At 41.5% G+C, this 144,179-nt stretch overlaps 4 protein-coding genes across 7 annotated transcripts in view; 2 read left to right on the forward strand and 2 right to left on the reverse strand.

Annotated features, from left to right (window-relative positions):
• Positions 1 to 1,107: 1,107 nt before the first annotated feature.
• ZDHHC3 (zinc finger DHHC-type palmitoyltransferase 3) lies at positions 1,108 to 44,438 on the reverse strand. Of its 4 annotated transcripts, none has more exons than XM_054991184.1 (7): positions 44,361 to 44,438; positions 28,343 to 28,672; positions 22,732 to 22,856; positions 20,770 to 20,866; positions 18,681 to 18,762; positions 16,411 to 16,541; positions 1,108 to 3,452 (listed from the first exon to the last, which is right to left on the reverse strand). In XM_054991184.1, the coding sequence occupies exons 2-7, from the start codon at positions 28,646 to 28,648 to the stop codon at positions 3,219 to 3,221; spliced, it is 975 nt and encodes a 324-aa protein (XP_054847159.1). In that variant the 5' UTR covers positions 28,649 to 28,672; positions 44,361 to 44,438; the 3' UTR covers positions 1,108 to 3,218. The 4 variants fall into 4 exon arrangements, with proteins under 4 accessions (XP_054847159.1, XP_054847157.1, XP_054847158.1 ...); XM_054991182.1 differs by lacking the exon at positions 44,361 to 44,438 and adding an exon at positions 43,782 to 43,992; XM_054991183.1 differs by lacking the exon at positions 44,361 to 44,438 and adding an exon at positions 43,639 to 43,765.
• A 1,830-nt stretch (positions 44,439 to 46,268) lies between these two features.
• On the forward strand, positions 46,269 to 69,091 carry EXOSC7 (exosome component 7). The gene is made up of 8 exons (XM_054991796.1): positions 46,269 to 46,347; positions 47,912 to 48,013; positions 49,185 to 49,279; positions 57,653 to 57,818; positions 59,188 to 59,258; positions 62,891 to 63,011; positions 65,860 to 66,015; positions 68,866 to 69,091. Exons 1-8 carry the CDS (start codon positions 46,291 to 46,293, stop codon positions 68,968 to 68,970), a joined length of 873 nt encoding a protein of 290 aa, XP_054847771.1. The 5' UTR covers positions 46,269 to 46,290; the 3' UTR covers positions 68,971 to 69,091.
• Positions 69,092 to 76,292: 7,201 nt separating this feature from the next.
• On the forward strand, positions 76,293 to 88,334 carry CLEC3B (C-type lectin domain family 3 member B). The gene is made up of 3 exons (XM_054991423.1): positions 76,293 to 76,510; positions 82,964 to 83,062; positions 85,953 to 88,334. Exons 1-3 carry the CDS (start codon positions 76,408 to 76,410, stop codon positions 86,351 to 86,353), a joined length of 603 nt encoding a protein of 200 aa, XP_054847398.1. The 5' UTR covers positions 76,293 to 76,407; the 3' UTR covers positions 86,354 to 88,334.
• A 20,341-nt stretch (positions 88,335 to 108,675) lies between these two features.
• Positions 108,676 to 144,179, reverse strand: part of CDCP1 (CUB domain containing protein 1) — a 52,487-nt gene continuing 16,983 nt past the window's right edge. Inside the window, exons 2-9 of the mRNA XM_054992103.1 lie at positions 138,269 to 138,478; positions 129,464 to 129,817; positions 124,757 to 125,122; positions 121,330 to 121,566; positions 118,984 to 119,370; positions 117,289 to 117,654; positions 113,652 to 113,739; positions 108,676 to 111,015 (exon numbers count right to left, since the gene is read on the reverse strand). Coding sequence (XP_054848078.1) covers positions 110,568 to 111,015; positions 113,652 to 113,739; positions 117,289 to 117,654; positions 118,984 to 119,370; positions 121,330 to 121,566; positions 124,757 to 125,122; positions 129,464 to 129,817; positions 138,269 to 138,478 — 2,456 coding nt within the window. The 3' untranslated portion in view covers positions 108,676 to 110,567. The remainder of the gene's footprint in view (positions 111,016 to 113,651; positions 113,740 to 117,288; positions 117,655 to 118,983; positions 119,371 to 121,329; positions 121,567 to 124,756; positions 125,123 to 129,463; positions 129,818 to 138,268; positions 138,479 to 144,179) is intronic.

Here is a 144,179-nt window from a genome sequence, read left to right on the forward strand (position 1 = left end):
AGCAGTCTGTTTCCTACCCCCTCACCTTAAAATAGGCAACATCATAGCAGAAATCTGTTTGTTGTCAGACAATCCTCTCTTGGCTTAAAGGGCAATTTGCTCCTTGGCAATGTGTCCTAATATATAATATTAAACACTTCTAAAGCACTTTTGATGATAGCTTTGTCCTTCTTATTTAACATATAATCACTGTTCTAATAGTTTTCCCTGGAAGCATATACCACTACAGGTCAATTTCAAAAGACCATTTTGAGGTGGTAAAAAAAAACACCCATTTTCTTACACAAAGAAAAAAAGAGAGTAATTAGCATTTATGTTGCTATTTCTAAACACATTACAAGCAGCAATAAATCACATATCTCTGAACTTTTTGCCCCACCTGACACATACAACAATAATGTTCTAAGTATGATCAGCACTTATGGAGGACAGATTACTGAAATGAATGTGATTTTTCCACTTAGACACCCAGCACACAAGCTAGGATCATAATCAGTAGTATGTATATCTCACATTCATTTCATATGTGAGTCAAACATACATTAATACATTGTGATCAATCTTGACAAATAGCTTATTTTACATATATGCTAATTTTATAAAAATACGCAAGTCCCAAACATAAGCATGGGATGGGGCGGGGGTGGGGATGGTGGTAAACTGCCATACAACAGGGGTATTGCAGAGAATACTTGGGATCAATCCATCAACTCTCTTTGGCCCAAGAACTGTATGATATTTACATGTTGTCTGAGTAACATTCATTAAGCAGGGACATTCAAATTTTCAGAAGCTTCACCTGGGCCTTCACCTCCCTCCCTGAAATCTGAATTAAACACTGACTTCTATAATACTTGGACAGCTACCTTTTAATCATTATACTTTATTTCCATTTATAACTATGAAAAATGTTTCTCCCTTTTCCAGCCTTTCTTCTTTTCTAGTATTATAATCACGGTTTAGATCCAAACAAATATTTACCTCAGGGGTGCCATGTTGTTTGAGTTTTACACGGGTTGGTTCCAGGGTGTTCATCCTGTGTTAAGAGTTAGAGCCAAGCTACAAGTGACGCCTGACACAGGTTGGACACTTGTCAGCTTCCCTCAAGTTTTAATGGGAAAGGTAGGCATCCTAGTCTTGCAGCTGTAATGGAGAGCCAAGCTGTAAAACCAGGATGCCTACATTTCCCATCAAAACTTGAGGTAAGCTGACAAGTGTCCAACCTGTGTAAGGCGTCACTTGTAGTTTGGCTCTCAGATGTAGTAGTAGGTTCTCCTCCCCATGAACACAGTGCCTGATTCAGATTGCAAGTGTTGTGTTCATGGGGGAAGGACTCCAACCTCCCCTCACACCATTTTCCCAACCTGAAACAGTCTGTAGAGGTGCTGTTTGGCCTGTTGGGGAAACCCATCAAGGTCCCTGATAAAGCAGGAGCCCATTCTGCCCCCGGTCCTTTGGTCTGCCCACTTATACCGACTGCAGTAAGGACAAAATGGAATCCTCCGGATTATTGTGGGGCAGAACAGAGAAGGAAAGGACAGGAGCAGCTACAGTTCGCTCCAGCTTTATGTGGGAGTTGAAAAGGACGTACACGGGATTACTTCCTCATTTGATTTCAGGCTAGTGGTATTTCTCCCTTCTAGGAATGCACACGATGCTTATGAAGATCTCTTAAGCCCCTTGCTGAGAACTGTTGGTAGCTTTTTAGTTTCCTCTAGGAAAGAGAGAAGTAGCCTTCATCCTTTCAAAATGCTATAGTTCCATATTTTAAATAAATTACAGATGTTTATAAATTTAAGGTTTTAAAGGCAATATATAGGCTAGAAAGCCAAAGGAGCACCCCTCCCATTGAACGGAAGCAACATGTTGTATCTCCCAAACTGTTTTTGATGCTTCAGTTAGCCAATTAAGGAGAGGGAAAGAGAAGAAAATCAAATATGAGGCCTGCCAGCAGAGTTGAAGAGGTCTCTGAATCCTGGCCCTTTTTGCACATGTCGCAGTTGAAGTGCTGAATAGGCCTGCTGATGTTCCACCATGTGATAAGAAGCTTAAGGCATGACTACCTCCTCTTTGACAGAGTACAGAAAAACACCCAGCCTTTAGGAAGAAGCTGAAAAGTCCACTTGTCTAACCTTAAAACATTTGTTTCCAGACAGATAATCTCCTCTTTTTCCAAGAATTTCTTGGGAATAAGTGGTGTCCTTGACACTAAGATTAATTGGTCCCCTTTGAAGGTACACAGGAGCATTTGGTCACGGCTTTTGCCATTCAAGTGTTTATCATCCAAGCCACAGTGATAATAACTGTGTTCCCCATTAGATCGTTTTTCAAAAAGCTGCACTGCAACTTTCAAGCTTATTCTAAGGCTATAGCCGCTGATTGTAGCAGCACCATCAGAATTCTAATTTTATAGACTGCACCAAACAGGCTACATATCTGTAAGACATTGAAATTTTTGATCACTGTCATTTGTAAGACATTAAAATTATTGATCATCCTTTCAAAAATCAGCATCCCAAATCCAGCTTTTTAACTACCATTATCAGAACATCATAGAATTATATCACAATTATTACCAGCTGTAATAAACAATCACCAATATTCAAAATGCTGGTTTGGCTGAAAAGGGGCAATTGAACTTAATCTCCGTAGTTCTTCTGATTAAAATTATTTGTTATTGGTATATATTATTGGTAGCAAAACCAACTATTTCTAACACAGTTGTGCTTCCCGGGGGACCATTTAGAGGAACACAAACCCTCTCAATTAATAGAGCAGGAATAAAAAGGATTTCCCTGGCCTCCCAGAATCACATTGCTGAACTTAAAGTTTTGTACTTGTTTTGATTTTCTTGGTCAATCTCCATATGCCATGAGATCAAAACAAAACACCAAACAGACCAGTCTGAGATGCGCTAAGCTTCGTGGTTCTCCTGGGAAACAACATAGTTATTGCATACTTTCAAAAAGGAAATGTTAACTTTATAAACGGTTTACGTTTCACAGGACGGTTACAGTAGCTCAGTTAAACTGTTGTCATCATCCATAGATGGACGTTGTGAGAATCTGGCTGCATTGCTTGTGTTTAGTATGGCCCTTGGCTACAGGGAACAATGTAGCCCCAGCGGCTTCATGCATCATGGTCCCTTAAAGCTAAGTCTCAAGTGCATAGATTTCAAAAGTATGCAGAAATTGTTAAGGGCACTTAGCATTATTCCTTTAACACACTTGCACAACAAACTCATGATCAGAAAGCTGTTCAAAAGCTTCCTGAGCCACCCTCTCAGATGGCGCAACTGTTGCTGTACCGGATGGCGGAGCCTTCTCGCAACTCAGGTCCGAACAAGGACTGAGCCACCGCAGAGAAAATTCACCCCCAAAAGCCAGTTTCATCCCTTCCCAGCCGACGACTCTTTCCCAAGTGGGCTCCTGTTTTTTAAGCCGCTCAATGCCCTGTAGGAGACAAAATAAGTTTTTTGTTACATTTAATACCATAGAACTTGGGACATGATGTGCCATATCATAAAATATTTTCAGTCAGGAAAGTTAACCTTCCTACAAAAAAGAAAAGGGTCAAGAACAGTCTTTATCCATATGGTCAAATGGTCAGGAAAATAACAGTTAAGTAAAACCTCTCAAGCAAAGAGTCACAAATAGTATACAGAGGGTCGATCAATATGGTCCCAGACAAGGACTTCATCATAACCATGCCTGTGGATATAACAGTTCTACACCTAGACTCACATCAGTATCTCCTAGTGAGTGCTACATTAAATAGCAGCCATTCTGCCTCTTCGGCACTCTGCTTCCAGGTTCTCTGGAAGAATAGTTTCTTCTCAGGCTGTCAAATCTTAGGTAATTTAATCAAGCTGCTTAAATTTGCAAAATGATAAAAAAAGCATTCCCTTGGTTTTGAGATGATAAGTGCATGAGTTACAACAGGACCACCTTAGGAGCCATTTCTTCCTCTCTAAGAGGAGAAGGAATGCCTTCTTTAAGATGGTGCCTGCAACCAATGGTTTTTATAAGAATTTTTATTTTAAAATATTAACAATTTGTGGAGGAAAAAATCTGCTGTCGTTTATTGGGGCACCTTTTAAAAGCAATCTATTTAATCAATTTAACACTGCAGCCTTGGTTTCTACTTTACTGAAGAGATTTTTTAAAAAACTTTGCCATGATTGGTCATAACAATACACTCGCCTTCTCTTCCTCCGTTACTGGAGCTCTAAAAAACACCAAATTTGCACCATTTTTAATTGCTTTTACTGATGTGTTTGGCAGACTTTTTATTTCATGATCTCAGAAGCCAGAAAGTAACACAAAAGGTGTACACCCAGCCTACCCCCAACCAAGTACTTTTCATCGCATCTTGCTTATAGGCAAGTGGGTAAATGCATAGGATAAATTCCACATAGATTTTTTTTAAAAGCTTGTAGTTTGTAAGGAAAGGGCACATGGGAACAGTAAACACAAACGTACACACACAATCACAATAAGACCAGCAAGACACAGACATGACATGAAACACAGCAAGGTCTCTAGTCTAGACACACCTTTTCTCTTCTTAATGATGATGATGCCTTCTGTAAAATGCCAGTATTTGAATAGTGGTAGAAAGATTTTGTTTGAATGGGACATGCCTTCAGAGATTTATATACACTTTAACAGAAGTTTTCTTGAAAATGTTGAAATTCTAACAATTGCCCTTAAAATGATTGGAGACTAATGGCTGATAGGAAAACAGAACGCCCAAAAATTTCTGACTTTCACGGGGAGCCAAAGAGCAGAACCTGAGGAAGGCCACACGAAGAAAGTGTATGACAATAATCTTCACAACTGCCTGTCACTTTGCCACACGGTTCTACTGACCATCCTGTCTACCTTGGTTTAGCAGAGAGTGTGGAAAGCTAAGAAAGGCATGTGCAATAGCAGGGAAAACAGCCTGACCATAACCAATTTATATGCTAAGCGTACATAAGTGGAAGGCAGAGTTTAAGCACTTACAGTACATGAAAATAACAAATCTCACGCTTAACAAAAAATAAGACTTGTCAACAGGGATGCATGTCTTGCTTTTACTTATTCACAAACATAGCCCCAAGAGGCAGATCAGGATATCGATTATATTAAAAATCCTGATACATTTTCCCCCTTAAATGAATTGCTGTAGACAGTAGGAAGGAGCCTCTCTTTGCCTCTGAGGGGAAAAAGTAAAATATGAAATGGGCTTAGTATTGGTGAAGGTTATACATGACTGTTTACCAAGTGGTTAACACAGAAACTCAAGACAATGTGTCCACATGGACTGAATTGAGACAAAGGCTTTCTGTCTCATTACCAAAGCTAATTTCTCCACACCCACTACCCCTCTGCATACCCCACCATATTCAATCATGCCTGCCTTTGTCATTTACCAGCTATTATCATTTGGCTTCTGTAATCAATCTATTCTCCAAGGTATAAGGACAGATGGACTCACATTCTAGCTTCATTGGGCAGGGGGTTGGACTAGAAGGTCTGTATGGTCCCTTCCAACTCTGTGATTCTGTATCTGAAGAAGTGAGCTGTGGCTCACAAAAGCTTATACCCTACCACTAATTTTGTTAGTCTTATAGGTGCTGACTCTTGCCCTTTTCCACTGCTACAGAAACCCAGTGTTGCATGCTGTTAGAGTGCCAGACTGAGGGAAGACCCCAGTTCAGATCCCAACTCATGTCATGGAAGCTTGCTGGATGACCCTGAGTCAGTCACACACATTCAGCCTAACCTTCTACCTCACTCTGCTTGGAAACTTCCTCGGCCCAGTCACACACACTGCCTAACCTACCTCACAGTGGTACTGGGAGGATAAGACAGGAGTGGGAAACCGTGTATGCTGCCTTGAACTTCTTAGACAAAGGGAGGGATGAGTAGTTCTTCCTTCCTATGCTGCTCTTCCTTGAATGAGCTCAGAACAGCATACATGGTTCTCCCCTTCTAATTTTATGTTCACGGAAAGCCAGTGAAGTATAATAGGCTGAGAGGCCCAAAGGTCACTTTGTGGCATAGTAGCAATTTGAACCAGGGTCTCTCCCTGGCTATAGTCCAATGACAGCTACTGAAATCACACTGCCTCAAATATTAACCACTATGAAATGGAAACGATCACAAATACATTCAGGATCATGTGTTATTTAAAAGATTTTTTTGAAAGGAACATACGACTCCCTCTGTCCCTGGGGCCTTCCTGGGCTACTGATTTATTGGCACATAAAACTTAATGTCAACCACTCACACAGACTGGATTTTAATAAGTTCAACACCAAGTGGAAACAAGCGGGAAACTACCAAGATTATCTCTCTATCTCCAAAAGGGAGGTGAGATCAGAGAAACAGGAATCTATAGGTTGTGATTTTGATGACCTAGGGACAGATTAAAATTGAATAGTGTCAACCCATTACACAGACCTCATAAAAAGCAGCTTTTTTATTGCAAACCAAAACCCAGGATTGGAGGTAATCCGTAATTTTTAAGCAATATATTATGGAAAGGTACCAGGGGAAGATTTAAATGCATTTCAGTAAGCGCTTTCACTAGAGATTTTGCCTTCACACTAGATTTTGCCTAAAATTGTCACCATACGGTCATTTGATTATGGAGAATACAACCATTGCTGCTGTTCTCAGATATAGAAGATAATGTTATTCTTGGCATTAGGCTGCCCAATGTGGACTGATAAAGTGCTACTGATACGCTCACAGAGCAACAGGGCTTTTTTTCTGGGTAAAGAGGTGGCGGAACTCAGGACCGCACAATGACGTCACTTTGGGTCTCCTGGAACAAGTTTTTTTTTTTTAAGTTTAAATCACCCTTGGCGAAAATGGTCACATAGCCGGTGGCCCCTCCTCCTGATCTCGACAGAGGGGAGCTGTCGCAGAGGGCAATCTAAACTCCCCTCTGTCTGGAGATCAGGGGGCGGGGCCACTGGCCATGTGACCATTTTCAAGAGGTGCCAGAACTCCATTCCACTGCGTTCCAGCTGAAAAGCCCTGCAGAGCAGTGGTCACATCCCGTGGCATATTTGGGAATATCCTGCACGGCTATTTTAAAATGACTTGTAATGTGGTCCTTTCCCTGATTATTTCTAAACAGAGGAGGACTGCAAAGAAGAAATGGGATTAAGAAATGTTTGATTAAAGGGCCAATTACACTAACGGATAAAAGGGATGATGAGCTCAGTTGAGGGAGGGCTGCTTGTGAGCATGCACTTAAAAATTCCAGTTCTTTTGTTGTACAACAGTCTAACAGCATGACTGACAGAGCAATTAAAAATTACAGGGAACTGATGGGGTTTCAAAGATCAGGAAATGAATAAGGAGCTGGTTGCTCTAATGGGGGAAGAGATGTGAGATCTTCAATTATTGAGGGAATTTTGCTTGTAAGGTTCAGGTCCATTAGTATGTAAAACTGCAACCAGCAGATCAGTAAAAGAAAGCCTCCTTGAGCAGTGCAGGGCAAAACTGCCTCAGATTGATTAGCACGTTGAACTTCTCACAGCAGGGGGAGGCGCACAATTCAAGTATCTTCTGCAGTTGCCCATCAAGGATTTACTTATTTGCAAAATGAATGGATAGAAAGTCCTCCTATATTACTCAGCAGCAGAGAGAGGGGCACGATTCCCTTCCTGGAGACAACCCAAGAGGGTTTCATAATGTGCACCCACTTTTGGATTTTTCATGGGAATGGTTACTGTAGGGTTGCAAGGGGAATATTAAGTGTGTAGAAACCACTTGATAGTTCTGCTTCCATTTGACAACAGAAGAGCAATGCAACAGTTGTGCGGAAAGATTCTGATATGGAAAGGACCAGTGAGAAGGGCAGAATAACCTATAAAAACTGATAGCGAATGCCAACTTCATATTGATTCAGTGGGTTGCTCTAACTGAAGGAAAAACTTAACGTCATCTACTGAATCTCTTGCAATCCCAATTATTTGTTTTATATTTTTTTAAAAAAATAGTTACATAGCCTACTCCAAACAATTCCCAAAACGTAAGACAAGCCACTACAACAGCCAAGAAGCAAATTGGGAGTTTTGTTTGCTGAAGTAACGTTATGCTGAAAGACATTCACCAGCCCTGCTCCACAAAGAATTGGGCAGGTACAATTTGCACATTTTTGGTGGCATTCACAAGGTGGCATTTTCACAGGGATTTTTTAAAAATTTGCATCTGGAACTGTGTCAAACTCTTGTGAATGCTCCAACACTTTACAATAACTCCTCCTACACCTTGGGAAATTTATCATTTTTGTTTTGCTTTTTCCAACACACATTAATCTTGGGGGAGGGGGTATAATTCGTGAGTATGCTATACAAGTTACTTCCAGCAATATGTCACGTTCCAGTTTTTGTTGCAAGCAAGTTAAGTGGATGAATGTGCACCACAACAGAAGTTTCTGATGAAGTCCTGCTTCCAAACACACCATCTCAAATGTAGGGATTTTTATTCTACTATTCATAATATATTCCTTCCAGTTTATCCATCTGTAAAATCAAATGACTGACAAAAGGATACAAAATTATTTTCAAAACAGATTTTCAAACAACTCAAAGAAAAATTATAGGTTTAGTTAAATACTACTTTGAAAAACTTAAGAAAATGATTATTCATAGATAGGGAGCCCAAATGCATACTTTAATGTACAACATCCGTTATTTAGACTAAATGTACATATAAAAAAATGGCTTGATTTAAACAGTAAAATATAGATCAAATTGCAAAATAGTAAATATAGGCTGAAATTGTGTATAGACAGACACACACACACGCGCGGCGCGCATGTGTTAACAATTGATGCATCAGACAAAATGGGCTTTGGCTTATATCACAGTTCACGTTAATTATTAAAGTGCCCCAAGAATCTGTTTTAACAGCAACAATTGCAATACTTCAGATTAAAATCCACAGGCTATTATATTGAATATTTGACCATCATGTCCCACCAGTCATACCCAAGTGCTTGCTGGAACACATCTCTAAGGCTGCAATTCTGTGCACACTTACTTGGGAGCAACCCTCTGTTTAGAAATGCATTTTTAGGCACAGACTCAATTTCTCAGCAGAATATATAGGGGCAGGGAGGAACCTTTTTTCCTATCATCATCTAGCAACTTTCTCAGATGCCAGGGCATATCATCTATTACGTATCAAGGGGAAATGGGTGAAAACTAGAAACAGTATAATATGGTCACAGCTATTGTAACTCAGTATTGTATCAAAGATGATGATTGCATCATGCTGAAATTCAAGGCCATGGTGAAATCTGTGGAATATATGGCAACTTGACTTGTTCCTTGGGTGAAACTGGAGTAAGGATGTGAAAGATTTGAATCGTTTACAGAATCCTACAAACAACAACAAAAATGTATTCTTACCAAAAATAAAATCTTGGCCAAGATTAGCAAAGCTAAAATCCTATTCATGACTACTTTGGATTAATTTTCAATGAACTCAACAAAACTTACTTCTGTATCAACATTATGTAGGGTGGGGCTGAAAAAGAGCCCTTTCTTCTTTCCCAACTGCTAAAAAGCACATGATTTCTAAAAGCCATCTTTTCCCCAAAGAAATTTCTACTATTAAGCATACAGTGAGCCCCGTTAATCCACTGTGTGCATTTCTACTGCAGAATTGGTTTAAAATACAACCATAGATGTTGGGTTAGATTGATTTAGGCCCCAAAATAGCTACTTACTCACTGGATAGTCAAGAACTCATTTAAAAGTGAGTGAAATAGCCAATGGTACGTTATTGATTGTAAACATTTGCTCCATTATTTTCAACCCAAATTCTAATGATTCAGTCTGTCCTTTTATTATCTGGCTGCAAATGAAATTTAAAGAGGTTACTTCCCCCCGCCCCCAAAAAGACAAAGAAACAGTGTTCAGAAAAGGTTTATTGCATTTGGGTTTTTTTTCCATATGGAAGCATTGACAGAATTGAAAAGATGCAGCATTCACATTATTTTCAAAACGAGACAGACCTATTAGCCTCCAATGCCCGCCCCCCTACCCCATGGCTTCAATTTAGTTGAAAGAATAAATTCAGGAGCACAGCTAATTTGCAGTTCTATGTTTTGCGGGGGTTTTCAGCAAATTACTCTGATGGTTCCCATTCAATAGGTAATACTGCTACCTCCACCCTTGCGATCTAAAATATGTAGCAAAATCCCTGCCCAGATACAAAAGCATTATAGACTCAGTAAGTTTGCGTATCATCAGATTTACCTGTTTTTGTTTTAGACCGAATGCCCTCTCTATACTTCCTACTTTCTGGTTCATACTATGCACAAAGTTTGCCATCCATATAGTCATGACAGAAGGCATGCATGAACCATTAACACTTGACATTTTCCCCAATGTAAAATATATAATATATATAAATATAAAGGAGAATAAACATTTACAGAGCTATAAAAGACTGGTAATGCTAAGGGAAGGGAGACAATGCTGACATATCTATAGAAACTTTCTGTGCTTAGGTTTTTTTTAAGTCTGAGCCTGCAAGTTGCTTCTACATATGAACACTGTTCATTTGTATCCCTCTTTTTTATTTTGTTTAAACCAACAGATATTATCTTGCTATTCTACACATTTAACTCAAGATTTCTTCCTCCATTCCCAACAGTAAGGCATTAAAATCCACACACGCAAAACATTCCATCATTTAACCCAAGAAGACAGCAGTTCCTCCTAACCAGGAAAAGCTATGGTACTAAACAATGCATGGAAGATAGGATCCCGTTTTTTGTAACTGGGAGCGTCCAAAGTAAGATGGTGTTTTAAACGTTAATGAAAAGCAATGTCATTTTGAACTGACCCTTTTGCAATGTGATACGCCTTCCATCTTTGAGTTCTTAACCAGTGATGCTTAAACGTGCGAGGGGGGGGGGCCATAAAGAAAGAGACCAACTGGCCACTAAAAGTATCATCTGCCTTCAAGAAAACTATGTCTATGCAGGAAGATGGGATTGTTGGCACAGACTGTCGCTCAGATGTCAATCACAGTATAAGACTACTCAGTCAATACAGGCGAGTTCAGAGAAAAGAGATTCCCCTTTACATTAGTTATGTCATACAGAAAGCAGACAGGGGGGAAAAAACAGGCCAGTAAAGTTAAGTTAAAAAAAATAAAAAAAGCTTTAGCCACCAGAACGAAAGAGAATTACCGAATTTTTTTCAGAATACAAGGGTGTTTTTTTTCCTCTGCAGTGTTCAGCCATTGAATAGGCCTTTTTAATATATAAAAAAGATTCTGCCTTTTCATTTGAAACATTCATGAAAAATGACTGTAGTGCTGTAAATGCAGTTTTGTTTTAGTGGAAATGCTGTTCAGGAATTCTTAGACCACATACTGATATGGGTCTGCCTTCCCTTGGTCTGGAGTAGCAAATGGGCTAAGCCAAACTATAGAGAACGGATGGCCAAATACTGCTTTCATGTTCATCCATTTTGTTTTTTTAGCCCATCTTCTCTCTTCTTTTTTCAATTGTTCTATTCCCTGAAAACAGAAATATGACATTTTCAGTCAGGAACTTATTTTTGGGAGTTCTGGTTTCGGGGAAAAGGACCCCTCTTAAGCTACCCTTCAGCAACTGGTTGGAACAGGAAATAACCAGATTCATTTCCTGAACATCTCCCTCATTTTTCAAAAGTGTAAAAATAAGAAAAGTCCCCCGTACCTATACAATTTATAAATAGAGCTGACAGAAAAATCATACAAATGCTCGTGTAATTTTTGGAGAAAGTGAAAATGCCTTCATCTCAAGAAGTGCTCGATGAGGCAGTCTTACATTTGTATGAAGAGACCCCATTATTCTCCCCTACCCCCCTCCTCCAATAGCTGCCAGGGTCTGCAATAGCAGCTCAAGTAGTAGTCCAGCTTCAAATATGGCTTTTGCAGTTCCATAGAAGCTTCAGATTGGGCAAACAGAGGCTGACAGCAGGGAAAAGAACTGGAGGGTAAAGTATAAGCATGTCAGTGGGTGAGAAAAGAATAACATTGTTAGTGAAGGTTAGAGAGAGTGCAAACACAGGTCCTTTGAACAGGAGATTGTAAGTTAATTCCTTCAGTGTTATAGCATTTGCATTCAAAAGACTCATTCACAAATATACAGTTTTCATAGTGACAAATAAGAAAAAGCAAGCACTGAGAAACTTATTTTTTACACAAGCTAGCTTAGGAAAACCTCCACTCTTTGGGGCAAGTTTTTTCACAATGACACAAAAAATACAGAAACAACAGAGTACGTTGCATTGTTGTTGTTGATCTAAACATTTAATGAAACTAGAAACTGTAGGAGGAACGAATTGCTGTAGGCTGAAATACCAGACCCGCCCCCCTCAATAAAATGGTACCAAGAACATACTATACTTTCCCCTCCCCAACCAGAAGGAAGTAAAAAAACAGAGACATGGCCAAAACTGATATGAAATATAACTGGTATGAAATATATATGGTGGTGAACCATGTGAGAACAGACTACAGCCGTATTGAATTCAACATACATGCAAGAAGGAAACAACTAGAATTTCTAAGAAGGTTGGATTTAATTTTGGATGAAGGAATCTTTGAACAGGGAGGGGATAAGTTAAAAAGGAAGTCCTATGGGAAAGTCTGGAAAATCAATACCCTTCTGGAACCTTGAAATTTGAATAATGAAAATACTGTACAAATAAGAAAACTAAAACATATATATACACATGAGCACCAGTAAAACAGTAAATTGATCAAGTAACAAAGAAATTGGAGAAGCAAAGTATTCAAGGCACAAACAAAGGCAACCAACGTTTCTTTATACACACCACGAGAAGGAAACCAGAAAACAAGCAGTGCAATTCTAAAGGGACTTAAGCCCTTCTAAGTCCATGGGCTGAGAAGTGTGCAACGCTGCTTAGGATTGTATTGAAAGTTCAGACGATGACTGAAGGAAGGCAGACAGGCTGCAAAGAAGTCAAATTAATTTTACACTGGCCATCACTGTGAGATATGTGACTCATGATGGGGGGGGACTTTAGAACAGCTATATTAAATAGAGGTAACAAAGGCAAATGGCTTACAGTTTGCAAAGGTTCTAGGGCTAGATGATATTCATACGGGAGTCCTTAAAGAAATCAAAATATTAAATATGTGATCTTATTTTTTCACAAAAACCAGCTTCCTCAGCAGAATATCAGAAGAGAGCAATTGTAAACCCAATATTTACACAGGAATATGAGAGGCAACAAAAGGCAGGCAATGGCAAATCACCTCTGTTAATCTCTTGCCATGAGAATCCTGCCAGGGGTCGCCATGAGTTGGCAATGACTTGAGGGCACTCTCTACTACTATGGAGGGAGAAGAGCCAGGACAATCTCTAAATGGCTGAAAGTGTTGTAATTATTAGAATTATTAGATGCATGGAAGAGCCAACAGGGTTCCTACAAATGATTTTTTTTGTGTCTACAGCCATGTAGGTAAGCTGGTAGATGCCACACACCTGGACTCCCCAAAAGCTTCTGATAGCTCCTTTACGAAAGGAGCCTGGCATAAGCAGCAGCCATGGGATTAGACATCTGAAGCTGTTACGGATTCTTAACAGGAAGCAACATTTTCACAATGTAAGGATCTGCCAAAGATCTATATTAGGACCAGCACTCTAACTGAAGTGATCTGAAGTCAGGCAAGAGATGCAAAATCAGAAGATGTGAAATTATTCAAGATGGTAAAAACCCAAGCGGACCACGAAGAACTTCAGAAGACAACTCTCTAAATAGTTAGGTGGTCAAACAAACAATTCAAATGTTGTAGGGTTCTATGACACTTTTCAGCAAAAAAATCCCAACTTCATAACCATACTGGTGGTAGCTAAATTGGCTGTGACTGCCATAGTGGACAGTTCCCGGAAAGCACCAACTCAGTGTGTAGTGAGAAAAAAGCAAACTCATAATGAGGAATTATTAGAAAAAGAATGAAACTAAAACTGCTAGCATCATGTCTCTCGCAGAAGTGTATGTCACAGCCACATATGAAATACTGTATACAGGTCAGAGGGCCCTAGCTGTAAAAGGATATTATAACACTTGAAACAAAAGCAACGCACTGTTGAAGCACCTCTCACATGAAGTTTTAAAAATTCCATTCACTTTACGTTCAGAAAAGGGGACACATTCTGAAGGTTTATAAGATTATAAATGGCAGGGAGAGATTTTTTTCTCCTTCTGTGGTTAACCAATAAAATTGATCAGTAGCAAGCTCAGAATAGACAAAATACTATTTCACACAACCCTTAAGGCCTTTACTGCTACAGCATATGGTGATGAACACTTGCTTTTAAAGAGTGTTAGACAAATTTGTGGAGAAGGGGCAGATCAATAGCTGTTAGCTTCATTGTTTCAATGGAACCTCCATGTTTACAGGCAGTTTCTATCCCAACCCCCTTGAATACTAGTAGCTGAAAAATACAACAGAAGAGCGTTACTGCCTCCGTGTTCTCTTGTGAGCATTGCCAGAGGCATCTGGACTGGCCTTTCTTAGAAACCAAATGATAGGCTAGGGATATCCTTGGTATAGTCCAACAGGATCTTTTTTGTACCTTCATGCCTGCCTTAGCATGTAACTCCTGTCACAAAGCATTAGGAAACAGTTTTATATACCTCTCTATTACATGAGGCCACTTGCACAAATGACTCAGAGAACAGCATCCACACAAGGAACTAAACCATAGCCATCTGCAAATATTCCACCATGAACGTCAACTCAATATGAACCATTTGCAATGGGGGCTCCCTGTGGTAACTGATGTGGGTGACGTCTTCATTAGCAGAAATGAACAGTGCAATAGAATAGAAGGCTGGGTAGAATGTTGCCCTCTAATCCATTTCTTCCCAGCTTCAGGTGCTCATAGCAAGTTTGACATGTCTTGCTTTTAGCCCTCAGGCTACTTAGTCACACTAGTATCTAGGAGACTCGAATGTGAGTTCCCCATATTGCCATGAAAGCTTGCTTCCACATCTTGGGCCAGTCACATACTTTCAGCCTAACCTACTTCAAAGGGCTGTAGCGAGGATAAAATGGAGGAAAGGAGAACACTGTAAGCTGCTTTGGATCCCCAAAATAAAAATTAGCCATCTTCTCGCAATGGCGTCCTAAGCAAAGTTGCACCATTTAAAGCCCATCAGTCAATTCTGCTTAGGATTGCAGAGCTAGCAAACTCAACTTAGATGAATGACCTTCATTTTTTTGAAGTGATAGGGAAATGAGATTCAACTGCTGATACTGCATTTAGCCAAATACAAACTCACTGGTATAAAGCAATTTGCTGCAGAAAGAAAATACAGCCTCTTCTTCCCACAGAGATGGCAGCAATGGGTGATCAAATAATTGGCAAGTTGCTAAAGCACCTTTGAAGAAGGTACTAAACATACCTTCAATCTCCAGCCCATCCCCTGAGACCCACTACTGAGCTGCTACTTGGAGCTGTATCCTGAAATTATTTTAAGAATGAAAAGCCAACAAATAAAATAAGTGGGGCATTTCCTGTGATTCCATTATGTATCTTGTTTGTATGCTGGGTCATAGCTTTGACTTTTGAAGCAGTATATTTCCAGAATATCATCCAAGATAAGATGGGTAGGTTCCATTTTGGAAGACCTAAACTTAGAGGGGCAAACAATTATGTCTGAATGCTTTTCAAGCATCCCTCTTCCGGTCACATACAACAAAATTTCTTAAAAGATGCTCGGTCCTCTTACATCTTTAGCCAGTCAGACTCCTTTCAAGTGTTCTTATCAAAGCCTGCAATACGACCAAGTACTTATTACCAAGTAAGGTCCAAACACGTTTCCTTGTTCTCTGTAAAATCTTCATGGTTGTTAAGATTTCCTTTTTCTGTAGCTGGCTACTGCAGTGATAGTCACGTACACGTATAAGATGCAGTTCTTCCACTGCTAAATATAAACTGCACTTGCATAAAAATACTGTTTTTCCACATTTATCAACATGTAAAGGTGTGAAGAAAAATATTATTGCAAATCAAGACCTTGGAAAGATGCCTCCATGGAACATTTCATGGGAATTTTGAGAGAGATTCTCTATTGTATGGGGTGAAGGAACAGAAGGCAATCCTCACTCAAAAGTGTTGTATATAAATGTCACAGAGAGAGAGAATCTCTCATGCATATCTGATATATGCTTGGTCAGCATTTGATGTTTCTCATCACATGTTCAAAGATAATTTCCCTGTGTTGGCACTGTATTTTACAGTTATATAATATTCCTTTTTAAAAAGTTTACTGCTTTTCTGTGTGGCTAAGATCCTTTCTATGTGTCTAAGATATATATTTGAAATAAGGTACACATAAAAAGCAAGAGACGAGGAAAAACTTACCGTTTCATCAGTGCAGATGGAGTGTACCTGCGTTCCAAACATTACAGATGTGAAGATGAGAAAGAGGAGAGCCTCAAAACACAAGAGAATAAGAAGGATCACAGTAGTCGGTGGAGAGAAAGAACTGCACTCTGTGAAAACATAATGTGACATGAGTATTCTACAGGAAGAGAGTAAATGGAATAAAGTATGTAGAGGTAGCTGGTATGTAAAAAGTTCATACAAGGCACAGCAAAATCTCAGCAGCATGAATTGGTGGACAAAGTGGGGTTAACCAGGGACAAAGTTTTAGTGTTAACTTTTATTTTGTTTATGCAAAAGAAAGGGGGTTATAAGGCAAATATGTTTAATTTGCATAATTAAACAGAAAGCAAGCCTTTTCTGGTATAGGTTGCTTCGTACAGAATTTTGGGGGAAACAGAAGCAGATTTGACCACGTGTGCCATCCCTGAAAATTCTAGCTTTAGGATTGCATTCCTAACAGGGGCATGATTGTAAAAAGAGCCTACTTTAAAAAAAAAAAATCTGTTTGGCTGCCACATCTAGCACACACCAGTTTGTGTAGAGAGTTATTTCCAAAGATGCATGCAAGATATTAAGAGGCAATCATTAGTAGATATACACACTCAAAAAATGGTATTTTTCAGACTCAGGTATCAGGAAGGCCATAAATATTAGTATTCTGGATATTCAAATACTTTCATACTGGCTTTCTATTCAGATTCAAGTTTTTGGGTGGGATCCTGAAATTAATCGGGTCTGTTATTCTCTATGGGGGGGAACTTTGGGGGGACTGGAGTAGCTGCTTTAAGACAAATGACACCAAAACTGCAGCACAGCGACTGCTGCCTGTCCACTGAAGACCCACTAAGTTTCAAGTGGATTGAGTCAAGAGAGGTCCAATGCTATGGTCCCCAGCTACTTGCTGTTGTTTTCCACGAAGGAGGGAATCCCATACTTTTTCTAGGACAAAGAAGCCAATAGCCAAACATACAAGAGCAACCACTGGCCCAAAGCCTCCCAATGCAAACAAAATCAACAAAGCTCAACAGAATCAACTTCAAACTAGAGAATCCCAGCAGAACCAACCTGGCACTTTTTAGAAACCAACAGAAAACTCCACTAAACGACTCCTCCAAAAAACATAACATTATAAAACTCAGATGCTTCATGAGTTAGAGACCATATACTTCATCACCATGTTCTCTTACAAACTCTCTGTTACCTTAAGTATGTGCTCCTGTGTGCTACCCGTGGGTAGTTGTATGTTGTCTAATGTCAGTTCTAGAATTACTTATGTTCTGTTTCAGCATTTCTTCAACTTATATTAGATTCTTGCTAATGCTATGTCTTTGTAAACTTGTATTTATTTACTCTATGGCATTGTTTACGGAAATGTCCTTGATATTGACTGTACTAATCTTGCACTGCGTAAACCACCTTGAGTCTCAGTGAGAAAGGCAGACTATAAATGACATAAATAAATAAAAATAAAACCAGATCAATGCCAAAGGAAAATATAAACTTTTCAAAACAGCAAAGCTACAATCTGGAACCCCACCTCACCCCACCCCCACCCCAGCACACTACTAGAACTAACCCTTAAAAATTAAAAGTGTAAAAACCTTTTTTTAAAACTAAAAACAGCATAAATGTAAGTCCAGTAGCAGGTATCTGACAAAGGCAGCTTTGAGTCTCGAAAGCTCATCCTCCGAAACTCTTGTTGGTTTTAAAGTGCCACTGGACTCAAATCCTGTTTTTCTACTGCAAACCAACCTACCTATCTTAAATTACAAAGGCTCACAGCTTAGCATGAGACTGTTATAGGCTGCTATGGACTAAATCCATGAGCTCAAGTCCTGTATTGAGAAGAATTTTTCAAAGCCTTTTAAAGAGTTAAATCAGATAGGAAGGACAATTCTTCTGATGCGTTAGCTTTCAAGAGGTAGGAAAAGTTTAGTGTGTGGGTATGTTAAAATATGCAATTCTGTATGTGTATATTTAAGGTGGTACAGTCCTGTGCAGGCCCTTGCCAATGTGTGAATGGTCACAGGACAACGTTCCGGAAATCAAGATAGGGGAAGTTTGCAGGGCCAGCCAAAAATATTCCATGTCTTCTGAGACAGGACCTTGGTTCTGAGGTTTCTCAATGTGGAGATTGCAACCATACTGGGATTGTTGAAAAAGAGAAGAATGAAACTCACATCGCTGTAAGCCTATCTCAAACTGAATCCAATTAATTTGAAAGCATTCCATTAATCAGTACTCACTTGTCCAATCTTCTTCAAAACAATATAGGAAGTGAAATCCAACCATGATCAGGGCATGCAGGGAAATCAGTGCTATATACATCTGAAATAAAATACATTTTGAACTGTTGAGAAATATTGCTTTGAAAACTGTTATCTTTATGTGCAATATGAGCAAAAATGTAGTGCAATATCGGCTAATTATGCGTTTTTAGAAGTAACTGTCTTGCAAGAGGTTGGATCTGATGAACCATAAGAAGGATGCTCAAAGAAGCATATCTTCCCTTCCTTCTCTTTCCCACAGTAGCCCCTAAAGTTGATGCTGGGGTTTAAGAAAGCCCTGTTGATTAACTAGGAAACCACAGTGGGGGGTGGGGGGGGGGAGGCACAAATTGGATAAGACTGCCCCAGCTTCCTCTACCACCAGTAATTGATTAACCTGACCTAAGCGAATTAAAATTAAGTAAGCATCTCCCATTTATAGCCATATGTTTTTAATGAAACTATACAGTGGATGTTTCCATGGAAGAGTATACTGTTCCATACCAAAGTTAACAGCAATGTAATCACACTCCCAACTCCTGCTAAGTTTCCTGTGCTACCTTCTTAAGACTAAGGAAATACTTCATTATGAAAAATTGTATACTTAAGCTGGAGAAAGGCAATACTCAGAGAGTTTAATATAACATTTTGTCAAAGATGGTGTGCCAATTTTTTGCTGCAGCTGAAATCCAAGATGGCATTTAGGTCAGACAAACATTATTCTAGTCCCCATGATTAAAGATTCCCTTATCTTCAGCCTCATCTCCTAAATTACTTCAACTAGAGAATGAATAGGCCTATGCATATCCAGTGGAAAAGTACCTGCAGTAAACTGACTGAATGAACAAGAGGTCCATTTTCCCTAACAATACTGAATTATGTGATAAGAGCAGGGGGGGGGGAGAGGAAATCTACTCTTTCACAATGTATGTCATATGATTGGAGTAAATTAAGTGTTCCCCATCTTATTTCAAGTCAGATGAGAGCCTTTTTAACATGGTTAATGTTTGCATCTAGAGACCAATTACCAAATCTGCAACAATATGGAGTAATGTTAGCAAATTATTTTGCTTTGTCAGAACTAGATATGGAAAGAGACAGAGGCAATTTCATCTTACTCTCCATTCCTAAGGTAATACCACGAACAGGTAAGATCATTACTAGCCTGACACTCCAACTCTTCCAAACACAAATTTATTTTTATTTGAATTTACTTCATCTATACACTGCCTTTTCTCTACAATGGGGACGCAAAGTGCCTTACATTATTCTCTTCCCTTCCATTTTATCCTCACAACTCTGTGAAGTAGGTTAGGTTGAGGGTGTGTGACTGGCCCAAGGTCACCCAGTGAGCTGCCATGGCAGAGTGGGGGATCGAACCTGGGCCTCCAGGATTCTAGTCCAACATTCTAACCACTACACCACGCTGGCTTTTTAATCAACTTATGCAGTCTTGAACAGTAGTGTTAAGTGTTACAACAGCAGCGTTATGCATGCCACCAGGGAACAGTACCAACTGACTGGAGAAAGAGAAGCGAATCACACTCTATTGTGGAAGGGGAAAAAATCTCCAGTCAACACACGCACGCACGCGCGCACGCGCGCACGCGCGCACCCAGGGTTTCTAGCCTCTTTGTATTTTCTTGACACATTTTAAAGTTTAAAAAAACAGTATAATTGGACCCCTCCTGTTCTTTTCTTGCTATATAATGAGTAAATTGGGGTTTTTTTACTCCATTAAAACAGCCCAACTACTTTGGCAGACGTGGAGAAAGAGACACACATTCTTTGTTAAAAATCAAACTAACAAACGTGCTGGTCTCTACTATTACAAATTTAAAATAGATGACTTAAGACTATGATAACACACCCTTTAGATGGTTTAATGTTATTCTTCAGTTACATTACTCAAATATGTTGCAATGTTAACTGTCTCTCTTTCCACCAGCAGAAATTCCATTGCAATTATTTTCAAAAACTCAACTTAAGACATTGAGCAAGTCCCACTTGAAGTTTCAGTGCCCTGATCTGAATAAGGTTGAAAAGAAATGCTGAGTGAGCTACTTACCGTAAACAGTACAAAGTACTTTTGGTTATTCTCTCCTACACAGTTGTTAACCCACGGACAGTGGTGATCCATTTTTCGAATACATCTCTTACAAACACTAGGGGGAATAAAGATAATACACTTCATAACTTGATATGGAATCCCATCCACTTAGGAAATTCAAGCCTTTTAGCAATACCACACCATGGGGAAAATATTGCTCCTTGCCAAAAACTGTCATGGCTTTCGAATTACCTAAATTGAGGTTTCTTTCTTTTTTTTTTTTTTACACACAACGTTCTCCATAATTGAAGATATATCTGCTCCGTTAAGAGTAGCATTAATAAGTGATAGACTCTGAAGTAATGCCTTTGAACGGCTCAGACACCTGTGTTTTGATTGCAACAGTTTGAGTACCTCTCAGAGAAATACCCTTAGACTATACATATGGCCCGGCCTCTGTTAACGATGCTTATAAAATTCTCGCACAAAAGAGACCCTTGCGCACACATGCACACGCACGCACACCCTGGCATGTTGAGGTTCCATATTAATGGAAATAGTTATGAGAGAAGAACTTACAGTGTCAAAATCCGTGGTCCTTTTGCAGATTTATTTCAGAATATTAAAAAAATATACTCCCTTGTATACCAATGTATGCATTTAAAAATATTAATTTCCTTGATTTTAAGCTGCAAAAGAATACAACTGTAATCTTGTGCAACACAAAAACAAATCAAAAAGAGTCCAGTAGCACCTTTAAGACTAACCAATTTTATTATAGCATAAGCTTATGCTATAATAAAATTGGTTAGTCTTAAAGGTGCTACTGGACTCTTTTTGATTTTGCTACTACAGACTAACACGGCTAACTCCTCTGAACAAAAACAAATGAACCTCTTTGTTTGCAAAAAAAGTATATTAAAAAAATTCCAGCACACAAGGACTTTCATTTTGTTGTTGCTGTTCATTTATCTTGCAAAAGTGTACAATTGTAGTTCTTCCAACATTAAAACAATAAATTTAACAAAAGGGTTCACAATGAAACATTTTTTCTCCTTCTCTTGTTTGTACAGCGCGCAGGAATGCTGTCACACTTCTGGAGGAAAGGCAACAACAAATAAAAATTCTCTTTCAGGAAAGCAATTTTTTTTAAAAAAAAAATTAAAAATCTTGAAGTAATAATTTTTTTTCTTGTACAAAATCTTCTATTAACTTTCCAAGATTCTCCTTCCATCCCAGAGCATAACTGAGCAGAAACCAAGGCATAACTGAATTAGGGAACAAGAAGGGAGCCATCCTCTGAGAAGCCATTCCTCCCTAACTACCACAAGCAGCAGAAAAAGGGGACAGAAACTGAAAGCAACAGAACGGACCGTCGCATTTCAGGCTGTGCAAGTGGCTGACAGACGTCATTTGCCATGTTACCCTCTGTTTTAAAAAAAGTCTCTATGCAAGTAGAAAACACGCCCATTAAGAAGTGCAGCCTTCTCTCTGTGGTGCTCGTTTTCTAGTTCTGTTGAGGGTTTTTGATTTATTTTTCCCCAAATGGAGGCATCCACCTGCACTTTGTTGAACGCGCACACCAGACTGTTCTGCCCTTTCACTTTACTTGTGCCACATTGTGTCTCATTTATCCTTTTCATCCACGTTGCTCTCTTTGTGTTACAAAGAAATATGTGTGAAAATTAGCACAGGAATAAAGAGGGATGGGACAGACTTCCTTCATCAACAGACCCACTGATGAAGAAAGGATCCAAGCCGCCCCTTGACATAATAGGCCATGGCTTGAAGTGCCTTGGAAAATCCCAGCTGACATTCATCTGAAGGGCAAAGGAAAGCAGGGGGAAAGTCTCATAATAAAAATAAACCACCACAGACTGGGTCATCACAATACCCACAATTAGCCCTCAGTGCACAGAGAAAAGAAAGCAACTCCGATGTCATCAACATGATAGATAACAAGAGGGGATCATTCTGTACCTGCAATGATGTGCTCTGTCGGGTTTGATGCTACAGCATTTTGGACACTTGTATACCACTTGGCCTGGCTTTAGCTGTAAACTCTCTATAAACTCTTTTGTAGCATTACCTTTGGGCACTGCACCCTGGAAAATAAAACAGAAGGCATTTCAGAACACTCACTTTGAATGAGAACGTTCAGCATTAGAGAATCTCTGTATTCAGGGGATCAGCACAGCCTCAGAGCCAAGCTACAAGTGATTCCTTACACAGGTTGGACACTTGTCAGCTTCCCTCAAGTTTTGATGGGGAATGTAGGAATCCTGGTCTTGCAGCTTACAGAAGTTTACAGAGCGGCAGTCTATGGGAGGGAGAACATGCTGTCGGGAGGGGAGTGCAGGCGTTGGGCTCTTGCCAGGCGCCCCCCCCCTTCCCCTCCGCTGTGTGTGTGCATGGGAAGGGGGTTCTGTAAACTTTAATTAAATGGAGAGCCAAGCTGTAAGACCAGGATGCCTATATTTCCCATCAAAACTTGAGGTAAGCTGACAAGTGTCCAACCTGTGTCAGGCGTCACTTGTAGCTTGGCTCTAAGTCTCTTCTACACAGCATTAGACTTTTGTAAATTGAATGCACATACTGAGTCAGACCCCTGGTCTACTCAGCATGTATACTGTCTACTATGGCTCGTGGCAGCTTTCCAGGGTCTCATCATCTACTGCCTGCCATCTTTTTAAAACTGGAGATGCTGGGGACTGAAACTGGGGCCTTCTATCTGCCAAGGAGAGGCTCCACCACTGAGCCATGACCTCAATTAAGAACTGTTGTGAAAGAGCTGGGAACCTTTAAGAGATTTCTTATCACATGCAGCACAACAGCAAACCATCTCCATGAAGAAGAAAACATGACAATGCAACAAATGTACATCACCACCAGATCTAATACAAACTGCCTGGTCCCCTCACACATGATGAGAGGAAGCCAGCCACATACAATGTCAGGGTCTCTACAGGCTTGGGGAGTAGGGACTTGCCAATTAAAAGAACTTTATTAACGTGAAAGGGGGAAAACCTCAAAACAGTCTTTATGTGGTCTGAAAATGATGCAAAAGGGGCAGAATATTGAGGGCCATTGAATTAAAGGTGGGGGTGGGATCAGCCTGATCATGTCTCTGAGAGTTTAGAGAATCCTGAAGGGAGAAGTTTTGAGGGGAATGTATTTCCAAATCGCTCCTCTTCTTCCTTCCTCAAAGACCACCATCTTGTTCCTCCTCCATGAACAGGACTAAATAGTATGGGTTAAACTATACGGGCATAGACTTGAGGTAAACATTAGAAAGTTGGAGCTTCTCAGTTATAACAGCAGTACATTAATTGCTCAAATGTGTAGGGAGGCTGAACCACTTCCTTCTCTGGAGGCTTTCCCTGCCCTTTAACCTTGTGCCTCAATGAACTTAAGAAGTTCTGTAATTGCGCAACATGACCTTCCAACAGTTAATGGGGGAAGCCTTACATATAACACAATATCAAAACGTTTTACATTAAAAAATAGTTTCTTAAAAAAACCCACAATGTCTTTGCATTTTATTAACTGCCTTTTTTAACAGAATATGGTTCATAGTTAAGGGGAGCTACTTTGCAATTAAATTATCTCAGGGAAAAAAAATCTGTAACCCTATCTACGAGATTGCAAAATCGCCTTCCCAAGACAGTGCTTCACCCATGAGGCATCAATAGTATAGAAACAATCTTTACTGGTATTTGTAGATATACATCTGGTATTTAGATAAAGAAAGATGGTTGAAATCTGTGAGAACAACTTTTACTTATTGGATAATCAATGAACCCACTGTATACCTCTTTGCTTGTTTGGTGCCATTCACAGAACTTAGGCAGAGATTGTGAAAAACTGGAATTCCTGTCTGCTTGTACAACTGAAACTGAGGGAACCAAGAAAGTTAAGCACCAGTGCAAGTCCAGCCATACAGTGAAAAAGCCAGGGCATGTCTCATTTAATCAAATGACAGCAAGCTCAAAACACCAGCTCTACAGCCTCAGGGGGAAAAAACATGGCTACCTAAATAAAACAGCCGTACAAAGTTATGAAGTTGAAAAGTCAGCAAGGAGTTGTGGTTCTGCGCTCAATGCAGTGACTTCTTGAGGAAAAAGTTTGCTCCATTGAGGCCAAAGAAGTTAAAGCTCCATACTAAGCAATTTTAGGAAAGGGGCTGAAAATGAAAAGGCCAGTATGATAACACCATCTTTTTACAATCTATGGGCCAAGCTACAAGTGACAAATGACACAAGTTGGACACTTGTCAGCTTCCCTCAAGTTTTGATGGGAATTGTAGGTGTTCTCGTCTTGCAGCTTGGCTCTCTGACTGCTGTCCAATGGACTTTTCAACTGTCACTTGTCCAACATTCTGCCAAGCTGCCTACATTTCCCATCAAAACTTGAGGGAAGCTGACAAGTGTCCAACCTGTGTCATTCGTCTCTTGTAGTTTGGCCCTATGATGCAGCTGCACTTGCAATACTGTGCACAGCTCTGGTTGCCCCATCTTTTCACAGGAGGAAGAGTCACAGAACAAAAGCCACCAAAATGGTGGTGGGCTGGAGCATTTTCCCTACATGCAAATGTGTCCAGTGCTTTTTCTTTCAAGGGGAAAGACAACTGGGAGGGGAAGGAGGCATACTACACAAGGGCTTTTTTTCTGTGATAGATTTAAGTCCACTCAACAGACGACCCAGTGAAATAAGGGCCGTGAGATCTCTGTTGTTTAAGAAAAGATGCAGAGTAGACTTTTAAAGAAAACATTTGGGTAAGTTTCTGAGATTTTATTCTTTTTATAATGTTTGTATCCTCTTGTTCATGTGATTAAATTTATTTATTTACTTCATTTGAACTCCACTTTTCTCCCCAACAGGAATCCAAAGTGGCTTACAATATTCTTTCCTTCTCCATTTTATCCTCAAAACAACCTCATGAGGTACGTGTAAGGCTGAGTGTGTGCGATTGGCCCCAAGTTACCCAGCAAGCTTCCATGGCAGACTGGGGGTTCAAACTTGGGTCTCCAGATCCTCTAACTACGACACCACTCTGGGTGATAGTTTTTGTTGTATTCTGCTTTTCCTGTCACTCAGAGTTTCTCAGGTTTATAAAATTATGACTATGAATGACAGTGGAAAGAGAGCACTCTCTCCAACTTCTGTAACACTAGAACTCGAAATCAACCCAAAAAGTTGATGGGTGGCAGAGAGAGAACAGATAAAAGAAAGTAAAGTACTTCTTCACACAACATGTAATTAACTTGTGGAATTCATTGCCACAAGATGCAAGAACCATAGGCTTGGGGGCTTTAAAAGAAGGCTAAACAAATTCACGGACGAGGGGGCCTAACTGCAGCATTTAGACACAAAGGCAAACAGAAAGTTCCAGGTTCAGAATATCACTGAATCTTTGTTGCCGGGGTTAGCTGTAAGGGTCTTCACAGCCTAGAAATGGGCTTCCAAGGTGCTTTGGAGGAAACAGTATGCTGGATTAGATGGGGATTTTGTCTGATTTTTACTTTCTTAGAAAGTAAAAGTGAACCTGTCTTTGGATCCTATGACTTTCTTCCCTCAAGTCTTCTTCTATCAGAAAAAACTTCCTTCAACAAAGGGTTTTATTTTTCACTAGTGGAAGTTTTCCCCTCTTGAAGGAAGACTTAGTAGAAGAAGGTCATAGTATCTACAGTCTGAAGCCCAATTTCTATGCTCATTTAGCACTCCTTGAAAATGACATGGAAGACTTTTTTGTGCAGTTATGCAATTTTAATAGCATTGCAAAATATGAAGGGGAAAAAAGCATGGGAATGGTGTGGCTGAAACTGCCAAAAGGAAAACAAGAATCTGCTTAATATAAACTGCCGCTGCATCATGTAGTGGCATTTTTAAACGCCAACTAAGGCGAATGCAAGTACTTCCAATTCCTCCACATTAAACAACTCCATCTACCTGCAGAGAAAGAAACATCTGATCCAGAACATCCATAGCTAACGGCAATTTTTATGAGTGTAGCAGATGTACATTGCCTCCAGTAAGCAGCACCTATAACTATGGGTGCACTGAGATAATAATCCTAAGTGGGGTTTACTCCCAGAAAAGGATTCTTAGAACTGTCTTGAGAACAATTTTAACTGGGGCCTAACTGACCCCGGGATCCTTTGAATGAAACCTTCACTCACACAAAACACAAGATTGGAAAACCCTTTGGAACAACTGACCCCTTTACGGTAGTAGTGAATGCATGCAGCATGAAGTGGTCCAGGTTATGGAGGAAATTTTTACATATTTTGTCATCGCTGACCCCAAAGAACTAAGCAACGAAGGCACAGTGTGCTTAACGAAATGGAAAATTCCCATCAACTTGACCAGATAACATTTCTCCCTTTTTCTTCTCTACTACTATTTAAATATTTAAGCCCCAAAATAACACTGTTCAAGGGGGGGAAACTCAGATCCTTTAAACAAAGAATTCAAAGTCAACACTAACAGGAAGAAAATCTACTTATTTAGCAAAATTTTAAAACCATATCCACTTTGTTTTATAGTTAACACACACATGGTTAACATTTTTGCACTAATAACTAATAACTAGTCCTAACGTGAAAAGTAAGCATTTTTAAAGCAAACATTTTTATTCATAATCCAATTAAGTTGTAGTGATACTTGTCTGCAGAGAAAAGCACGCGAGACTGGTTTTTCCAGCTTTTCCGTTTTCCAGGCCATGACATGTCATTCATTGTGTATGTATTGCTGATGGCGGGGGGGGGGGAACACTCTTCACCTACACTGTCCCTCTTTTCTTATAAAAATAAAAACCCAGGATCCCCACAGAATCAGGTTTGCAGCTCCATTTGACAACACATTACTAATAATCAGAACACAACGGTTGTTCACTCTTTTCAGGGCACTGTGCAACACTGGCCAAGCAGAAATCCAAACATGCTCAAGTCTGTAATGCCATCCCAAGAACAAACAGCTAATTCTTAACCATCACAAACAGCTAACATACAAAATGTCCAGTAGCAACTGTTATATGTTGGACAGCCCTACAGAGCAATTTCCACTTAGATATTGGCTGGCATACATAAAAGAGATTAATCCCTCGTGTTCTCTTATGCCAATCATAACTCCTTAACATATTAATGTACTGCAATATGTGGTAAAAAAGAAAAGAAAAAGCAGCTGTGCTTTAAAAAAAATGTCACTCAAGGAAGGTATGTTACTGGAAACACTGCCATTTGGCCAAACTTGGCATCCCTACAATATCTTATTTGATGCTAAATTACCCTAAAAGAACAATTTATTTGCTGCCTTTCCACCTAGATTTATGCTGCAATCCATAGCAGAGTTACTCCAGACTAAGCCCATTGATTTCAATGGGCTTAGACTGGAATAACTCTGCTATGGAGTGCACTGTTAAAGAGCCCTAAAGGCAGAGATCAATCCAAAATAGTAATCTCTCTCTCTCTCTCTCTCTCACACACACACACACACACACACACACACACACACACACACACACACACACACACACACAATTAAAAACAATTAAACAAACAACAAAACAAATAAAGAGAAATGATGCACTGACCGGATCTGTTAGCATAGCTCGCATATGGGAAGCCAGAGCCAGGAATGCCAATGTGTTGAAAACTACTCCATTGATCGCACTGTAAATATAGTCTCTTGACGGAATCAGCATAACAAGGAGGACTACAAAGTCTGCGTAGAAGACCAGAAACCAAGTGACGACTGCACAGGCGATACCACAGCCATCTCGAATAAACCACATTGTTCCTGAGGAACTGCGGGTAGGAGGTGGAATGCACTTATCCGGCTGGAGGTATTCTGGTTTTCTCTCAATATCTCTGAAGCGGTGGACCGGAGAAATCATCATAGGCTATAATGTCCATTCTTGGATCTGAAAAAGAAGGAAAATAAAAAATGATCCACCGCTTTACAAACTTAATTGAGGAGCTTCCCTCTCAACATGCATCTCGTGGGGGAGAATTCCAGACTGCAGAAAAAGGGAGGTAAAAAAAAGGGGGGGAGGGGGTCAGAAAACAAGAAAAGAATGTATGTTATAAAAACCATACATCTACTATCAAATTGAATTTGTATGGATATAACCTTATGGATACTTTAATCCATGGTTTGGAGGATTGCTAACAATCTCTTGACTGTGTGCTCCCTCCTCTCACGTGCTGATATTTTCTCACTCCTTTCTCATCCCTCAGAAACCAGTTTACCACTACACATTAAAAACAATTATGGTTTGTTCAAATTACAGCCCACCAGGAAATCAGAATTACAAACTATAGTTTGATCACACATTGCATTTCTGGTTTGCAGGCAAAAAACTATAGTTTGCTCTGCTTGCATGTGAACCACTACTATTTGAAAAGAAAGAGGAAGGAAATCCAAGCATGCAAGGGGCAGGGGATAGTTAAGTGGTTGGGTAGCAAATCAGCATTCCGTTGGTTCAAATCCTACTACTGCCTTCAGCACAGTAGGTGGCCTTGGTTAAGCCACTCCTCTCAGCCCCAGCTCCCCAGCTGTATTGCGAGGATAATAGTAACACTGACTTTGTTCACTGCTCTGAGTGGGGCACTAATCTTTCTAGAAGAGTAGTATATAAGTGTAGTTATTATTATTAGCTATAAACATGTGTGAATTGAGCCAACATGATCAATTTTGAATTTGAACACCAGGAATGATTTAAAATCTCAATATTTCATAGCTATATCAGGGAATTAAAAGAATATTGTTAACTAAATGAGTTTGTCTAGGAATGCCACGAGTTCTTCTTACTCGACCAGCACACACCTGAGAATGAATTGTAATTCTCTAGCCATTTTGGAGACTGATAAGCGGAAAAATAAAAACATATAATTAAAGGCTATTAAGATGCTTATCAAATGGCTCAGCCACAGTCTAGAACACAAATGTAACCTAAAATATTTTTCACACACAATTTATTCAAGTGGTTCTTAACCTCTAATCCAGTAACATCAACACCAAAACTTTGTCATCAAATACACTGCCCCCCCACAAGCCACACACCTCAATGTTACGTTTGATTCCCTTTACTGTGTGCCATTTTAAGAGTATGGACAAAAATCTAGAATCTGGTTCTCAGGGCAGGGTGAACAGTATAAAACTACCCTCCTCCACTGGCTGTCGGAAGCCATTCTAAGACCAAACAAATGTTTTAAAACTCCCTAATGAAAAATGATACATACATGCTCACTATTTCACATAAAACTAGTATCGAAGCATATGGAAGAATTACTCAGAAATTCAGTCTTTATTCCCCACCCCCACCTCCCGATTAAGCCTACTGAATGTAAAAACCACCATTCCATATAGTCCTTTGTGAAGATTTTATCCCTGATGAGTGAATGGGTTCAACTTACATTGTGGGATGCAGAGGATAAGCCTACCCCTACTACCAGGCACCCAGTATGGAGCAGAAGCCAAGATCAAAAGATAGCTCTGCACTATTTCAGCTTTGCCTGTCCCTGCATGTGGAAAAGAAAGAGCCCTACCTGCAGCCAGCAAGACTGAAACTTCCTTCTCATTCGTCACCCAACTACTCTACCTGAGCCTCACAGGGTCCTACCAGCAGCTCCTTTTCCTCAGCTTCTACCATCGGAGCCAATATGTCTCAGGGCTCAGGAGTCTGTACTATTCTATTTGAAATGTCATTCCTCCTGGAACAGGCTCTGCATCCACACGTGTCGAGCTTTTGGCTTTGCCTCTCAGCCAGAGGAACAATCAGAGAAGCCTTTGCACAGCCAAGGTACAGTGAGGCAAAAGCAATGTGTGCAAAGCAAAGCTTCTCCCCATTATTCTAGCCATCAAAAATAATCTTGACTTCAGCCATTCAATATCAGTGTCTTCCCACAGCCTAACTCTGCATTCACCTCCCCCAAAGTATGTTTTCACATACAGGAGTAGCTTCGGGGAGCCCACCTGCAATGATCTTTAATATGGGATCACTTTGTGGCTTGGGGGGAAAAAAAGCACTACAGCCCAGTTTGTTTTCCTTCTATAAAACTGAAGTACTGGACTGGTTATTTACCAACTGCAGAGCTTGGAGGATGACAGATCTAAGATACTGGGGCTGAGCACTTCGAGCCTGCAAAACAGAGAAGTCTCTAATCAAATTATGCATTCACAAAGAGCAAAGCCTTTTCTTTCCTCTTCTTACTGGAGAGAAATATAAACCTTGGCAGGAGAGCTACTGCTAGTACTTTGATCTTTGGAACACAGTCTCTGTTGAAAACTAGCCTCTGGGTAGAAGCAGTAAACTTTTCAGGGATATTTCAACACTAAGCAGTTATGGAGGACAAATATTTACAGTAATTGAAAGTAGCCAAAAGATGACTGAAATAACAATTCACTTTTAAAACTGGAATCATTGCAGACCCTTTCAACCTGACAACTACCAAGCACTAAGCCACTGATAATATCTACATGAACTGTTAACAACTATGGAGGGGATTCAGAATGCCCTTCCTTATGCGGGCAAACAGATACCATTAGATCTAACTCACTACCAGCACTATTCACAAGAAATAGAATCACTATTCAAAAAATGAACCCCCCAAATTTTTATACACCCTGTCTGCTAAGCTTACTCAGGAGTCCTTGGTAAGGGAAGTACTTTGTCAAAAGCCTTTTAGAAGTTCAAGCCATGTGCCTGGTGGAACAGCTCTGTCTTACAGGCCCAGTGAAAAGATAGTAGGTCTTGCCAGGCGCTGGTCTCAGTAGACGTAGCATTCCACCAGGTGGGAGCCAGGACCGAAAAGGCCCTGGCTCTGGTCGAGGCTAAGCGGGCCTCCTTGTGGCCAGGGGCCACCAACAGCTGTTTATCTCCTGATTGGAGTGTCCTCCAGGGAATATATGGGGAGGGACGGTCCTGTAGATAAATAAATTGTCCAGCATGTTTGAACAATAGTCGTTATCAGAGGCAACAAGCAAACTCCTTTATCAAGAGTTGTTGATTCATGCTGGAGATACATACTGGATACAGAACTTACAAAAAGTGTGCCTGATTAAGACACTTGTTGAATTGCTCAATACATTTTAACAGCATCAGTAAATTCTTTTGCCAGAGGTTCACCTTACTTTACTGGATGATTCTGAATCCTTAACAGGCTGCACCAAATCACAAAGCACCTCCGCTTTGTTGATTGCAGAGACCTGTCAACAGTTTAAAGCTGGCCTATTTATGTATGCATAAGTGTATGTGTATAAAAGACTGTGGGGGATCACTGGAAAAGCATTTAAACAGCTTATACATCAGACCAGGGATGCCTAACTTTCCCCTCAGCCAAAACCAACGGGTAGTTTTGGATCTGAACATGAAGTCATCGCCAACTCTAGCAACTTGATCTGAGAGGGACTAGATTGTCAAGCTGAAAACTTTGTCAAGTCGCTGCTTAGCGGATGCCTCTCCCATCAGAACAGGGCTGTGGGACTATAACCTCCTTCCCAGTGGGAGAGGTGCATTTGTAGCCAGTTCTGAATCAACACCTTGCACATTCCTTTTAACTTGGCTAACACTGCTCTCATAGAGTGCACCATCTGGTGCAAAAGCAAAGTGTGAGGTGGGTGATGATATCCTGAAACCCACACTGTTGCATGCTGTTCAGATTTTTGCTGCAGATGTTTATGCTGCTCTCTTTGCTTACACGCTTTCTGAACTTGGAAATGTATGGGTTGATGGCTTAGTCCTAAAGTGTACTTAATAAAATCCTGGTTTCTAATTAGTTTGCTGTTTGATGAAGGTACATTTGCCCCTTCAGCAATGGGAGGTCCAGGTCACATGTGTGTGCACACACTCATTTGTTTCAGTGAAAGGAACACCACTCATGCAACTGGATCCATTCTGGATATTAGAAATGTCTTGCTCTTTGGTTTTAATATTCCCAAAGCCACCACTATTTTTCATTCATTGCTTTGTAATTTGAATCTTCTCCAAATGGCCTAGTTATTTATAGCCTAATTAACACACTGTCTGCTCCAAATTGCTGTTTCTTAGCTGCATTTTTTAGTAGACTCAGATAAGCATCAGCTTGCGTGTCTATGGAATATTTCATATTTTTGGTATGAAAATTCAGGTGAGGAAAACTTGTGCAAGTCAAAAAAATGGTTTTCATATTTAAGACTAATCGGTGCAATTCACTAATTCCAAGATCAATAAGGTATTAGGATTCTGATGATAATGCTACCCACTAACCCTTTAATGGATATATTTTCTTTTATTTTCTGTTAAAAAAAACCTATTTTGCTTGTACTTCACAGAATTAAGAACTATTTCATATTAAAGGTTTCCCTAGCTCTACAACAGCCAACATTTAAAGTATGCACTGAACACACCCACCCACCCATAAGAAGCAATGACCAGATGTGGCTCACAGCTACATTGCTGCATATTTTTCAATATGTGCAAAAATCACTTGGTCAAAATGTGGCTAGACAGCAGTGTAAAATCCAGGATGTACTTTTTGCCATAAGAGCAGGTTCTTTGGAGAAGCCGCATATACCTTTTCTAAATAAATAAAAATGACACGGAACAGCCAAAACCAGGATACTTTAGCATGACATGTACACTTTGGATCATATGATTCTTGGACATAACAGGTAGACTGGGATGGATCATCGTGGTCTGAATTCAGCCAAGAGAAACAAGAGTCAAGAAACAGGTCAGTGCAACAAGTTCAACAGCTCGTTAGTCATTGATGCAACTAACAATTCCATCACTTGAGAGGCAGAGCAGAAGCTCTGCATGCGCCCATAAAACACTACAAAGTAGGGTGGATGCCTTCATAAACACTGCAGAAGGAGCAAACAACAATATAGTTCAAACCTGTTATGACTTTTGTTCTTAACAGCAGCCCTGCTGGATCAGCACAGAAGGTCCACACAGCCCAGAATCCTGTTTCCGACAGACAGATCTGGGAATCACACAAGCCGGGTATGAAAAGCCTGCCCCATACAACTAAGCAGGAAGTATCCAGAGGCATAAACAGTATCAAGTTTTTCTAATGCCTAATACCTAATTTAATACCTAAACCAAAAGGTTCACATTTATTTAATCACCTCTATCGAATTTTAGATGCTCTCTCTTTTCAAGAAGAAAAAGAGATCAGGTTTGGGTATCTGTCTAGTATCTTCCACAGTGAAGACCAATGAAGACAATTTAACTTCTCTGCAACTTCCTTTAGCCTCCTTTGGCAGTGCTTTGTTACCTGCCTATCCCTGTTGCTCTCCTGGCTGGCTTGCTACTTCTTAAATATGTAAAAAGTAACATGTGTATAGTAATTTGCTCCTTTCCTCTTTGTCAACTTGCATTAGTTTTGACAAGATTTATGTGCCTTTTCATTATCTTCTTTGGGCAAAAACTCACACTTTTAAAACAGAAGCCATCTTAACTAGTGTAACTGCTTTTGACTTTGCCAATAATAGTTCTCCAAAGCACTATATAAAATAGCAACCAGGAGACCCAAATCTCAGTTGAGAAGGCAACAAGGCTATACTTCATTACCCTCATGTTGTGCACACTTAGAACACAGATATGGGGATCTGCAGTCATGAAGATTCTATGAAAACAATCAGCATCATAGAAAAGAAACAACACCATTCCAGCATTTTTTTCTCATCCTGCTCAGAACCATTTATAGGTATCCCCCTAGGACAGAGACACCAGCCGTGATCCTCCCTTCCTCCAGCTAGGAACGCAAGGACGATGCACTACACACAGCTAAGCATGGGAGTCATTTATGTTCTCTGCATAAAACTTGGACTGCTGCAAACCTCCCCCCATACCATCACTCAGGCAACATCTCTCTTGTGTATTTGGCCCAACAACCCTCTCTCCCGAGCAGCCTCACAGAACAGCCCCCAAATACAGCAGACAATCTCAGTGCAGTTCTGTCTAAGGGATGGGTGAGCACTGACTAAGTGGCTGCACTATGTGCCCCCATAGCTCGTCTCTACAGTGTGGGGACTCCTGGGGGAGGGGCAGAGATAGAGGAACTGGGGAAGCCACTCTCAAATCAACAGCAGAGTGCTTGAACCATGTGCTCTTTGTTAGTACTGCTGTGTCTCTTTTTAGCCCTTAACAGGCAGTCCTCCAACGGGGCAAAGGTAACGAGAGACTTCATTCACAGCTCAGAACCACTTACCTGCTGAAACATAAAATACATGGATATCTTGCTGTTCTGCTGGGTGGTTCCTAACTCTCTGGTTCTAGACTCACTCCCACACCACTGGAAGCTGCTTAATGGGATGTTGTTTGCCCAGCACAGCTGTACTTACTGTTGGCACACATTGATACAGACAGCTTAACTTGAGATTCTTTGATACAGACAGCTTAACTTGAGATCTGTCCCTGCAGCTTTCAAAGGCACAAAAGCCTTGCTGCTCCAAGACAGAGGGCAACCCATCTATGTAACATATTCAGAACTCCCTTCCTGATGTTTTTCAATAAATGTGTTGATCATTTCACAGCTGCATCTCTCTTAATGGGGCTGTTTTTTGTAACTTGTAAGTTTTAGAGTGAATATAATTTTTTTTTGTTTTAAGATTCATGTTTTCTCCTATACATAGCCTGTTTGATGTATAATATCCAAAATGTGTCCAGGGATTTTTGGTTCTGGATATACTTTTACCTGCTCAGTGATTACTGACTTTTTACTAAGTTCCTTAATTCTGCTTTTTAATAGAAAATTATTGTTCTTGTTTTTTAATCACATTCTTATAGACACCCCTGAAAAAGCATATGCATAACATGTAGGGCCAACTACAACTGAATAAAATGATTTTTCTTTCCAATACACCATTGCGCTCTCTCCCTCTGACAAAGGGCGCTTTGGCTCTAGAAAGCTCATATGCTGGAAATCTAGCTGGTCTTTTAAGGTGCTACTGGACCTGGATCTTGCTCTTCCATTGCAGATCAACACAGCTATCTGCATAAAACACACTCTCTTTCTCTCTCTGCCTTTAGTGGTCTCTTCTCCTGTATATAGAGATTTGTCTATCTGCTTCTTACCAACCTCAGCTGTCTTCAGAATGAGATTTGTACTGAGGGTGCGGTGGGGCCGAGAGGGTACTTCAATGTTTGCCCAATTATGCTCTAGCAAGGGAGAAAGACTTATTTATTTCTGCTTACATTCTTTATAGTCCACCTTTGTCACTAAGACTCGAGGCGGATTACCCAGTACAAATCAACACAATCAATGGCTCATACATTCAGTAACAGCGCAATAGGGTATGGATTGCAGAAATTTAAACACAAACAGAAATCCAAACACAGAACTGAAACAAAGCACAAGCAATTAGACAGTGTATTATATGACTCAGAAGCTCTCCAGTAGTATAGTATAGGTCGCACCCTCTGTCCCTTAACCAAAGCATCTCTCTAAACTTTCCCCTTACTGTACAGCTCTCTTACCTGTGTAAAAAAGCCCTCCTGAACAATTCAGTTTTGCACAGTTTGCTGAAATCCAGGAGAGTGGGACACCCCCTCCCCCAACCTCAGCAGGCAGGCTGAGCAGACTTGTCAGGGTTCACAATCTACCCATTACTGCTGGTGTATGATTACTCATGCAGCCTGCATGACAGGGAAGACAGATGGAAAGCAAGGGTTGCTGGGATGAATAGTAGCAGGCAGCAGAAATGAACCTCCTGAATGCAATAAAAGGGTGGATGCATGGAAAGATGCTAAACAAAGTAACTGGAGTCTGAGTCAGCCAATCAACGTGAAGGGTCCATCCTCAGTGACTGGGTGTGAAAAATCTCAGCTGCACTTGGGACTTATTCCAGGGCTGCCCTATGCACAACTTGTACCAGGGTTTCATGCATATTAATTCTGTACTTTTCCACAATGCACTTTCTCTCTCTATACACACACGCATGCAAGAACACACACACACACGGCTGGTTTTGACACCTGAGCTAATGGGCTTCCATATATGTGTGTGTACATATGACTGGTTTCAACATCTGGGCTCCCTGTGTACTGAACTGGGCGTACGGTTAGAACAATAACCTGCAGTGAGTTATAGCTTCAAGTCCTGCCTCCTCCTCCTCCTCTTCCAGCTTTTCTGCCAATCAGCTTGTTGCTGATCAAAATTTGAGCGTTGCCTTATTCCCAGATTCCCCCTTGGTGGGACCTGAATGCCCCCCGCCCTGTCCCTTGCCTGAGTGCTTTTCTGGCGTGTATGGTAAGAGGATGACAGGAATTCCTTCTGTGCCTATTCTATGTTCTCTTGCTGCTGGGCAAGCATCAGTGCTCCTTGGGGCATTCTTGAACTGGAACTGGAACTTGAACTGTTGCCTGGGAGAGACCGTGGTCTTCCTGCGGGATTTTCTTTAACAAACAAGCTGTAGAGGTATCTGGGTGCCAAAGCTGAAGTGACCATTTTATTTAGATATTTATATCCTACCCATCTCCCTAACTGGACCCTATGTTTACAACATAGTGCAGTTGGATCTTTTTTACTAATTTCTTTTCTCTATTGACAGAGTACAGGTTACCAGCTAGGTATATCACAGCTGCATTGCATCACCGTTGATCACATATGTATCAATATTCAGGATTTAGGACTGAGTTTCCTGCACTCTATGACTCAAGCTACCAGCAATCAGGTTCATACAGTTTTTCTCGTTGCAATTTAAACTCAGTTGTGAAATACAACCGGTTCAGAAGTTGGCAGCAGAATGGAATCTGCAAACAGAACGAAGGACGGGTTCACTGTGAAATTACGCATTTCAGTGTGACACCTTACATGGTATTATTATAGTAAACAGGATTTTGAAGACCATTGCCAGTGGCTGGGTGTTATAAGCAGTTTTAAACTATTTCAGTCAATTGGACAGAACAAAAAAAATTCTCAGAATACCATTGCAGAAAGGCTCAAATATCAGTATTCAAGTCTGGGCTTTGTTTTGTCTTATGGTACTAGACCAAAAAGGAGACAGTGAATCTAAGTGTTCAGACAAATATGAACAAGACTGGAATTCTGTACCTTCAAGATGTGTGTACTCTTAGGAGTAATTATCCCCAGACATCTTGGAAACAGCTCCTCCAAAAATATCAAGGCAGCAAATCAAACTATGTAAAAATTGGAGGAAGACACTGCTTACGCTAACAAAATTGAATTAATTGTCATTGGGGAAAATTAAAAGTACCGTGCAAATTACAGAAACATAATTATCTTTAAAGACTCTAAGTATAGAAAGATGCTAAAGGATTTTCCTTGCTCTTGACCAACATTACCTTTTCGTATTTGTGATGACAAAGTTATCTTTATTACTTTGACTGGTCCCAAGATAACATTTGTAAATAAAATCCATTCTCAGCAAATAATCTTGTGACAAATCCATTCTCAGCAAATAATCTCGTGACAATAGACAGAACATATATGTTATTGCACGGTGACTAGTTTAAACAAAAGACGTATATTTCTGAAGTGCTTGAGCTGAAATATTAATAAGTGAAATTGCCTAAGGAAAAACCTAGGTGGGAATCTTTGAAATTCAAAGTCAAGCTTCATCTCTCTCTCCACATTAGCATTTTCACCGTGCAGACTGCACAGGAAAAATGGTTATTAATTTGGCAAGCTATAAGGAATTGTTCCACTGAAAAAGAAATCACAAGTCCCACTTGTATATATCTACAGCAGAAAAAAAATTGATGGAAATCTAGAAAGAGAACTAGTTTTATTACACAGTAACACAAATATTTCATTTCTGCAATGTATAGGACACAGCTTGATCTTAATTCTGCTACATTTGCTAAGTCTCAGTTGCAATGCATTTCAAGTATATTAAACCAGGTGTGCAGCTCAAGTCATCGGGATAAATTTTCAGAACTAGAACTGAATTTTATTTGTGCCAAATTTTAACCCTAAGAGTCTGCCTGCCTGACAAGAAAGAGTTTGAAGAGAGCAACTAATATCTTCAAAACACTCTGTGAATTATTCAATTACTTTCTAAGAACGCGTAGGGCAGTAATAAGTGTGATTAATTGCAAACTAGAGCTATCTACCATCTTGTCCTCCACATAACAGAGTACTTCATTCTGAACCCAGAACAATCTCATTCAACATGTATATATTGGCCCACACGAACATATATACTAAGTATATATAACTACAAGTTGAAGTACCTTTGAGAACTGAAAACAGGGAAAATCAAAGATAATGGAAATATAAAGTATATCCTGGCAACTGGAGTGCTAATCATATATCAACATAATAAACAGCGAAATGGGAAGCAATTTACCCTTTGTGGTGAAATGATCTTTATGCAAGCCATGAGATACTAAAATCTGTTGCAATATCACATAGTAACTATCCTTTAAAACTACTATTCAGGTGCATCAGCTGTAAAATGAGAGCTGAAATACCTAAGGAGGCGAAGCACTTGTCCAGGACACAGTTTCTGCACTATTCACTCAAGCAAGAGCTCGAGGGGAGGGCATACTACACAAGGCTGAGGTTTGTGCAATTGTATGCATTTTCTACTTAGCTTTGTATACCAAACCTGCTGGTCTCCTATTTGGACCGATACAAAGATCACAGCCGCTGTTGTGGGGTTTGTGGAGATCAAGTAGGCTAAAACAGAATAGCTAATTCTGACAAGTCCAGAGGGGTTAGTCCTGTTAGTCTTGTTGCTGCAGAATTAAACAGGAATTGAGCGGCAACTGAAAAAGACTAACAAACTTGATCCCAGCTTTTGTGTGTTAGTTCACTTGATGAGACACAATCTAACACTAACAGTGAAATCCTAAGCAGAGTTACCCCAGTCCACTTAGGATTTCACCAAAAAGTACCTTCTGCCCAACAGCAAAAACACATACTAGCTTTTTCCTTGTTTTTAATGCCAGATTCCCTTATATTTCCTTACAACTGGCCATAACGGCTACATGACGCAAACCACTGAAAAGCAACATCAATGAGAGATGGCATAGGTGAGTGACGGGTTGACTTAGAAAATTTCAGTGTCACTTCTCCAAAGCAATGGTCAAGGTAGCTTACAAAGTCAATTGTACAGACTCTAGATAGATATTTTTCAGATATGACAACAGAGAGAACAGCATATTCTTACAACTTCCTTAGCCCAGGAATGCATCTTCAACTGTCACACAGTTCCCTTGATGAAGTTATTTATATCTTGAAAAATGTTGGGGTTTGATTATTAATAAATTATTATAATTTTTCACAATTTCCATAAATGCGAATAAATCATTGAACAGCAAGTCTTTGACTTCTTTGCCAGAATCAACCTATAGTTTCAAAGTGAAAGAAAGAACAGCAAGCCTCCCCCCGCCCCAAAACAACTAAAAAACAAACAATTTTGTGGTAAGTAGGCAGCAGGCCAATTCATTCTGAATGCTCATGATATGCTATCAAGGGAGGACAGGGAGGCAAAAATAGATTTGGAAAAGAGCCACAGTCTGCCCCGAGACAAAGGGGGAAGGAAAAAAGAGCAGACTCATGCCTGCCACTCACAAAGCTGGGGCCATTGTGTTGCACTCACCCTGCATAGGCTGCCACTTGCTTGGGGCTGGGGTAGTCTTGGTATGGGGTCAGCCCCACATGCCACCAGCCCACTGAGAGCTGCTGTAGCACAGTGGTTAAGTGGTTCAGCACTGAATGAGCACTCTACTGGTTCAAATCCCACTACTGGCATGAGCTTAGTAGGTGGCCTCGGGTAAGCCACTCTCAGCCCCAACTGTATTGTGAAGATAATAATAACAACACTAACTTGTTTACCATTCTGGGTGAGGTGCTAAACTGTCAAGATAAGTGTTGTTGTTGTTGTTGTTGTTATGGTTCACTGTGCTGCTTTGGTTCCGAAATCCTCTGTCATACTTTTAGTTTATCTTCCATGACCAAACATTGTTTCAAGTTCAGGATGTCTGTTGGACTGGCTAAGATATTTAATGCTGAATCTACCTGACCCAAACGCATTCAAAAACCAAAGATTTTTTTAAACTGCCAGTTCAGTAGAAAGAACAAGGATGATCCAATATCTTGTGGAGTGCAGATAGCCTAGCGCTTTGAAATACTGCTGGGGGAGGGATCCAGATACGGTCAGGTTACGCGAGGACCAATTATGCTGAGGCAATGCTCCTGTCCCGTGTTATGGATCACATCTCTCTTTGCAGCTCTGTCTACACAAGTACAAGATACAGTCAAAGCAAACAGGCACAGCTTAGAAAGACATAAAACTGAACTCACTGCAGAAGTGAGCAGTTTTCACAGAAGCAGTTTCCTAGATTAGAACCACCAATTAAAAGAGCAAATAATTGAACAAACTAATGTAAAAGACAGACAAAAACCAAGAAAGGAAGCTTGTGGCACTTTAAAGACAATAGATTTATTATGGCATACGTTTGAGTGCATCTCACAAAACGGGCTCTAGTGTGCGAAAGTTGATGCCACAACAAATCTGTTGGCCTTTAAGCCAATCTCCTCTTGGCTTCAGGTGAATAACTAACACACCTTTGGAATTCATAACCAAACTGTTATTAACTAATCCCAAAACAGAGGAAACTTTTCTTGGCTGTGTTACAAAAGAATACAACAAAGCCTTTTATAAGATAGAAAAGCACAGATGTAAAAGAACTGTTATCAAACACTTAATGCAAAAATTCTCCATTTTAAACAGAAGTGCTGCATTCAGTCCCTTTGCAAAAGTGTTACAGTAACTTTGCGCATATATAGCTTACTTTGGGCTTCAAAACATTTAATATTTCTAACCATCAGACCAGCATTCTCCACTTTTCAATGTGGAACAGCAAAGAATTTAAGATGGTTAAACATGCTATTTATTATAAAAATATGTTTAATGACAACAAACTTTTGAGGAGTTGGTGACTAGTAAATTATATGCTTACAAATCAAAATCTGAATACTGCTTCAGCATCCTAAACTCAGGATTATGGGTCCTTCTAAAAACTACTGCTTTACCACTGTAAATATACTTGGGTTATTGAATCATTTCTACTGCTATCAAAATGCTGTCAGTTCAAGTATTAGGGAAACAACTTACATATAAAACAGGTTTTAAAAACAACATGGCATTTTGATCAGGACCATTTTTATTTATTAGAGAAAAGTCTGCTGCTGAATCCATTAAATGGCATAAAACCTGTAAATGTCAAATTAAGAGAGAGACTGTTGTTTTATTACAGTTAATTCCAACAGGATAAACCGCAATACTAGCATTGCAAGTATTTGCTCATGCCCTCAGAAATCACAGTAACTTCATAGACCCTCACATTCAGCAACTGGTTTGTATATTAGCTCTCTACAATAGAGATGGGCACGAACCGAAATACGAACCAAAGTTTCGCACGAACCAGCGGTTCGTCAGAGCCCATCTCTGATGAACCGCCATGAACTTTAGGCTGGTTTGTTTGGTTTGGTTTTTGGTTTGTCACCACAGCCTGGTGCTGATCAATCAGTTTCCTAGGCAATAGAGGATGGACTTCCTGCAGACCTTCTGCTGGCCCAGAAGTGGCCTTCTGCTGGCCCGGAAGTGACGATTTGCTGACCTGGATATGACATTTTCACAAACCAAATGAACCGGTTCACGAACCGAGGCAGGTTCGTGAAAGTTCATGGTTCATGAAATGCGACGAACCATGAACCTCACAGTTCAGTTTTTTCCTGGTTCGTACCCATCTCTACTCTACAGTGGAACACAATATTACATGACAAGAGTGTGGCCAAAGTGGAAATCTTATCCCAGTTAAACTTTGTTTTTTCTTCATTTTTACGTATTTCCTATATGCAAATGCCACCTCCTCCTGAAATGACAGGTCAGATTTAACATTTCCTCCCCTAATGCTGGATTTCCACTTGCAATACAGCAGCATATTAGATAAGGATGTCACAGAATGTGCGCTTGGATCCTACAGCAGCCTTTTGTTCAATGAACTCAAAGGCAGCATATAATGTTCTGAACTCCACACATGCATACTTTTAAATCTAACCACACTCCTCTGACTAAGACACAGTGATGGAACCGTCACTCAACTAATGTCATGGCTCAAGAGGAGTTTGGAGGCAGGTCATTTGGGTCCAACATTCTGCACCACTGGGGTTGACTGCTAAAGGGGCCAGGTTCCAGAATCAGGAAGTAAATAGGTTTGGCTTCTGGCAAAGGGAAATTACCAAGGCAGCCACAGCAAAAGGGTCACAAGCTTCAACCCCGGCCATTTGTGGGGATCTTTATACCCTTTCAAAGATGCCATCTTGAAAAAAAGTGTTTTGTTTTTAAAGCATGCTGAAGAGTTCCAGATCACAGGGAAGCAGATGCCATGCCACCACCTGATCACACAAAAGCTGGCCAGTCTGGATACATTCATGCCAGATGGAAGCACTTGGTATTATTTACGGTTTGGTCACGGACCATTTGCGGGGGTTTGTTTGTTAGGCTGGACCGAGGCTCGCAACGCTGAAGGGCATGCCTACAGTGCCCAAGGCTCGCAAGTTACAAGAGACACCACGCGGCGCCGTTAGCGGACTCTGCCCTCAATCCGGTCCCTGCCTCTACCGTGTGAACGTGGCTGGGCTCCGCTGGGGCACTCGCCTTCCCCACGTCGAGGCACCTTGCAAATTCTGAGGGGGCGCAGCGGCCGTCCGTTACTAGGCGCGGACGCATCGGCTCCGGCCAGCCCCTGCGAGCGCTCCGTCGCCTCCTTCCAACAGGAACCAGCCGAGCAGAGGTGCCCGGGCCGGAGAGGGCAGCGTTCTCCGCCCACCCCCTCGGCGACCCCGGCTTCACCTTGCGAGCAGCAGCCCCGCTGCACACCGCGAGCCACCCTTCGCCCTCCTCCCGTCTCCACACACGGCCACCGACCTGTCTGCTGGGTCCGGCCCCGGAATTGCCTCCGCGAGAAGCCCGAGGGGACCGGCTGCCGCTGCCCCCGGGCGCCTGTTTGGCCCGAACGCCGGGAGGGGACGCAGCCCGCTGGCTCGGCTGCTGCCCTCCCTGCCACCTACCCGAGGCTGGTGCTGCTGCAACGCGCCGGCCGCCCCCGCTCCGCGCCTCAGCCTTCCAGCGCCCAGCGCGACGTCCCTTGCGCCCCTGGCGAGCCAGGGCGCGACGCCAGGCCGCGGGGGCGCGGGGCTCCGCGGCGGAGGCGCCTGCTAGGGCTCGGCTCTGCCCGCCATTCGCGCGCCAGGGAGAGACCGGGAAGCCAGCGACGCACGGCCTTCGCCACGCCCTCTCCCGCCGCTTCCTCCCGACCGGAACGCCTCCCTCCCGAGAGCGCAGCCCAGCCGCTCCTGCGGCAACCGGAGAGGCGCTGCCAGCCCAGGCCGCTGCGCCGCCTCCCGCCGGGCCGTTTGTTCGCCTTTCTCGGGGACGACGCCAGGCTCGCCCCTGCGCCCCCGATTCCCAACCCAGGCCAAGGTTCGAGTCCAGGGGCACCTTAAAGACCAGAGATTCCAGAGTCAAAGCTCCCTTCTTCAGATATCCCTAACCTACTTGGAAACACCACCCATTTCTCTTATTTTGATTACTACCACCAAGTCATTTGGCCGGCCGCTGTTGGAAACAGGAAGCTGGATTTGCTTTACCTTTCTCGACCAATTGAAGCCACTGGGCTTCAAAGGGTGCATCTCTGTTTAGGAGCGCCCCATGCACAGACAGAGGCCTGACCCTTCTGCATTCCAGCAATGGCCCACGTTGCGACTAGTTACGGAAGGGGCTGGCACATCGGTGCTGCAGATCCTTTGATCTGTGTAACATTAAGTAAAGTTGGCCATTTTATTATCCCAGGTAATGGTGTCACCTCTACTTGTTCCACATCAGCCAGCAAATAACCTGAAAAAGGTCTGCAATTGTCTAGTGGGTATTTCAGAAGGACTGGCCACTTCTGGATACCTTTGAGAAAAATTAACAGTGCAATCCTAAAAACAGTTTCCTAGGAGTAAACCCCAGTGAGTGGTTTGATTCCAAGCAGACCTGTTTAGGATTGCTCTCGGTATTGCCAATATTAAAACAGTTACACAAAGCTAATGTACACATATATGCAAAAGCATCAGCCCTAACTAGAAAAACCTGGCATCCCTATTTGAAATTTCAGTTCACTGAAACTATGCACAGTGTTTGGAATGCAACTTTTCTAAGTGTCGAGGTATTGTTTTCCTACACTACAACATTGTTTCAAGCACCAGAAAAATATACCAAATGAGAGTATTACAGCGTATTCAAAATTCCTTTGTGCCATTATAAAGGCCACAACACTATGCACACTAACTTGGAAAGATTTGTTTCTGAGTAAGCAGTTTAGAAGTGAAATAAGAATGCCATTAATCAGAAGTTAACGCTGTCCTAAATATTCAGTTCATTCATGTGATGCTATCCAAGAGCAAAAGCAAACCATCTATATTCATTATCAGGTGTCTACATATTTCCATACTTCCTACTAGGTGCTGGCTTATACTTGATATTCAATTGGCTTTCTTCTCAAAGGCCCAAAAAGCAAAATGTCTTGCATTAGCAGCAGACCCATTACCTTTGTTTACTACGTACTGACTTCTTCCAGTTTGAAATATTCTGAACGTACATTGGTACCACGTGCTGTATTCCTTGCTTTAAGAAAATCTTTATTATCGGGAACAAACCCACATACTTCACACACCTCACAAAGTAAGACTGCAATCCTGGGAATGAATCCCTTTTGAGCTCATGGAAATTTACTTCTGAGTAAACACAGACAGGCACAGCCCCATTCGTGGCAATTCTATGAATCCACCTGATTCAATTTAGTGAGGACTTTTGAACTAGTATTAAGGATCAGTTTCTAATCAATTCCTTTTTGATCAAAGAGAAATTTGAAGAGGAGCGGTAGAAACGGAGGTTCTGCAAAATCTCAGAATTCGTTCTGTAGATGCTGAGGCAGGGCCTTCCTATTTTCCTGTTTGAGGACCACTCTGAGGTGTATAACACAATGAGGCGTAGAACACAAAACAGGGGCTGAAGGGTACCGAAGGGCACCCTGAGTTCGCTTCAACGAGACATGAAAGCGAAATCCTGCTTTTAAAAAGGGGTGGGGCGAGATCAAAAGGTATCAGGGGTTATACCTAAAAACATGAGCTTTGGAAAAAGAAAATTCCCCACTCCATAACAACCCTATTCTGAACTAAGCAGCAGAGAGGCTGCCCCAAACTGCCAGGAGCGCCATGCCGCTCTTCTTTTCCTCTAGATCCAGCGGCCGCACTCCTCTCCGGCAGAAAGAGCCGCGCTGGTTCTGCAAAGCAGGAGATTCCCCAGCAGCCCAGAACGTCCCTCGCCTCCCGCCAATGACGTATCAGCTGAGAAGGCGCGAAGACGCATCGCCCACGCGCCCGCCAGGCGGGCGAAGAGAGGAGGCGCTGGAAGGAAGCGAGTGACGCAATTAGGACGCGCCGCAGAAAAGGGAGGGGCGGAGCTCCTCGCCATTGTTTAGGCTTCTGTCTCTGACGTCACCGGCGCTTGGGCGGGGCGGGACTTGCCTCGGTCGTCATGGCGTCTGTGGTGCTGAGCGAAGCGGAGAAAGTGTACATCATGCATGGCGTCCAGGTAGACGGTCGCGGGGGAGGCAGGACTGTTCGGAAGGCGCTTTGAAATGGCTGCTGCTTCTTGGGTTGCGCTCCTTGGAAGCAGCTTGGAATCTGAGCCAGGGATCAACTGCGGGATCCCTCCCAAGCCCAATAGGGTTGTCAGTCTCCTGGAATAACAACCAATCTCCAGGCCACAGAGATCAGATCTCCTGGAGAAAATGGCAGCTTTAAAGGGTAGACTGCATAGCATTATACCCAACCTTGGTCCCTTCCACCCCACCCTTCACTGCCAGATCTTCAGGAATTTCTCAACCTGCAGTTGGCAGCCTTAATACCCAATCATATAGAAAGCACGGTTCCTTTGCAACCAGAGCTGGCTCGCACAGGCATGCTCTTTTCCTTTCTGATTTTGGTTACGGGGTCGGGCCGTGATTCAGCACTGCTGGTTTGACCCCCACTACTGCCACGAGTTCTGCAGGTGGCCTCAGATAAAACACTCTTCTGAGCCCCAGCTGTATTGTGGGTATCATAATAACCCTGACTTTGTTCACCTCTCTGAATGGGGCACTATGTCTAGAAGAGCAGTATATCAGCACAGATGTTGTTATTGTGCTGACTTGCATGTGCGTTTTAATTACTGCAGAGCTACAGTGCTAGAAACACCTTTTGAGATTGGCTCATGTCATTTAAGATGCAGTGCTTCTCTCCCTGGTGAAAGTTATCATATTCAGCTACAAGTGACCGAGAAATGTGTGTGTGTGTGTGTAAGCAACTCTGAATAATTCAAGGGGAAATAAAACTGCCAGGACGAGTGCCATGCTGGAGCTCCAGTATTTCGAGAGAGCTAAGCAATTGATAAACCTTGCCCTGGAATGTATGGACGGGGGTGTGCTGTTCCTGGGAATACTTGCAGTTATTCTGTTATTGTCTTCCTCACTAGTAATACAGTGAACAGAAATTCAGAAGGTGATGCTTTTTACATCAATGCATAGTCTTAAAAAAAGAAGGTTGCTTGGTCTAATGTCTGCACTTGTGAATCTGTTAAAGATATTTGAGCTCTAAATTGTGCTAACCTCAGTTCACAGAATGCTGTGATATCAAGAGAGCACAATCCCCACCCCTTTATTTTTTGGTATCATGTGTCCTCATGACTGTTTTACCACCCTTTAATTTGGCTTTGCCCATGCCACATTCTCGCTGTCCCACTCCCAAGAGCTACTTTGTTATTGACCTTGCTGCTGGAACCCTGACAATAGTCTACCATGAAGGAAAGAGGGTGAAGAAGGTTAAGTTTTTCAGAGCAAAGGAAGAAAAGTCACTTGCTTCTTTTCCACTTGTCAAGCCACTGTAAAAGCACAGAAAGGCAGCGATGTCATGGGGAAACAGTGAAACTCCAGATTGCTATATTCATTGCACATCTTGCTAGTCGCTGTTACATTATCTGTGCTTCAATCAGTAAAAGTGGGGCATTGACAAACTAGGCATTTTGCGAACTGGGTAATTGGTATGCTCTGCAGGCTAAACTTAGTAAATCATGCCTAGATAATATACGAACGTAATCATTGCGATAATTTTTGTTTTAGGAGGATCTTCGAGTTGATGGACGTAGCTGTGAAGATTACAGATGTGCTGAAGTGGAAACAGATGTTGTATCTAACACAAGTGGTTCTGCTCGAGTAAAACTTGTAAGTATGCCTGTCACAGGCCATTGCTAATGGAAGCTGGTAGTTTCCCTTGGAAGAGCAAATGTTTGTCTTTAAAATGTTAAAAATTGACTGACGGCCTTTGCTGCTATTATGTCATGGATGTTCATGTTCTAACTGCTTTGGAATGAAGGAGCATTTAAGCAAAAGAACTAAGACAACGTGTGATCTTTGAAGGAAGTGAAGGTTCAGAGCATGTGGAAGAAAAAGAAGTAGGCTTTGGTAAGGAAGGGACTGAGATGTATGAAGATGAATGTGAAGAAGACTGAAGGGATAGTAGATGCAAGCATAGGACACAAAAGGTTGTGGGGTATGAGGGAAGCAAACAGTACCTGCGAAAGAAGGCCTGGGAGAGACTGAGCTGCTGCCAAGTAGCTGGAGCTAGAAGTAGGAGTGCTTTGAAAGAGCACAAAATTGCAGGAGTCAAAAAGGTGAGCTGCAGGATAGCCTCACACAGGCTTCTGGAGGACTATGGGCTGTTGGCCAGGAGGAAACTGCAGAGTTAAGGGCCTGCTGGGCAAAATAGTCAAGGGTTAAGCAATGCCAAAGAAGATACAGTACGAGTGAAAGAGGAGAGCTGACTTGCATGTATTCACTTGCTCTACCTGACCAAATTTCTGGTGACAGCTCTCTGCTGAAAACATAATAGTAAAAAGAAGTGTCAATTGTGTGTGTGTATCTGAAAAAGAAATGAGTGTGCGCATTAGCGTTTCAGATGTGGAAGTTCTCCACAGTAGACCCTGTGCAAGCAAGCCTTGTGCAAGTGTAGAGTAAACCCTCTGCAAGTGAAACTTGCTATTAACTTACAATGTATTATTTATCGAGTGCTGTGTGGACTCAAGGTGCAGCAGAAACTGCTCAAAAGCCCTACAACTGTAGTAGGTTGCTAAGCTGAACAGCAGAGAGTTACGATGTTAATATTCTAGTCCACCGAACATAAGCAGTTAATTGACAGTGCTTACCTGTATAAGTTTGTACAGCATCATGATATTGGTTGGTCTGCTGTTTCTGTGCTTTGAAAGGGCTTCAAAAGTTTCATGTTATCTTTTGAAAGCGTTGGATTTTTTTTAAAGAAGGAAGAATACAGGAGAATGTATATTGATGTGTTCAAATGACTGGAAAATATTTCTAGCTGAGTTCTGTTTTTTAACAGGGACACACGGATATCCTAGTTGGAGTAAAAGCTGAAATGGGAACTCCCAAGCTGGATAAACCAAATGAAGGCTCCTTGGAATTTTTTGTGGATTGGTTAGTAAAACTACCTATATTGGGGTGGATCCAACTGTCCTTCAAATAGCCTTCCCCCAACTTAAGCAGCTCTTCCTCCAATGGAAGAGCCACTTAATTTGGAGGTAGGCTTTTGAGATTGAAGGAAGGCTTCAAATTTGAGCCCAAGGCAAGGTGAGGGTTAAATTTTTATGTAGACTTTGCTCAGTGGAGTGGTAGGATAGGGGTAGGATCCACTAGCAGTGTTTAAGCAGTGGCAGAACTCTGTACTGCGTGTGGTTTTTAAAAAAATAAAACTAGATCTTTATTCCAGCTCTTTTAGGAAAAGTTGGATTCTGTAGTCTGTGTTAATTTTGCAAATTTCTATGCATTTGCTTATTTTATATCTGGATTTGGGGATCTGAAACAATGAGCAATCAAAGTTACTCAGTGAGCTAATTTTCCTTCCCCTATTTGTGGCCCTTTGCTCATAACTAGCATACTGTCTTTTCCTTCCTCTGTCTCCCCATCACAGATCTTGGAGAGCCTTTTTAGGCTATCTGCTCCTTCTGCTCTTTCTTAGTTACTTGTGTTCTTTGCTGAAGGGGGGCGGTTCTGATTATTTCTCTTCAGTGATGTGACAAAACCATTTGCCCCACTTCGAAAGTAATGAGAGCTATAGTCAACCTTTTACTGGAATTTGCATCCTCGCAAATTGATTCTTTCCTTCCCCTCCAAATCCTAGGCGGTGGCATTCAAAGTAGAATAACTTTTTCCCACTTTTGTCCGACCTTATCTTCGTAGCTGTGATCTTTTCACTTTTGCTCAAGATCACTTTGGGCAAGTGTTGCAGACAACTCGATGCCACCAACGACCCAGATTCTTATATAAAATCCAAGAGCTCCGGGATCATAGTCAGGCGCAAGTTGTTGCCCAGAATTGTTCCCTGAACTTCTCTCTCCCGGTGGTGTGCACTGCTTTCACGCATGCTGGATAATTCAGTCTCAATGCATTATAGCAAAAGTTTGCAACTGAGTTTTCCTGTTTCACAGGCAACAAATCCAGTTGCAAACGATTGCTATAGTGTGTTGAGAGTGAATTACCCAACTGTGAGTGAAAGCAGCCTTAAGAGAACGCTCTGCCACTTCTTGCCTTAGCTCGTGTCTGTGCTTGATGCTCATTGAGGGAAGATGTGTGTATGGGGAGTGATCACCTATGGATTCTGTCTGAGGAATGTAGGGATTCTAGCCCTATAGCACTTCTCCCAGAGCTTTCTTATTCTTGCAGAATGCAATGGGAGGAGGGAGCCTTGGGTAATGCACTCCTTCATATAGCCCTGTTGTATTTCTTCCTAGTCAAGTGAGGAAGCCTTAGCACTGCATTTGGTCTTGGAACAACGCAGTCTAAACGTTTTTACATGTCCATGATCAGGCTACCACTAGATGGTGCTAATAAGATATTTGTGAGTATTCATGAAACTTCTTTGGCTTCACTATATTTATGGGAGATCTCAGTGATGTTTTTCCAAGTTTGCCAAAGAACTAGTTTTGTAATTGTAATCTTTGTCTTTGAAAAGTTTACATAAGGGGGAAAGTAAATCCTCTAGCTTCTGTTTTCTAAACTGTTGACCTTGTCAGCAATGAAGAATAAACTAGGTAGAGGCTTGTGACACCTTAAGAACTAACAGTGTATGCTGCAATAAATCTTGCGCAGGCTCAGATCCACAACAATTCGGGCTACAATAAGTCTGTTAGTCTTTCAGGTGCCAGAAATTTCTTTAATGCTATAACAGATCTCTAGAATTGGAGATGAGGATCTTGTGAGACAGTTTCATAGTTCTGTGCCGGGAAGGCAAGGAGCTTGTTCAGCTGTGGAGGACGAAGAGATCAGGTACCAAGAGCTTGCAGGTTGACACTGATTTACTTCTTAAGTGTAATTAATGTAACTTTCTTGAATTATGTGGAGGATCAAGTAATGTTAGAATATAAAACATCGTGTTGGTTACTTAAAAATCCATTTTATGTGTAATAAAATGTCTTTCATTTGCACTATTTCATAGTCATTGGCAGAGCCGTTGCGTGGTTTTGGATGTCGGGATATACACCAAAAAAAATCCAGGAAATATGGATCCAGATTTCAGAGATCCCAAAAAATCCAGGAAAGATTCTCTGAGCTGGTTCAGATAGATTAGAGAATCCCAGATTTATCAGTCTGTTTTTCTGATGGGGAAACCAGTCCAGGGGCTATCTGTGTGTGAGGGGGGTCATTTTTAAATGAAACTCTGCCACATTTGCAGGGAACCTACTTCTAACCGTACTCTCAAGGCTCTCCAAGTTTCGGGAGTATTGGACCCCAGGGCCCAGTTCTGTGGGCCCCTGAACAGGGTGCCCCCAGCCACTCTCCATTGTTTCCTGTGGAGGAAATTTTTCCCAGCTGGCTGTCAGGAAAAAGTCACAGGGGCAAGGCTGCCACTGGCCAAAGGCACACTCCGAAATGCAAGCTGAACCCAGAGAAAGCCCAACAGAACCAAACTGACACACTCAACCCCACTACCCAAGTGCCCCCTGAGCAAGCTGCCCACAGCCACTCTGCAGTGTTTCCCATGGTGGGAAAAAGTCAAAGCTGGCTCTCAGGCTAAAACAGACAGGGGCAAGGCTGCCAGTAGCTAGAGGCACACTCCCAAATGCAAGCTCAACAGAGAAAGCTCAGTGGAACCAAACTGAAGCAAGGGAATGGATTCCCCCAGAACCAAAGTGAAGTAAAGGGACCAGTACATCTCACCAGAGAATCATCAATTCCGCCACAACTAAACGGAAGCAAGGGAATGCCCCCCCCCCCCCGGGCCAAAATGAAGCAAAAAGACCAACTTCAAACAAGAGAATCATGTCAAAACGGAATCCCACCCAAACCAAAGTAAATCAAGAGACACTGTTGCAGCTTAGCCCAACTGACCCAGTATCACTCACAGAAGCCAGGCAGACAAGAAGAGCTACTGCATGGATTGACCGCTCACTCCCCCTTCCCCTCTTGGAAACAACACAGGGAAAATAGCCAGGGAAAATAGCCAGCCAAGAGGCTGAAGTTGCGATTCCCAGAGCTACCTGAATTAACCCAGATTTATTCAGGGTCCCAGATCAGATCCGAAATTTTCTAATTTGATCCAAGAAAGCTGAATTTATTCAGATCAGCTAAAATCCAGTTTTCTTCCAAACACTGTATCCAGATCCAAACCCTTACTTGGATGTTCATAAACAGCAATTGAAAATACCTTAATTTATGGGTGGTGAGGGGATTGTAGGTGATCTTTCCCATGCCCTCCTTGCAATAAAAAAATCACAAACAAGGATGTCTTGTTCATGCCAAGGACTCACTTTGGAATTTAATGTGTGTGTTTGCTGAATGCAAACTGTAATCTGTTTACTTAATATCCCAGGGTGTGATTGTAAGCACATGATCTAGCAACCTTTCTGAAGCTGAGTATCTCAGGGTGTCATCAGTGCCACAGTGGGAGACCGCCTGAGAACTCACTAGCATATAAAAATCGTAAATTAAGTAGCTGGTGCAAGTTGAGTTAGGCAGGTGCAGTAGGATTTCAGCAGCCAAACCATTGTATTTACATTCCTAATCCTGGTCTTCAAATCCTTAAATGAACATGCCCCTGCTTACTTGAGATTATCACGGATAGAGGTCAGTGACAAAATTCTTCATGTGCCAAGAGAAAGTTGTGGAGGCCACCAGAGGGCTAAGTGTGCAGCAGTGCGATGGGCCACAGTAACCTGAGGCCCTCTGCCCCTCCCACATGTGTATGCTGCGTCCTGTCTGTCCAGTATAATTTTATACTGCCTTTGCTCTAGGGAGTTCAGGGCAGCTTATGTGGTCCTCAGTTCCCTTGTTCTATCCTCCCAACAACCCTGTGAAGTAGGTTAGGCTGAGATGGTGTGGCTGGCCTAAAGTTAACCCACAGTGCAACAGGTTTACTCCAGTCTTGAGTCCCTTGAAATGAGTAAGCTTAGACTGGAGTCACTGTGCCTGGGATACCAGTGCTCATGAGCTTTGTAGTAGAGTAGGAACTTGAACCCAGGTCTCTTAGATCTGTCTCCCTTTAAACTGGACACATTACACTGGATCCTAAGCCTTGTGGTTATGCTTTCCTTGGGATAAGCATGAAGCCTGCTGGCTGAGTGTGTGCCTCTCAGTGCCTGAAGGAGGAGCAGAGGTTGGGAAGCTGAGCTTCCTGGAAGTAGGGGTGGCAGAAAGGAGACAGTAGCCTGGGGTAGCCTAGGGCTACCTTCTGTTCAGAAATGGCAGCCTGTAGTGGGGAAGCCCTCACCTAGCTGATGGGTCTTGATGATGATAACAACAACATTCGATTTATATACTGCCCTTATAATAATAATAAGTCACTCATTTCAGGACAACTTAATGCCCACTCAGAGCGGTTTACAAAGTATGCCATTATTATCCCCACAACAAAACACCCTGTGAGGTGGGTGGGGCTGAGAGAGCTCTAGAGAACTGCGACTCGCCCAAGGTCACCCAGCTGGCTTCAAGTGGAGGAGTGGGGAATCAAACCCGGCTCTCCAGATTAGAGTCCCTTGCTCTTAACCACTACACCAAAGTAGCTCTCAAGTGAGCAGGAAGGGGAGCGAGCAGGGAGGGGTATGCTGGCCCAGTCCATTCTCTCCTCCCCTTCATATGATGCTCTAAACCTCTGCATTTTGCTCTACATTTTATTTGTTTTCACTGTTTATTTAGCTTATTTATAGCTTGTCCTTCTCACTAAAACTCAAGGCTGATTACAGAGTAAAGAAAGAAGAAAACTGTAATACAGGGCATCCAATATATGATGCAGTAGGATTAGGAGTACAAAACTGAATGGCTTTGTGGAGAGCCAACTGCCCAGGCTGGGACAGTATGAGCAGTGCAGCATGTGGGATTGCAAAGATAAAGGCAGTGGCCTTCTCTCCTATTCTTCCTGAAATTTCTGCACGTTTTGCTGAGGGAGCCTTGCTGACCTCCTCAGGCAAGCTGTTCCACAAGGTGGAAGCCACTGCAGTTTTGTCTGTGATTTCTTTTTTTCTTCAAAAGAGGTTCCGTTAACATCGCCTAAAGAATAAGGGTATATATTTTGATGTCCAGTCTGTCATATAGATATTTCTGTTGTTTTGCTTAGGATAAATGCATATAAACAAATTTTGTGAACTTATTCCACCCAGAGGCCACGCAAAGCATGTCTAGACAGCTTCTTCCATTTATGCTGTGCAGAGCAATAGCACTTCGGTTGTACTACAGAATATTCATAGCTCTTCACGTACATAAATCACGCTGTGCCATATGCTGCTTTGTTTTGTAAATGGAAGGTAATCCTGTAACAAAGCTCAAAAATGTGGAAGCCCAAAAGAGGCACGCTTAGTGCATTGCTATGAGAACCATAAATCTGAATTCCTTTAATTGAGCACAACTCAGATCTCGGCCTTTATTGATTTAGAAATGTTGGCTTAGTTTGATGTTTATACAAATGGACTATTAAACTCCACAGTGACTTGGAAATCTGGCTGGCTTATAATTACTCAGAGGCTAAAAGGGGACAGTGCAGGTAAATTAGATCCTTGTTAAGCTCTTTTCTCTGTGTGCTCTGGCCCCTGAAAACCCACTTTCTGAGTTGAACCACAAGCAAGTGGTCAAAGTGCTAACACTGTTTAACTGTGCACTTACGTTAAAAAGTTTTCTAGAGAGAAAGAGCACATATAGAAAAGAGTCTAACAAGGATCTAATTTACCTGCACTGTGTTATGGTTCCCACTCTTATTTCTATATTGCTATGATGTTCAGTTGTATATTTGGAGGAAGTTGGGCAACACAGACGCTGACAAAGGCTCGCTGTGTTGCTGTGCTGAAAGATCAGTTCTTCACATGAGATATGCTTCCTGCTGTGTAGAGAGGAGTCCCAAACTGTAGTGAGAGGCTGCTGTGGAAAGAAACTGCAAGGGAGGTATCAGGAGTTGAGCATGCAGAAGACATCGAGCCATTCATGGATATAAACTACCTTTTCATATTTTACATGTGTGTGCACACAAACGGTACCGGACAAAATGTGATGCTGGCTTGAAACGGGGATATCATGACAGTTCTGAAACAAATGGCACATTCCTGAACACTGCCTTGGTCCCGGACGAATGGAAACTGATTGTAGTGCCTTTGCAGAGAGGAAAAGGCACACTGCACATTCTCAGAGACACTCACTGCTATGACTTCATACTGTGTGGCATCAGATTAAGTTGCACACCAGTCAGCCAACTGCTGCTTTGTATTCTTGTCACTGTCAGTGAAGGCATCTTATGAAAGACAGAGCTGTGCCTTCAGTTTATGAGGATTCGTACCAGTTAACTGCTTGACTCTCCCCTCCCCTTTCCCACTCCTTCCAGTTATATGGGCTGGTTGTACACTTTGACACCTGCATTGTTGGCTTATTTTAATTGCACATCGTAGCTAATAATTATGTCTTCATATTGCAACAACTGGTTTTTTCCCCTGTTGTTCAGAACACCTGTCTTGTATGCACATATTTCGCAGCCTGAGGTAAAATCAGCCAAGTTTGCCTGCGCTTTTTCTGAAGTGGATATGTGGCTAAGCTGAACAGGTGAAACATCAGTGTGTTTCTCCCCCTTCTGGGATTTGGCAGATTCATATAGAATAAACGTTGTTTTTAACACACAAACCGGTCATGTGATGTATGTAGACATACATTTTGAACCACTGCTTACCCAGTATTTTAATTTTCCATCTCCCAGCCACACACTCAGGTCACTAACAACAGGTATAGCAAACCAGAGGGCAAAGGCATGTTGAAATGCTATCATTTAGCAGGTTAGCCTGTTGATGAAAATGCAGTTTCCTTGACCAGGGAATTATCATAGTGGGCCTTTTAAAAAAAACTGTTTTTTAAAGAACTTGATCTACCCATGCGACACTGTGAGAAGGCAATAAGGTGGCAGAGTGCTGAGGTTATAGGATGACTGCAGCATTAGATTGCTGGGACAGGAAGACATTTTTCAAAGTCCCTTCACATTAATAACTCCCAATGAGTGGGGAAATAGTGCAACATGGGATGGGCTAGGCTAGAATCTTATCTTTTGAACATGATAACTTTTGCAGGGAGTTTTTTCCTGGGGGTCATTAAGAATGTGGCCTTTGCCCCCCAGCGGCAGCCTGAAGCAGTCCTCATTCCCCCTCGGAAGTCTAGTTTAAACAGACAGAATCAGAGGCTCTTTACTTCATCTTCAACAAACCCTCTGAGGAGTGATCTCTGCTGGCTCTAGAGAGCTGAAACTACGCTTCCTGGCTAACATTGCTTCTCTCTTCACTTGAGCGTTCTCATGTAAGAGGTGTCGTGTGGAGAGACTGTAAGTCTGTTAAGTCAGTGGGCTTAGGAGGGTATAACGCGGCTTAGCATGGCACTGCATGTAATGAACTGATTAAAAGCTTAACCAAGGTTCTTCATTTGGGGGACGGCCCTACGTTTCGGTCGTCTATCCTAGGGCAGTGAAGTCTTCCATCCGAGAGTGCTGGTGTGGTTATGTGGGCAGTGACTTAGAAGACGGCATTGCATGTGTTGTCCACATGTGCCCCTTCCTTGCTGCTGGCATCAGCTTGCAGTGCTGCCTGCTTTGGACCCAGAGGCTTCCAGATCTGAGGCACACAGTGCTTGGGATCACATCCTGTGTAGAAGAGGAGCGAGGGGAGAATTAAGAGGGTGTCACAACACTTGGCTCCCCGTACCGTGCATCTGATAGCTCTCAGGCCCAAGCAATGACGGCACAGCTGATGGTCTTCAGGAGCAGGCTTATGCCTGCAAGTGATGTGTCTCCTGCACAGATGCGTTGAAACAGAAATGCTGCTCAGGGTTCCGCCCTCTCCTTTTGAAATGCTCTTTTTCTTAATTAGACTCCACGCTGAGTGGTACTTGCTGAAGATTGAGTCACTTTTGGCACAGAACTATGCAATGCAGCAGCGACCCATTAAGAACAGGCCTATTAGACTTGTTTTTCTTTTCTCACCCTCTGCATTTGTCTCCTTAATTTGACATCTGTCTCAGGCAGCATTGCTAGCCTTGTGAAATTCATTGTTAATCTTAACCTGAATCCAGACCGCACCAACTATGCTGTCTCCATCAAATTAATGTATCTGATAGTCAGAAGAGTGTAATTCAGAGCAGGAGTTAAGATTCCCACCTTTGTGTCCCACGCCCTTTTTTTGGCTTGGCTTTAGATTGCTTTGACTTCAGTTTACTTTTCTGATGTGATATATTCATGTCTCTTTAAAGCCTGTTGTAAGATTGAATTGTACCTCAAGTCCTTCAGATTTCAAAATGAAGAGTACTTTGCTTTCTTTGTTGTTTTTTTGTCATTCTTTTCAGTTCAGCAAATGCCACTCCTGAATTTGAAGGCCGGGGTGGAGAGGAGCTCGGCACAGAAATAGCAAACACCCTGTACAGAATATTTAACAATGAAAGCAGCATAGATCTGAAGTTGCTTTGTATTAATCCCAGAGAGCATTGTTGGGTGCTTTATGTAGATGTCTTGGTAAGTAAAAGAACTCTCATTTTGATTAAATTAGAACTCCAGGAACTCTTCAAGGTATTGATGGGCTCAATATTAGTAAGCTTGATCCCATAAAAATCAGAGCACAAAATTTCAAGGTCAACAGATTGCTGGACATTATTTGTGCTGGGTTAAACTCTTTCCTCATGGATCCAAGTCTCCCTTTAAAGTTTAGTTTGGGATTATGGAGTTCTGGGTTCCATCTGAGGTCTGATAAACCATTTGCACAGGGCTTCTGTTTTCTTATTCTAGAAGCATAATGGGTTGGATCCAGACTAATGTTTTGAATAATGAATGGCCTCCCCCTTCCCACTGACCTCCACAAAATTCTGCTGTGTGAGGGTGTGTGCATCAGGAAAGGGAAAACAATGGAAATTGCACTAGGCTGGATCCAGCCCAATATTATGTAGCTGAGATCTGAGAGTTGCCTTGAGGCCACAGAATTCAAGGAACCTAAGAGCAGCCGTGCTGGATAAGAGCAGGGCTTTTTTCTGGGAAAAGAGGTGGTGGAACTCAGTGGGTTGCCCTTGGAGAAAATGGTCACATGGCTGGTGGCCCCGCCCCCTGATCTCCAGACAGAGGGGAGTTTCATTGGTCACATGGCCGGTGGCCCCGCCCCCTGATCTCCAGACAGAGGGGAGTTTCGATTGCCCTCCGCACCGCTCGGCGCGGAGTGCAATCTCAACTCGCCTCTGTCTGGAGATCAGGGGGTGGGGCCACTGGCCATGTGACCATTTTCAAGAGGTTCCGGAACTCCGTTCCACCGCATTCCAGCTGAAAAAAAGCCCTGGATAAGAGCAATGATCCATCCAGGTGTCTCCAGAAGGTCTATAAACAGTGTCCAGAGGCTAAGCCTCCCCCTGTTGTTAACCCGTCTCAGTACTGATATTCATAGGGCTGCTGCTTCTGAACATGGAGGTTCCATTTAGCTAGTAGCCAAAAATAACTGCAGCATTGCTGAAAAGAAAAAGTTGGCAAGTTACGAGCTTGAGCTACAAGCCCAGAAACCCACCTGCTCATGCCAGCCATGGGCCTGCTTAACTAAATGGCTGCTTGCTTCTGTATCCATAATACCAAAGTACCTTGAAGCATTTAGATATGCCACTATACAAAAGTTGAGTATTATTAAAGTAGAAACTCATCAAAAGTGGTTTTATAGCACAGTTTTCCGGATATTTTTGTTGACAGTGCTGACTTTGTTTTTAAAACATCGTTCATGATCTGAAGGTTTGTATGCAGAAGGTTGTTTCAGGAAAAGTAGTTCCAGGGTTTGGTATTCAAAGGTTCTAAGAATGTTACAACTGAAGGACTGTTTGTATGTCATACTAACAAATTTTACTGTTTGTTTCAGTTACTGGAATGTGGTGGCAACTTGTTTGATGCTATATCTCTTGCAGTGAAAGCTGCACTGTTTAATACCAGGTAATTTGTAATTGTCAAGATTTAAAGCTTTGAATTGAGAACTAATTTTTTCCCTGGGCAGGTATTTTCTTTGACAGAGGCTTGAAAGACTGATAACATTTCTGATGAGTATGACGCCATGCTCAAATTTCTCTTTCAAATGTAAAAGTCCGCTCTGAATTCTGTGAAAGATTAAGTATGCTTCTCCCTCTCTAACTAAGCCCAAGTGAACGAGACCGCGCTCGGAATAAAGAAGCAGCACTTGTTTCCTTGGGAGCTCAATCTTAGTGTCATTTGGAACCATTCACAATCTTAGTTTACCATCTGGAGTCTGTGGTGTGGGGAGCCTTGGCCCAAAAGTGTTCACTGCTGTTGACTGTTAACCAGTATTGCTAGTACTTGATCAGTGAGGTTTTCCACACAGGGTCCCCCCCCCCCATTGGTTCTGGCCCCATACTGCATTTATCACAATTTCCTCACACTTTTTTGCCATTAGTTTTCAGTTCGGATTTTTTGATTCCCCCCCCCTCATTTTTTTCTGACTTTTTTGAGACCATTTCCCCCCCTATCTTTTTATGGAATCTGAATTTGAGTCAATTTTCCCCTCATGCACAATGTTTCTTTTGATTTTGCTTTCACCTACTTCCAACTCACTTTTTGATGATTGGACTATCATTGCCAAACCACTCCTTCCCCCGCCTTCCTTTCTCCCCTCCTGGATTTATTTTGAGCATTCTTAAAAATCAATTTCATATTGATATACTGCCATTATAACAATAGGTGCAGCAAGTTCTCTGATCTCCCAGCTTTCATTTAAAAAGAAAAAGTAAGTCTCTAGCCCCTTCCATTGTGAAGAGATGCCTTTTTCCTTATGTCTCTGCAAAGGAAGGGGCTAGAGACTTACTTTTTAAAAAAACGAAGGCTGGGAATTCAGGGAACCTGCTGCATCTATTATTACAATGGTATGCCAATATAACAATATGACACTGCCAATTTTAAAAAATTGCAAAAGGCCTGGTGGCCCAGGAAAAGGCGAGGGTAGCACAGTGCAGTTTGAAAATCACATAACCACGCTACTCCAGGCTCTGTCCCAACAGAGGTCAGTTTACCCTTGTGCTGCCAGCTTCTGGCTTGGGTCAGCCTGGGTGGGGCTCTCCTGTTTGTTCTGTGAAGGGGAGGGGCGGTTACATATAGAGCTGCTCCCCTTTTAGGCTTCGCTATGCAAAGATTGGCAGTGTGTTAATTTTTTATCTTTTTTAAAGAAGCCCTTATATCAATACAGCAATATAAGCAAGCACCCAAAACAAGTGGGGGGTGCTGTGACATCACTGATAATGCCACCAATGATTACAGCACCCTTGTTTGAAAATCCAGATATTTAAGGCATATGAGGAAGAAAATAAACCAACTCCCCAGCTGTAAAAATACAGAGGGTGGCAGACTTGCAAGAAGAACCATACCCAAACCAATGTTAATGCTTGTGGATTGACCGCTAAGAAAAGCAGGAATAAGTCAAGCGTGTGGAAAAGCCCAGTGTTCGCTCGTACTTTTCATCCTTGGCCCATGGGGTTGCTTTCAAACTCATTCCCCAAAGAAGCTGAAATAGGGTATGTGTGGATGAATCAGCCCTTATGTTTTTTAAATTAATTATTTTAGTAATTTAATAATATCTTATTTGCCTTGTATGCCCCTTCTTCAAACAAGCTACAAATAACACCTTGTCGTTACTCAGTAATATACCATACAAGAAATATTCAAGGTTACCATTTTCACCAAGTGTTGTGTTCAGATGTAATATTAAAAAGATACTGTCATCAGTTTCGAAGCACTTTTGCATACATTATTCTGTAATCCTTCCAATCGTTATAATCATGCCCATATGGCAAATGGTATGTTGAAAGTGATAGACTTGTTTAAGATCGCTTAGTTTCTGACAGAGGTGAGATTTGAACAAGGAACTTCATGACTTGCAGTTCAGTCTTTTAGGCTGTAAATCCTGAGAACACTTTTCGGAGAGTAAGGCCCATTGAATAACATGGGACTTACTTCTAAGTAGATGTTCTTAGGATTGCTTCCTTGGCTGTTCCGCTGCACCATCAGTTTGGTTCAATACAGTATTTTGTTAGCTGTTTTTCTGCATACCCAGACTGTGCTTGGTCAGTTTCAGCATTGTTACTGTATTCCCGATGAGTCTGTACCAGTCATCTGTGGAGGATGATTCTGAATCCAGTAATTGTCTCAGTTTGAGAAAGATACGTATAAAGGGATTAACAATGCAGACCAAACCAATGCACACCCTTCTAAATCTGTGGAAGCCAGTGGGCGTAAAAGGGTGTGACTGAGATTTTCACTGTAACACGGGGGAGCTGTGACTCTTGGTTTCTGCCTCCAGCCCTGCATTAGAGATGCTGTAACTTTATTGGGCTTCCCAGCTTTGCCAAGTAGCCGAGTTGAAAACGTCTTGTGTCTGTTTTCCACTATATTATATAAAACTTACATAGTACTTTGCCAGACAGTTTTTATGAATGCCATACAAAACAGTTCTAGGCTGTTTACTTGAAAAGGCTTTGGCTTTGGAATGAACCTGATCTATGCTTGGAATGTGCCTCATTTTTTCCTCCTACAGATGGGGATGCTGTTGTAAGTTGCTTGCTGATGCAGCTTCATTTGAGAAGTTTAGATAAGGGAAGCTAAATTTTTCCCAAAGGTTTTGTAAAACAACTTCCTGTTTGGAAATGAACTATGTGTCTTTCTGGGTTTTTTAAAAAAAATCAGACTGCTGACCAACAGGGACAAAGAAATCTTCAGTTCTGACAAGCTAGAAATACACTACTACATTTAAATTATAAACTGCATGACTGTCAATTACTAAAAAGATCATAGGGAATTTTCATGGATAGAATGTAAAAAAAAGTATGAGCAATTGGATTCAGAGATTGGTTTACTATTTTCACAAGATGTCTGTATAATTAACATGCCAGAGATTGATACCATTGCTCTTAGAGCTGCAAGCAGCACATGTTATGTGGATAGACTGGAGACAGGGCTGTATGTTTCTGTTGTTTCCTTGATGTAAACTGGCTGGCCCCTGCCTGACTAACAAATGTACTGTAGTGGGGCCACTTGCAGAAGTTTATGGATCTCAGCATGGGGGGCGGAGATTTCTCAGGCATGCCAAAATGGATGAGTTTGTAAATTAACCACCTAAAGGGGAAAAGCCCTAAGAAACTGGCCAGAGGAGGGCTGAAAATGCTCCAGGAGTGTCTGAATGTTGAGAGCAGCTAAAAGTCAATGAAAAGAAGGAGAAAGTGAGTGGAGCAGGAGCTTGCTGAAGTTCGTTTGAGCTTATAGAAGCCAGAAGGAAATATTGGGGGGGGGGGAGTGGGATTTCCAAAACACCCCTCCCGTTTTTCATGCTGTTTCAGCTGTTGTGACAACGTAGTATGTTCTTGAATTGGGGATTTTAAAATCCACCCAGAAGTTCCAAACTAGAAAGTTTGTTTTTAAAGATGGCGAAATACAAAATTCTCATTTTAATTTCTTTTACTGTTTGTACTCTTTAAATCTTGATTTTCAGTATGATTTGGGGCAATTTCACATGATGAAATAGTCAGGAATGGCATCTTATTATACATTTACATCTTTTCTATTAGGATACCCAAAGTGCGTGTTTTGGAGGATGAAGGAGGACGGGAAATCGAACTTTCCGATGATCCCTTTGACTGTATTCGACTTAATGTGGATAATGTACCCTGCATCGTCACACTGAGCAAAGTAAGCTTTCAGCAGTTTCAGCCTGTTTTATCCCACCCTTCCTCCAAGGACCTCAAGGAAGAAGATATGATTCCCCCCCCCCACACACACACACTGGTCCTTACAACAACCCTGTGAAGTAGCTTATGGAGTACAACTAGCCCATTCGAGGGTGAGTGCTATTTGAATCCGCACCTTCCCAATTCTAATCTTGGCCTACTAACCACAGCTCTTCAAAGTGCTCATAGTGGTCTGAACATTTTAATACAAAAAGACTAAGCTGCCGTTATTTTGACTATCACAATCTTGAAGAATTCTCATGCGCTTATAAAAGACGTTGCTTTCCATGCTGTCAGTTTCAAGTATCTGCTTTTTAAAAATACTCTTCCTCTGTTGTAGAAATAGGACTTTACCCATTAACATATCAAAATATTACTGACCTGCAGTTCAGTAAGAATTTCCCAGCCTGAAGACATGAGGTACTGTAGAACCTCTTGCTTGTGAATACTTCCATTCATCTCAATAAGTCTTTTGTGAATGAACGGCTTGAAGATTCTGGAACAGAACTCCTTTCCCCATATTCTTCTTTTTTCCTTCCTTTGTGCCAAATCATATCTATGTTGCTTTTTTATATATTAAAAAATTGGCCTTTCTTTTTTCCCGGTCTCCTAAAAATGCTTTTGCGGAGCTTTGCTTTGAAGATGTTACTCTCTAAATGTTCTCACAAAGCTACCTTTGATGCAGGTTGCTGGGCCCTTTCAGATAAGTGGATGTTTTAAGTGGCTATTGCTTCCAGTTGTACATTAATCCCCTCAATGGTTCTTCTGCCTGAAAACATGAACAAGTGAAAGCTTGCAAAATGGCAAACACCATGATAAAACTGTCTCTGAACTGCAGGGAGAAGACTTCTTCATTGAATGCTGAACCATATAAAAATTTCTGGCAAATAGAAAACTAGTCAGGTTTGGTGTACTGGTTAAGAGCGCAGAACTCTAATCTGGAGAACCGGGTTTGATTCCCCACTCCTCCACTTGAAGCCAGCTGGGTGACCTTGGGTCAGTAACAGTTTCTAGGAGCTCCTTCAGCCCCACCCACCTCACAGGATGTTTTGTTGTGGGGATAATAATGACATACTTTGTAAACCGCTCTGAGTGGGCATTAAGTTGTCCTGAAGGGTGGTATATAAATCAACTGTTATTAGCACAACCTTTTCTATGGAAGGCTACCTCTCTATTTGAAGGGGTGTGAGTGGTCATCTATGCTTTTCCCCCACCCCTGTAGTCTGATATGATACATTCCAAGAACAGTTTATGAATGGATCAGATAGCATGTGGTCCTGGAAATAATTGATTTCATATGTTGAACTCTGTTTGCTCAGCAATGGCTGACACAACAGACAAAATAGTAACTGTAACATACTATGTTTAGGGTTGATTCAGATCCAGAATATCTTAGCCAGTTCTATGTAGTGGATAGAGTGTCACCCTAGGATCTGGGAGACCCAGGTTCGAATATCCACTCTGTCATGGCAGCTCACTGGGTGACCTTGGGCCAGTCACACACTCTCAGCCTAACCTACGTCAAGGGTTGTTGTGAGGATAAAATGGAGGAGAGGAGAACAATATAAGCTACTTTGATTCCTCATTGGGGAGGAAGGTGGGGTATAAATGAAGTAAATAAATAAGAATAAAAAATAAGTAAGTAATGGCCTTGGCGCAAAGGCCCACATATTGGGACAGTAGGTGTCTCCCTCCTCATGTAGAAGTATCCTTCTCTTGGTCTAGCATCTTTCTCCTGCTGCTCTTCCTAGAAGCCCAAGATAGAATATGTGGCTTCCCCCTCCTCCCTTTTAACCCCACAATAACCCATTGAGAGATATTAGACTATAGAGAGTGACTAGCCCCAGGTCACCCATGTAAGCTTCATGACTGAGTAGAGACTTGAATCCATCTCTCACTGGTTAGAGTGATCTGATACACTGGTTCTGATATATGCAGTTAAATTATGTACAATTCATCCGGTGGCTACTTTCCTTATGGGATGATTTATGCATACAGTGCACCTAGATCATACAGCTAAGGTTGGAATCTCATACCCAGTTGTGTGTGCTGAAGGTTGTTAACGGAGGGAAGCTTCATAAGGTAGAGGTTTCCGGGGGATGCGTTTACTAAGTGACTTCAGATTATCAAATGCCCTTTAAATTTAACAGGAAAGATAGCGTTCCAGACAAGTCACTGGTGATCTTGTTGCAGTGCATGGGTGGAGTGGTGAGATCATTCCTTGTTGTGCCTACCGTTTTGATAGCCACGTATGGGTGTAAGACTGGAACGGGGCATAAGTGCAGTAGATCCAGCACATTTGGGCATAAACAGTGCAATCAATATCCCACTTATAAAATTGCCCTCATTACTTGTTGGCTTCTGCATGCATATTCAAATGTTGATATCCACACATGGACATCCAGGGTAATGGAAGCTGGACAGGTGAGGCCAGTAGCCTGGAAAACATGATCTAATTGTCCCTCCATGTAGAGCGATAGCCTTTGGGAGAACGTTTGGTCTGAGCCATAGCCAGCCTGCATCGGAAATCCTGATACTGTGGAAGTGGTCTAATGCATATAAATCTAGGCATGGAGTTGCGGCCTTTGAGATGAGAAGACTGAGTTTCAGTGTTCACAACTGCCCTGTGCATTGTAATGGGTGATGTGGTTCTGCCTTGCCAGTGAGATCTACTAACAGAGCTACTTCTGATTAATAGGAAAATGTTTGCTCCGTCATATGTTTGCTCTGTATATATACCATAGCTCCCCTATGCAAACAGAGCAGCTTGATATAGTTCATTAAGATTTTGTTTTGCACTGGATTTACAGATTGGTCATAGGCACATAGTGGATGCCACCCTTCAGGAGGAGGCGTGCTCTTTGGCTAGTCTTCTCATTTCTGTGACCAGTAGAGGTGCCCTAACTTGTATGAAGAAAATGGGAAGAGGGAGTCTTGATCCAGAAAGTATATTCGAGATGATGGAGGTAAGCAAGAATCGTTTTAAGCCCAACTGTATTGTGAATTTTTAGCATCTTAGTAAGTGCACCAGAACAACTGAGCTGTCAGCCCACTTGATTTTAAAAAGTAACTTCCAAAAGAAGGTAGTAACTTTCTAGAATTGTGTGCATGCATACAGATTTTCGTCTTGTTTATACAATGAAAGGTAATTGCTATGACTTCAACCATTAACAAGTTTTGATTCCCATAGGGAAAACTTAGGATTATGGTTTTCTCTGGAAGGCTCCTGTTGGACATTCTTCTTCTTCTACAGTTGTGATGCAGTTAACTATTGTTGCTGGACTTTTTCTTGAGGAAAAGGACAATGTTTTTCTGAGTGGAGGTTCAAAGAGGATATTGAAAACACAGGGGAAATGACTGATAATAGTTTCATAATCCTTCTGTTACATTTTTCTGTTCTCTAATGTGTTGCCTCCAGTTCAGGAACTGTACTTTTGTTAGCCTTGGGGCAGACAATAAGTCCATCTAGGCCGTATCTGTTAAGAAACAGAAAAGACAGAATGTTACTTTGGGGGAGCAAATTGTGCTTTGGGCCAGACATTACAGAAAGAAATGTGTTCTCTAAAGCTTTCAAATGTTGTGCTTTTCTTATTCTACTCATGTTTTGTGTTCCACTACTTTTTATCTGCAGCATATACTCCCTGTTTCTCAAAACTTTGGACATATACAGAAGGTTTACTGGTAATTCCACGAAACCTAGCAACCAATTTTCATGCGATGTTAGAGTTCTCAGTGATAACCCATCCTACTTCTGCTGCTATTATGGAGGAGAGGAGACCATTTTCTTATCAAGGTGTCTTCCAATCAGAAAAATAGTAAAGAGTCCAGTAGCACCTTTAAGACGAAGAGAGCTGTTGTTTTTGAAAGATTATGCTACAATAAAGTTGGTTAGTCTTAAAGGTGCTTCTGGACTCTACTATTTTGCAACTGCAGACTAACACGGCTAACTCCTCTGGACCTATTCCAACCTGAAAGTTTATGAACTAGTGTCTAGGTTTGTGGTACAGTAAATACACAGGTATTGAGCCCCCAGATACATGGCTTCTCTTTATGCCTTCCTTTGGAAGGAGGAGGCATAAGATTCACTTTTCCTGGAGTCTCAACAACAACGAATGCAAACGGAACAAACCATACGGCAGTAGTATATGTGAAAGGGATCTTGGGGTAAGAGTGGACTGTAAACTAAATATGAGCAGTCAGTGTGATGCGGTGGCAAAAAAGGCTAATTCAATCTTGGGTTGTATCAAAGGGGTCATAGCGTCGAAATCGCAGGAGGTCATAGCCCCTCTCTATACTGCCTTGGTCAGGCCACACCTGGATTATTGTGTGCAGTTCTGGTGGCCTCACTTCAAAAAGGATGTGGACAAAATCGAGAGGGTGCAGAGGAGAGCGACAAGAACGATCAGGGGTCTGTAGACTGAGCCCTACGAGGAAAGACTGAGGGCCTTGGGAATGTTTAGTTTGGAGAAGAGGAGGTTGAGGGGGGACATGATTGCTCTCTTTAAATATTTGAAAGGCTGTCATTTGGAGGAGGGCAAGGAGCTGTTCCAGTTGGCAGCAGAGGGTAGGACCCGAAGCAATGGGCTTAAATTACATGCACAAAGGTACCGGCTGGATATTAGGAAAAACTTTTTCACGGTCAGAGTAGTTCAAAAGTGGAATCAGCTGCCTAGGGAGGTGGTGAGCTCCCCCTCACTGGCAGTTTTCAAGAAGAGGCTGGATGAATACTTGTCAGAGATGCTTTAGGCTGATCCTGCACTGGGCAGGGGGTTGGACTAGATGGTCTGTATGGCTCCTTCCAACTCTATGATTCTATGAAAAATAATCAAATCAATCTATAACTCAAACAATAAACCAAGCTGTCAGTCAAAATGTATATTAAATACAGTGAAGAACACAATATCAAATTTATTTAGGGAAGTATAGTTAAGACAGGTTAACTATACTTCCCTAAATAAGTTTGATATTGTGTTCTTCACTGTATTTAATATACATTTTGACTGACAGCTTGGTTTATTGTTTGAGTTATAGATTGATTTGATTATTTTTCCACGTACGATTTGTTCCGTTTGCATTGGTCTTTGTTTGCGTGGTGGAGGAGCCTCTGTGCATTATACTGGAGTCTCAACAAGGCATATTTTTCAGTCTCTGACAGTATGTGGGAATATCAAGCTGCCTTATGCGTCATATCCTTGGTCTTCCTGGCTCAGAACTAGCAATTCTGATTGGCAGCAGCTCTCCAGGTTGGCAGGGCAGGAAAGGATCTTTCCCATCACCTGCTTTATCTATATCTTTTACTTGGCGATATCAGGGAATTAACTTCAGATCTTTTTCAAGCAAATTATGTGCTCCCCTGTCAAGTCACAGTCCTTCCATTTACCATCTGATGCATTTTTAAGGGGCGCTATCAGCTTCAAACCTTGGATCTCCAGTGTGACTTCACTTGCTTTCTTTTGCAGTGGAGTAATACATTGGGGATCTGCAAATGCAGCGAAGCACATAAATGTCTTCTTTACTATGGGCTCATTCAAGTGTCTGTACAGACTGAATATAAATAAGCTCAGAAAGTGGTGGTTATCTGAATGGGGTTATTGTTGGCTGGGTAGGAACAAGACTATATGTAACTTTGGGGTTTGGTTACTTTTAGAAAAACGTGGTTTTAAACATGTTTTATTTTCCAGTATGTTGCGTATTAGCAGGGCTGTTTACCATGCCTGGTAGAGGCATTAACTGTCAGAGAGAAACATTTCTGTAGGGATTCTCTTCTTCCTGTTAAATCATCCTGCCTCACATTTGTTCTTTCATTTGTATTCCAGACAGGAAAGAGAGTAGGCAAGTTGCTGCACAGCTCTCTGCAAACTGTCTTAGATGAAGAAGAGAATCTTGGAACAGCGCGCAAAAAAGTTGGGTTCTTGGGATGAGCTCTGTTGTTGCGTCCAACTGAATGGAAATCCACTGAGGGTTTTAATTTGTGTGTGGGTTTTTTTTTACAAAAATGTATGTATAGTCTTTGAATAAAGGCAGAGAGATTTTTTTTCTTTATTTGTCACTGCAGTTTGTATTTAGAGAGTATCTAAGTACTAGTAACAAAACAGAAGAAAGTATTAAAGGGGGGATCTAAAAGAATGTACTGAATTATAAAGTGGTTTTATTCAGCTGGCTCCAACAGGGGGCGATCAACCTGTGGAAGTGAGTTTATAAATAGGTCTTCTCCCTTCATCCCCAGTGTCATGCTTATGTGGCTACTGTCAAGATTGTGATTGCTTGCAGAGTGCATTTAGATTTAGATTCTTAAAAGGTCAGGGGGCGGAGGAAATGCAACAATATAAATACAGACTTCTGCTGTGGTCTGGGGCTCCCTTCCCCTTTATCTAGCATTTTCTGCCCACCCCCTTAAGCAGTAAGTGCTTTTAGAGTTGACAGCGCTGATAATAATTTTATTTAAAACATTTCTATGCTGCCTTTCTACTTAAATAGGTTAACACCCAAGATGTTAAATCAGCACTTAAAATATAATATGCATATATCAGTATTTAAACAATTCAATAAAACATATAAACAACATAACCAGGGATGAAAGCCAATAACAGTTAGTAGGGGAACACCAAACCAAACCAAAAAGTCTTCACCCACTGGTGGAAGACCATGAATGAGGGAGACAGACGAATCTCCTTGGGGATGGAGTTCAAAGTTTCAGCACCACAACCGCGAAGGCCCTTTCTTGGGTTCCCACTAGAGATGGGCACGAACTGGTAAAATTCTGAACCGTGTGGTTCGTGGTTCGTCGCATTTCACGAACCATGAACTTTCATGAATTTGCCCCTGTTCACGAACCGGTTTGTTCAGTTTCTGAAAACATCACTTCCAGGTCAGCAGAAGGTCTGCAGAGAGCCCATCCCTCCCCCCGTTGCCTAGGAAACTGATTGATCAGCGCCGAGCTGTCTGCAGTGACAGCCAAAATATGAATCGAACTGGGGTAAAATTTGTCACGGTTCATGAGAAATGAGCTTCCATGAACCACTGGTTCATGAAGAACTTCAGTTCATATTTCGGTTTGCGCCCGCCTCTAGTTGCCACCCATCTAGCCTCCAATGGCAGGGGCGCTCAAAGCAGCAAGTCCAAAGATGACCAGACTAGATGGACAGATTCTTATGAAAGCAGGCAATCTTAAACTTACACGTGGTTGTTGTGGGTTTTCCGGGCTGTATTGCCGTGGTCTTGGCATTGTAGTTCCTGACGTTTCGCCAGCAGCTGTGGCTGGCATCTTCAGAGGTGTAGCACCAAAAGACAGAGATCTCTCAGTGTCCCAGACCACAGCAGAAGTCTGTATTTATATTGTTGCATTTCCTCCGCCCCCTGACCTTTTAAGACACTGAGAGATCTCTGTCTTTTGGTGCTACACCTCTGAAGATGCCAGCCTCAGCTGCTGGCGAAACGTCAGGAACTACAATGCCAAGACCACGGCAATACAGCCCGGAAAACCCACAACAACCATCGTTCTCCGGCCGTGAAAGCCTTCGACAATACATTAAACTTACACAGTTTGACAAGAGAATGGATCCACAACCACAGGCAATGGCATCAACATAATAACATAGTAATTATTACTATATCTGTGAGTAAGTGGATATTTCATACCACAACTGAAAGATGTCTTTTCTGTATTTGACTGCAAGTGGAGTTAAATTGGTGGTTCCACTTGTCACTTCAGGTAGCACTAACTTCCTGCAATGAAAATCTATTCCCGTGAATCTATTTCCCTACTATATACCAACTCAAAAGAAATTTCCATCAGCGAAGTTCTAGAAATTTTACTTATGCCTTTATTTTCAGTCTATTCAATTACTTTCTGTTCTCTAGCAGCTGACTGGTTCTTTCATAATACCCATTAGGAGTAGAGGAAGAGCTTAAGGTATTGTTTTTCACTTTGTAGTCCACCAAAGTCACTTCATATTTAAAAAAAATAGTTAATAATGATAAAAGCACCATGATGACACAAGGATAATTGTGATAAATAAGGAGAATCAAACTTTTAAAGGTACTTAAGTTTCCTTCCACCCTGCCCCCCAAATAAGAGGTAATGATTTACAATTGATTCTTGAATGTGAAACAGCTTGCTATGTGAAAACAGGGTTTAATTGAGAAGGAAGAAAGAAAAACTGAGAAACCAAAATAAGTACCTTGACTAGGCATTTTGGTCACCCTGGCACTGTGATTGCATTTATTTTTTTTTAAAATGGTACAAATTGCATCTGAAAAAAACAAAAAGGAACAGTGGGATGTAAGCATTTGCCAATGACATTGTCTGAATTTTCTATTGAAACCGAGTGAACAAATAATGGCAATTCAGACTAAAAGTCTAATGTGGGGCCAACCCAGTCTAAAAAAACGGTGCAGGACTAAAGAATACCCTGGAAGTAAACAGTCTGTGTCATGCTGCTAAGAAAAGGCAGGTCCACATTGCTGGCAAGATGTAGCATTTTCTGCAGAAATACACAGACACGTTGCTCCAGGCAACTGCCAGTTCACCCAGCCAGAATGGTTCTCTGTTCCTCAAATGGGCTTGATAACTATTTCTATTAAGGTTGGTGGAAAGTTCCATATATTGCTGCGCAGTTATTGCCACGTTTTCATTGTCATGAGTCCAACAGAGCAATAAAAGGAAACATCTGTAGGACACAGAGGCCAGATTTTGTCCCAGAAATATTTAATTGCTTTTTCTCCAAATATAGCATCCAAAAACTGCATGGACTAGATGAAAGATTTGAATAACTCCCTAGAGCTTAACAGAAAATAAGAAATAAGTCTGTTTAGTGGTTAAAACGCTTTGCTTTGTGTGTTGGCTATAGAAGTGTGTTCTAATCTAAACAATAGGAGCTCTAATGCAGATCAACAGGGTTGTAAAAATGCTTTTTTTACCTTATTTGTTCATGGAGAGTTGAGCAGTTATTGCTAAGGGAATCTTTGTTGTTGCAAATCTTCAGAACAATGGAGTCTTGTGACACCTTTAAAGACTAACAATTTTATAGTGAGCATACACTTTCATGCTGCATTCCATCAATAGAGATACATATGGACACGTTCCCAAGGGTACAAGTAGAAGGATGGAGGGACATTACAAAGCAAAACCAGTGGTCCAACATCCCAAGAATTTGGAATGCTACGTTACAGAGCACAGGTTTTTAAAAAATTCTGTTGAAAAAGAAAATGATCGAACTGGAATGATACGTTGGCAAAGTAGGGTACATAAACTGCAGCAATACTTGCTGAATATTTCAGTTACATAACCTATTTTAGTATTCCATTTTTATTTGTTAAAATATTTTATTCTATCTCCCCTCCTAGGCAGGTCGCAAACACCTACAGGGATGAATATATATATGTATACCTGTAATATACATACATACATACACATGGACACATAGAGACACACATACATATATAAACACGTTATATATAAACATAGAAAACATTACATACAGAAACATATTAAGAACAACCCAAATAATTGGCAGACCAACATAAAGAATAGCAGTGCTATCCATACACCCTTTGCTGTACACATTTAAGCTGAGGCCTTCTGAAAAGGACCTATTATCTCCTAAAAATAGGGATGCGGCAGATCGAAGAAAGCCTGCCACAAAACCAAAGATGAATAAGCACATCTGAAGAACTTGCTGGAAGAATGAAATTGGCACATGGATTCATATAGGTAAGGTGGTCTACAACCTTGGATTAGCAATGCAATGGAGTGATGAAAGAGTGCTGGATATTTCAGGCTGTTTACTGTGAAATCCATGCTAGATCTAGCCAGATTCTACATCAGCAAAACTGTTAAATTACTAGGTCATGCAGGAATTCATACATCCTTTTGCGCCTCAGAAAGACAAACAGTTGGGTGGGACAGACACAGCACTATTAGTGTTAGTGAATGATCTCCATCTGAATATAGGCAAAGGCTGTGCCTCCTTATTGCTCCTCCTGTATCAATCTGCAGCCTTGACTGAGTAGACCATGCCATCATGTTGAGGTGCTGAGAAACAGAAGTGGGCATCAAAGAATGTGCCCTGGACTGGTTTAAATCACTTCACATGGAGCAGACTCAAAGGGTTGCTGTCAGAGATCAGCTATCTCCAAAATGAGAACTATCTTGTAGGTTCCACAAGATGGAGAAGAAGGCTTTCAACGGCTGCTAGTGACAATAACTCAGCAAAGCCTCCGTGTAATGGAATGGCCATCTCTGTTATGCCCTGCTTGCAAACTCCTAGGAGCATCTATTGCAAATGGAATGTTGACTTTGGTCTCATTCAGCAAAGCAGTTCTTACTTTCTTGAGAGCTGACTTGTTATGAATATAATGCCATCTAATCTGTTATGGTGGTTAAGGCTGGTTTACATGCAGTGGCGCCAGCAAATTTATTTCAAATAGTTCTACCCTGCGTACCAAGCCACAGGAGTATTCTCAAGATGAATTGTACGGACAAGCTTTAGCTCATATTTGTTTGCTTTTGTCTGGAGGAATCAGGCATTATACCCCTACATGATCATTTGCAACTAAATTTCTCACAATCGCTGTCAAAGAGGGTATAATCAGGTTCACAGGGAGAGAAGGCAGCATGGTATAGCCTGAAGCTAAACGAGGTTGATACTTGGATGGGAGACCACCAAGGAGATTCTTTAGAGAAAGGCAATGGCAAACCATCTCTGCTTCTCACCTGCCTTGAAAGCACCTTGCTGGGGTTGCCATAAGTTGATTGCGACTCGTAGGGACACACACACTCAATCAAGTTCACATAGATTTCTGACTCACACACTGTCCATCATGCAATTGCAGGAAATTTGGCAGCATAGCCTAATGTTCAAATTCTGAATTAGCGATCTAGGTGATATGTTAGCCTTTTTGAAGTTCGGCGTTCCAGCTGGAGTTATGGGTTACCCTGCAATGCCCAGCAACCAAAGGTGAAATTCTTCAAATTAAATTAAATTACGCTGCTCTCTTAATTTGGCAATTCAGTAGACTGAAAAAATTGAAATATGTTTCTTGGAACTCCCTAATAAGATCCCACAGTTGCTTATTTTTTATTATTTAGAACCCTCAGAAGGAGGTCTTCAAGAATCTTCATCATAATTTTAACACCTTTGGAAATCACCCTTTCATTTAAAACATGAGCCTAGTCCATGCAACAGATTACTTGACACTACTGCATAACTATACAGTGCATGTAAACACACTTTATACTGAAACCAGTTGACCCATCAACCATTAGTTCCCCTCCTAGTCTATAAATGATCAATCCACTGAATTTTTCCTCAAGCACAATAACACACACACACACACACACACGGAACAATGGACCTGTAGAAAGCGAGGGTCAGCAGGTAGAACAGTGGGCGTTCCCAAGTAGGAGAGCACCGCAACAAGTGCAAAAAGGTTTTGGTGAAGGAAAATGGTGAGCTGATCTCTCCGAGGAGTGGAGTGTCATCATCACAGCTCAAAACTGGCGGAGGAGCGGCTCCAGCCAGCTAATCTGCCTGGATCAAAGGACAGATCATGAGCTTACCCGTCCGTATTTGGCATGACTGCTCCCAGAGGGGTTTTATTGCAGGGGCAGAGGTCTCTGCAGTTTAACTCCTGAGCAGAGCAACCTGGAATCCCGGGGGCCCACCTGCACTCGCAGCTGTGAATGACATGCAGGCAGGCGGGCAAGTAGAATGACTGGCTGAATCCCTTCCCCCACCAGACCTACGTTTTCCCCATAAGTTTTCCTTTTGCTGCAGGGGCAGGTAGGATTGTTTTTGAAAGGGCAGAGTAGTTGAATGGCTCACAGGATTGGGAGGGGGGAGCAATCTTAAACAGGTCTACTCATGTTATTCAGTAGTGCTCACTCCCAGGGAAATGTCTTTCAAATTGCAGTCTATGGTTGAAGTCTCCCTTCCAAACATTTTCAAAGCTGATAGATGGGGAAGGGAGGGGGTCTCTCTTTGCGAGGACCTGATTGGCAGGGGGAGAGAAGATGCACTCAAGTGCATTGGTTTCATTTCCTCCTCCTGTCAATGGAGTTAATTAATAACATATGGTCTCTCTCCCCTTGGGATCTGATTGCCGCAATTCAAGAAAATAAACTGCTGGGCTGTCCTGCAAGGTGAGCCTGCCCAGTACCAAAGGTATGAAACAAAATGAAACACACAGACTTTTTAGTGAAAGGGGCTTGTTTCAATTTCATTTCCTGGTTTTGGTTCAGCATTCTGGAAGCTGTTTTACTGAGCCGAACCAGCAAGTTGTCTGTGTAATTTTGGCTCATTTTTCTCCTATCAAGCATTCCTAACAGTACAAATTGGGAAACTGAAGAAATGAGAGTATAAATGTCAGGTTGGCTACTCTTAAATCTACTTGAATGACATGATCACAGGATCAAGAGCTTTTTGCTCTTTTTTAAAGAAGTATGCCTCTAGCCCTTTTCCTTGGAAACTTATAATGGCAAAGGTGTCCTTCCTTAACTTCTTTTTGTAGAGCTACTTCTTTTTTGAAATGTAACATGCAACTGTGGCTCACATAAAGGCCCATGTGTGCATCACATCCCCTGCCTGCCCTGTAGATCAAGCCATTTGACTAGGGTTGCCACATTTTTTGTGACAGTGCTTTACAATTTCTGTGACAGGCAGAATTTCAATAGGTACTGCCTGCCTCCACATAAATTCATCACCAAACTGGGACGGGAGACCCAATGTGGTGTAGTGTCATCATCACAGCTCAAAACTGGCGGAGGAGCGGTGTTGGATAAGGATTCTGGTTTAAATCCCCACGTAGCTCAAGAAGCTTAGGCCATGCATACTCTCTCAGCCTAACCTACTGCATGGGGCTATTGTGAAAGCTAAAGTAGGGGAGGGGGCTGCTCTGACTTCATTGAAGGAAGGGCAGGATGGAAATGTAGCAGAAATACTGCCCCTGCTGAATTTCTCTCTCTTATGCAACTCTCAGCCACTTCTACAGACAAACATTGTGACCTTATTTTGGAGTCTCATAAAATCCACTGGAAAGAGACTTTTGCCTTTAGTGATTTTGTTTGGCAGTCTGATGTAAGTTTAAGCAAAACCTAGGAAACAAAAGAAACATGCTAGTGCCTCTCCCCTCCCATCACCCCCTGTTTATAGGAAGAGAGTCAATGTTCTCTAAGCCCTCCGGATCCTGGATCTCCTCCAGCAATCTGTAAAATAACCTCCAGTCAGAGGAATGCAAGGGAAGAATCTGGAATGGTTTCTTGGCCAGACATTTTTGGTTAAAGCCTGTGCTCAGAAGGCTGGCTCAGGGCAGACCACATTGACTTCTGTTCCACTTGTTCCGAGTGCAGCAGGAGCAGAATGGCGTTCCGAGCAGCCTGCCTGATTGTGTGCCTTTTTAGTGTGGCCCAACTGGCAACCCAGCAAAGTGTCAAACTCAAGAAGAAACCAGAAAACAAGAAAGGTAAGAGATCTGGGAGGGCTGATCTTGCAGTTTCCGTCCGGTGGTGATCATTCTTTTATAAATCCAACTTTGTGACATTCACTGACGATTTATATATTCTTTGTTTTAATATATTGTTATATAGAATAGACAACACACACAAACCTCTGCTGTTGCTTGAAAATGATGACATCCACTTACAACCATTCCCTAAGAACAGTAGTTGTAATTTGTAAGTTTTTTGTGTGTGTTGCACACACCAGTAAAGAAGTGGACTTTTTGCAAGTGTAAATCATTTTTTTCTGCCCCTCTTGAAACCCATGTCTGAAAAGATCTCAGTGGGGAATCTCATTCTGTCCTGGGGGCAGCATGGTTTGCTCTGTGCTGAAATGGCTGCTCTCTATCTGATTTCTAATTTATTTTTCAGACTGCTTTTCTGCCAAAAACGTGGCTTCCAAAGCAGCTTCCGTGAATCAAAATCACACATGACAAATGAACTTAACTACAAGACAGGCATTGAGAAGGGGATTCTTAGCTGGATGTTGGGCTCCAGCTTTGTGGAGGAGCACCACATGGTGTCCTGCCTTCCCTCGGATGGCCTCGCTGAAGTCAACTGTCAGTTACAGGGAGGGAGCCTGTCAGCGGTATCTGAATCCAGGTGTGAGGGAGGAGTGCCTGAGCAAATAAGCTGACCCGGAAAAAAGTGGGAATTGAAGAAACTACTTTAAGAAGTTTGATGTGGTTTCAAGAAAGGACTGAAATATTTAATGAGAGCCTGATAGCAGCTAGTTCATCTGTTTGGTGAAGCCAACTTTGGCCTTTCAATGTCAAAATTAAACAAAGATCGAGTGCAATTTAAAGTCTAACCGTTTATTTTACTAGATCTAGAGGAGTTAGCCGTGTTAGTCTGTAGTTGCAAATTAGTAGAGTCCAGTAGCACCTTTAAGACTAATCAACTTTATTTTAGCATAAGCTTTCGAGAACCACAGCTCTCTTTGTCAGATGCATGGGTAGATGCCAAACATTCCTTCTCTTCTGCTAGATACCCCTGTGGAGTGCAACATCAAAAAAAAATCTGAGTGTAACGTCAAAAAAAATCTCTATTTTTTTGTGGGACACCGCTGGAGATGGGCACGAACAGCAATATGAACTAAAAAAACCCACGAACAGCCCAATCTGCTGTTCGCGAACGAGCTGTTCGTGAGGCCCCATTCTAAACGAACAGGTGGTCGTGGCAAGCCTCGTTCGTTGCTGTTAGTCAAGCCTGTCTTGACCTGTTAGTCAAGACAGTCTGTTAGTCAAGACAGTCTGGCACCTGCAATCAATTCCCATGGCAATTTTGGGTTTTGTATGATTATGTTTATGTGGAATGGGTTTTGTATGGTTATGTTTTAAGTTAATGTGGAATAAATTTATTATAAAAAAAAATTCCCATGGCAACTCAGGCAGGGATTGTCTGAACTCTGACTGAACTCCTGCTGTTGCCCTGGAAACCCCAATCTAAGCCCAATTTAGCTTGATAGGCAGGTCTTCCTTCCAAGTGTGGACTGGAGCTCCAAATTTGTTACAAGAGGAAAAGACCAGGGGGGAGGGGGGCTCCCAGCTCTGGCATTCAGGGAGAGACAGCTGCTGTTAGAGAGACAGGGTGAGTGCATTGGAGCTTGAATTTTCTTTGTGTGTGATGGGATAGGGATCTACCCCTTCACGTTCCAGGACTGCTGCCAGGCTCTGTGGCCAAGCTATTATTTATTATTGGTACATTTACTGCTGCCTGCTCAGGTAGGGTTTCTGGGAGTGGTGCAGTAGGGATCTTGATGGCTGGAGGAGAGCCTGCTGGCCCCCATGAACAACGAACATGTTAGTGACAGGAACATGTTTGTCAGTGTTCATTGTTCGTAGATGGCAACGAACAACAAACACCATGTTCATTTTTTTTCTGTTCGTGCCCACGTCTAGTCACCACCCACTTCTTCAGATAGATGGGTGATGGAAAACTGTATAGGGGAATTTTTATGGAGCAGGTTCAGCTAATTACTAATAGCACCTCTATTTATGGAGCTGGTACCTGTTACATTTATATCTAAGACCTTCCTCGAAGGAGCTCAAGGCCCTCACACATGCTCTTGCATTTTGTTAGCATTGTTATGGGAATGGAATTTCTTTTCTGAAATATTCTTTCTATAGCTTCTTCCCTTGCAGGATTTTTTTTTTATGTTACACTTTGCAGTGCTGGGGGGGGGGGGTCAGTGTTCATACCACACATACCATCAGAGAACCCCTTTGAATTCAAAAGACTGCAGTCCCCCCTCAAGGCCTGCTTTGCTATGACGATCAACAAGTCCTAGGGGCAGACACTGAAGGTGGCAGGAATTGACTTGAGGGAGGATTGCTTCTCACATGGGCAGTGGCCTGCTCCAGAGTGAGTTCACCCAGCAGCCTGGTGATCCTAGCACCTGAAGGGACAACCACCAATGTGGTCTACAAAGAGGTCCTTCAGGAGAAAAAAAAATGGTTGTACATATTTTTCGCTTTATTTCTTGCACTACAATATTTTCCTTTTAAAAATCTCTTCAATAAATGTTACATTTCAAAATTCACTTAATCAGTTTTTGTTATCAACACGCTTCGCTTTATTCAAACACTTTTATGAAGCTTGACTACTATGCTATTATACTACAAAACGAACTCAACACACACCTCCTCGACAAATCAAAAAATGTTACATACACATAAATATTATAACTGGATTTAAAGTAGTTAAATACCGTAGTGAAGCACGGGCATCAAGCTAGTTACCTATAAAACTAGGTTGGAGATATCTCTCTGAACATGTAGATCTCATGGCATTCATATATTTTAGACTGATGCCCTTAGTTTAATTAAATGCCTTGCTGTTCAATGTCTCCTGATCCTAAGGTCACTCTTAACATTATCTGAAATATATTGTTAATCTTACAGACAAAGATAATTATACATTTGCATCAGCAGCCAAAATGTGTGGTACAGAAAGAACTGGACCATCTTTAACTTCTCATTGGTTCAACAGAAAATAAGTCTATACTATTGGAAAATAAGTCTATATTAACATAGCAGCATGTGGCCAAATCTGCAGATACTTAAATTTGCAGATCAAGGCCAAGTTAATAGATGGGAGATTTTTTTCCCCAAAACTTGTCCCCCCTCCCACCCCCAGACTTGCATAAAAATCTGAAACCTTAAGAAAAGAGAAGGGGGTTCCAAAAAACCTAAGAACATAGAGCAGTTGTCTGCACTTGCACAGACAACAGTCTCCTGGGAGCCTCCTCATTCCTGCCAGCTGTTGAAAGTCAAACTCAATGTGATGGTGTCCTCATGGGGGGCCACACCCACCCACAGCTGTTTTGCCATTTGAAACAGCACAGGGAAGGGAGGAAAGAGCTATGTGTAATGGGCTGGATCAGGATCAGGTCCTTGCAGCATTTTATAATCCCTTTAAAATGGCAACAGCAATCTCATGGCAGCTGTGAAGATGCCATCATATTTAGTTCGACCCTGAAGTAGCCTCACTGGAAACGTGTGGACTGGCTGGGTGAAGCTCCGATGCCCCCAACACCACAGAAATAGCCACTGAGGTGGCAGCACTGGAAGCAGATTTGTGAGTAGGAGGGGTTGCCTATGCTCCCCCCATCCTCCCCCCACCACTTAAACTGCCACTGAGGTGGCTGTGCTGGAGGTAGGTGGGTAGACAAGGAGGGGAAACCTCTGCTGCCTCCTCCCCCTGCTGCCAAAATGGACACTGAGGTAGGCAGCCAGAACATTGGAGATGGCCGGGCAGGCAAGCCAAGTCTCCCTTCTCAACTTCCTCAGAGGGTCATCAAGCTGGAGCTTCTGCCTCCACCCCATTCCCTTTTGTTGCCACTGCAATGTAAAACAGACAACTGGGCAATTGAGTGTGTGAGTAGAGGAGTGGCGGGGGGTATATGGCTGGGCAGCCAGAGCAGTGGAGAGGGAGGATGGCCAGATAGGCACAGCACTGGAAGGAGGTGGGTGAGTGAGCCAACCCCTCATAAGTCTCACAGGGAGGGGGAGACAAAAGAGAGGAAGTGAAAGAGAAGGGGTTGGGGTGACAGAAAGAGAGGGGCATGAGTGACAGACAGAGGAGAGGAAAGGGAAGAGGATAGGATGCCCCTTCCCTGTAAGTGGCATTCTTGTGCCAGCCACAAAGATGCTGTCATGTCTTGTTTGGCCCTCAGTGTTGTTAAATAAGACCAAAGGAGATGGCACAGAAAAAAACTTCTTCCAGACAGCAAGGACTGTATAAGCTAACCTCATCCTAAGTTATAACAGAATCAGGTAACTGGCAACGCTGAACAGATCCTGGGGGCAACTAGAGCACAGATTAATATCAAACAGGGATAAATATTGTCATGAATTATTTCATTTGAACAGAGCACTGGAAATTAGATGTTTCCTAGAATATGTTTTGATTAGAGGAACCAACATAATAACTATGACTAATGTAGAACCCATTCCGTTAATTGAATAATGACTAAATGAGCCAATAATACACCTCCTCCTTCTGCTTTGTTTTTCTCTTCAAAAAACCCTTTGAATTCTCACAGTTTGTACTCATGGGGACAATTACTTAAGCATCATCATCTACAAAAACAGAGAGATCCAGAAGAAAAACATAGACCCAGAGGAGTTAGCCGTGTTAGTCTGTAGTAGCAAAATAGAAAAGAGCCCACTAGCACCTTTAAGACTAACCAACTTTACTGTAGCATAAGCTTTCGAGAACCACAGCTCTCTTCATCAGATGCATCAACCCATGGCAGAAGAAAAACATGGCATTGGAAGCTATCCAAGCCAGCAGCCAAGAATGACATAAGATTATATCATTAAGGTGGCCAAATTTAAGGATATTGGGATTCCATTTCTAAACAGTTTTGAAAACTTTATAATGCTGTATGTCTCCTATGTGTCTCCCAATAAGGGACGGTTCTAAAACATAATTCTATGCAGCACTTGTTTTTCTAGTTATTTACTGCATTATACCCCACCTGCCTCCCCCATGGGGACCCAAAGTGGCTTACCTCATTCTCCTTGCCCCCGTTTTATCCTCACAACAACTCTTTGAGGTAGATTAGGCTGAGTGTGCATGACTGACCCAAGTTCACCCAAGCAAGCTTCTATGGCAGAATGGGGACTTGAACCTGGATCTCCCAGATCCTAGTCCACCACTCCAGGGCATGTACCACATGGGTTTATACAGTCAGTTGGCTTGCATTAACAGCCTCTTAAATTGTTTCACTCTTTGCTCTGTTTACATGATCAAAAGGCAACAAAGCATTCCTTAGTTGTGCTCACAGAACATGTGAAGAAGGACCAAGGAGATTCTGGTTGGGAGGGAGGAAGGATGAAATCAACATAGGCTGTATCCATGCATTGATGGATAATGTGCTATTGTTGTGCTGTGCAATTATTATCGTTGCAATTATTTGCAACTGGGTTTTTTGGCTACACAGTTGCAAATGGTTGGCAATAGTGCCAATTTCTAACACGTTTCACAGCAGACTGGGGATCCTATAACAACAACAACATTCAATTCATATACCACCCTTCAGGACAACTTAACTCCAACTCAGTGCAGTTTACAAAGTATGCTACTATTATCCCCACTACAAAACACCCTGTGAGGTGGCTGGGGCTGAGGGAGCTCCTAGAAGCTGCGACTGACTCAAGGTCACCCAGCTGGCTTCAAGTGGAGGAGTGGGGAATCAAACCCGGTTCTCCATATAAGAGTCCTGCACTCTTAACCACTACACCAAACTGGCTCTCGATCCTAGTATCTGGATCCTAGTCCAAAACTCTAACCTTTACACCATATTGGATTTCCTTCCTTGGGATTAATAAGAAAGCCCTATTGTGTCCATTGAAACTAAAGAAAGGTTCACAATCCAGTATAGCTCCATTAGCGTTGCTAAAAATGGCTTGCTGTGGTGACCCAAAGCAGAGATTTCTTGAACATGTAACAAGACTTAAGCAATAACGTTGCAGGAAAAATATCTGAGGTGCTAAGATCATGAGTTCTATGCAGCATACAATATTATGTGAATTATATCATGGTGCAAGATTAATGTATAATAGTGTTCCTGAATCTAAAATAGAGATGATGATAGATCGTAAAAAATATGCAAAGGGATGAGGGGCGGGGAAGAGACTGCAGAGAGAGAGAGTGAAAAAAATACAGTTGGGATTACCAGTTTTTCAACTGGCCTCTGAAGAGGTATTAAGCAACAAACTGCAAGTAAGGGTTTTCACAGCACAGAAATCAACCTTCTTATCCCATGTAATAAACATGGAATCTACTAGTTCCTTTTTAATTTGTTATCGTATGTTGAATCATCAAGAAGGGAGGGATCTCTTATGCCACGCATCATTCTGATTGCCTTTGTGACACAGACATCCTCATTTATTGCTTTGTTTGCTCAATAGATGTGGTGAGCCTCAAGATGATCGAAGACCTGAAGGAACAGCTAGACAACATCTCCCAGGAGGTGGCTCTTCTAAAAGAAAAACAAGCACTTCAAACAGGTACCCATCTTAATGTTCGGACCACAGAACTGACTCACCTTATGGCAGGAGTATAGAATCGTGGCAGATATGGTGACTGAGATATTTGCTCAGCATAGAGACAAGCAAATTTGGGGGGGTTATGTTGCCTCATTTGGAGGTTTATGTTGCTGATTTTAAATTGAGATGCTTTGATTACGATTTGTAAGTTACCTTGAGTCAAGAGAAAAGGCAGAATATAAATATTTGAATAAATAAACATGCTTAGCATGACAGGGCACATTTATCTGAAGAGGTCTTCTGTGGGTAAGAGACTCAACAAAGGGGTTGCAATAGTCTATAAAGCCATCATTTTGGGATGATTTTTAAAGTTTTGGATGCTGGTACACAAGTAAGAGAGCTAGGGAGACCTCCCAGCCCCCCCTCTTTGCTGCCTGGCACTGCTCAGTGGGGCAACAAGGGAAAAATTGCCGGAAAGTGACGTTGGACCAATAGTGCAATACCACTTCTGGCAAATACCCATATCATGGGCTTATAGTTTTGACAAATCCCTAAGCATCACACTGGCATCATGTCAGCTATGTGAAACCACTTCTGGGTGACACTGGACATCAAGGCATCATTCCCCCCACCCCCACTTTTAGGCATGCCAAGAGAAGCAGAAAGATGGTCAAGTCCACTGAGCAGTGGAGAAGATTCCTTTTTAGCACAAGGAGGTTCAGGGACTCTGATTTCTCCTTCTCCTGTCGTGTGGCTTCCTGTCACATACTTCTAGTTCATTAGGTCTCATTCTGCTATCTAAAGAAGTGAGCACCAAGAACAGTTCAGGGAGGGAGTGCTGCTTTTTTCACTGGCTTAGATGAAAAAATGGGGCATTTGGGTGAGAACTGAAATATTTTCTCTTTTGGAATGGGTGAAATTCTTAAGACTCATTCAGCCACAAAAGAAAGGGGGAAATAACTCCACTCTCCCATCCTCCCTACACCATTTCAGCTTGGGAAAATGGAAAAAGGGGAAGGTTGGAGCCCCTCCTCTTGCCACGCTACAGTTCTGAGCCAAATCTGGCTCTCCCTCATTTTTAAAGAAACATTCCTCACAGCTGCTCTTCAGCTGGAAGGGGGGAAAGTGAATCGGATTTGGGAAACCTTAAAGAAGGTAATGTTTGGTTTCTCTTCTAGGCATGGCAGAACTATGTTCAAAGGCCCATTTAGTTATGATGCCCATCTTGTGGCCTCCAGCAAGTCAGCTCATCCTCTGTCATGTGGCATAAAACTGCTGATCCTTTGAGGAATGATCCAGTGTCACTATAATAAACACACTGCCTGTCAGTGGAATGAGTTCAGAACTTCAGACCCATGCTCAGCCATGCAGCCCAGGGCAAGTCACTCACTACATCTCAGCCTAATCCATAACATAGTAGTTGCGAGAATAAAATGAAGACTGTGACCTGGACAGGAGGAGTACAGAGGGCTTAGCCCCCAATTCTGCAAAGCACAACCAAACCACATTCCCTTCTTCTCAAGTCCCTCATTGCACTGGAGAACATAGCTGGGGGACAAGAGATTCTTTTTAGGCATACCACTTTGCTGGAGAGGGGAAGTTCACACCTTAAAAAATAGTAAAGAAGGAGAAGAACATTCCAATGAAATGGCACGGATATTGGATATTATTGTCAGGGAGTGGGCAACATTGCTCATGATTTTTTTAAAAGTAAAAGATTAGATAAGAAAAGTTATTAAGTTTGAATAGTGCGGTGGGAGATAATTCTATCACTTACAATTAAATGAGTAGAAGAAGCTGTATTGTCAACATTATCATCACAGGCACCGTCCAATAAGTTCCTACGTAACAAAAAACTATCTTGGGAAGCAATGCATATTGCAAGCAAAAATATTATGGTTGTCTCATTTCCTGCCGCAGAAGCACCGTCTTCAAGAAAAGGCGTTCCACCTGTTGTAACGACTGAGAAACAACTGCATGTTCTTCTGTATTAAAAAGCAATTGTATGGATTACTGTTGTTTAAAGAACGCAAAGAACTCTCAGTTGCAAAGCTGAAATGCAGGCTTGGCTTCCTTGCCTCTCTGAGAGTGTCATCCTAAATAGAGTTACACCTGTCTACACCCATTAATTTCACTGTGTTTAGAAGGGTATAACTCTGCTTAGGATGGCACTGTAATTTGTTTATTGTAGAACAAATCTATGACTTAAATATGGTTTGACCACGATGGTAGGAAGGCCACAAATTCCTAGTATTTTATTTATTTATTTATGTCATTTATAGTCCACCTTTCTCACTGAGACTCAAGGTGGATTACATCATGTGAGATTAGTACAATCAGTATTGGGAACATTTCCTAACAGTATCAAGGACATTTCTATACAGAATTAAGGACATTTCCACAACAATGTCATAGGATTTTATAAAGACATAGCATTAGCAAGGATCCAATACAGAGGTGAAGAATTGCTGAAACAGAACATAATCAATTCTAGGACTGACATTAGATAAGACAGAGATGTTCCACCAGGCATATGGTGGAGGCTAATTTTAGCCCATCATTGCCGAGCCTTCTACCAGTCTCCCTTTACAAAGGGTATGGAGAGTCCACTCCCGCTGGTTTCCCCGAAAGGGGCACAGCATTTTATCTGTTTTTATAATTGATTTTAAGTTGTATTTTAATCAATGTTGTACCTCGCCCTGAGCCTGCTTGTGTGGAGGGCGGGTTAAAAATAAAATAAATAAATAAAATAAATAAACATGAAGTACAGGTAGTATAAGAGTACATATTCGAGCATTTCACATTTCACAGGACCAGAACTAGTTGGATAGCTAGAATCAACTGGACTGTATTGTTATTATTATTATTCCATTTCTAATGACATCTTTTGTCTTTCTGTGTCCCTTGTTAGTGTGTCTGAAAGGCACCAAGATCAATCAAAAGTGTTTCCTGGTTTTTTCCAATGCCAAGACCTACCATGAAGCCAGTGAAGACTGTATCTCTCAAGGTGGCACCCTCAGTACCCCCCAAACAGGAGATGAAAACGATGCTCTCTATGAGTACATGAGGAAGAGCATTGGGTCTGACGGGGACATCTGGCTTGGTGTTAATGACATGGCCATTGAAGGAAGATGGGTGGACATGACAGGCAACAACATTGCCTACAAGAACTGGGAAACTGAGATCACCACCCAGCCTGATGGTGGGAAGTTGGAAAACTGTGCATCCTTATCAGGGGTTGCCATTGGCAAGTGGTTTGACAAGAGGTGCCGAGATAAGTTGCCTTATGTGTGTCAGTTCATGATTGTTTAAGAGGAAGGCTCAGGGTGGGGAAAAGAAGATTAAAGCATTCCATTTAGCACCTGGAATAGATCCCTGTGTGTGTATGTGCATGCAAGCACACACACCCCTGCAAAGAGTTTGTAGATACAATTATATAGATAAATTTTGGAGCAGATAAAATCATGACTTGGAAATTGGTTAAAATGAATTTGCTGAAGCTGTCTCTTAACTGGCCAGCGTCAATTTGGTAGCAGCTGCGTTGTTCTCGCGTTATAGATATATATTTTTTTACAACTGAAATGTTATCGAGTAGGATCTCATGATTCCCATTCCACTAAGTGAGAAGTCTTGCTCCAGTCAAAGAGGCTCTTCACTTAGCAGAAGGGAGTTGACAGACCTGAGCAACAAACTTGGACAAAATATCGGCTGTTTCCACACCGGCCTCCGGAACACTGCACAAAACACATGGAAGATAGCATCTTCTTGCATGAAATCGCACCAGGAAGACACTATCATCCAGGAATTTTGCGCGACATCGTGTCTTCCTGGCGCAATTTTGTGCGAGAAGATGCTATCTTCCGTGTGTTTTGCACAACGTTCCAGAGGCCGGTAAGTCGTGTGGAAACAGCCATCATATTACCGTACTTGGGACTAATTTGTTTGTTGTTCTATGTACATTTTCCTGTAGTCCCCTCTTCCTTCTTGCACATTGTACCAAACGAAGCCAGCTTTTGCTGATTATTGTCCATTAGGCTGAACGGCTGAAAGTGCTTATGTTTCATGTTACACCTTTCTTATGGTAAAATCGTTAGCCCACATCCACCTACTTAATATCTTTTGCACTACTAGAATCAGTTGTGTACAGCCTAATTTATTGTACCAGGTAATGCAGGCATAATGAAGGGGAGTCAGAGGAGAACCAATTAGGGATTTCACTGTTTTGCATACTCTAAAGCCAAAACACACTTTGGCATATACTGGACTGAGCTCCTATGTTTCTGAGCTACAGTAATCTTCTCTGAGTGAAAACATAAAGCAGTTATTTGGGAAGGCAGGAAAATTTGGACCGCTACACGGGCCATCAGCAGTAATGCTGTTATTGCATCAGAAATGAAAAAAACCTCTGGAAGATGCTGGAGCACCAACTGATGTAATATCCTTTCAAATAAGCAAAAATGGTTTAAAGGGAAGGCAACTATGTTTCTGACTAGAGGTGGGCACAAACCAAAATACGAACTGAAGTTCGTCACAAACTGCGCTGGTTAATAATTTGTGAACCGGCGGTTAGTGGGAGCTCATTTCTCATGAACTGTGACGAATTTTAGCCCGGTTCACTTGGTTTGTATTTCGGTTTGTCACTTCAGACATCAATCAGTTTCCTATGCAATGGGGGCGATGGGCTCTCTGCAGACCTTCTGCTGACCCAGAAGCGACATTTTCACAAACCGAATGAACCTGTTCATGAACCAGGGCAAGTTCATGAAAGTTTGTGGTTCGTGGTTCATGAAACGCAATGAATCACAAACTGCATGTTTGGAATTTTTCTGGTTCGTGCCCATCTCTATTTCTGACCTTTCCCCTGTTGAGATGAGAATATCTGTGCTGTCTCCTGATCTGAGTGAACTGAACTACCCAGTTCAAATTATGTCTTTTTAGTGTATGCTGGTCATTTTCACACATGGACTGCTTGTATACACCAAGGGGGGAAATCTCCATTTGTTCAAAAGGAAGTACATGCAGATCAGCTTCCTCCACTTAAATAAAGAGGAACAGAAACATGGCAACTCTAGTGTTTGGAACAGATTGATGAACTGGGGCAACTGTTCTAAAATCCACTGAGAAAACATATTAGTTGGCTCATTTTACAAACCATCACATAATGTGCAAGTATTGTTAGATTTTTATAGAAGGTTGGCTAGAATAGAATAATCTAAATGTGCTTATGCCTAAAACAATCTCTACCAAACTTTCTGTTGAAATTTACCATAGAATAAAGAAATAATGGCTTTTACCAGAGTGGCGTCAATCCATTGTAAGGGATCATCTTCTTAAGTTTCTAAGGCGTCCTTCAAAGTAATTGGACATATGGAAACAGAAAGAATCCAACTGCACAGTGCTTGTTCTATTGTGATAGGAATGCCCCCCACAATATGTAGCCTGTCCACTTTCCACACCCTAATCATAGAACGTGAATGAGGGTTATTATCAGAGGACATGAATGAGTCTTAGGTAGAGGTCTTTCACATTACTTCCTATTTGGCCCTTTTTATTGGAGGTGCCAAGGACCATACCTGAGACACTCTGTGTACCAAACAGATGTTCTACCACTAAGCCACATCCTCTCCAGGAAAGCACATGCATAATGTTCTTAGAGTCTGATAAAAACTCTTAACATCTATGGAATGAGGCTTCAGAGCTTGCAAACAGGGCACTCAAGAACCCCAAATGGAGGCTGGTTCTTTAAACTTATGACATTAATGCACAGAATCTGTTGTTTCACAATTTATTGACAAACCACTATTTGATAACTACCATTTGGCATTCATGGTTATCTAAGGTCAGTTATATAACTTGTAACATCACAATAAAACAGCTGTTAGATTAAATTAATGTCAATTTAGAACTGTGGAAGCAAATTATGCGAGTTCCCATTTGAGCAATCATAACAGCAATTTCCAGTCCAATCAGCACATGCAGGATGTGTCTCTTATGACTTCAGTGCTTCTGATAAATACAAACTTGTATATCAATTTTCTGTCAATCTCTTTGGCTCCATGACCTGACCTGAACAGCCCAAGCAAGTCTGATCTCAGAAGCTAAGCAGGGTCCACCTTGCTTAGTAACTGGAGGAGCATCTTCCAAGGAAGAGGCAGGCAATGGCAAACTACCTCTGTTAGTCTCTTGCCTTGAAAACCCCACCAGAAGTCACCAGAAGTCAGCTACGAGTTGTAGCACCTTTGGCTCCATGGTCAAAGCGGCACAGGGTACAAATAGATCTGCTTGAAACTTCACTATTTTCATAATTTTTTGCTTTTTATTTATGGGCAAGAGCTACTCAAACATGAACATTAAATAACAACAACAACAACATTCAATTTATATACCGCCCTTCAGGATGACTTAACACCCACTCAGAGTGGTTTACAAAGTATGCTATTATTATCCCCACAACAAAACACCCTGTGAGGTGGGTGGGGCTGAAAGAGCTCCTAGAAGCTGTGACTGACCCAAGGTCACCCAGCTAGCTTCAAGTGGAGGAGTGGGGAATCAAACCCGGTGACAAAACAGAAAAGCTGACAGCAGACAGCAGACATGCTAGTATTAAAAACTACTTGGATGTCTGAAATGCAGAGTATCTCATAAGAGAAGCATGGTTGGACCAAACCAATGGGAAGTCTAGCCCAGCAGTGACCAAGCAGAGATCCCAGAAGGTCTGCCCCGTCATTCTCTCTGCAGGGTATTCAGAGGCCTACTGCCGCTGAACATGTAGGTTTGATTTATCCATCACATCTAATAGCCATTGATGTCCTCCATATTCAGATGGACCTGTCCTCCATGAATCAAGTAACTGCCTCTGCTCTATCCAAACATTCCTTTATTTCACCCATTTTCTGTGGTTCCCTTTCGTTTTATTGTTCAAAGCTTCTTGTTCTATGCAATGAGTAATTAAATTGTAGGATTCGTTGCCAGAGGATGTAGTGATGGCCACAGCAGGGATGCCTTCAAAAGACGATTAGAAAGATTTGTGGCTGTGAGCCATGATGAAGGGAATCTCCATATTCAGAGACAGCAAACCTCTGAACAGCAACCCTAGGAGGCAACATCAGGGGAAAGTCTTGGACTCTATGGTCTGTTTGTTGACCTTCCATGGCAACTGGTTGGCCACTGTGTGATTCAGGATGCTGGTCTAAAAGAATCTCTAGTCTGATCCAGCTGAGCTCTTTTTATGTTCTCATGATTTAAGAAGCATCCATCTTTGTCTCCAAAGGTAGCACAGCAAGAGAAATGAAAAGGGAAGAAAGAGAAGTGATGACAGAAAGAGAACTGCAAGCCCTTGGTGAGGGACATCTGGGCCCAGGTCAGAATTCTGTGGCATTTGCTGCCAGCAAAGCATACAATAAAATTCGATGGGTTTGTCAAGAGCCCTGGCTGCACTTCAAATAGTTCAGGTGGCAATTATCCCAAACAAATGGTTCCCAGCTGCTCAGAACTGGCACAGGTCACAGTTTTAAACCACATGGAAGTACTACCATACTGAAAGATGTATGAGAAAGACAACATTAGCTGTCAAGTCCTCCATCTAGGTTAATCATTAGGCTAATATTGTGTTTTATCTAGGTGCCAAATGGAAGCCAACGCTCTCCAGACCAGACATTGCTATTTCCAACACTCTGCTCAGGACTACTGCTTCCTTTGTACTTGAACCTTTTTTTTTTTTTACTGACATAAGGCCACAGTAGACCTGATGGTGTCCACAAGTCCAACCCCATGGACGCCACCACCATTTTAAACTCTGCTGAAATGATTTAAAAATGGTGTGATGGCCTCGTTCTGATTGGGCCTACAGTGTGGCAGGCGAGTTCCTCCTCACTCCTTTTAAAATGCCAAAACAACTGCACCACACGCATACCTCATGGCTTTTTGGCACCTGAGAAGGAGCAGAGGGAATCAGAACATCTCATCCTGCTGTGCTTTAGGCCTTTGCACCATTTTAAAATCATCTCAGTAGGCTTTAAAATGGCAGCAGGGCACTGTCCTGTCTAACTTGGCCCTAAGTGTTACAACTAGTTGCACAATGGGTTAGATCTTAGCTTAGGCTGGTCTTTGCCACTCACAACATTCTTGAACAGGGTACAGTTGTCCCACACAGGTGCTGTCCAATAGAATTAGTGGATACAAGAGATACATTGATGCCAGCCTCTATATGCTTGTGTGAATGCAGCTGAGGAGAGAGTAGATGCTTGACTCTGATGCTGATTTAAGACTTGGGTCTTAAATCAAAGCCATATGCAGTTTTGGAAGGACATTTAAAAGAATTCTTACAGTAGGAATGCTTTCAATTAGATTTTATGATGTAGCAGTAAATAAAGCACCATCTGTTCTTTTAAAACCCTCCAGAACCGGACTATTAAGCTGCTAAAGCTCTTGTTATGGACTAACAACCTTGATATTAATCAATCTCAGTTAGTCAATTAAATAAAAATAATGTCTCACTTCAGGTGATATTTTAAGGACACTTAATAGATATAACAGTTTATCTTTACTAATTTAATGCTAGCCTCTTCAGTTCAGGTAAGAACTTCAGCACTGTCTTACTTGATCGGAAAAAGGCTGGCTTGGACACCGTAGCTAAGCCACTAGCTCTCTAGCAGTGACCAAGCCAAGGCCTTGGGAAGTTCGCAATTTTTTTTCCAAGCCCTATTTGGATAAAACAGTATCCAGCAATTAGCAATATACTGCTTTGAGTAATGGAGGCTCCATTTTTCCTTATTTCCTAGAATTTATTTGTCTGTTCCTGTTTTGTTTTAATCTTAGTCTAGGAACCATCTGGGTTGCTATATGCCTGCTGGGGGCACAGATCTCCTGCGGCCAGGGGGCCTTGCTGGCCAGCACTCCAGTGGTCAACAGAAGAAAGCAAAAAAAAATAATATGCTGTAACCTATGGCCTAACATCACTTTCATAGAGTTTTTGGCAATTCCTAGAGAGGCATGATATTACTTCCAGGTTTTCTCTGGAAGGGATGTCAAGCCATCTCTTATGGCTACCTCTTTATTTCCCCCAGCCTCCAGTCTCCCACTAGTTGCCAAGCTCATCCTGGCAACCCTACACATCATAGATGTGGCTGTCTCAATATAAGGCAGCTTCATAAGTTTAACTGTATGGAATTACATCCAAATTGTACATAATCTCAGCTTCAGCACATATACCATACAGCAAGATGCAAAATGAATTTTTTTGCAGAATACAAAGTCATTGCTCTTAATTTGTAAACAGATGGAACTTTCTGACCCAGATTTCTTCCCCATGCCCAACAGGAAAAGAAGAACTGTGAATTTAATTTTGCTGTAGACGTAAGTCTGACACATGTCATTTTAAGCCTTGGGATCTGGGAAAGTTTCCACCAGACTCTGGCAAAGTTTGGAACCAAATAAAAACAGTTTGTTCTTCCAAAGATCTAACCAAAGGTCCAAGCCCTGGTTTACTCTCCAACATGAGACATGTGGGTGCCTCTGAGCCAGATTTGAGAAAGCACCCTATTTTCTACAAGTCCTTATTTTTGAACAGCTTTGAAATAGTATTTAAGAGGATAGCTAGGCAGCCCTAACGCAGCTACTTTTGGCAAGCACCTCTGATGCTACAACATGTAGGCTGCTTTGAACCAGGTTTTAGGAAATCTTCCAGATATAACATTATGTCTTCTAAACATGTTAAAACAAATGTTTCTACTAAACACCAAGGCATGCAATGAATTAGGTGGGTGTTGTCTGATACTATGACTCACCAAAAAAAAAATGGCAAAAATTTTTCTATGACTGATATAACCTATTTAAGGTTGTAAGACCACTGTAAATGATCATTTAATCACTGTTATCCTAAGGGGGGGGGCAAGTCTAAGCTAAAGTGTGTTGAATGAAACAGTATTATTATTGTTCCTGAGATGGGGAGACAGGGAAACAGCACAGTATATCATTATGATAAATGGGATATAGTTATTTTTGGACATTACCTCTAGAGAGACATCATTATTTAATATTTATGTAGCCCATCTCAAGATTCATATTAGTCCACACTCATTATCTAGATGTTAATAAGAGAACAGTTGGTTACCTCAGCGGAGTGGAGGGCAATCTAAGCTCCCCTCTGTCTGGAGATCAGGGGGCGGGGCCACCAGCCACGTGACCATTTTCTCCGAGGGCAACCCACTGAGTTCCGCCACCTGTTTTCCCAGAAAAAAAGCCCTGCTCAAAGCCCTCTCTCATTGACCAAGTCAGGACACATGAACATTGGTTCCCGCCTTCTAAGGAACTACATGCCCCTTTTGGGTTGTTATTTTTGAGCCGCAGTGCAGCAGAAAGTTTTATAGGTACCACCAACGTGAGCATCAGCTTATACCCAAGGTTCTTTGCAAGTTCATGGTTCAGGGATTTCCCCAACCTACAGGCCATTAAAGGACATTGCAGAGCTTGAAAAGGTGCAGAAAAAGAGCAACCAGAATGATCAGGGGGCTAGCACAACTGCCCTTTGAGGACTGGTTAAGATGCTTATGGCTGTTTAGCTTAGAAAAAAGGAGAGTAAGGGGAGATAATAGAGTTCTATAAAAGTATGTATGGTATGGAGAGAAAGCAGGGTCATCCACTGAAGCAGACGAACCATCCAACTGGCCCCTCCCATGGGGGGGGGATATGTGCCCCCAACCTCATTTTATCAAATCTTAGCCACCCTGCCCTGGGGGCCTTGGGGATTTTTGAGATATAGGGTGCAATGTGGAATGCCTTAGGATGTGTGTACTGCAGTATTTATATGATTGCCACCAGTGTTTTATTACATGTTTTTGCTATTTGTATTGATATGTTGTTAATCTGCTCTGAGTCTGCTGGCAGGGAGAGTGGACTATAAATTAAATTAAAAATTAAATTAAAGCTGATAAGTGGTAGTCTGAGGAAAGACAAAAGGAAGTACTTCTTCACATCATGCATAGTTAACTTGCAGAACTCACTTCCACAAGATATAGTGATGGCTGCCAACTTGGAATGCTTTAAAAGAGGAGTAGACAAATCCTTGGAATTACTATTCATTTTGATGGATAGCTGCTCCTTCCAGTACCATGGGCAGTATCCCTCTTTATGTCAATTGTTGGGGAACATGGGTGGGAAGATGCTGTTGCTTTCGTTCTGCTTGTGGCCTTCCTAGATTCAGCTAGTTGATCACTGTGTAAACAGAGTGCTGGACTAGACGGGCCTTTGGTCTGATCCAGTATGGTTCCTATATCAAAATCAGTCCTGTCTACTCTAATTAGCCACAGTACTCCAGTAATTTGGAGGGAGGTCTGGCACATCCCCTACTACCGGATGTTTTTAACCGGCGGAGATACTAGGAATTGAACCTTGGACTTTCTACATACAAAATAAATGCACTACAGCCCCATTGCGAGTACAAAACCAAGATTCAGTCATTATTCTGCATTCCTCCCCTCCCCCTGTCCCCGCCAACACACACACACAGTTGAAGTATGAATAATGCCGGTAGCTTTCAGTCTACCACTGCAGCTACAGGTAATTTGCTAGAAGTATTTTTTTTTTAAAAAAATCTACCAGTGGTTAATTGTCTCTGGCATCATGCATGACAGATGACAGCTGCCAGGAGTTAAATGCTGCCAAAGCATAATTGGCTTGGGAACAATCAATGAGCAGAAACAAGTTTCTGTGCATAAATCTTTTGTACTCTTGACAGATGTTGGGGGCAGGGCAGGGCAGGGCATATGCAACTCCCAGGGGGTGTGCACTCCCTAGCTATCTCCTGACAGCTATACCTACCTTGAGAGGGGACACGGAAGCCAGGGCAGAATGTCCTCAACTACCTTTCTGCATTACCTGACAGATGGAACTGATAATATGATCACTCCCTTAGGCTGATTAATGGAGGGCTCCAAGAATGCAGGAACACAGGTGCATAGCCTTCAACTGTACACTTCCAGCCCTGGATGGGGAGCCCAATGTGAACACCTGTCCAGGCCATCATTTTTTAATATGACAAAAAAAGAAAATATTATAAATTATTCTGACTCAAGACAGAGTCCCTTTGGCATCTATTCAGACATATAAGAAAGTACTTTTTTACCATTTTAGTTTTAATTCTGCTCCTACTGATATTCCATCATTGAAAGCCAGTGCAAGAAGGGACAGTGCTAGCCAATTCCTCTGCCTTGCCACAAGGAGTCACTGTTGTACCAGCTAAAGATGGGAAGTTAGTTGACCAGGCATACTCTGATGCAGTTTTCAAGATCTGGTCATAATCTATCTATATAACTAGCTTGATGCCCGTGCTTCACTATCGAATCTGATTACTTTAAATCCAGTTATAATATTTATGGGTATGTAACATTTTTTGCTTGGTGGGGGGGGGGGGGTTGAGTTGGTTTTGTAGTATAATAGCATAATACCTGAGCTTCACAAAAGTGTTTGTATAAAGCGAAGCACATTAATGACTAAAACTGATTTAAGTGAATTTCAAAATGTAACACTTATTGAAGAGATTTTTAAAAGGAAAAGTTTGGAGTGCAATAAATAAAGTGAAAATACCAGTTTTTTCTACCAAAGGACCTCTTTGTAGACCACATTGGTGGTTTTCCCTTCAGGTGCTAGGATAACCAGGCTGCTGGGTGAACTCACTCTGGAGCAGGCCACATAGAACTGCCCATGTGAGAAGCAATCCTCCCTCAAGTCAATTCCTGCCACCTTCAGTGTCTGGCCCTGGGACTTGTTGATCATCATAGCAATGTAGGCCGTGAGGAGGAACTGCAGTCTTTTGAATTCGAAGGGGTTCTCTGATGGTATGAATGGCATGCATGGTAGGAACACCGACTCCCCTCGAGCACTGCTGGTGAACAATGTGTCCTCAATGACATTCCTGTGAAGAGCTTTCATTCACAATCTGGTGCCACTGCAGAGTTTGGGCGGGTTGAGTTCCAGAGCAGCATCACTGGAGCCCCCACTTTGAGGAGAAGCTTGTGGGATGGGAAGCCAGGAGGGTTGAGTGTGCTGAGGAATTCCACAGGGCAGTGGACTGCGTCATCCATTTGCACCACTAAGTCCACAGATCTGTACTCTATTTCTGCCCCTTCAAGAGAGGAGCAGTTCTATGCGGCAACTGTATGGCAACTGAGTTTTTAAATGTTCATATGGAGATGCTGCATGACCTTTCTAGGGACCACTTTGATGCGAACCTCGATGCGAACTGAATTTAAAGTAGTTGAATACCGTAGCGAAGCATGGGTGTCAAGCTAGCTGTTTTTATAGATTTGAGCTTTATTAAAAACATCTTTGGGTAGTGTGATCTGTGCCTAGGCTTTCAAAGCACTCCTGAACAAAGTTGAAGCACACGCAGAGACATGATAACAAACATCTTGTTGTGTCTTCTTAATAGAACAGTTATTTTTATGAGAAGCAGCCAGGGATAGGAGGCTGCAAACAGGAGAAGGGCAGAAGATTGCTTTGAGCCACAGTCAGTGGGGAAAGAGGTATTGCTCCTTTTCTGTTGGTCACAGCCTCCCAATGCTGTGTTTCCAAAGGGAAAAGTACAAAACAATGGTTTACACATCGACATACAACAAGCCTGACAATTGACCAGTTAAACTACAGCGCTTACATAGAAACCAGGGTAGTTCAAGTTAGTCATGTTGAAATCAATCACAGAATGAATGAATCAGTCCATAGAAATAGTTGCTCACCTCATGCAGTGAACATTTTCTGAAAGAAAATTTGCATTCCTATCAAGAATCGATATCTGAATACAACTCTCCCCGCAGCAATTGCACATGGCCAAAGGTTGTTCCTTTGTGGGTGGTCCATGAAGATGATTGACTCTACAACCGCCTATATAATATAGTGGTTTCGAAGCAAGGTGTGAGAGTAAGTTGACCGTAATGATTTCCTTGTTAAAAGTTAGGCAGATGTTTAATAGGATACCTAATTCCACAATGGGATTGTAGCTGCATATCAACAAATTTAGTACTATTGCTGTCTGGGGAGGCAGTTATAGGGAAGGTGGTGTGGGTGTGGGGGAAAATATGCTAGAATTTGTGTTTAGATAACCAAGGAAGAATTAGTTTAGCTATTGCCTGGACCTGGGCTCACAAATAAAGTTACCTCATACGTAGCCAGGCCCTTGTCTTTGAAGGTCAGTACTGTCTACTCTGACAAGTGGGGTCTTTCTAGGATTTCAGTCAGAGGCCTTTCACATCACCTGATACCTGATCCTTTAATAGTAGATGCCAGGGATTAAATCTGGGACCCTCTGCATGAAAGGCTGATATGGACACATGGAGGTTATTCCACAATCTCATCTTTGAACTTTCTGAGAATCTGGGGAAGGGGGTTAAAACACGCAAGATGCAATTGTAGAATATTTATTTAAAGTATTTATTAGTTGCCTTTCCTCCGAAGGTGCTCAAGGACAGCTAAAACAGAGTCAAAATCCACCCCAAATTTAAAAAGCTGTTCTAAATAAAACAGTCTTTAGTTGCCTCCTGAAACTAGAGAGTGAGTCAGTCCCATCAATCACTCCCGGGCAGGACAAGACAGTCCTTCAGATACCCTGGTCCCAAGCCATGTGGGGCTTTAAATGATAGAACCAGCATCTTGAACTGGGCTTGGGAATGGATCAGTAGCTGAGAGTACCGCAGGACTAAGAGGCTCACATTACCCTGTCTAGTTCTCAGAATAAAATAATAGAAGATGGGAAAGAACTAATGGACCATCAAGCCATAAAAAGAACTTTTTATAAATATTATGCCAAATTATTTCAGAAAAGAACAATAGAACAAGGGGAAATCAATGAATACTTGGAAAAAGCTAAATTACCAAAGATTACAAAGGAAATGAAAGAGACCTTAAATGGCCAAGTTATGGAACAGGAAATTTTGGATGCCATAGAGTCAACCAAAGTGGGGAAAGCACCAGGCCCGGATGGAATATCAGCAAAGTTTTATAAGACAATGAAAATGGACCTAGTGAATTCCCTACGAAAGCTGATGGATGGTATTTTGAAAAGAGAAGGCTTTCCAGGCACTTGGAACGAAGCCACTATTTCATTGATACCAAAGGAGTCACAAGATTTAGCGGATGTAAAGAACTATAGGCCAATATCTTTATTAAATAATGACTATAAAATTTTCGCAAAGATATTAGCAGAAAGGTTCAAGAAACTACTAATGGACTGGATCGGAGAAGAACAAGCCGGAGTTTTACCAAATAGACAAATCAGAGACAATTTGAAAGTGGTGTTAGATGCAGTGGAATATTATGACAAGCACCCCGACAAGGAGATAGGCTTTTTCTTTGCAGATGCAGAAAAAGCCTTTGACAACTTAAATTGGGACTTTATGTTTGTAACAACGGAAAAGATGGACTTGGGGAAAGACTTCATAGAGGCAGTGAAGGCTATTTACAAGAACCAAAGAGTGACACTATGTTTAAATAACGATGTAACATCAAGATTCGAGGTAAGAAAAGGTACGAGACAAGGATGCCCACTTCTGCCCTTATTATTTGTGATGGTGTTGGAAGTCCTATTGAGGCAAATAAGAGAGGATGAAGACATTAAAGGAATAAAGATCAAAGGATTCTCATATAAGTTTAGAGCTTTTGCAGACGATGTGATGTTTTTAGTAGAAGAACCAACTCAGAGATTACCAATATTATTGGACAAAATTAAGGTGTTCAGAGATCTGGCAGAATTTTTTATAAACAAAGCTAAATCCAAATTGCTTTGTAAAAATATGAGGAGAAACAACAGGACTTGATGAGAATAACAAATTGCAAAGTGGTTCAGAAAACAAAATACCTAGGAATTGAGTTAACAGTTAAGAACATAGACTTGTTTAAGAACAACTACGAAAAACTATGGGCTCAGATAGAAAAAGGTATGATTAAATGGAATAAGCTAAATCTGTCTCTGTTAGGTCGCATTTCAGTAGTTAAAATGAATGGATTACCTAGAGTGATGTTTTTTTACAAACTATTCCAATCGTAAAAGACAAAAAGCAGTTTGATAAATGGCAGAGAAAAATTGCAGAATTTGTGTGGGCGGGGAAGAAACCAAGAATAAAATGAAGGTGCTATGTGATGCCAAAGAAAGGGGGGGCTTGCAATTACCAAATTTGAGAATATATCTTGAGGCAATATGCCTAACCTGGCTGAGACAATGGGTAAAATTGTCTAATCATAAATTATTGGCTCTAGAGGGACATAAGTTGTTTGGATGGCATGCATATTTGTGGTATGATAAATACAAAATGGACTCTTATGTTTGTATTGTCGAAGGCTTTCACGGCCGGAGACCGATGGTTGTTGTGGGTTTTCCGGGCTGTATTGCCGTGGTCTTGGCATTGTAGTTCCTGACGTTTCGCCAGCAGCTGTGGCTGGCATCTTCAGAGGTGTAGCACCAAAAGACAGAGATCTCTCAGTGTCACCGAGAGACACTGAGAGATCTCTGTCTTTTGGTGCTACACCTCTGAAGATGCCAGCCACAGCTGCTGGTGAAACATCAGGAACTACAATGCCAAGACCACGGCAATACAGCCCGGAAAACCCACAACAACCATCGGACTCTATGTTTCATCATTATGTTAGAAAGAATCTTTTTGTGGTATGACAAAAATGTAAGATGTTTTTAGGTGAAGAAAGACCATTGTGGATAGTACCAGCTGAAGTTGTGAACCCAAGTCTGGAATACAAAGGAGAAGAATGGATAACCTACAAAGAACTGTTGAAGTGGGATAAAAACGATCCTAGGATTAAAGACAATATAGAGTTACCATTTCAATATAGATGGTTACAATTTAGGCAAATTAAAGATCTATTTGAAACTGATAAAAGAAAGGTTTTAGACAGGAGCATGGGGACCTAGAAGAACTTTTGTTAGGTGATGGCCTAAAAATTATCTCTAAGATATATAAACTTTTGTTGAAATGGTACACGGAGGATGAAACAGTTAAAGTTCAAATGGTAAAATGGGCAGTGAATTTTAATAGAGAATTTACAATGGACACTTGGGAATACCTTTGGAGAAACACAATGAAAATATCGACAGCTACTAGTCTAAAAGAGAACGGCTATAAGATGATGTATAGATGGTATTTAACACCAAAAAAATTAGCAAATGCCAACAATCAAATGTCAAACAAATGCTGGAAATGTAAAAAACATGAAGGTTCAATGTATCATATGTGGTGGACTTGTGAAAAAGCAAAGCTGTTTTGGTCCAAGATTTTTGCTGAAATGTCATCAATTTTGAAGAGTAATATAGCAAAAAGCCCAGAACTATTATTATTGGGGCCAAATATGGAAAATGTTAATGTTAAGGATAGAGTCCTGGTTTATTACATGATGGTGGCTGCAAGACTACTGTATGCTCAACACTGGAGACAGGAGGAGCTACCAGAAATTCAAGATTGGATTCAGAAATTGTTGCATATGGTGGAAATGGACAAATTAACAAGGAAACTGAGAGAACGAAATCCAAGGGAATTTGTGGAAGATTGGGGTAAACTTAAAAAATATTTAGAAAAGAAATGGGAAGTGAAAGATCAGTTGTGGTCTCTTGATAACTACTGAGAGATTTAGAAATATAAGATAAAACTTTGCCTTAAACAGTAGGGGGAAAGCAACAGACTAGAGTTAGTTATTAGGGGATAAGGGGTCAGAGTGCTGTTGGGAGTCAATAAGGGAAAAGGGGAGGGGTGGGTGGGATAACATATATTAAGAAAAGGGGTATATTTGTTGTAAAATGTTTTTGAAATGTATATGAACTCATCCAATAAAAAAATTTCCAAAAAAACCCCACCCCTGTCTAGTTCTCGGTAGAGGTCATAAGCCAAGGCACCCTATACAGTCTCTATTCCAAATCCTGACCTGAAGCCATAATTAAATGGATCTTGAAAATCACAAGATTTTACAAAGGCATGCCAAAAATCTCCCTGAAACACAAAATAAAAGCAATGATTTACAAAGGACAGATAGCAATAGGTACATCCATCAAGTTATGTAGCCTCCTGGAGATTTCACATGCTGCACTGAGGTTAGAGCATTTGCTAAGATCTGAAGACCAAAATGGTAAGTGGCATCTTTTTAACAGCTGTGAGAGATCCAATCCATTGTCACTCATGTACAAAGAGGATTTTGTTTGGCTTGGAGGTGGCTACTTTCAGACAGGCTGCTTGGTAATTCTGGTGCCCTTGGACAATTGTGTGGCGCGCAAGTGAACAGGGAGGAATACGTGTGAGTCTGTTCACTTGTCATTCAAGTGTAATTCGTCACTTCTAGCTTGGCCCTAAGACCACATCTGCTTGTAGGAGGAGGATCTTGAGAATCCCTACTACATAGTCCTTGGGAATCTTATTACCCTTCTGTCATATCTGCCAAACATCTCGTTTTGACCGAACACATATCCAGGCTCCATAGTAGCAGAATTGAGTCATAGCTACTATCATCCCATTGCTCTAGTTCTTCACATTGTTAATTTTTTATGGTGACTCTCAGTGAATAATTTGAAGGGTTGGTTTGGGGGGGAGCATATGTGCATGCACACACAGAAATAGGCTTGAGATGACATTTTTCCATAGGTTGGAGATTCTGATTCATACTCCCATTCATAAACACAAGTTGTTCTCTATATGTATGGCTTGTCTCCCACACTTAAATCAGACATTAATCATATAATGGCTCTGGGAACTGCTTAAGTCAAGAGAAACCAGAAGAAAGCAGAACTGGTATCTTTCAAGCAAACCTAGAGCCCTTAAAAAGCAGGACCCAGCTTTCATTTAAGGATTGTTCCTGTAGATGAACATGCATGCCTCAAACATCTGATAAGAAAAGCCACCCAACTCCTTCCTTATAACCTTTTCTAATCTTAAATAGTCTGAGTCAAGCAAAGCTGTTTAAAATCATAAGCAAGCAGGCACAGACATAGATGTATGAAGAACAGTGTGTCATAGACAGATCAAATGGAAAGAACATGCTATATTTACTTTATCATGTTTCTACTTCAACTTGCCCTGACCTGGATAACCCAGGTGAGCCTGATCTCACCAGATATCAGAAGCTAAGCAGGGTTGGCCTTGGTTAGTAATTGGATGGGAGACCTCCAATGAAGACTAGGGTTGCAGAGGCAGGCAATGGCAAACCACCTCTGTTAGTCTCTTGCCATGAAAATCCCTACAGGGGTTGTTATAAGTCAGCTATGACTTGAGGGCACTCTCTACCACCACATCAACTTACCTGAGCATAATACATTCCTTTAATGTTCCCCATCCCAAAAGGTGTAAGAAAGGATGTACTGAAAACTTGTTTGCTAGCCAGCAATTACTAGCATTCTGCCTGAACCTGGCAGAAGTATCCTTCTCAGCTTAATCAAAGAGCACTTCTGGGACCATCATAATGTGTTGCTCTACTTTTATTAAGAGGGGTTAGGCTTCCATGTATTCTTGAACTCCAGTATTCAAAGAATTGCTTATGCCATGGATGCCAATTCCATATTGCACTATTCGGAAACTGAAATCTCCATAGGATGGGCAGGTGGCATGGGTTTCCTTCATGCACCACCAGCCCTCCCTCTTGTCAACAGCAGCACTGATGTGGGAAGCAATCGCACTATCCACTCAGCCCCCAGGGATCCCCACTTCTGGGCAGAGTTACCACCCTCCAGGTGGGGACTGGAGATAATTACAAGTTAACCTCCAGGCTAAAGAGTCTAGTCCCTGGGAAAAAATGGCTACTTTTGAGGATGGACTCTATAAGCATATACCCTGCTGAGGTCCCTCCCCTCCTCAGACTCCATCCTCAAATCTCCAGGAATTTCCCAACATGGAATTGACAACCCTCCTTCAGGGTGCGGCATAAAGTGCAACTGCAGAGAAGCAGGATCCTTGCTATAAAACCAGCATATAACATCCCCTGGTCTCCATACGAGAGCGGACATGGATGAATATTTAGTGCAAGAAACCTTAGATGTTTTGAAGACAGCAGAGATAAATGAGAAGACAGCCATTTCCCTTGCCCCATAGTAGGACAAAAATCAGTCATATGCACAGGAAGTGAGGATGTAGGGGCAGCCGCTTCTTTTAATCCTCACCCCAAATTAGAGGACCCCCCAAATACTCACATTTTCAAACAATGTTTCAAATAATTTTGAACCCTTAGCTGCTACTTGTAAGAGGTTCTGTGCTTGAGAAAAGGAGCCATCGCTCCCTATAGCAACAGAGATGACGATGCTCCCACAGAATTTTTTTCCTGATATTCTCAGAGACAGGCCCAACTGGAAAATAAATTACTCAGCTTCCCTCATCAAAAAAAATGCAACCACACCTATCCTCCCTTGGCTTAGTCTCGGGGTTAACTGGAAAGTCTGAGGCAGAAAGAATACATTTTTACATACTCTAGCCCTGCCTCTCAAAAGCCAGGAGTAATTTAAAAAAAAAACTAGTTTCATTTTCAGCTTTTTATTGGAAGGAAGAATTTTTTTAAAAAAAGAATTCAACAGATGGTGACAATAATCAAACCAGAAATACATACATATATTTATGGCAACACAAAGAAGGTATTTTAGAAGGCTAATGTAGCGTTGCCAACCTTCAGGTGGTGGCTGGAATTACAACTGATCTCCAGGCAACAGAGGTCAGTTCCCCTGGAGAAAATGGCTGCTTTGAAGGTTGGACTCTATGGTATTATACTCAGCTGAGGTCCCTCCCCGAAGACTGCGTTCCCCAGGCTTCACACACACCCCAAAGCTCCAGGAATTTCCCAACATGGACATGGCAACCCTTCCTTCCCAGGCAGTGTCAGAATTAAGTTCATGGTTCAAAGAACGCTCCTTTTCAGATACAATAGTTCTGTCCTCACGATGGATGTTATTTCAGTGGTTAAGTCTATGGTTAAGCTGGTAAACATTTTTCTTGACAATTCTCTCATATGGCTTCCAGCCTACATTTTCTTCGCTGTTCATTTGAAAACTGGAAAGCAGAGCATTCCAACATAATTTCTGATAATGTTTGATAAAACCAAATTAGGTGCAGTTTTCACTAATGACACAGATACATTAGAGAAGTGTTACATTTTTGCATACTTTAATGCTTGGCATTTTTAAAGACGTATCATTAGCTCGTGAAAATGAAGGAAAGAGATAAAAGGAACAATTCCAAGCTGATGAAAAGCTAATCTTTCTGCTAACTACCCCACCCCATCACAAGTAAATTATCTAATAACTAAATAGGTTGTATCTCGGAAGAGTGGCACTGAACGGCTGGTCCCAATTTACATCAGAAATGTAAATTAATCACAGGGCTCGGAGGTTTTCTAAAAATCTAACTGAGTTTTTTTTAAAGAAAAAAACATGAGCATTGAACTTTAAATAACCTGTATTCTAAAAGAACAGGCATTAACATTTAGTTTCCTGAACTTTCCAATTAGAGCAATACTGTTTTGCAATACTGTACAAAAAAATAAAGGCTTGCAAGCAAGATACAAAACTACTTTGCACATCCCATATTGCTGCCTCCAGTTCTCCCACCAGTTACCAGGCTTGGCCTGACAACTCTATCAGGGGAGAGGGCAGTAGACAAAAAGAAAAATACGTAATTTCAAAACCACCCCCAGACCCACCAATCTTCTACAATCATTTACAAGAAGGAATGGGGATCAAAAATGCACATCCATCACACTCAAGTTTAGGCAACACAATTTGAAGTGGGATCCAAAAAGAAGTTGTAAGAGTCTTTTGTAGGGTTGCCAGATCCTGGCTGGAAAATTCCTGGAGATTTGGGGATGGGTGGAGCCTAGAGAGGGTGGGGTTTGGGAGGGAGAGGGACTGCAGCTGGCTATAATGTCATAGAGTCCACCTTCCAAGACTGCCATTTTCTCCAGGGGAACTGATCTCTATCACCTGGAGATCAGTTGTAATTCTGGGAGATCTCCAGCCACCACCTGGAAGCTGGCAGCTCTAGTCTTTTGAGGCCTCTCTGAGGCCCTTCTGCAAGTCTCTTACAGCTCAGAGTTGAACCACACAATACAAATTTCACACGACTGAGCGAGTGTCAGTAGGCCTGACTTACCTCAATTGCCAATGTCCATCATTTTCTCGACATTCGCGTGTCCTGGTCCATGCACGGATTCATAAACTTACCGTTAAGTGTGGTTGTGACGGCACGTGTACTTGGGCACAGTAAGTCGGCAACGTAGAGTGGCCCTTTTTCCTGAGTCTTCCGCTTCCTATCTGCTGCTCACTCCTTCATGCTCTCTGATCAGCGGGTAGATGGCGCTTAGGCTTAGGGGGGGAAATTATTAATTTACCCGCGTACACAATGAGGAACACAAAAATTTTAGGTGCGCCATCTGGTGTGCAGTTAAGGAAAACGTAGCTGTACATAAAAAGTATGAGGGGACAGAGAGTGGATCCTGGAAATGAATTGGGCATACGCAATATGGAGATGCATGATGGGATATCATTCCCACGTCTTGGAAGAACTCATAGGATACCCGTGCAAAGCTGTACACGGGTTCAACGGCGGGTCAGCAGTCCTGACACGTGAAGCGGAAAAAAACCTTAGGACACGTGTAAGTGCATTTTCATGTCATTCACGTGAAATTCGTATCGTGTGGTTCGATTCTCAGTCTTTTGCTGCAGCTTGGCTGGCTGTCCTACTTCTGCAGGCGGCTGCTGCTCTTGGAAGCTCCTTCTCAGGCTGCACTCTTCTCCTTACAGGACCCAGATGGCTTCTCTTTACCCTTAGAAATTCCTCTTCCCTCAGGCTACTGCTACAGGAATAAAATACCTTTCACTTCCAAAACTACAATACAGGGCCAAATCCATAGAGGTACATTTTAAAATCAGCAACTGTGACTATTACATCACTTTCTGTGAATTCCTATCTTCTTTAAAAAGTCATCCTCTGGCCCCTTTTATTGTGGAGATAAAGGAAAGCCAAGCCATGTCTCCTAAACAAAAGGGGCTAGAGACAAAGTGAAATCTGGAAATTCACAGAAAATGATACAAGATTTTGTTCTATTGTTATATCAATTCAATTCAATTACCTTTAATGGCATACTATTGTTATAAAGATATTTATTTGCTGACCAAAAAAGACTGCTGTGCTGGTGAAATGGCTCCTTCAGAGTCAGGAGAAATGGCTTCCGTGTGGGCAGGACCAGAAAAATCGTAACTCTCCCATGCACATGGTAGCCATCCAGACTTTGCTGCAATCTTTCCTAAACTTCACAGCAAAGTAGGTTTGGGAACAAAAATCTGGAAAACTCTGGGAGATACACAAATGTACCATGATGCTGAGGGGAAGCAGGAAAAAACCTAATTCCCTACAGCATCCAACCTGGGGCTGCTGGAAATGGCCTAGTGCTGTCCATTGCAGAGAAAGTTTCTGTTAAGTTTGCCAAACTCCAGGTGGCACCTAGAGATCTAAAATTACAACCAATCTCCAGACAACATATATCAGTTCCCCTGGAAAAAGCGGCTGCTTTGGAGGGTGGACTCTGTAGCATTATACTTGCTGAAGACCCTCCCTTCCCAAACCCCACCCTCCATAGGATCTACCTCCAAATTGCCAGCAATTTCTCAACCCAGAGTTGGCAACTCTACTCTCTGTTAGAGGATGACTTTGCTTAACAGACCCTTTCAGGCCAAGAAATTCTTCTCCTGCCTAACTATAGAATTCATGTATAGCAATGAGTGGTTTTTTTTTTTAAGTTGGAACATGTTTTTAAAGATTTGCCATTTAGGGCATTCAGCACTTTTACAGAGATGCACTCGATTTATAGTACCAAAAGATTAAATCCATAAAACAAAACTATGTGACTTGTGAGCCATCAAAGCCAAATACATTTCACCGCTATGTTTTTGATCACATTATGGTATCATTATGGTAATGGAATGTATTTATAAGTCACAAAGTACTGATATTTGCTGATAATGGAGTGATTATTCATAACCAGCTTCAAAGTCACATTTCACGTCAAGCAGATTTTTTGCCAGGTATCACTATATCAAAAGAAAAACTTCAAAGCAAGCTCCTCAGCTGGGTACAGGACAGTCATAAGCCAGGGTAAGAGATCATCCCTGGAAACATTTTATTTCATTTTAAAGGCCTTATGCACACAAAAACCTCTTTTGCATTAATTGCATCAAGATGGACCTTTCTGCTGTAGCGTGTAAAAATCAAATGCCTGTGCCAAGAGTGTTTTAAGAAATTACAACATAGCAATTACAAAACAACAAGAATTTCAGTTACATACAAACATGACAAATATTTACAAGGACAAAATCAACAGCTTACATCTCATTTTAAAATATATACACACTCAGTGAATAAGTTACTGAAGGATAATTAACAGAAATAGGGTCAAAAGTAACAATCCAAAAGGGAAAAAATTTAGTATTAACTCTGTCTTCTTGTGTCTTCTTGATCCTGTAATTCTGAAGGTGGTTCTATTGGTGTGCAGGAAGGGTACAAGAACCAGTTGGCCAGCATACCAATGAGATGGAGATGTCCTTTCCTAGCAAAGGCAATAATTTCAGATTGGCATGCTGCCAGGAGATGGCACAGCAGGTCATGCTACTTGAAAGTGAAATGGCTGATGCTTTATCATACGTTCACCTTTACAAGACAAATCTCATGATACACACATTTCAAAAAGCAAATCTAGTGAATGACCCAACATCTCATTCATCTCACAATCTGGCTGTACCCTAGTACTTGCTTTTGTATGCACAAGATAAGCCCTAAGGACCTCTGGACAATTAGCAACATAAAAAACATTCCTTTTTAAAAAATGAACCAGTCCATACTGTCAGGTTCTGAATGCTGTTATGTATGTCTATGCCTAACCGACTCCATATTTAATCCTTTCAGTGTTTAAGTGCTTTCTTCACAGGTGCCAAGGTTCCCAGGCAGCTATCTCACAGAGATGGATTGTTTTGGCTACTGCTGTTCCACCAGGAACCGGCCTTGAAGAACTTTCGCTTTCCTAGCTTCAAAGGGATTGTTTTGAGAACTATGGGGGGAGGTTGGGCCTGCTGGGATCTGTTACTTTGTACCTCATGCTTTGCCTGTCATTGGTAACAATGCATATGTACCATCCTGAATATTGTATTCAGGCCAGTGGACTATAATGAACTAATTCTTCAGTAAAAACCTTTTGGAAACAATGGACTGTTGTCTGATTGCAGAAGGTAGTCTGGAGTAAGGACATTATCTAGCCACAGCTCTGACACATACCTGGTTGCATAGTTCGGAGAAGAGGCATACTACCATAGAGAGGAAGAATATGAATTACATGTAAACAGGGCTTTTTTCAGGGAAAAGAGGTGATAGAACTCAGTGGTGGAACTCAGGACTGCACAATGACGTCACTTTGGGTCAGCTGGAACAATGGGGGAGTTTTTTTAAAGTTTAAATCGCCCTCGGCAAAAATGGTCACATGGCCAGTGGCCCCGCCCCCTGATCTCCAGACAGAGGGGAGTTTAGATTGCCCTCCGTGCCACTGGTGCAGAGGGCAATCTAAACTCCCCTCTGTATGGAGATCAGGGGGCGGGGCCACCAGCCATGTGACGATTTTCAAGAGGTGCCGGAACTCCGTTCCACCGCATTCCAGTTGAAAAAAAGCCCTGCATGTAAACCAAATTATAATTACATATTACATCTCACTCTCTCTCACACACAAACACACATCGATGCAAATAAATATGAATCCACTATATATAAAACATCGGAAATAATCACAGAGCCTCTGGTTAATGCAAGCACTTTTCTAAGTCCATCAGCATTTCCCCCATTTCTTTTTTGCCAGGCTGCAGCTCTTCCTGATGGAGAAGCCCGTTGATTCTGAGAAGCAGCTTGCAAGATATTGTGGAGGTGGCTTTTGGAAAGAACCTCAGAAGATCTACAACCACACTGCTCTTTGGATTCTAATGATTAACTTGAAATTTTTATTTTTTACTAAACTCTGCTTATTCAACACAGGAAACAACTTCCTTTAACTCAATACGCAGTAAAGTAAATGGAAGTGGGGCAAGAGCTCTTGTGCAACCAATCCCTTTTGTCTACAGGAAGACAAAATACTAGCATCCACAAAGACCAGTGAAAATGCTTTCTCATATATGATCTACTGATTTGGAGTGCATGTGAAACCATTGTGTATACTGCTACGAGGCCAAATTATTATCTTTCCATTTCTTTCCTAACTTGTAAGCACGGATTTTTAAAAAACCGCCGTGCATGGATTTTCTCACTATAAAACAGTCAGTGGCAGCTTGGAAGTCTAGAACTGTGTGCAATGTCGTATACATTGCAATGTCATGTACATTGCACAAGACACATCTATACCCAGAAATGAGGCACTTGAAAATATATTAATGCTAGAAAGTTCAGTATTGTGTAAGGGCTGGGACATCTGCATGTTAGCATTAGCTACACAATTGTTGCTTCTTCCAACTCTGTGCTTCTGTTACTGCAGATAAGTATATTGACCATTGATCCAATACTGGCCAAAGACATCTTACATTTTTACAACGCATTCCAAGAAAACCTAGAAGCAGCTTACAGGTATCTTGCTGGATCTTCATCATCCTGTCAGAAAACTGGCAGAACTCAAATCCACAAGTAAAAGGGAGTTTTGTTTTGTTCTCCGAGACATGTTTCATCTTTAAAACCCACCAAGCTTTGCACTATAAATTGAGAATGCAGCATAAAGCATGGTTACTGTATGTGTCGGACACGGCTTCCATACTTCTGTGCATTGGACCTTTGACATTCTGGAGATACAAGACATCATATGGACCAATCCCCAACCTTTCACAAGCATCACTGATGACAGCTGGTTAAAATTCACCAAGTTGTTTCCACATAAAGAAAATACAAATAAAATATTTTATTTTACATATATTTACACAACTGATTGGATGTGGAATTCTCATTTCCAAACACAACCATCACTTTTGTTTAGTTGTACAGATGTCCATTCAAATACTGGTGTAATCTTACTTAGAACTATACAATGAATAAAATTCATCTTCCTACGATGAGCTTTTAAGTTAGAAAAGCCCTCTTCGAGCGGTGCCCCCCCTCCTCCGTCAAAGGATTCATTCTGCAGCATGGCTGGAATCTTCATATCAATGCTAGTCCATCTTCACGAGCCAAAGAAATCGATAGCTTTGGAAATGCGGTTTTCCAGGTCCCCTTAAAATGCTGTACATAGCTTCTTGGCTTTTTAAAAAGTCTAACAGAAGTTGGAAATGCATCTTTGCCATACCTTTATATGTTCAAGATTCTGGACAGTGTCCTTATGATACATTGCCTGAAAACTCATGCTAAAAAACTGACATGATTTGCAAGGAACAATTTACAAAGGGAATTGTAAAAATAGGCTTTAAAATTATTCCTTTTTTTAAAAAAGGAAAGGCACAACCATGTGTAAACCACAGTTCTGTCTACATGCCCGAGAAGTCTTAGTTTTTGTATCAAGGTTATTCCACTGAGTTTTCCAGTTCCTTTTTTCCAAGTAAGGACATGCCCACCTCTCCATTATCACTCACACGTGTGTCACCATTACTCTTGAGTGGCTCCAGTGCACGCTGCGCAAAGGTATATATCTCATTGTCAGTCACTGGTATGGAGGACTCCTCAGTGCTAGATAGTTTGGACATTTTCCTGAAAGATGAGACTGGAGGGGGAGAAGGAGGCCTGGAACTCACAGGACCTGTAAAAGGCCGATAGACGCCTACCTCAGCATTTGCGGGTCTGCTCAAGTTATCCAGCAAATGCCCATAGACCATGGTGTCATCAATGACTGCATAGACATGCGACTCATTGTTCTTCCGCCCCTTTTTGAACACGCCCTGTTTGGCAGGGAGCTGGGTGTTGACATTAGTATTATACACCCCAACCACTGGGGCTTGGGGAGTTTCCTTTTTCCTGTTAACAAAATAAGCATCACATTACAAACATGCTATTTTTTGTTTTATTTTTTTCTTTTTGAGTTTTTCCGAGTTGCAATTAATGGCTCAATTTTTAAAAAAAATTTATTTTATTAACGGCTCAAAATTTAATCTGCTTGCTGCAACTCAGCTATTTTTTTTTAAAAAAGGTCACACTTTAGATTTGTTCTGCTCCCTGCCGCCACTACCAATAAATGAACTTTTTGCAGATTCATCAACTATTGCATTAAATGTGCCCTAGGCTATGAAACCCTAGTCTAGTTCTTTAGAAAAATTATATATGTATATTTGTGGTGTATGGATATATATTATACACACACAAAACAGCAACACAAACCTCCTTAAAATAACAGTATTAATAGAAAACAGCCATTCAGTGCAACCCAAAGAGCAGAGTAATTAAATACATTTTAAGAGTCCACCTAGACTGGGAAGGTCTCAGTTGGGATGGCGTTCCTTTACTTGGGGTCACCACTGAGGCTATACCTTACATGGTATTCACCTGAACCTCTTAGCAAAACATAACATACATAACAAGGAATTTCCCATCCTCCCAACTGACTGTATGAAGCAGCCACCAAACGAAGAGTAGAAACAGTGTTATCCTATCAGCACTAATTTCAGCATTTCCTCTGATGCAATTTTCCGGTTTTTTTGCACGCAGGGCCTAATTCATGGATAGAAAGAGCAAGACTAACAGACCTCAAAAACAAACATGACTCAGTCCACTATGGGTTTGTACTGAGTAGTAAATCTCACTGACCCTGGCTCAGGCATTTGTGAAGTGTGGCTACCTACAGAGAACAGTCAGCACCACTTCGTCATAATGTGTCTTCCTTAAAGCTGAAAGGAATTGGGAAACTCAGGGTTTGTCCCTCCCTGACTGTACACTGATCAAGGCAGTGATGCATCCGAGCAACAGCAAAGCGATTTGGGCTGCCATTAAAGGGGAAGAAAGTTGCATATACAGAGGTCAATAAGTCGGGGGAGAATTGGCTGTGGAAACCACCCGATATTAAATGGCGACCTTTATTAACTTGTAAAGCCCTGACTTTATATTGGTCTTAAATCAATTGATGAATACAAAAAGGGAACTTATATTAAGTGAACATTGTAGGAGAGAAGTATTGACATTTTAGCTGTACTCAATACAACAACAACAACAAAACCTTTCATAAGAACCGGATCTCAAAAGAGAACTGGGAAGCAGTAGAAAGGCTTATAAGGTGCACTTTTCATTCTCGCTACATTTTCTGTATCTGTCCATTTTGCTTTCACACTGCCCTTCTTCCTAGGAGCTCAGAGCAGTTCTCCCTTCCTCCTTTTTACCTCACAACCACCCCAAGGCTGAGAGCAGAACCACAAGTGACAAAAGGCACAGATTGGACACTTGTCAGCTTCCCTCAAGTTTTGATGGGAAATGTAGGCAGCTTGGCGGAATGTTGGACAAGTGACAGTTAAAAAGTCCATTGGACAGCAGTCAGAGAGCCAAGCTGCAAGACTAGGATGCCTACATTTCCCATCAAAACTTGAGGGAAGCTGACAAGTGTCCAATCTGTGCCTTTTGTCACTTGTGGTTCTGCTCAGAGAGTGAGCGGCCCAAGGTCACCCAGTAGGCATGAAGTTGAGTAGAGAGAGTGAGATTCTCTGGTTCTAGTTGGAAACTAACCATGAGGCCACACTTTGATATCTATATGTGAATGATACCATTCCAACTCAAGTTATTTTAAGAACACATAACTGTGTGCTGGACTAAAGCCTCCTCATGATTTGGACATGTCCAACATGGGGGCAACCATGTCTAATTTCATGATGAATGGAATTCAACGTACTCTGTACTATTCTGGAGTTCTATCATCAAGTTATGATCTTGCAGCATGAAAACTTGATATGAATGCTACGAAAACTAACCCTGTGTACCCTCCCTGTCAGGCTGAAACAAGAACACTCCCATGCAATAGCAAGTTATTTTTTTAGACCGCTTTAAGTATACCTACATTGTCACCTCAGTTCAGAGAAGCACTGAACTCCGGCACCTGAGCTCCAGCACCACCACTCACCACTTAACAAAGAGGCCTAATCTTTGTTCTTTTACCATGCACAATGGAGGCACACGCGAGCTGTGATTCCCCTAACCTGATTGCCATTGTGTACAAAAAAGGGGTGACCCACATATTTTCCATGTGTGCTCAGTTTTGGAATGGGCACATCAGCTCCTTCAACAACCTGGAGTTCTGTTTGCACTTACTCAAAAAATGTACATGCACCAAAAACACGCCCATTGCCCCTTTTCACACAAAATAGCAGCTGTGCATATCAAGAGGAAAGTAGGTAGCATGCACATCCATTATGTGTCTTGGGAGTGCCAAAATAAACCAGCTGAACAAGGCTACAGTGATTGCATTTTATAATCACAGCAGAAGGCAACAGGTTGTTGCTGTTGTAGATACCCCCCACAACACAGTCAGTGCTGTGATTTCTGACAACACCAGACAGATGTTAAGTGTAAGAAGGAAACAGCATGATCTAAACTCCAGGACAGCAAGCTGGATGGGAGGCCACCAGCTCCCTCTTTAGCATAAAGGTACATTTGAACATTACTTGTGAACCTACTTCTTTTTCTTAATGCAGCATACAGCAAGCCCGATAGCTGTTAGCACTGCTAGTACACCAGCCACCCCACCAGCGATGATAGCCACATCTGTGAAAAGAGAAGAGGAGAAAGTTACTCAATGAAATAACTGAAGAGAGAGTGCCAGCATGGCGGAGTGATAAGAGTGTCAGACTAGGATCTTGGGAGGCTCAAGTTTGAATTTCTGCTCTACTACAGAACCTCACTGGGTGACCTTGGGCCAGCCACACACCCTCAGCCTAACCTACCTCAGCAGGTTTGTTGTGAGGATAAAATGGAGGACAGTAGAATAACGTGAACCACTTAGTGCGGAACTACAAGTGACAAAAGGCACAGATTGGACACTTGTCAGCTTCCCTCAAGTTTTGATGGGAAATGTAGGCAGCTTGGCGGAATGTTGGACAAGTGACAGTTGAAAAGTCTATTGGACAGCAGTCAGAGAGCCCAGCTGCAAGACTAGGATGCCTACATTTCCCATCAAAACTTGAGGGAAGCTGACGAGTGTCCAACCGGTGCCTTTTGTCACTTGTAGCTTGGTCAGCTCATCTGGAATCAGAGCTCCCGCAGTTCCTGCACTTTTCTGCTTCTGAAATGTGACACGCCTTTATAAGAACGTGAGCGCACACTCCAACACGCAATTTTCTATGCAGCCAAGCAAGATGCAAGGAGAAGAATAGAACCTGGAAGCGAAGGCCTGAGGTCTAAACCCTCCCATTTAGAGACTGAATTTATAAATGCACATTTTTTTAAAAAGCCAGAAGAATCACAAGACGTTTCGGCACAGAAAGAGCAATGGGTTGCTTTTTCCTTTGTTGAAAGACAGGTGTTAGTGATGTTGGCATAAAGAGGAGGAAGGGAGAGGAACACAATGAAAACTACCACCAGAACATATGCAATTTAAGAAGAGAAGAAAATGTCTCTCTCTTTTAAAAAATACAGTATTTACAGCATAAGACATTAAGTTATCAAAGAAAGAGATATTGAGGTAAAATCATCTCTACTACTTCGACAACCTAACATTATCTAAAAGCTCAATTCCAACACTAAACGCATCCCCAGGCTTGCAAGCATGTGGCAAAACGTACTATGAATGTTGCAACAGAGAGAAAGGAGTATTTGCACCAATTCTCCTAAAAGAGACTAGGGGTGGGGCGCATAGCTAACCATCTATTTCATAATAATAAGGGTTTTCAGACAAACGTACTGAATGCTTGTACAGTGAAAATATGAATCATCCACATCTTTGCTTGACACCCTTCCCCCTCCAATGTTACAAAATATCAACAAAAGCAATACTTCATGGTAATCCAAACACCCTGCACATGAATTAGCCTAGTTTTAGCAATAAATAACTTTTTAGTTTTATTGTTACCACTCAGTGAATGTATCCTCTGCCCAAGCCCTCTTCGCTGTGCCTGTGTGTGCAGAGGTGAGTTGGGTGGTGCTGACTACAAACAGGGCTTTTTAAGTGATGGCACCTTACCTTTGGAATGCCCTTTCTTTCTGGCACCTATCTTACCATCCATTAGGCAGCAGATCAAAACAGATTTAATTCACACTTTTCACTGAGGTGGTTCTATATTTTTAAAGTAGTTTTTATTGCCTGATTCTGACCTGAGGACTGTTTTTTGAATACCAAATGTTTTTATGATTATCTACAATTTCTTATATGATTTTTTACGATTTTTTATGTTTTTTGTTTTATTGTTTTTATTTTGTGAGCTGCCTCAGGGAGGTCTCGGGAAGGTGGCATATTTTTTTTAATAAATAAAAACAGTTTGAGACAAACTACTGGGAAAAGACAGCACAATTTATGAATTGTTCTAGCCAAGATAGTGGTCCCTTTGGAAGGAAAAGCAACACCACTGAATAGGAGGAACAGCAGCTTAGAAGTGGGAAAGATCATACATAACCTATAAGGCTGGACTCAACTACCTAAGGCCATTCCTTTACTCACTGCCACTCTCCTGTGGGCTGAGCATTTGAGGAGTAGGGGGAAAGAGCCTTTCTAGGCAAAAGGCCTTGTTAGACCAGATGTGGAAGACAAATAAGGTTGCCAGGTCCTTACTAGAGATGGGCATGAACAGAAAAACAAACAAACATGATGATCGTTGTTCGTTGCCATCCACGAACAGGGACTCATGAACAACTACAAACATGGCCCTGTTCATGAACATGTTCATGGTTGGCTGTTCGTGAGGGCCAGCAGGCTCTCCTCCAGCCATCATCCAAGTCAAGATCCCTACCGCACCACTCCCAGAAACCTGACCTGAGCAGGCACCAGGAAAGGTACCAATAATAAATAATAGCTTGGCCCAGAGCCTGGCAGCAGCCCTGGAACTTGAAGGGATAGATCCCTATCCCACCACACACAAAGAAAATTCAAGCTCCAATGCACTTTCTCTATCAAAATGCCAACAGCAACTGTCTCTCCGTCTCCAAAGCCAGAGCTGGGAGCCCCCCTCCCCCCTGCTCTTTGTTCCCTTGTTGTAACAAATTTGGAGCTCCAAACTAGAAAGGAGGACCTGCCTATCAAGCTAAATTGGGCTTAGATTGGGGTTTCCAGGGCAACAGCAGGAGTTCAGACAGAGTTCAGACAATCCCTGCCTAAGTTGCCAAGGGAATTGATTGCAGGTGCCAGACTGTCTGGCTTGACGAACAGCAACGAATGAGGCTTGTAATGACCACCTGTTAGTTTAGAATGGAGCCTCACGAACAGCTTGTTTGCAAACAGCAGATTGGGCTGTTCGTGGCTTTTTTTGGTTCGTATTGCTGTTCATGCCCATCTCTAGTCCTTACACCCTCCCAGTGGAACAGGGGGACCTGGCCTTCTGCCTCTGGCATGATCTTCCTCTTGCACATGCAAAGCACGCATGCATGATATCATTTCCAGGAGTGATGCCATATTGATTTTTTAATACTTGAAACCTCTGCTCAAAAGACCTTGGTAATAAAAGGAAAGGGTCTCATGGTATGCACACGTAAGCATGGGGAGCATAATCTAAGTGGGTACAATTTACCAGAATAAATCAAACCAAGATAGTAAGCATTTCCACATTCCATATGTGAGTACAGTGAAGGGCTGAAATGGCGGACACAATTACAAAATGGCTGCTGCAGAAGGCAGTGCCAAGTGTAGGGGAGAGAAGGGTTAACTAAAAATATACTAGAAAAAGGGGCGAGAGAAAATAAAACACTGGTAGCAGCTGCCACTGAAACAATGTTATTTTAATCTGCATACCTGAGCAGCTCTTCGGTAGCCAATCAGAAGTCCTGCTGGGCAAGAACCCCACTTGGCCCCATCCGCTTTCTAAAACCACTTGGTGGGCACCAAGAAAGGTGTCAGCAGGCGGCCATGGTGCCCACGGATGCCATTTTGAAATTCAGAAGCCAAGTCACATCCCTCATTATAAAGTTGCTGACTGCAGCCTCAAAAACATAAACCCTTTGTCTGCTAAGTCAAGGAGCAGGGAGGTTCTTCTCCACACTCTCCTTTTTAGTTTCAAAGGGAAGAACGGAATGGAAAAGTTTAACTCAGGGTAGAACTGATCTGCTCTTCTGCAAAGTCTCATGGTGAACTCTGTTAGGTAAAACGAGACACAAAACACAACACCTCACCTGATTTTTTGCCAGCGATTGTCACGGTGAATTGCATGGATAGAATATTATTACGAGCTGGTTTACAGTTACTGATGTTTATCCAGAAATTATGACGCATATCTAGAGTCCTCGGCAGTAGCTGATCATTACGGAGTACAATATTATCTGCATTTGGGGTCTGTTCATTAACGTAGACATTAGCCCATCCCTCCTCACAAATAACACCCATCCGATCAGATAAGAATTGAAGCTGTGCAGTACTCTTCCTTGGGACACTGATGTTCCAACAGACGTTCATGTGGGAAGGTAGACCATCCACCCAGTTAGGGGTCTCTAAGTAAACTTTGGATTTTGGAGCTGGGGAAACTGTGAAAATGCAATCTTCTGTAGAGACACAAAAAGCAGAAATGCAAAGTCATTTCTGATCTTTATTGTAAGTCAGAAGAGATACTTTACTAAAGGAAGTAATGTCTATCATACTAGCTAACAAACTTAAACTACCACAAAATGTCCTGGCTAACATGTAATCGAGGACCTACAGATTCTGCAACTTCTTAATACAAATTCTGTAGCAAATTAGCCATTAGGATTACAGACCTGCTTCCATCCAGGACATTTCATATTTACTCCTTTTACACATATTAACATGGAAAAATGGCTGCTTTGAAGGGTGAACTCTATGGCAACTGAGACAGGGTTACCACGTCTCTCAAGGCCAAAACAGAGGGCCGGGAGCAGCACAGTACTCAACCCCACTCCATGCACAGGAAGTGCATACATGCTTCCATGCCCCTCCCCATGATGTCATTTTCTGGCATAATATAGGAGCTGTGGGTCACACTAAAACCCAATTAATTAAAAATTGCCTCCAAATAGGCATTTTTTAATGAATTGGGCTTCAGTGAAACCCATGGGTCCCCGGTCACACTGGAAAATGACACTATTTTCCACCACAACAGGGAAGCGCGAGAGCGTGTGCGTATCTCCCTCCACCAGTGCATTTCCCCCCACTAGCCAGGTGAGTGGGGCAGGGGGGTTGGCAGGGATTCCTCCACCCTGGGTGGGAAGCTGGCAAGCCTATGCTGAGATCCCTCCCCTCCCTAAGCCCCACCCTCCCCAGGCTCCACCCCAAAATCTCCAGGAATTTCCCATCCCAGAGCTCCCAACTCTACCCCCCAGCCTCAGGCCCCTGCCACTCCAGGACCCCCCACTGCCATCTGAACCTACTCCTGCCAAAGCAATAGAGTAGATAACGAAGCAGCTTAAAAGAATAGTTTTCAAACTAAAAGCGCACTATAAAATGGCATTAAAAGAAACATTTTGGCCTGGTGCCTAAAAGAGAGCAATGGGCCAGGCAAGCCTCAAGAGGAGGAAGAGCATTTCAAAACCGAGGTGTCAATTCAATCCAACCAATTCCAGATTACACTACGACTCAAGTATTTCTATTTAAAGATTTTAAAAAAATAGATTTTAGTTTCAGAAAGTTAAAGCTTTTTCATTTAAGACTGCTTTTAATTACCTTTGTGTTTATGTTCATTGGAAGTCCTAAACTATGTTCATTTTGTTATTCTTATTTATATTGCAAGCTGCCTTCAGTTCTTGTAAGGTAGAAAGGCAGCTAATAAATGTTTTACACAAACGAAGCTGAATTTAAGAAGGCACCATTCAAGCACTTAGAAACCTGGTTTAAGAATAAAGGGGCAATATCCTCACCTTTCATAGCAGGCACAAAAGACAACTTCAGATCCTGATCCCAATAGGTACTGTTGAACCGGAGTCCAAATGTCTTCAGGCTTATGGTGACATTGTTTCTTATCTGGATTTTTTCAATAGCTCCCCCTGGACAATATATACCAAATCCTAAGGTCTTCCCTGGGTTGGTCCCATTAATGGCATAACTGTAACTTCCACTGCATTTGTGTTGCTGGTTGGGGATATGTTGCTGTAGTTTCAAGCCTGGAGCCCTGAGTTCTATGTTGGTGTCTTCAGGGGCTGTAAGTTTCCATACAAACGAGTCAAGCGGGACTGGAAGCCTGAGAAGACTCTTGGGTACAAACAGAAGGAACTGTCTATTTTGACAGACCCTCGACTTCCAACAGGCTGTAAACAAAGAGACACAAATTATAGACAGACTTCAAGCCAGGCAACCTGCCTAGTAGCTAAGCACAACCTATGACTTGAGAAAAAAAGGTCTAAAGTAGCATTCCTCATATAGCAACCTACTTCTGCAAAACCAAGAGTTTTTAAAAACGGTGTGTGCAGAAGTGTGGCTTTATAGGGGAAGGGAGCAAACTCCTCAAAGGGTACTCTTGGACATGCTCACTGGATTGTGGCCATAATTTTTCACTACAAAAGAAACTTTGACAAAAGGTGTATTCATATTATTCTGTTCAGGCCCCTCTTCATGCATAAGAAAAAACGGAGTTACATGTTGAAAAGTGTAACCCCAGCAGATATTATACATACACGGGCATATCCTGTATCTTTTATCTAATTCTGATGCAGAATTAAATCAGATGAGGAAAACACCATGAAGTGGTGCAGAAAAATCTGACATCTAAAAAAAGTAATTGAAGAATTAAAACTATCCAACACAATATGAATAGCTTTAATAAATGAATGCTCACGAGGCTCTTGCAAGACAATATTCAAACATCTTCCAAACCCTGGTTTCTGTAAATCAAAGGTTGGGAGAGGAGCAAGTGTGGGCTAGGAGGCCAAAACAACCAAAGAAAGGGTGAGAGTAAAAACCATCGAGATTGAGGAAATTCCTAGAGTGCTGTGGATGCTGTGACATCATTCCCACTGCTCAAGTGCAGGGAATGGAGGGAAGAGGCAGAAACTTATCCATTGCATACAGGTAAATGGTAAATCTAAAAAATGGAGATTAAAATGTGGGTCTTCTGGATAGTAATCTAAAACTCTTAATACTACACCATCTGGCTTTCATTTGATGGCTGTTGTTGAACAGCAGCAAGTCACCCAGTGGTTGCTGCTAGACTTGGCCCGGATGAGTCCTCCCTCCAGAGCAGCAGAGAGGCAAGTGGGGGGGGGACTGGGAGTCCAAAATTGTTCTGGAAAGAGCCCCGTTACCTCCTCTTTACTGACAGAAACCAAGGCTTGAAGGCTAGCAGTATTGCTGTAGTTGCCTAGCAACATACACAAGGGCCAATGACATCTTAAATGGCGTTCATTTCCTAAAGGTACAGGCAAAACTTCTATTTGTTTGTGGTTTTGTAAACCCCACCCCCTAATACAGTAAAACAAAACCAGTATTATAATAATTTTCATACTGCAGGTGAAGAGCCTAACAACTTCAAGACTTCTGATGAAAATTCTTCCACCAGCTTGTCAAATGCACTTAGAAGCAATTAGAGAAAATTTGTGCTTCTTTCCAGTCCCACTACCGCTAATACTCAAGGCTTTTCCTCACAACAATGAGCTTGTAATGTTCTCACAAAAGCCTGGAAGATAATTATCAGTCTATGTGGCAGACAGAGAAACAATCTGTGAAGACATCCACAAGCCCCAGATCATCACAATCTTAGCATTCAATATGGCAGCAAACTCATTCCCAAAGTGTGACAACATCACTGGGCATACTAAGAGAAGAAATCTGCTGCAGCTGAGGGCAATCTGAGAGCCATTTCTCATGATATGGAAAATCAAATCATCATTTGTCTTCCTCCACAGGAAATACCACAGTGTCAAGTAAACAGAGATTTGTACCAATAATATGTTCAAAAACTATGACTGACATTCCAAGAGAGCACATTTTCAGACATGTGCTCCTTCCCCATGTGTTATGTTTGTTCACTGGATGCATTCTATAGGCAAGTAAGCCCTTATTCATAATGTACTTTGAGGTGCTTTCCTACAATTCATACAAGTTCAAGCACAGAAATTTAAAACAAAATAGTTATTTCTCTTTGGCCAGCATCCACAGGCAAAGCTAGGACACACCAGAGAGAAAAAACATTATTGGCAAGGGGAAGTGAAGTGACTGTGGAGAAATACATTCACTTTCATATACAGAAATTCAGACTATTATCCTCATACCTAAAGATTTTTCAGCAACCATCTTTACACAGCTGGATAAATCCTTTTGGGTGCACAGAATGGTTATTGAAGTTGAGCCACCAGATGATAACGTCACATTGGGTCCACAGTGTCTAGTGCTTCTGCAGATTAAGCAGGTAGGTTTATTCTGTGAATGGGATCCGGACTGCAGTACATCTGAATAAAATGTAACATTCATGTCCTTCTCAGACCTGAGGTCAACAGTGAAGGAGATATCTGAAAATGAAACAAAAGATCCAATCATATCATTCCAAGAGCTGAAGGGAATCATGATATTCTTACAAAGAGAAGTTACTGGTGAAGTTTTAGGGTTTTCAGAAGATTTACACTGCAGGGAAATTTATTTAGATCTCTTGTTTGTATTTATTTAGACCTCTTTTGCTTGCAGCAGTGAAAATTTGAATAGAAAATGAGTGAAAGTTACATCTTCTCTCTTCCAGAATTATTCTCTCTCCTAGGAACTATGACCTGCTCATCCTCTTTGTCTCAGAGCTATGAGAGATTCCTGTGAATATCTCCTTGAGGAAACATCTGTTTTCTTAGAGGCTTACGCACAAAATATTGCAGCTGGACTCCAGAAGGGATGTAGTTAGAGTAGACAGGACAACATCAGAAGGGGACAACTCACTGAGTTGTCAAACAGAGCCAAGTCTGTCCCCTTTTTCATATCTTCTCCTTTGTATCATGATGGTCTGGTAGAGGGAATCTGCAATGGCCAAAGAGGACCCTCAGAACACTGAGGGCCAAGCTACAAGTGATCAAGTGGAGTGCAAGTGAACTTGTAGCTTGGCCCTCAGAGAGAGAAGGGAGGGGGAACTGCAGATGAAAAGAGAGCCATTGAACTGATTGCAGTTCAGACATAGTTTAGAGACCTCTAGGGCAGGTTAGGGATTTTTGGGTCTGTCTCCAATCACTTCAAGAGGAAGATGACTGTGTAGTGTGGTAGCCTGCAGTGGCCCACAGCAGTTTAAGTTTCTCTTACGTAGTCTTTCTGGTATATTTGAAAACTATAGGGCAGATTGAGGCTAGAGTTTAAGAATTTAAAAGTTTAGGGAATCTGTGGAAAAACTTAACAGCTTTTACAGTTAAAAGTAGACTGAAGGGATGGGTCAAGATGGAGGGAGGTCTTCTAAAAATGGGGCCCATTTTTAGAGTATCAAGCCCCAATGTGACCCATCGCTTCAGCATCACACCAGTGTTCCACATTTTCTAGCAACATGGGTGTGTGCAGGAGTTTTCTGGCACCCTCTTTATCCTTTGAAAGCTGGGGGAGGTGGAAAATCCAAACAGTCAACAAAGAGAAAAAAAAACAGGGAATTTCAAGTCACTCCTACAAGCTGAAAAAAGTTTTTCCACAACTCTTCACTTCCCTAAACGCAGCCCTCCACCCTTGGCTTAACCATAGACACAGACCTTGTATCTCTGGGCCTTTCACTCCTTGCAGCCATGAAATCATCACATTATCCCCATTCTTTGGGAATGGCTTCTCTTCCTCAAAGCAAGCTGCCAGTCCCAGCTTTCCTAGACCTCCTTGGTGCAGGAAGTGTTTCAGAACAACACAAGAAGCACAGTCTTCATATCAAGGAGGGCTCTTGGCCCTTTCGGGGCTGCCCCTTCCCCATGGCAATCATTTTGTAGTGGTCTCCACTATCCTCTCTCAAAATTCCAAAAATGCCCATATGTTCAACAAGGTTGGGGAGCCCTGTGCTAGATAGGGAGGGCACAGGTGGTCTTGATAGTATCATCTGCATCCCTTGTCAACAATATTGGTCTAGGTCACTTTCCGAATGCAGCCAACAAGTTCTACAGCGGTCAAAAGGGAACTACTTTCTCAACCCAGGAACTGTAACTAACTATACCTGAGCTTGTGTACTTGTAACTCTTTTGCAATTGTTCTAAAATGAAACTTACTCTTAAAACCTTCTCCAGGAATCTAAGCTAATCTTAAAGCAGTGAATTTCTTAGCAACTGATCGTCGTGTATTCATTGCTCGATAATTATCCAAGTAAATAAGAAGTAGCAACAGGATGGGGTTGGGAAGAGAAAGAGTACGGAGAAACCGGAGGAGAGTTATTGAGTGTTGATGATTACGCATAACTGTATTTTCCTCTGTAGCGTAACAACCAAATACTTTAAAAGAACTGAGTTTTCATCTGGGTTGATTCTATAAGAGATTTGATCTCTAGTCTGCAAAACAAATGTTAATTGTTTTTAATGATTCTGAGATTACAAGAAACTGAGAATCAAAAGGTTTAGATCCCAATTACTAAGGCAGGCCCTTATTTGAAATGATTGTTATCAGGTTTTTTTTAAAAACTGATTATATAATAATCTAGAAATACACACTAAAACTTATTAATTGTAATGTATAGCTTGGGAAAACAATGGAGAGAACAATTCTTAGCATGTCTACTCAGAATCCTACTCACCTCTTCAAGAGTGTGTGTGTGTGTGGGGGGGTCTTCCAGGAGTGCATTCTTAGGATAACGCTGTGAGTACCTTTCCAATCTGGTTTACGTACCATACTTTGGGGTTGGGGGGCAAAGAGAGGTTACATTCCAAGAACATCAAGATCGCAACCACTGTACTTATAACTTCTACATTCTTCTAATGCAAACTATAACCAAGCCTGATTACTCATTCTAATCACACTAAATACACAAACACTGCTTTACAAATGTTTGCATATCTGCCTTCACTGTAATCCTGTAAAATACATTGTACTTAGCAAGAATTTGAATGTGTACTTCCCATACCCAAGTTCAATCTGCCACACCACTTCTCCTTCATATTAATACTTGTGCATTTATCCTGTTACATAGAACAACCTTTGTATTTAAAGATTTCTTTTATAACTTTTTGTACCTTTTCTGATCTATTGAAAAATCCACCTATTTGCTTTGATTTTTAAAGCCCTAAAGGAATTTGCAATAGCCATTGCTGTCTATCCTGCAAGAAAGCACAGCATCTCATTGGTTTGGTTCAGATGTAACAGCAAACCGTATCTGGCCACTACAAGAAAGAGCCTGGGGGATTCTTGATTTCCCCTCCCCAACCTATGCCAAAAATAGTTATTGAGGGGTTGTGATAAATCATAGTTTACCATAAACATGCAAAATAAGACTTGTACTTGCTCTGCAAACCAAGAGTCCAAATAGTGGTTTGTTCCAGGGCTGCACACTCTCGATGCAACAGCAAACCATTGTGTGCCACAGACCTGGAAGTTAAACTTACATCACACAAGGAGAGAAAAGGGGTGGGAAATCATGTGAATGAGCTTGAGGCTCCTTTCAGGGTTCAGTGCCAAGCCATGATTTGGCATCTGACCCTATCCGCTGGTTTGTGGGTTTCAAAGTCAAAATTCAAAATGGTAACCAAAGAAAACATGCAAATAAAGAATACTTACTCTCTTCATTTTTAGGGTAGTGAACATCAACTTTAAAAAGCAGGCGAAGAGCCCCAGGGTCCGTATCATCTTGATCACAGCCTTGCAAGGAAAGGCTGAAGCTACCAGGAATATTAATTGGTTGTCCACCTTTCCATGAATAAATCTCAGGGTTGTTATTTCCAGGTAAGAAGTACTCCAGTCTCGGTTCTTTCCGTTCACAATTTGGCTTGGTGTGGTTGAGGAAGAAGACACTGGCTCTCAAGGTATGAGGAACAACAAACTGCCAAGTCATGAGTTCATCTTCCGGGAAGCCCAAGGGAAAGTTGGCAGACATCAAGGTTGCCGATGATTCACTCAGAAACACTGATTCAATAATGCACAATCCTATATTTTTTTAAAGGAAGGAGACAACATTGGAAAAGGGAGAATAAATGTCATTCTCAGAGTTATGATCTTTGCTGTAACTAGAAGCCAACTGCATTGCAGAAAGCATTCTGAACCCTTTAAGCCTGATTCATTGCAGAAATTACGTGCAGCCCTAACCAATACATCCAAGGGATTTGTCTAGTATAGGAAAAAACTTCTCTCTCACACACACTCACACAACTGAGCTGGTAGAAGCAGGCCAAAAGGCAGTTTTATTACTTTTGACCATGGTAGCATACCCAGTTAAATAGCAAAGAGTACTTCAAAACGTGTATTATAAGTATTAAGAAAAGTATTGTGTTCAGTGGGGGGGGGGGCAACATACTTTCTCCTTGGCTGGCTTTGGCTAGCTTCAGTTCAGGAAACAATACCGGGAATATACAGTCAAAATTTTTGGATTTTTATAACAATATATTGGTGCAAAATGTGCAAAAGTGCAAAGTGTCAACAATAAATACAATCTATAATAAATACAATCTATAATAAATACAAGGTAACAATTATACAAGGTAACAGTTGTTTGTCCGTGTTTTTGTAATGTTCATAAAGAAACGTCTGGGTGAGAGCTGCAGTAGAGCCTTCTTAGGAATGTAGGCAGACAGTCCCACAGAGGAGGGTGACCACAATCCAAATCAAATGAAAATATTGATGTGCCGACGGGATTATGCTTGCATATTATACCATTCCCGTTTCGTATACACAACTTCTTCCTGGGCACAGTTATTGGACTGTGGACATAAAGTCAATGTGTATTAAATATATTATCACATATAAACAATCAGAAACTGCATCTCATATTAAAAATATATGACTCACTGTACACCTTCCTAATGGTCTTCAATTAGAACAGCTCACCACATGATATTTTCATTACTGGCATGAACCACCATTTCAGTGCAACGGACATTTATTACAACAAAAGGGGACTCCAATATATACAAAAGCTGACTAGCTAATTAATTCCCTTTAGGACATAACATCTCTTAAAGATACAGTTACATCCATCATCCAACAAGCATCAGAATACAAACATACAACAAGGGCTCAGTTTAAATGACTAGATACTCTCTGTGATACAGCCATTAGGAGAAAAGGCAAAACACACTAATCTAACCACTAGGACTTACTATCTTAAAAAACAGAATAAACAATCATATTATGGAATCAATTTGCATAGCTAAACACCCTCTGTACTATGGCCATAATGAAAGGAGGCAAAATACACAGATCTAACCACTAGGACTTATTACCCTAAGAAACAGGAATAATCAATCTCATTGTTGAGTCCATATGGTGCCAGACTCTTTAGTTTGAATATCCACTTTGTTTCTAATTGGAGCAGCTTTCTGGGGCTATCTAAAGTGTAAGGTTCCTGGATCATATCTACTACCGTGATCTTAGATTCATGAAATTTGTGCTGACATGCAGTGTAATGTTGTACCAGTGGCGCCTCACCTACCCTGTTCCTAATTCTCGAAATGTGTTCTTGAATTCTAATTTTGAGGGGACGTGTGGTGCTGCCCACGTAAATGGAAGGACAGCTACATCTAATCACATAGACTACATATGGTGTTCTACATGTAGAGAAGCCTTTTGATTTGCCTAATCTACTCTCTACAACTTCTTCAAACTTAACCATGAGGCAGCATACATTGCAATCCCCACATTGGTGATGGCCCCAGGGAGCTAGTCTACTCAAACTGGTAACCTCACTCTCCTGTTTGAACTCCGACGTGGTCAATATCTCTTTAAGGCACCTAGTGCGGCGAAAACCAATGGCAGGGCTGTCTTCACAGCCCGCAATGTTATTAATTAAATGCCAATGTTTCCTAACAATTTTGCAAATTGGAGTGGCTAATGCTGTATATTCAATTGCCCACGTCATCTGTTTGTTACCCCTTTTAGTCCTAGGGATGAGTAGTTTGTCCCGTGGGGTCCTAGCAGCTCTTTCTCTAGCTGCAGAAATTGCAAGCATAGGGTAACCTCTATTTATAAATGCACTCTCAAGTTTAGTGCTGCTCTCACAAAAATCCCTCAGGTTAGAGGAGTTTCTTTTCAATCTTAAAAACTGGCTAACAGGGATGTTAAATCTCAGTCGTTTAGGATGGAACGAAGTATAATGAAGGTAAGAACACCTGTCTGTAGACTTTTTAAAGGGACGTACACCCAGTTTATGATCATTGATCCTATATATAGTCACGTCCAAGTAGTTAACATTATCCACACTCCCCTGCCAGGTAAACTTAATATCTTCACTAATGGTATTAATCCACTGGCCAAAGTTCTTAGCTACATCTTGTGTATCCACAATTGTGATGATGTCATCAATGTAGCGCCGGTAATACAGAATATGATCCTTATAAGGATTAAAATCCCTATTCAGAATATGGTCTTTCTCCAATTGGGCCATATAGAGGTTAGCAATGCTAGGGGCGGCAGCACAGCCCATAGCCACCCCTTTGACCTGATAGTAATAGTCCCCATTGAATTTAAAGTAGTTACGTTCCAATATAGTATCAAGGATATTAAGGAGGAAGGGAGTAGATGGACATTGTGATCTCCTATTTAATAAGGCTGATTGCACCACCATCCTCGCTCCCTCATGGGGAATCGAAGTATATAGTGAAGTTACGTCCAATGTCATCAGATATGCTGAGCGGGAAATAACCAATGGTTCTATCATGGAAATCAAGTGCATGGTATCTCTTAGGTAAGCCTCAGTTTGGACCACAAGAGGCTGGAGAAAGTAATCTAGATAATTAGACAGGGGTTCCAGTATTGAATTGGAGCCTGAAATGATGGGTCTCCCTGGGGGTGGGAAGCCTGCTTTATGTATCTTAGGCAGCAGATAAAATACTGGGGTGCGTGGGCTCCTATTTTGCAAGCCCTCATGGGTTTTTTTATCTATTTCGTTGTCCATTAAGCCCTCATCCAGAACGATCTTAATTATTCTCTGGATATGGGGCAAGGGATTAACCGCAATCTTCTTGTAATCTGAGGAGACAGAAAGCTGTCTATTAGCCTCCTGGATATAGTGAATGGTATCCAGTATAACTATGCCCCCACCCTTATCAGCTGCCTTTATCACAATATTCTTATCCATTCTGAGTGAATTCAGTGCTTCCCATTCACACCTGTCCAAATTGTTGGTCCTGAACCTGCTTTCTTTTTCCAGCAAGTCAGTCTCTTTAGCTTCAGTTCAGAACATGCAGATTGAAGTTTAAGGTGCACCTGTAACTATATGCATGCACTCACGCACTCAGTCCAAGGGCACCTTCCAGATACAGACTCTTTACTCAAAGTAAGCAGAGCTTTGGGCTGGAAGAAACAATATTCCCAAAAATGTGTGACAGTGAAGCAAAATGTTTTGAGTTAAGAAAAATAAGCAAGCTCTTCACAAACAGACAACCAGTCAATGCAGCTAAGTGACAGCATTTGGTTGTCAAATTAAGGGCTGAAAACAAGAAAAAAATTCAATTCCCCAGAATAATGCTCAGTCCACGTGCCTTTCCTTACAGGAGCATGGCAATGCCTAGAGCTATGGTGGAAGTGATGAAGGGTAGCTCTAGGAATTACCAGAAATTCTATGCTTTTACCCTTTGTCACTTCCAGTAAGAACTTACAGTAAATAATGAGGCTGCATAAAAAAACTACCCCACAGGCATTCCAAACCACAGCAAGCAATGGAGGTAGGCAGCTCTAAAATATACACGTTTGCATAAAGGCAGTGTACAATAGTAATTTAATATCTTCTAGTTTAGCTTGAAATGTCAAAGGAATACCAGGATTCTGAAGTCTTTCTTGCTCATCCAGAGATATGCTCAGGGGGAAAAAACCAAAATACATGTGCTGTGATAGCATAGAGTGCAATAGTTTGCAAATTGCAACACTTTGTCAAGTACTGAGTATATATGCAATTTGTTATAGAAAATGAAGATATTTGTGCTTTTAAAGTCCATAAATATACCAAATAATACAATTTATATATTAGCTAAGTTATAAATTATGCATTTTATGTTGTTAATTTCTCCAGAGAACTGGGGAAATGGTTTTTCCCATGGCTTCAAAATTTCTGAAAATTCTGTATCTCGGTACTGATGGAATCCTGTCCTCAATATCATCCCTGACTAATCTCTCTTCCCTGTCTAATCTCTCTAATTACAAAGTCAAGTATACCCTTTGGATAAACCTGTTCTACTAAACAATCCTCTTCTTCATCAAAGAAACACACATAGATACTTCCTCTTAAGCATTAGACATACATTGGACTTTGGCTAAATTACCACCTTTTGTACTTACTTTTTATGGAATCCCTGCTTTCTATCTTAAAACCGGAAGTGTTGAGTTTTGAATCCCAGGGAAGCTGTAGGGTCATTATTACTTCCCCTTGTACCTTCACCCGAGAAACTGAACCATTTTTGCAGAACGATCCGATATTGACTGTGCTGGCATCAAAGCGGCTGCCAATTTTGTAAACAACTTGATCTTGGCAAGTGTCCCCAGGTTCCACTTGTCTTAACCATGTAGCAAACTTCAGTACAAGTGCATGTTTTCTATCAGCTTTAACATCCCAAATAAATGTCCTATTAAGGTTCGGTAATCCTGAAGGCTGAAGAAGAACATCTGCAAAGGGGCACAGTCTTGATGTACAATCTAGAAACACACAACATAAAAAAGAACTCACTGTAGGTAGCTATCTAATCAAATGATATGGCTTAGTGCTTTCACCTCTGTATTTATTTTACACACTTGTAGTAAACAAGCAACTGACTTGGAATTTTTTTTTTAATAGTCATTAAGTCAAGAAAGAAGCATGGTTTCATCTTCTCTGACATGTTCAGGAAAGAAGACAATATGGAAAACAAAATATGAAATAATTAGCATACATGTATATCTTGTAATACGGCAAGTTGTATTTTACTGGGTACTTTCCTTCCTTCTGGCTTGAGAATTAAGTACTGTGTGTTCAATAAAACATTCCATCCTCTATGTGCGTGTGTGTGTGTTTGCGTGCGCGTGTGTGCGTTATGTGCTGTCAAGTGGCCCTATAATTCTCGTTAACAGGAAACCAATGTAATAGCATTTGGTCAGACAGGACTTATAGACTGGCTAATAACTAACCTATTTGGCCAGAGAAGACAGACTCAGATGTCACCCTCGAGTATCTAGCAAAAGACTGCATGAAAATTAAAGAGAGCAGCTGCTATGGAGTCTATTGCCTTCTCAGCACACCTCCAGAAAACAGGGTCTTGATTTGCAGAAGATTCACCTAACAGGGAGAAGGGTGAACTATCTGAGAGGTCTTGAAAGCCAAGGGCATTTCCATGAATCTCTCAGGCACATGAGCCAGCCTCATACCTTATTTCTGGCAAGCTAAACACACTTGTAATGCAAACTATTGGTGGAGTGTCAGGTCAATTGATGTCGGGAGGGAGTACCAAAGTCTTTGTGGCAAGATGGGAGAAACCTCATCTGTAGTGCTTACTGTACCTGTGAATAGGTAAGGGGCAAGGGATTTCCACTCCTAGTCAGCCCTTCCTGCAGCTGCTCAGCTGAGTGGCAAGAGAAAAATTAGGGGGGCAATGGGGGGCAATGGGCAGCATCCTGATGCACTGATATCACTCCCTGTTCAACCAGAAGTGATGTCAGTGCATCTCTGGGGTCACTCTAGCATTTGGGCTAAATTCTATGGTTTAACCATAAAGTTTTGTCCTCATCCTAAAGCATCCCCAAAGATGCACTGGCATCACTTCCAGTTACATGGGGAGTGATGGTAGCATGTCACCAATAATGTTATTATGTTACTGGTGAGTCCCCTCATCTGGTGAGTCTCCCACTGGTTGCCAGCCATATGCTGGTGGCAACCCTACTTCTGAAAGGAGGAAAACATCAAATAGGCTTCTGAAGTCACCTTTAATTGTCAACTAGGTTTATAGGGGAGAAAATAGTTTCTCAAATGTACTAGTCATAGGCCATTTAGGACTCTATAGATAATATCCAACACCTTGAATTGTGTCAAAAACAGCCTGGCAGCCAATGAAATTTGAGAGAGATAATCCCTGCAATATCAAAAAGAGTCCAGTAGCACCTTTACTCTCCCAACCCAGCAATACACAATCATCGTTACAAAACTCCAGAAATAGTCTTAAAGGTGCTACTGGACTCTTTTTGATTTTGCTACCACAGACTAACACGGCTAACTTCTCTGCATCTAATCCCTGCAATAAACTCTAGTGAGCAACCTTGCCATCTTTTGAACTAGCTGGAGTTCCCAAACAGTCTTCAAAGGCAACCCCCAAAGACCTGGCGCAATCTAGCCAGATTATGCAGTTTGTCTGATGCCTGAAGACTACAGTGGAACTATAAATTCTAATCAGATGAATCAATCAGCTCAAGGTTCAGCTGGCCAGTTTTAAACAGCAAAGAAATTTGTATCAGGGAACTAAAAGGATGAAAACATTAAAGATGGCCCTTCCAGCTGAGCAGCACATATTGATTATTCTTTTTTTTTTTTTTTTGAAAAATTTTTATTGGGTTAGAACATTTTTATTTTTAAATTACAGTCAATTTTCCCCTAATTTTTCGTTTCTAACCCCCTCCCTTTCCCCCCCTTTTGTTGACTTCCAACAGCTTTCCCACCCTCTGTCCCTTTTCCCTTACTTCTATTAAATTCCTCTGTCTAAAACAAATATACATTCTCCATTATATTAAGCAGTACATCTTTAACTCCTTTACTTATTATACACCCAAACTATACGTCTTTAGATAAACAATTTATCCCATTTTCCAGTTTTGAGTATTTCTATATATCATAAACCATAAAAATTTCCCACATTTAAATCAAACAATTTGATTTGTTCTCTATATATTAATCATTTCTTCTTTTTATAGTATTTCTATATAACTCATCACATAGTCAGTCGTTTTAACTCTTCTATACATTCAGTTTGGTGCATATAAGTCTTATCAAAAAAAAAAAAATATTGTTAATTACTCAATCCTCATGTTTAAACCGTTAATTATTCTCTATCAATATTCTATCAATTAACCTTTACATATCTATATATATCTCAATCAATTAATTAATCTAACTGCTTATAAATTCACATTTCTCTTCCTTCCCCGGTAAAGTCACCCCTCTCTTTTATACTTTTATTGTACTTCAGTAGTTCTCAAACTGCCACAGTTTTCCTCCCACCTCCCACTTCTTCTCCAGATATTGTTTCAGCTTCTCCCAGTCTGTGTTAAACTGCCCTGAGTCCAGATCTCTCAGTTTTCTTGTCATCTTATCCATTTCAGCCATATACAGCAATTTGTAGATCCAATCTTCAATAGTTGGCACTTCTTGTACTTTCCATTTCTGCGCATACAAAAGTCTAGCTGCTGCAGTCATATAAAATATCAACGTCCTATGATGGGCTGGAATTCCCTCCATTCCCAAGTTTAGCAGCAGGAGTTCTGGGTTCTTATTTATTTGAAACTGTAAAATTTCACTCATTTCTCTTATTATTTCCCCCCAGAACTGCCTAGCTACCTCACACGACCACCACATATGATAGAGGGAGCCCTCATGCTTCCTACATTTCCAGCATTTATTAGAAGTGTTCAAGTTCCCTAGCGCAATCTTCTTTGGTGTCATGTACCAACGATAAATCATTTTGAAAATGTTCTCTTTAATATTAATACATGTCGTTGTCTTCATTGTAGTTTTCCACAAGTATTCCCATGCCTCCATTGTTATTTCTTTATTAAAGTTTATAGCCCATTTCACCATTTGTGTTTTAACTATCTCATCCTCGGTATACCATTTCAACAGTACTTGGTATACCTTGGATATTCTTTTCTTGTCTTCTTTAAGAAGGGTCTGCTCTAGTTCCGAGTCCTCTGTTCGTATGCCCCCTTTTGCAGAGTCCGAATTGTATAAGTCTCTAATCTGTCTGTACTGGAACCAATCATAGTTAGGTGATAGTTCCTCTTGCGTCTTTATTCTAAGTTTAGATGCTTCAGTTTTGGTTATTTCTTTGTACGTTAAACATTGTTGTTCATTATCAACAGCTCTCGGATCTATCACCTCGTATGGAACCACCCACCAGGGGGTTCCTTCTTGTAGGTAAATTCTGTACTTCTTCCAGATTGTATATAAACTTCTCCTTACAAAATGATGCAGGAACATCGAGTTGACCTTTACTTTGTCATGCCATAAGTATGCGTGCCATCCAAAAATTTTTTTATATCCCTCTAGGGCTAATAGTTTCTTATTCTTTAATGTCATCCACTCTTTTAACCAAACTAGGCAGATTGCATCATGATAAAGTCTCAGGTTGGGCAGTTGCATTCCGCCTCTTTCCTTTGCATCTTGTAGAACTTTTACTTTCACTCGAGGCTTCTTGCCTGCCCAAACAAAATCTGATATTTTCCTCTGCCATTTTTCAAATTGTTTAGAGTCTCTGATGATTGGAATTGTCTGTAGCAAAAACATTACTCTTGGTAACACATTCATCTTAACTGCTGCAATCCTGCCCAACCATGACAAATTCAGTCTATTCCATTTGATCAAGTCTCTCTCTATCTGAGTCCATAACTTTTCATAATTGTTCTTGAACAAATCTATATTTTTTGCAGTCAGCTCAACTCCCAAATATTTCACCTTACTAGTTACTTCACAGTCCGTTATTTCCATTAACAATTGTTGTTTCTGCTTAGTCATGTTTTTGCATAATATCTTTGACTTCTTTTTGTTAATGAAGAAACCTGCCAAGTCACCAAACTCCTTGATCTTATCTATCACTTTTGGCATGTTCTCCAATGGATCTTCTACAATTAACATTATGTCATCTGCAAATGCTCTAACCTTGTATGAATAGTCCTTTATTTTTATTCCTCGTATTTCCTCGTCTTGTCGTATTTGTATCATCAGAATCTCCAATACTAATATGAACAACAATGGAGATAACGGGCAACCTTGTCTTGTTCCTTTACTAATCGTCAATTTCTTGGTCAGTTCATCATTCACTACAATTGCTGCAGTCTGGTCTCTATAAATTTCTTTAATTGCTCTGATGAATCTTTCTCCCAGTTGTAGCTTTTCCATAGTGGCAAACAAAAAATCCCAGTTTAAATTGTCAAACGCTTTTTCAGCGTCTACAAAGAAGAAACCAACCTCTTTATCACAACGCTTGTCATAGTATTCAATAGCATTGATCACTGTCCTTAAATTGTCTCTTATTTGTCTGTCCGGCAAAAAGCCTGCTTGTTCTTCCTCTATGACTTCCGAGAGCCACCCCTTCAGTCTCTCCGCCAATATCTTCGCAAAAATTTTATAATCATTGTTAAGTAATGATATAGGCCTGTAATTTTTCACGTTAGTCAGATCTTGGCCCTCTTTTGGGATCAATGATATATTCGCTTCGCTCCAAGTGTCTGGAATTCTTTGATCCCTGAAAACTCCGTTCATCACCTCTTTTAGGAATGGTGCCAGTTCGTTGGCCATTGTCTTATAAAATTTAGCCGTAAGTCCATCTGGCCCTGGCGCCTTTCCTAGATTTGCGGATTGTATTGCCTTACTTATTTCCTCATCAGTTACTTCACTGTTCAACTTATTTCTCCAAGCTTCCGAGATCTCTGGAAGTTTGGTTTTCTCCAAATATGATGCTATTGATTCTTTGGTTACTTCTTTTTTATTATACAGCTTAGCATAGAATTTATAAAAGGCTCTACTAATGGTAGTCTGCTCCAGGTACGTTTTATTTTCTTCACAGATTTTATTTATTATTTTCTTTTCCCTTTTCTTCTTTAATTGCCATGCCAAATATTTCCCAGGTTTATTAGCACCCTCAAAAGCTTTTTGATTCAGTCTTTTAAGGTTCCACTCCAATTCTTTATTACTCATTGCTGTTAACTGTTCTTGAAGAATTTTGATTTCCTGATGTATTTTCTTTTTCCCTGGTCTCTTTTTTAACTGTACTTCTTTGGCCTTTATTTTCTCCTCAATCTCTTGTCTTTTCTCCTCTTTCTTTTTCCTTGCTCTACCATTTAAGTCCATTAGTATGCCCCTTACAACCGCCTTATACGCGTCCCAAACTTTACTGGTTGGTACTTCTTTATTCACGTTGTATTGTATAAAAAACTTAGTCTCTCTTCTCAATGTTTCCATATTCTCACTTTCCTGTAACAAGTCCTCATTTATTCTCCAGGCTTTCCTTTTTCTTTTTTTTCCAAATTTCCACATAATTGGGTTGTGATCTGAGCCTACCATCGGCATTATTTCTACCTCCTTAGTCCATAACGCTAAGTCCTTTGAGGCCCAGATCATATCAATTCTTGATAATGTAAGATGCCTTGCAGAATAAAAAGTAAACTGTCTGGTTTTAGGATATTCTCTCCTCCATACGTCTTCGAGAGTCTCTTGTTGAATCAACTCAAAAAAAAGCTTTGGCAATAGTCCTCTTTTCTTTTGTGCTTTTGTAGTCTTTTTGTCTAGTTCCAAATCTGTCACTCCATTGAAATCTCCAGCAAGAATTATCTGGTCATATACAAGATCGTCTAAGTGCTTCCTTAAGTCCTCAAAAAAGCTTTCCTTTGCACCGTTAGGTGCATAAAGTCCGACTACCAACACTCTCTTTAAGTTCCAATTACATTCCACTGCTACAAATCTAGCTTCCACATCTCTCATAACAAATTTTGGCTGCAGCTCCTCTTTTATATACAACACCACTCCTCTTTTTTTCTTGTTGGAAGCCGCTACAAATTCTTTGCCCAATTTTCCAGATTTTAAATATTTTACATCCTGTTTTCTAATATGGGTCTCCTGCAAACAAACAATATCACATTTTTGTTTTAGTAGCCAATGAAAAATATTTTTTCTCTTATTCGGTGAGTTTAGTCCATTTACATTCCAAGATAATACTTTACACTCCATATTCATGGTTTTGTTGGTAAGTCTTTTTCATTGTCCTTAATAAATCTCTCCATCTCCCGCTCAGATCTGATACGCTTTTTTGCCCCTCCAAACTCAAAGGACACTCCTTCCGGTAACTCCCATCTGTACCTAATGTTCATGTCCTTCAAAGTCTGAATTAACACTCTATATTTTTTCCTGTCCAGTAACACTGATCTGGGCAATTCCTTCATTATGATAATCGTCTTGCCATCAATCTCCAATGGATCTTGAAATTGTTTTGTCACAATCCTCTCTTTCATATTCCTAGTTGTAAACTGCACGATCACATCCCTTGGTAGTTTCCTCTGGGTTGCAATTCTCGAGTTCACACGATACGCCACATCTAGGATAGCCACAATTTCCTCCTCCTCCTTCCCCAGGTATTCAGCCAACACCTCAGTCATCTGTTCTTGCGCTGACTTCCCTTCAACTTCTGGCAGACCACGAAAACGAAGCTGCTTCTCCATGTGTTTAGTTTCTGCAACTGACATCCTCCCCTTTACCAATCTCATCTCTGTTTGTTGCGTTTCTATTAAATTCTCCATCGCATCTTCTACTGTTTTGACTCTCTGTTTCGTTCCTTGTAATTCACTGCTAATCGTTTCCACGCCTTTTTTCACTTCTGACAGCTCCGACTTTACTGTCTGTGTAACTTCTTTGACCTCTTTAATAAGCTCCAATTTCGTGTCCTTAAGTTCTTTCATCATGTCTATAAGTTTTTTGTCCAAATTTTCTATTGCCGATTGCCACTCTTTTTTCGACATCGTGGGGCTTGCTTTAGCTCGCTCCCACGAATCTGCTCTCTTCCTCAGCTCCGTGGCGTATAATTAAACGTTTTCCTTTTTTTCAAATGTCCCAATCTTTGCCAAAATTAATTTTTTATATCCAAAATGTCGGGCGTCTTTTCTCTATGGTTTCTCTATGTTGTTATAATCCAAGATGGCCTACTTCCTCTTCCGCTGAAGCCACGACCCTTCCACTTTCAAAAATGGCGATTCCCCACTTCCTGTCCCTTGGCAAGGGCCGCTTCCCTCCAGCCACTCTATTGTTGTTACGCACTTCCTGTCTCCCGTCTTCCCACAGCAGGTCTCGCGATGGTGTCTTTTTCCCACAGCTCCAGAACCACAGGTATTCAAAACAATAGTCCGATTTTTGTAATAACTTCTTTAAACTTAGTCTCTTTTAAATTACAACTCCTGCCGAGTCTTCACCTCCTTTTCACTAGTCTGTTGCAGTTTAAAAATCTACTTTCTTTCCTCTCTGTTTTTGTCAATCTGTCCCGTTTCAAGAGATAGCGATCTTTACCTTCTCTTCAACTTTCTCGGGTTGTAATCGCTGTTTCGATCTTAGATTCTCCTCTCGACTTCCCTCCCCGATCGAAGCTTGGGTATGTAGGTCTTATGCCAGCCGAATTGGCCCCAAAATTGCCGCAGAGATTATAGCCGACCCGTCGCAAGGTGGGACCTCAAGGATCGGGGGGGGAGACTCCTTGTGTAGAGCCCCCCCTCGTCCGAGATCTAGCTCACCCTAGGGTCTTGAGCGTTCTTTGCCTGCTCCCCGCCTGAGAGCAGTCGGCCGCGGGTTATTTTCACCCCTCCGGCCGGTTAAAACGGCAATCCGGTCAGCTCCGCAAATGGAGCTGCGTTAGACCTCCATAAATCCCAAACCGGAAGTCCACATATTGATTATTCAATTGCAAGTTATCATCTATTTTCCTAAACATCTCAAAAAAGCCTGTATATGGAGATAATTAGTAACATGCAAATAGGAAATTCACTCAAACAATTAAACCAATCAAACAGAACAATCAAAAGGTGGGTGATTTAATCAACTAAAATTGTTTAAAAATCAGTTTGCAGCTCTAATTGGAAAACCTCTGGCTCACTCTCATGTTCTGGACAGCATCTTACAATGACAAAGGTAGCTGACTCTCAAATCCTGGAAATCTTGTTCGTCTTTAAAGGAGCTACTGGACCTGAATTCAGCAGCACCTGAATTCACACGGCTGTTCACCCAAACAAAGATGCTGTAATTGTATTAGCCGTAAATCAGGAGTTCATTTTAATCATTTAAGCTTATAGTACTATATGTTGTTCAAATTTACACATATCCAAAAATTATTTGAATATGCTCAGAAAAAACTTTGAGAGACTAGAAAAACTTACCAATGTACTTTTCAACCAACAAGACCCAATATTTTTCTGGTGCTTGACATTCAAAAGAAAAATTAAACTGCTCCCCGGGTCGCACTTTCCGTTCGGAGAAGCAATCTCTCCCTGTACACAGCCGGCAGAACTTTTCTGCTTGAGTAGAAGGTCCAGGCTTTATCAGAACGGTTAGATTGTCAACAGAACGAATGGAGATTGTAAAGGCACCTGAGAAAGTTTAAAAAAAGATTACACATCATATATTTGGTCAAACATATGTCCACCACCTGAATAAATGTTTACAGCCACCACCTTAACAAAAGAGAAATATATTTTCCCCCAAGTTTAAGATTTTAATAATAAGTATATTATAATAATTATAATTATTATAATAATTTATTATAATAAAATTATAATAAATAATTATAATAATAATTATAATAAAGGTCGCTGTAGTTCAACAGAAACCTTTCAAAAACAAAATCCAACGGGAAGCTGCTGAATTGGAATTCATATGTAAATTTGACTCTGTCAAGCTGGGACTGAATAGGGACTATGAATGGTTATCTCATTATCACAGGTAACTGATTTCCTTTACAGAGGCGGGGTCAGGGGGAGTCCAGTGGCACCTGGCGTAGGCTTTCGGGGATCACAGTTCTCTTTGTCAGATGCATCTGGCGGGGAGAGCTGTGGTTATTGAAGGCTTGTGCTGCAGTGGAATTGGTTGGTCTTGGAGGTGCTGCTGGACTCCTTTTGATTTTGCTACTACACACTAACACGGCTAAGTCCTCTGAACCTTTACAGAAGCAAACTGATCTCTACATCAGAAGGAGATGTTTGCATCTACCCCGCCCCCCTCTCCTCCTCTATATCTGACCAGTTTCTCTTTTTGCCCTCCATGTATCTGACGAAGAGAACTGTGATTCTCGAAAGCTTATGCTACAATAAAATTGGTTAGTCTTAAAGGTGCTACTGGACTCTTTTTGATTTTGCTACTACAGACTAACATGGCTAACTCCTCTGAATAATAATTATAACATTCGATTTATATACTGCCCTTCAGAACAACTTAATGCCCACTCATAGCGGTTTACAAAGTATGTTAATATTATCCCCACAACAAACACCCTGTGAGGTGGGTGGGGCTGAGAGAGCTCCTAGAAGCTGTGACTGACCCAAGGTCACCCAGCTGGCTTCAAGTGGAGGAGTGGGGAATCAAACCTGGCTCTCCAGATTAGATTCCCACGCTCTTAACCACTACACCAAACTGGCTCGTTAAGGCAATGTGATCAAACCAAAAAGTTACTTTGATCTAAAGATTCATTTGCACAAATAAAGAGGGATTTTTACACAGTTTAAAGGGGTGTGCTATAAGGAAATGGTTCAGAGAGATGCTTTGGTAAAGGGATAGTGACTGGAAACTATACTATGGAGTACTGTCTGTTGCTGTAAGTATGTTCCTACTGGGTAACTTCCACATCATTTGATATGTCACGATAAATCGCTTATGTTTTGTTTCAGTTCTGTATTACCATCACCCCTATGCAAACACAGAAGCATGTATGAACCACTATGCAGCATGAATTGTTATATTTAATGTTTTTAAATGTTTTTAAATGTATTATTTAATGTTTTTAAATGTTTTTAAACATGTTTGTATTTGTTATCCGCCCTGAGCCTGTGAAAGCGGGGAGGGCGGAATATAAATATAATAAATTAAATTAAATTAAAATTAAATTTCTGCTTCCCCCTGCCCAAGTTGCTGTAATCCACACCCTATTGTATTGAGGAATGTCCTAGCCATTGATTATATTGATTTATACAGTGAGAAAGGCAGACTATAAATAACAAATAAAATAAAAAAATAGATTTGGATTGCATGTGGTGAAATCAGTAATTCTCTCATCCAAACTGCCATTTGCTGCATCAAAAACTATTCTGGAGAGTCCTACAACCTCTCTCCAAACAGCCAGTGTAATGCAGTGGTTGGATGCAGGCTGGGAAGAACTGGGTTCAAATCCTTATTCAGCCCTGAAGCTCAGTGTGATCTTTGGCTCTGCACTCTCTCAGCATAATCTACCTCACAGGGCTGCTGTGAAGATAAATGGAAGAAGGGACGACCCTGCACTCCCTTGCCAATGGTCAGGATAAAAAAAAGTGACAGATTGCAATTTAACAGGAGATGGTGCCGCTTAAGGGAGAAGAAATCACGACCCCACTGTTGTCCTCTCACAAGTGAAAGTACTTTGCCTATCTTTGACTGAAGCTAAATACCCGCCCCCCCCAAAACCCACCCACCCCAAAACCTACTTTGATCCCTATGATCATGTTTCTGCTCCTATTCCAAAGCAATTTAAAAATGTTAAATGACACATAAATGTATATTCCCTCTTTAAAAGAAATAATCTTAAAATGAGCCACACACAAGGTTTTGGCCTTGATTTCCAAAATGCTAATTTGTAATTGGCAAGCCTGTTAAGATTGCCAAGCAGAAATGGAGCCACTTAATACCTGCAGGCATCAGTAAACAAACAGGAGGAGGAAAGAAAATTAATCCTAGGACAATTTGAAAAGTATATATAGAAATACGAGTAGGAAGTTATGTGGGAGAGGCTTATACAGCTATCACTATATTCATTAGAAAAGGTGCTAAGTAATCCGAAGAAGATGGAAGTTTTAATGTGGTTCCACAGTTAAGTTGGCGAAGATGTTTGGCAATATTTGGGACCAATGTTCGTGATGCCAACAAGGAAACATTCTCTCTTGCATATTTGGTGGAGTTGCTCTATCTACTGGGGGGGAAAGCCTGAGTATATGCGGAGAAACTTTATAACAGATGCTAGAGTTTTAGCACACTCCTTTCACAGACTCTTCAAGGAGCCCAGGAGTGGGGTCCAGAACAAAACACACTTTGGGGGGGGGGAGCCTTGCCTCCCAGGATAACAATTGCCGCCACCAGTCCCTCGGAACTAGCCCTAAGCTTAGAGACCAAGGAACCTAGTCTCCAGCCCTTCCGGGTGTTAATAAAAAAGTCATCCCTGCAAGGTAGGATGCCTGCACGCTGAGCTATACAAAAACAATTATTTGGTAGCTGAAGCCAAACAGGCTCAATTCAGACTGAAGCCCCAAACCCCAAATACCACCACATAAGTATAATGAATAAAGTTTAATTATTGTGCAAAAGGTTACAAATACAAAAATTATGCAAAACAGAAAATAATAAAAGCTATATACCTACTCTAAAACACTGTATAGGCTTTGGTTACCTAACACAGATTCTACCTTGCCAGTTACACAAAAGTCCACAGATGTCCAAACTCCAGGAGCAAAAGGACTTAAGAGCGGACACCTAAACTGGTTACCAGATCCAAGTCTCAAGATGGCTTGTAAGCAGCAAGAACTGAAAACCCTTCTTTATCTCATGCTGTCCACAGTATGGCATGATCCTGCTTAACCAATTAGTCTTGATGCTAAGAGGTTGGATCCCTGGCTCCTACCTTTTGCTGCCTCTTCTCTCTCGCGCTCCTGGCCTGTGCAATGACGCCACTTCCGCCAGCCATGTAAGTGGGAGCAGGGGGTGGTGGGTCCCCCTAGACCACATCTCTCTATAACTGAAATGTGTTTCCAGTCAGAGCAACTTGCCCCTACCAAGAGTTCCTTGTGCTAATGAGACGAGAGGTGGGCACGAATCGCAACATGAAGAAAAAAACCACACAAACCAGACCAATTCGTAGTTCGTGAAAATGCTGTTTGTGGGGCCGCATTCTCCACGACACTATGACTTTTTTGCCCGGTTCGTGAGAGTCGTGAGCGGTTTGTGAAGCCAGGCTGAAGCCAGACAGGCTGGTGCCACCACCCACATGGCATCTGTGAAACTGACAACCCTGTTCTCCTGCCACCTGCAAGTGGCAGGAGAAGGGGGCTGTCTGTTTCAAATGCCCCATGCTAGATTCAGCCAGCCAATCAGCTGAAGCCGGCAAAACTGGTGGTACCAGCCTGTCTGGCAAGCGGCAGGAGAAGGAGGCAGTCTGTTTCAAACGCCCTGCGCTGGGTTCAGCCAATCGGCTGAAGCTGTTGTGGGGCATGTGAAACTAACAGCCCTGTTCTCCTGCTGCCCGCGAGTGGCAGAAGAAGGGGGCTGTCACTTCCACATGCCCTGCACTGGGTTCAGCCAATCAGCTGAAGCCAGTGCAGGGTGTGTGAAACTGACAGCCCCCTTCTCCTGCCGCCCATGAGCTGATTTGTGAACTAGGAAAAGTTCGTGGAAGTTCGTGGAGTGCAACGAACCATGAATTATGTGGTTCATTTTTTTTTGGTTCATGTCCATGTCTAATTTCCTCTGCCTCATTTTCTGCTCAGAACAGCGTGAGGTAGATTAGGCTGAGAGCACTCCTGGAGAAAAGTTACTGAGAAAGCTTCAAGGCTGAGCTGGGACCTAAAGCAGGGTATCCACAATCCACTCACACTGGCTCTCGAAGAGTCCTTCGGATAAATCTAGCTGCTCTGTGCAATACACTTCGAGGAAATCCTAAGGAAGGGAAGACTCCCCACAGCAGCACTAGGGCTTTAATAGGTAAATTAAAACTGCCACTGATATTAATTAGTCCATCAATTAATCAAAGAGGCTGAGATGAAGGGGCACATTAAAAGGGAGCTTCCCTTTTATGGGAGAGTGACAGTTTGTTTCTTAAATTACAAGTTCTTACATTTCCATAAACAGGTAAGTGTATTAAGCTTTTAAACGCAAAAAAGACTGTGTACAAATCAGCCAATTAAAGAAACGTGTATGTTACTAGAACAGTTCTGGAAATAATAAATTTTAACTTCACCATCCACAGCTCATTCCTAACAGATTTTGATAGTTAAGTTCTAAATTAAAACTAAGGCTGGATGTACACTGTGCTAAAGAAAGAAATCCATGAACTAGAGCATCTGGATTCTCTGATCTCTCTATCCAGGGGAAAAGTTCATGACTTTTTGTAATTTACTCTGCTTTTCCTAGTTATGGATAGCCAAGAAGCCTTACAAAGCACTGAAACCCTGCCACTGCATGCTTTCTTACTTAAGTCGCTGACATATCAACAGGCATTGTCCCCAAAGGTTTGAGAAAGTAAAATAATGGAGTACAGGATCCAAGTAGCATAGTCACTGTTTGACTGGAACTGTAGTATTCACAGGTTTGGCTACGATTCCACAGGAATACAGAAAACCCACAACATGCATCACTGGGATTCAGTTTCCCAAGAAATTTAGATTCTACTTTTTAAAAAAGGGATCACATTTCTAGTCTTTTTGTTTGCAAAGCTCTGCCTGAAAGCATGTGAGCAGTGCCTGCCAATATCACTGAAGCCAGAAGAATGCCTGAGTGAGATTTCCAGCAGCTGGTAGGGCTAGGATTGCCAAACTCCAGGCAGGGCCTGGCAATCTCCCAGAATTACAACTGATCTCCAAACTACAGAGATCACAATTGTTATGTATTGACTTAGCTTCTGTCTGAGCGAAGGCTCCTGAAGTCTTCATTACTATTGGTTGTTTCCTGCTGGCAGCAGCCAATCAGTGCTGTATAATAAAGACTAAACACTGTACTGTAAATAAGTTAGAACTACAAGTGACAAAAGGCACAGGTTTGACACTTGTCAGCTTCCCTCAAGTTTTGATGGGAAATGTAGGCATCCTGGTCTCGCAGCTTCGCTCTCTGACTGCTGTCCAATGGACTTTTCAACTGTCACTTGTCCAACATTCCGCCAAGCTGCCTACATTTCCCATCAAAACTTGAGGGAAGCTGACAAGTGTCCAACCTGTGCCTTTTGTCACTTGTAGTTCTGCTCTTACTTTATATATAGTTAACACAAACTAAGGATTCTAGTTATGTGTGCATATTGGTTGTTGCTTGAAAAAGGGGCGTGACTTGTGTGTATATAGTTCGCTC

Source organism: Eublepharis macularius, chromosome 11, assembly GCF_028583425.1.
Source record: "Eublepharis macularius isolate TG4126 chromosome 11, MPM_Emac_v1.0, whole genome shotgun sequence".
Classification (NCBI taxonomy): domain Eukaryota; kingdom Metazoa; phylum Chordata; class Lepidosauria; order Squamata; family Eublepharidae; genus Eublepharis; species Eublepharis macularius.

Excerpts from the sequence above, each read along its gene's own strand:
- EXOSC7 (XM_054991796.1), top strand. The coding sequence starts at position 46,291 with ATGGCGTCTGTGGTGCTGAGCGAAGCGGAGAAAGTGTACATCATGCAT. Across the intron at positions 46,348-47,911 it reads ACATCATGCATGGCGTCCAG|GAGGATCTTCGAGTTGATGG; the intron begins GTAGACGGTCGC and ends TTTTTGTTTTAG. Across the intron at positions 48,014-49,184 it reads GTTCTGCTCGAGTAAAACTT|GGACACACGGATATCCTAGT; the intron begins GTAAGTATGCCT and ends GTTTTTTAACAG.
- ZDHHC3 (XM_054991184.1), bottom strand. The coding sequence starts at position 28,648 with ATGATGATTTCTCCGGTCCACCGCTTCAGAGATATTGAGAGAAAACCA. Across the intron at positions 18,763-20,769 it reads AGTACTTTGTACTGTTTACG|ATGTATATAGCACTGATTTC; the intron begins GTAAGTAGCTCA and ends ATTTTATTTCAG. Across the intron at positions 16,542-18,680 it reads TTTTGAAGAAGATTGGACAA|AGTGCAGTTCTTTCTCTCCA; the intron begins GTGAGTACTGAT and ends ATGTTTTCACAG.
- CLEC3B (XM_054991423.1), top strand. The coding sequence starts at position 76,408 with ATGGCGTTCCGAGCAGCCTGCCTGATTGTGTGCCTTTTTAGTGTGGCC. Across the intron at positions 76,511-82,963 it reads GAAACCAGAAAACAAGAAAG|ATGTGGTGAGCCTCAAGATG; the intron begins GTAAGAGATCTG and ends TTTGCTCAATAG. Across the intron at positions 83,063-85,952 it reads AAAACAAGCACTTCAAACAG|TGTGTCTGAAAGGCACCAAG; the intron begins GTACCCATCTTA and ends GTCCCTTGTTAG.